The sequence below is a fragment of the Podarcis gaigeae genome (genome assembly GCF_964106915.1).
Source record: "Podarcis gaigeae genome assembly, chromosome: 5".
In the NCBI taxonomy this organism is placed as follows: Eukaryota; Metazoa; Chordata; class Lepidosauria; order Squamata; family Lacertidae; genus Podarcis; species Podarcis gaigeae.
This window is the reverse complement of record NC_139681.1, coordinates 99,336,100-99,467,912: the sequence shown is the minus strand read 5'-3', so window position 1 is coordinate 99,467,912 and position 131,813 is coordinate 99,336,100. Positions and strand designations below refer to the sequence as shown.

Sequence of the window (131,813 nt, the reverse complement as noted above, 5' to 3'; positions counted from 1 at the left end):
CCCCTACGAGGAATGGTTACAACATTTGGGGTTTGTTTGTTTTTTGTTTTTTTAGTTTAGAGAAAAGCAGAGCAAGGGCAGACATGGTAGCTAAAGTCATGCATTGAAGTCCACTTCAGTGGATAGCGGACAGAGAAAAGTTTGTCTTTCTCTTTCCTAACACTAGAATTTGGGGCTATCCATTGAAGCAGAATGTCGGGAGATCCTGTTAGGATATTGACGTTCCATTCCACCTTAAGAATAGGCATGTGAAGTTGTTATAAGCGACATGTCTGTGACACTCTCCTGTGTGAGTGTCCGAGGGCCCTGCTCCTTCCTGCCACTTACCACCTGGCCCAGGGCAGGGCCTGACGGGCCTCACTAGGACAGTTGCTGTTACTGCTGGAGGGGTGCAGAGTGCTTTTAAAATGTTTTTTTAAAAAAAATCTTTTGAATTTTTTGTAAGTGGGGGGGTGGGATGGATGTTTATTGGGCCTGGGAATTTGTTTGATTTTATGTTTTTGTAATTTTTACTGTTTTTTGTTTGTATTGTTTTATTTATTTTTTTAAGGTGTTATTTTGTTCTTAAGGGGAGGGGTCAGGGCTGCCGGGGAGTGGGTCCCAGCCAACAAAATGGCTGGGGCATGTTCCACGGGGGCGGGGGGATGCACTGGGACAACCGATCTCAGTGATCATGGGTAGGAGGAGGAGTTACGCTAAGACCAGACCATGTCATTACAGAGGAGGCAGGTTTAGTCGTTGTCTGAGGACTATCCCTGCCTCCAGGTCTGGTCCTGACCGGATGGATACTAGAACCAGCAAGGGATACCCACATGACCTGAAGGTGCTGCTGTGCAATTCCAGGTCAATGATTCATAAGACCACTGCCATCCATGACTTGATCATGGATGGAGGACTTGACCTGGCATGTGTAACAGAGACTTGGTTGGATGAAGCAGATGGGCCTGTCCTTGCCGCTGCTTGTCCACCAGGTTTCTCTTACGCACAGCAACCCAGGTCATGTGAGCAGGGAGGGGGGGTTGCAGTGATTTTTAGGAAGTCATTAGTTTACACCAGGCGTCCTATCGGGAAGACCCAGTTTTCCGAGTGCATGTTCTGGAAGTTGGGCAATAGGGGCAGTACAGGATTCCTTTTGGTGTACCGACCTCCCCACTGCACCAAGGATTCCCTGCTCGAGCTGCTTCAGGTTGTGGCGGATGTTCTTCTGGAGACACCTAGTTTGGTTGTCCTAGGTGATTTTAACATCCATGCTGACACATCCTTACAAGGGGGCGCTCGGGACTTCATGGAAAGCATGGCCTCCATGGGGCTGTCCCTGAATAATAATAATAATAATAATAATAATAATAATAATAATAATAATAATAATAAATTTTATTTATATCCCGCCCTCCCCAGCCGAAGCCGGGCTCAGGGCGGCTAACAACACTAAAACAGTACAACATTATAAAAATGAATTAAAATCAAAATTAATGGCAACCATAAACTAAAGTCTTGTAAAGATTGCCAAAGGAGGGAGTCAGGCTGCGCCCTGACCAAAGGCCAGGTGGAACAGCTCTGTCTTGCAGGCCCTGCGGAAAGATGTCAAGTCCTGCAGGGCCCTTGTCTCTTGTGACAGAGCGTTCCACCAGGTTGGAGCCGCAGCCGAAAAAGCCCTGGCTCTAGTTGAGGCCAGCCTAACCTCTCTGTGGCTTGGGACCTTCAAGGTGTTTTTATTTGAAGACCGTAAGTTCCTCTGTGGGGCATACCAGGAGAGGCGGTCCCGTAGGTACGAGGGCCCTAGGCCGTATAGGGCTTTGAAGGTTAAAACCAGCACCTTAAACCTGATCCTGTACTCCACCGGGAGCCAGTGCAGCTTATATAGCACCGGATGAATGTGATCTCTAAGCGAAGACCCCGTAAGGAGTCTCGCTGCGGCATTCTGCACCCGCTGGAGTTTCTGGGTCAGTCTCAAGGGCAGCCCCACGTAGAGCGAGTTACAATAATCCAGTCTGGAGGTGACCGTCGCGTGGATCACAGTGGCTAGGTCAGGGCGAGAGAGGTAAGGAGCCAACTGCTTAGCTTGGCGGAGATGAAAAAATGCCGCCTTTGTTATAGCTGCAATCTGCGCCTCCATGGAGAGGGAGGTATCGAAGATTACACCCAAACTCTTAACGGACGGTGCTGGCACTAATTGCACCCCCACAAGAGATGGGAGTTGCCCCCTCAGTCCCATGTCGTCCCGTCCCAGCCAGAGGACCTCTGTCTTCGAAGGATTTAACTTCAGCCGGCTCCCACGAAACCATCCAGCCACAGCCTCCAAGCATCTGATCAGTGTGTCTGGGGCCGAGTCTGGGTGGCCGTCCATCAACAGATAGAGTTGGGTGTCATCAGCATACTGATGGCAGCCCAGCCCAAAACTCCGGACAAGCTGAGCGAGGGGGCGCATAAAGATGTTAAAAAGCATCGGGGAGAGTATTGCACCCTGGGGCACACCACACACCAAGGAGTGGCGGGATGACAATTCCCCCCCAAGCGCCACCCTCTGTCCCCGACCAGAGAGAAACGAGCGCAGCCATTGAAGGACTGTGCCCTGAATCCCCACGTCAGCAAGGCGGTGGTCCAGGAGTTCGTGATCGACCATGTCGAAGGCTGCTGACAGGTCTAGAAGAATCAGCATTCCGGACTGGAATGGATCCAGAGCTGATGTTTCATCCAGAAACCTACCAAGCTGTTCAGCAACCGCTCTCTCAATCGCCTTACCCAGGAATGGAAGATTCGAAACTGGGCGGTAATTGGATAGATCTAAAGGATCTAATGATGTTTTCTTTAAGAGCGGGCGCACCACTGCCTCCTTCAGTTCCCCTGGGAATGTCCCGGTGCCAAGGGACAGATTGATGATATCCCCCAGGGGGGCCCGCACCTCGTCTGGACACGCTCTAATCAGCCAGGACGGGCACGGGTCGAGAGGACAGGTGGTGGGCTTTCCAGCTCGGAGGAGTCTGTCCACATCGGCTGGGGATATCCAGTCAAAGTGGTCTAATACTGAACCCGAGGACAGTCGAGGGGCCTCCAGTTCCTTTATTGTATCCAAATTGGCAGGGAGGTCATGGCGGAGCAACAAGACCTTCTCCGCAAAAAAGCTCGCGAATGCCTCACAGCTGTGTGTCAAATTGTTATTTAAATTTGGCTGTCCTTCAAGGGACGTTAAAGACCGAATTATACTAAATAATTGCGCCGGGCGAGAGCTAGCGGATGCAATGGAGGCCGAGAAGTAGGACTTCTTAGCGGCCTTCACTGCCATCTCGTAGGTTTTCATAAAAACCCTATAAGATGTTCTTGAAGCTCCGTCACGGGCACCCCGCCATACTCGCTCTAGCCGTCTGAGGTCCCGCTTCATTTTCCGGAGCTCCTCGGTAAACCAGGGAGCCCGGTTTCTGCGGGGTCGCAGAGGGCGCTTAGGTGCGATCTCATTGATGGCTGCTAGGAGCTGGGTATTCCAGGCCTCAACAAGCTCAGTCAATGAGTCGCCAGGGGGAGAAAGGTCCTGCAAGACTTGATGGAATCTATCAGGGTCCATCAGCCTCTGCGGGCGAGCCCAAATTGGCTCGCCACCCAAGCAGGGTGGGGGTGGAACGTCAATCCTGGCTTTCAGAGCATAGTGATCAGACCATGGCACCTTCATCGAAGGAAACATGATCACATCTATACCAATGCCAAAGATCAAATCCAGCGTGTGGCCTGCTTGATGTGTGGGGCCCGAAACAAACTGGGAGAGCCCTAGTGTCGCCATGGAAGACACCAGGTCCAGAGCCTGTGAGGAGGGAGTGGCATCAGCATGGATGTTGAAGTCCCCCAATACCAATAGGTTAGGGAACTCCAAGGCCCAGCCGGCCACCGCCTCCAGCAGACCTGACAGGGTGGCTGCTGGTGCGCTAGGTGGCCGGTACACCAGCCAGACAGCCAAGCTCACCTCGGAGCCCCACACTAGGCCAACACATTCAATGCCGGGGATCGATGGCGATGGTAGAGCCCTGAAAGAACAATCTTCCCGGATTAATAACGCCACCCCTCCCCCCCGGCCCACAGTCCGCGACTGGTGAAGGACGGAGAAACCCGGGGGCGCCATCTCTCGTAAGGTAACAGTATCCCCTTCGCGCACCCAGGTCTCAGTCACACATGCCAGGTCAACCCCCTGCGAGCTGAAGAAATCTCGCAGGGTGGCGGTTTTGTTGCCTATAGACCTGGCATTGCACAACACCAGTGACGGAGGTGAGTAATCCTTGCTCACTCTACCCTCGTCTCTCGGGATGGGGCGCAGATTGGAAGGGGTACGAGCATATCCGTATCTCGATCCCCTTCGCCTATGACATCTGCCCCCACCGCCATACCTCCCTCGCCCCTCCACAGTAGGAATCCCAAGCCTAATATTCGCCTCCATTTACAGAATATAAAAGCAAACAAATAAAAAACAATTACATGAAAACAAAACCAATCCCCACCCCACTCCACAACCACCCAACCCCAACCCAAAATAAACCAAAACAAAATAAAAAATACATGGATAAAAACCACCGCTTATGGTGGTACAATAAAGCAAAAATAAAAACAGTTTAAAACATATAAAAACACTTCAAACAACCGCTGCAGCAGCACTAGTGTCCCCAAAGCTGCGGCAGTGGTGAGCGTGGGCCCCGCCCCCTGGCCTGATGGAGAGTGGGCCTGCAGGGGGAAGAGCCCTCCCCACAAACACACGGCAAAGCGGCAGCAGCAGTGTTCCAAGGCCTCCTTGGAGCCTTATATGCTGAGGTGGAGTCTGGGGCCCGCCCCCAGGCCCAAGGTGGGGAATGGGCTTGCAGGGCAGCGGTCCTCCCCAAGACTCACCGGCAAAGCGGCAGCAGCAGTGTTCCGGGCCTCCTTGGAGTCTTTTATGCTGAGGTGGAGTATGGGGCCCGTCCCCAAGTCCAAGATGGAGAATGGGCTAGCAGGGGGAAGAGCCCTCCCCACAAACACACGGCAAAGCGGCAGCAGCAGTGTTCCAAGGCCTCCTTGGAGCCTTATATGCTGAGGTGGAGTCTGGGGCCCGCCCCCAGGCCCAAGGTGGGGAATGGGCTTGCAGGGCAGCGGTCCTCCCCAAGACTCACCGGCAAAGCGGCAGCAGCAGTGTTCCGGGCCTCCTTGGAGTCTTTTATGCTGAGGTGGAGTATGGGGCCCGTCCCCAAGTCCAAGATGGAGAATGGGCTAGCAGGGGGAAGAGCCCTCCCCACAAACACACAGCAAAGCGGTAGCAGCAGTGTTCCAAGGCCTCCTTGGAGCCTTATATGCTGAGGTGGAGTCTGGGGCTCGCCCCCAGGCCCAAGGTGGGGAATGGGCTTGCAGGGCAGTGGTCCTCCCCAAGACTCACCGGCAAAGCGGCAGCAGCAGTGTTCCGGGCCTCCTTGGAGTCTTTTATGCTGAGGTGGAGTATGGGGCCCGTCCCCAAGCCCAAGATGGAGAATGGGCTAGCAGGGGGAAGAGCCCTCCCCACAAACACACGGCAAAGCGGCAGCAGAATAAGTCTGGCCCAATCCATAGCCGCGGACATGCCTTGGACCTGGTGTTTATCTCTATAGATGTTGGTGATCTGACACTAAGTAAAAGCGAAATGAAAGAAGTGCCATGGTCAGATCACTTCCTGGTGCAACTGGACTTGTCTGCGACCCATCCCCTCTGCAGGGAGGTGGGACCAATTCGGATGGTCCGCCCCCCGCCACGTAATGGATCCAAATGGTTTCCAGAGAGAGGTAGGGGATGCTTTATCCCATGTTGATGGCCTTTCAGCCGATTCCCTGGTGGAATGTGGAGTTAACCAGGGCTATTGACTGTTTGGCTCCGAAGCGCCCTCTCCGATTGCATGGAGCCCGGACAGCCCCGTGGTTTTCCACAGATCTGAGGGCAATGAAACAATCGTTGAGATGGCTAGAGCGCCAGTGGCAGATAACTCATTCCGAATCTGACCAGACACAGGTTAGAGCTCAACGTCGAGCCTACCAAGTGGCGATAGCGACGGCGAAGAAGACTTTCTTCACCGCCTCTATTGCATCTGCAGAAAACAGCAGCAGAAGACTTTTTCAGATGGTTCACAATTTAGTGGAACCACCTGCGACATCGGGGCCCAGTACGGGCCACATGATCTCCTGCTATGATTATGCAAAGTTTTTTGCAGGTAAAATCGCTCAGATTTGGGAAGAAGTAGACTCCACCATGGGAGCAGGGCTGGGGCGGGAGAGTGCTAGAGTCCTGTCTAGTCAAGTTGTGTGGGATCAATTCCAACCTGTTACCTCCGAGGATGTGGACTGGCTGCTTGAACGAGTGAAGCCAACCACCTGTCTCCTGGATCCTTGCCCATCCTGGCTTATAAAAGCTAGCCGGGAAGGACTGGGCGATGGGCTTCGTGGGGTGGTGAATGCTTCCCTCCATGAGGGAGCCTTCCCAGACCCGCTGAAAGAGGCGGTTATTAAATCGCTTCTTAAAAAACCATCTTTAGATGCAGCCACGATGGCGAATTATCGCCCAGTCTCAAATCTTCCATTCTTGGGCAAGGTGATTGAGCGAGTGGTTGCTGAACAACTCCAGGCACGCCTGGAAGAAGCGGACCATTTGGATCCCTTCCAGTCGGGATTCAGGCCTCATCATGGGACTGAAACTGCCTTGGTCGCACTGGTTGATGATCTCTGGCGGGCTAGGGACAAAGGTGAGAGCTGTCCTAGTTCTGCTGGATCTCTCAGCGGCGTTTGATACCATCGACCATAACATCCTTCTGGACCGTCTTGAGGGGCTGGGAGCTGGGGGCACTGTCATACAGTGGTTCTGCTCCTTCCTCCTGGGCCATGTTCAGAAAGTGGGGGGGGGGATGAGTGTTCAGACCCCTGGGCTCTCACTTGTGGGGTGCCTCAGGGTTCTGTCCTCTCCCCCATGCTTTTCAACATTTACATGCAGCCACTGGGAGAGATCATCAGGAGGTTTGGGCTAGGTGTTCATCAGTATGCGGATGATACCCAGCTCTACCTCTCTTTTAAATCAGAACCAGTGAAGGCGGTGAAGGTCCTGTGTGAGTGTCTGGAGGCGGTTGGAGGATGGATGGCGGCTAACAGATTGAGGTTGAATCCTGACAAGACAGAAGTACTGTTTTTGGGGGACAGGAGGCGGGCAGGTGTGGAGGATTCCCTGGTCCTGAATGGGGTAACTGTGCCCCTGAAGGACCAGGTGCGCAGCCTGGGAGTCATTTTGGACTCACAGCTGTCCATGGAGGCACAGGTCAAATCTGTATCCAGGGCAGCTGTTTACCAGCTCCATCTGGTACGTAGGCTGAGACCCTATCTGCCTGCAGACTGTCTCGCCAGAGTGGTGCATGCTCTGGTTATCTCCCGCTTGGACTACTGCAATGCGCTCTACGTGGGGCTACCTTTGATGGTGACCCGGAAACTACAACTAATCCAGAATGCGGCAGCTAGACTGGTGACTGGGAGCGGCCGCCGAGACCATATAACACCGGTCTTGAAAGACCTACATTGGCTCCCAGTACATTTCCGAGCACAATTCAAAGTGTTGGTGCTGACCTTTAAAGCCCTAAACGGCCTCGGTCCAGTATTTCTGAAGGAGCGTCTCCACCCCCACCGTTCAGCCTGGACACTGAGGTCCAGCTCTGAGGACCTTCTGGCGGTTCCCTCACTGCGAGAGGTCAAGTTACAGGGAACCAGGCAGAGGGCCTTCTTGGTAGTGGTGCCTGCCCTGTGGAACGCCCTCCCATCAGATGTCAAAGCGATAAACAATTACCTGACATTCAGAAGGCATCTGAAGGCAGCCCTGTTCAGGGAAGTTTTTAATATGTGACATTTTAGTGTATTTTTCATCTTTGTTGGAAGCCGGCCAGAGTGGCTGGGGAAACCCAGCCAGATGGGTGGGGTACAAATAATAAATTATTATTATTATTATTATTATTATTATTATTATTATTATTATTATTATTTCCAGCACAGCCTGCTGGGAACTTCCATTGTGTATAGCTTTTGCTTAAGCTTTTTGCTTGGACACGAAGGGGAGCAGACATGTTTTTCCTTCGTCCTGATGCTGAATAAAATGCTTGTAAATACGTTTTACATATGCCTCTCTCTGCCCTTCCATTGCAATGAGTTCTTATCTCTGCTGGCTTGCGTACCCAGCTTCTAATGGCTTCTGAAGCTTGGGTCGCAGTTTTGATGCTAATCCAAGGACCGGAGTTCGCCCAGCTGCCGGCCGGTGTGCTGGAGCCGGCTGGGGGCTGCCAATTGCCCCCGTTCCCTTGGACACATCCCAACAGATCCAGGACAATCAAGAGAAGGTACTTCTGGTGGCATAGAGTTGAATTTGCTTCTGCAAGAGGCAGGGATGGTCACAAACATATTCAACTGGCAAGAGGGGTTCAACAAATGCATGGAGACAAAACCTCTCAAAGACTTCCCATCTGCCTTTGTACTTTTACCATCAGGAATACCAGCACCTCTTCATCCTATAGAATCCAAGTGGCCAAGAATTAAGGTAAGAGCAGACTGCATACCCGCCAACATTTCTCTGATGAAAATTGGGACGTCCCATTCCATAATGATACTTTTACTGTTTATAACCAACACATCTTCCTGGGTTGTCCCGCCACTCTGGGCAGCTTCCAACGTATATAAAACATAAGAAAACATAAAACATTAAAAAAACACCACTTCCCTATAAAGGATTGCCTTCAGATGGCTCGGGGGTCAGATAACTCCATACCCTCCAACATTTTTCTGATGAAAATAGGGACATCCTAAGGAAAAGTGGGATGATCGTGGGGCATCCCTGATCCTGATCAATTGATCACCCAAAAGGCTTCCCCAAAGAAGCTCAACAACTCTGATCAATCCAGAAAAAAAAAGGTCAGCAACTTGGTTAATGCAATCGGTAGATCACTGTCAGTTGGTTTTTTTTAATGGTGGGAATAGATCCCAGTATCTTGGGAGTTGGGCATGCCTGTCTTAGACTATTATCATTCTTCAGAACTGAGCTCTGCATTGGCCTTGAATAAGTGTCAGCTAAGGGATTGGCTCTTCTGGATAGAATCCAGAAGGGACCTGAAACTAATTAAAAACACCCACTTCCCCCCTTGGTATACACTCTTGAGATCAGAGCATTCTAGAGCCAGTTATCTAGCCAAAATCTCACCAGTTTCCTTAAGAAATGCCTTTACTGAGCTGCATTTCCAAGTGATGTCCATCACAGTTTTGGATGATCACTACAATAAGGTTCATGTATGCAGACAGACTTTGCATTTGTGGTCAACCTCAGGTGGAAGACATCACTCAGCGGTTGGTCTGCCCCTTATAGAGAGACCCAAGAGATCACTTTCTGAAACCTTTGTTCACACAAGCAAGGAAGTGCAATCTGGTAGAAAGGTTACAGATAGGTAGCCGTGTTGGTCTGCCATAGTCAAAACAAAAAAAATTCCTTCCAGTAGCACCTTAAAGACCAACTAAGTTCTTGGTATGAGCTTTCTTGTGCATGCACGTATCTGAAGAAGTGTGCATGCACACGAAAGCTCATACCAAGAACTGACTTAGTTGGTCTTTAAGGTGCTACTGGAAGGAATTTTTTTTGTTTTGACTGGTAGAAAGGGTTATGGTTGTTTTGTTTTTGTTTTTCTTGAGTAACAATAATAGCTTTGCAGCACACAGAGGGGCCCTCTATGCACTGTCTGCAAAAGAAATCAGGAAAAGGGAGGTAGATATAATCGCTATAAGTTGCCGTGGTGATTCAGAGGTTTAATCTGAAATCAAGCAAGATTCAAGCTCGTTGGTGTCTTCGGTAACATCTCTCTCTTATGTCCTGGATCTTGACTTATATTATGGATGGATGTTCTGTATTATCTTATGAATACTACTGTTACAAGTTTGTCATGGCCTCTGGCTACAAGAAGAACCTTAAGAATTGTGTGGGATGTAACATAAGCAGTCAAATACAACATTTCCTGTTTGCCTAGAGTGGACATGCAGGGGGATGTTGGTCCAGCCAGTAGGACTTCCTGTTACACCTGGTCTGGAGCATCCTTCCTTTGCATGCGACCAGGTAGATGGGCATGACCCTGGCAGACCCCACAAAAGGTCCAGTCACGCAGCCGTGTTGGTCTGATGCAGTTGAAATAAATAAATAAACAAACAAATAAATAAATAATTGTCCAGTAGCACCCTAGAGACCAGCTACCCAGAACAAACTTAGTTGGTCTCTAAGGTGCTACTGGACAATTTTAATTTTTTTATATAAAATAAGCTTCTTAGGTCTTTATTCTTTTAGGAGGGAATCAAAGGGGTCTTACCAGGAATAATAGAACTTAAGAGTTTCTAATGAATCTGCAACTAGCTTCCTGCTGTGTAAAAGGGGGAATGTACTCTGCTGTATGAATAAACTCACTAGCGTTAGTTAGGAAGGGTAATATTTAATCAATATATCCTCTCCTGCTACCCACAACATTCCCACAAATTGAACTGCTCCCATAGTGTGGACTGTCCCAGTAGATCCCAGAGCATCCTTACTCCTGGATGTCAGTGTTTCCCTTCCATTGGCAGAAAACAAGTGGTGGTGAAACTATGTTGTATGAAACCCTTGCGCTATGTTCATGAGTTATGGATGTAGCTGGCATGACAGCTTCCATCGTCCAGGTGCCCTTCAAACTCTCACAGGGCTCTACTCCTGTCCACAAACTGGGAAGCACCAAGTTATGTGCTATCAACAAGACTCCCTCTGCTTCTCTCTCTCGGCATGTGCTTCATGGTGTCCGCAAATCTGGCCTGCAGGACTGGGGAAACACTTAGGGGGAGGGGGCAAGAGGAGGATATGGGAAAAATCATTGCACTGATGGGGCATTTGTCCTCACGATGCCTTGCAAATTCCTGGGTGGGAGTGCAATTAATCCAGAATGCGGCAGCTAGATTGGTGACTGGGAGTGGCTGCCAGGACCACATAACACCTGTCTTGAAAGACCGACATTGGCTTCCAATACGTTTCCAAGCACAATTCAAAGTGTTGGTGCTGACCTTTAAAGCCCTAAACGGCCTCGGTCCTGTATACCTGAAGAAGCGTCTCCATCCCCATCGTTCAGCCCGGACTTTGAGATCCAGCTCCAAGAGCCTTCTGGTGGTTCCCTCATTGCGAGAAGTGAGGTTACAGGGAACCAGACAGAGGGCCTTCTCGGTAGTGGCACCTGCCCTGTGGAACGCCCTCCCTTCAGATGTGAAGGAAATAAGCAGCTATCTTATTTTTAAAAGACATCTGAAGGCAGCCCTGTTTAGGGAAGTTTTTAATATTTAATGCTGTATTGTTTTTAACACTTGATTGGGAGCTGCCCAGAGTGGCTGGGGAAACTCAGCCAGATGGGCGGGGTATAAATAATAAATTATTATTAATAATAATAATAATTATTATTAGCGCCCCCAGAGTCCTCAGCCATGCAGAAGAGCCAGTCTGTTTTCTAGGGCAGTCATGTCCTTCCTCTGAACTGACTTGGCCAATGCACATGGCTTTGGTGTTGTGACCCACAATGAAAGACTCCTGCGGCCGTTCCGAATGCCAGAAACCATCAACGTTGCTTTTGTAATCTGTTTTTATTTACAATGATATTGACAACAGAGTGCTTTTCATCCAATTAATACTTATTGCAAGTCACGGAGAACTTGTGGATGTGTGCCACTCAAACTGAGCAAAGGAACTTATTTTGAAATCTAGGACTCTTGAAGTCAACCCTCGGTGTCTCAACCCCTCCCCACTCCCCCCCAGAGAGGGTTTTTTGCAATCACTCCCCCTCTCTCTGTAATCGTGATTCATTAAGGTCAATATCACAAACACTTTGAAAGTCGTTACACAGATATAAGCCTTTCCCATAAAATGGTGTGGTTTGTTTCTTTCTTTAAAAAATAAAAAAATAAAAAATGCAAACAAAATGTGGTTCTGAAAAGCCCCAAACCCCAAAGAGAAATACATTTTTTATCAAAAAACCCCACCCCTCAATAAATGATTGACCAAGTACATGACAAAATTATACATAAAACAAAACTGTACTTACAATGTTTACATGACAAATGTACTTTGACTGCATTCTAGGCACGAGAGGACCATATCTGCAAGAAGTCAGAGCTTACTTGGCAGTAGTGGGTTTGTCAGTAGGAATTTGTAGCCCGGGGATGTGTTGAGGAGAGGGAAAGTAGCTCAGGAAAAGACTCTTGCATGGTAGAATGAGATGACAGAATAGTAAACAGGCATGAAAACACCAGGAAGATCTGCCCCATTGGGCATTCATGGTCTCTAGTGTGACTTGTCTAGTGCGGTCAGTTTACAGCAGATGGCCCAGGAGCTAGTTTTCCTGAAAGGCAGGTGGGGAGAAAGGAAGAAAAGAAGGGAAAATACAGATCTGCTGGAATCCAACCACAGAAGCCACCCTGAGTGCATTTATGCGGCAAGGCAATTCATGAAACCCAGGTCAGGAGTTAAGAAAAATCCCAAATCTTGCTCAAATAACCCACTTGTTGAAATGGTAAGTGAAATCTGACACAGAGGCAACTCTCCCCGTATTTACATGCTAGCTTCAAGGGAAGATTTCGCAAGCCCAGATATAATGGGGGGCGGGCGGGCATATTTGGTGATCTCAAAGGGAACCTGCTAAGGAATTGGCAGTCTGGGTTCCTGGTCAAGTGTTTCTTTGCATTTGCTGCTGAAGGAAGAATCGGTGGGGGTGAAGGAATGAAGTGGACTACCCTCGCCGAAAAACCACCGCTAACCCCCAAAAGCAAAATTTAAACTGAAAGGTTGCCCAGGAGGAAACCTGCTATGCAAAGCATGCGATGGCCATACTGGTCGTGGGAGGGCCATACTGGTCGTCGGAGGGCCATACTGGTCGTCGTCATAATTCAAAGTTGGAAATCATCAAACTCCAACCACTAGGCAATGCTGTCCCAAATGAGAGGCCTACCCAAAGGCATTGAATCCTTAAAACCCTCAAAACAAGCACCCGAGAAAGGGATCCACACAGAAAGGGATCCATACAAAAGTTTGCACGGGAGAGTTGATCTGGTCACACACGGGGGTGCACTGTAGCTGGTCCAGTTCGGCGGAAAGGGTCAAGGGCCACAACTGGGGGAATCCACGTTTCTCCAGACACCCACCACGTCTTACAACATGCAGTCCTTGCCAAGCAGAAGCCGCAAAGGCCACCCCACCCCTCCCCAACAAACGAAAGCTATGGCTTGCGAGAAAATACAAAACAGCTGCGCTTCCGGCAAAGCGTGGAGGCTGCAAGCTCGGAAGCACAGGTGCAGCTAGCGCTGAAGAGCACACGACATCCCGCCCCCCGTCCTCTCCAAGCCCCCCGCACCATCTCAGAGTAGCAGGGAGAGGGCAGGAGCAGCCCAGAGGTCCATCGGTGTGGGGCGGGGGGGCGGAGGGAGAGCCACAGGCCGGCTCCTCACTCCCCTTCCTCCTTGATGCGCTGCTGCTTGTTGCGGCGGGCATCGAGGTCGAAGTTGAAGTCGCTCCACTCGTCGCGGGGAGGGAAGGAGATGGTCTGGCGGAGGGTGAAGCGCACGGCGTCGATGACACGCTCCCCGCGGGTCTCGCTGGGGCCCACGCTGACCGCGGAGGCGGCCCCAGGGGTACGCAGGAGGTGGGGGGCAGAGGAGAAGTCGTGGATCTGCCGGTGGTCCATGATGCCTTTCCAAATGGCATGGCGGAACTGCTCTGGGATTTTGAGGCTCACCAGATCCTGGAAGGCGAGGAGAGGAGAGAGAGAGAATCAGCCACTCTTGCCAAAAGAAGCTACACAGGTTTCTACAGTTTTCAACGGGGGGTGAGTGGGGGTTTTGGTGACTATCTCAAGGGTTCTTCAGGTCTTGCTTGGTGGCGCTTAGCTTCAGAAGCGAAGATTCAGTAAGAAAATGGAGAGACCCTCAGCCCGACAGGCCAAGCCCCAAGCAAGCAACACCAAAATCCCAGCAAAGCAAGAAGGCTTCAGGCGGGAGGGAGGAGGTGCAGAAGGAACCCCAAAAGACGTCAGGACAACCATGTCTGTTTCAGACCTGTGGCTCTTCCAGCTGGGCCTGCCCACCTCCCCTTCATGCAACCCACCCCTCGTTTTTACAACCACACCACTGTTCTGGACCCATTTACATGGTCTGGAACAGCGAGAGACCTAAAAGAAGATGGGGAGGGTGGTTGAAAGGGAGAAAGTTCAGCAGGAAAAGAGTCGGCAGGGGAAAGGGTTGGGCCCTCCGTTCTCTGACGCCCCTTGACCAACTGCAGCTCCCCTCTCTCCCGAGGGCACTATTGCAATGGCGAAGGGGCTGCCAAAGTTGGGTGTAACATGTAGCTCGCCCCTAAATCCAAAGCGTAGCTTTGCCCTCTCCCCTCCAGCGCAGAGTGCCGAGTTCAAGAGAAAGGCCCCTTTCCCCCACCATGCAGCGAAAGGGCGAGGCAGTTACTTACATCCATGGAGTAGTGTTCAATCTGATAGATGGTGGTCAGCCCTTGCGCCGTGAAATAATCCACACAGGAGGAACAGCCCAGCCTTGCTAAGAAACTGCAGGAGGAGGAGGAGGAGGAGGAAGAAGAAAGAGGAAAGGAGGAAAGAGGAAGAGAGAGAGAAAGAGAGAGGTTGAGATAAGAAGGTCACCCACACCAGGCGCTCTGCTACGCAAAAGCCTTGATTTGTGGGAGCAGGAAGGAACCCCCGTCGCCACCCACCCCAAACTCGTCACCGGGAGGAAGAAGGTGATATCCCCTGAGTGGGACACAGAAGTCAGCTATCCCAAGCCTCATGGAAGGAAGAGGCAAGAGCTCCCTCTCCATGCAGCACGTAGTTAATCTGTGGAACTTGCTGCCGCAGGAGGCAGTGAAGGCTACCAACCTGGAGGGCTTTAAAAGATGATTGGACAAATTCGTAGAGAGGAGGAGAGGGCTATCGATGGCCATGCTCTGCCTCCACTGCTGGAAGCAACCACATGAGAAGAGGATTCTGGGCAAGATGGGCCATTGGCCTGATCCAGCAGACTCTTCCCATGTTATACTTCTGATGCTGGAAACCACAGGAGCAGAGAGGGGTCCTGTGCTCAAATCCTGCATGCTGGTTTTCCACAGCAAGTGTGGTTGGCAACTGTGAGACCTGGATGCTGAACTAGATGGGCAACTGCCCTGATCTTCTGACGTTCTTAGGCTATGCCATGGGGAGAGGGGCAGCACATACTATGGCACCTTGGCCAACAGGGCACCTTGGAAGGGACCTGGAAGCGAAGAGGCAGCTAGCGCAGGTGCTGCTTGAGTGCTTAGTGTGGTCCTCCTGATGTTCACCAGGAGCTAAGCAGCAACATCCTGCAGTAGATGCAGCTTCTGGTCCATCTTCAAAGGCAGCCGTGCATTTAGAGAGTCACAGCAGCCAGCCCTGGAGATAAAAATAGCAGGGTTCAATGCTGCGATGTCGTGGGAGGTTGTAAAGCCATGGTTGGGTGGCCATCTGCCAGGGATTCCTACGTTGCCCTTGGGGTGCCTTCCAACTCTACAATTCTACAACTCTACAATTCTATGATTCTGCGACCTCAGAAGGTGGTGGACTCTCCTTCCTTGGATGTTTTTAAGCAGAGGTAGAACGGTTATCTGTCAGGGATTCTTCAGCTGTGATTCCTGAGTTGCAGGAAGGTGGAGGAGATGCCCTTGAGCTCCCTTCTATAATTCTATGATTCTATGATCTCCATTCATGGGAGGTTTTTAGGTAGAGGTTGGTCATCTTCCAAGGATTCTCCAGCCGTAATTTCTGCATTGGCAGGTGGTTGGACCAGATGACCTTTGGGATCCCTTCTAACTCTACAACTCTATAATTCTTTTCTCCTGAAACCAGGGCAACAAATGCAGTTGATGTGAGTTACCCTTGGCTACTATTCCAGGGTTCTCCAGGAGCATACCAAAGCAGGCCAGATGGAGAGATTGCCACCCTATCCAATTCCATCACATGCAACAATGGGATTCTTCACCAGAATCCCCTCTGCCTCATTTCCTTCTTGTGTGTGTGGTAGGAAAAGGTCTGGGGGCAACGGCAAGGGGAGGCAAAGGCAGCGCGGCAAGCCAGCTGAAGTAGCTCGGCAGGTCTCACATGACCTGCAAACTGCTTCTTGAACACAGCAGCCCCAGACGAAGGACCCCACAGAACAGAGAAGCATGCTGCTGTCACCCGTGATCTGAGGGGTGGGGGTGGTGGAAAGCCTGCACAGCTACAGCTCACTCACCTGACAATGCTGCAGTCTGTTGGGTAGGGAGGTGGCGGGGTGCAGTGGGATGTTGATGGCATGGAGAGGGTGGGGGGCATCGTCTGGGTCGGGCTGAGCCCGTTCATGTCGCCGGCCATGGCCATGTGGGCCCCCATCATTGGAACTGGAACAAGGAAAGAGAGACCAGAGTTACAAAAACGGAGGCACCAATAGCTGGAACCTGTCCTCCACACCCCTGAGCTAGCCCATCTCCTTTCTTATATAGCACGATCTCACCTTGCTCTCATTTAAATGACTAAGGCGGTTTCAACCATATGTGGTTGAGGTCTGGCTGGTTGAAAGTGCACAAGTTAAATCTGAGGAAGGCAGAGAACTTAAAAGCTCCTGGCGTGAGCACTGGCATGAAAATAGCTTTTAACCCCTCCATCTTGCTCGGTGGGAGGCCAAGGCCTGCTTGGTGCGCCAGCTCTGGGATGCTCTCGTGAGATTTTGTGGGGCCATCTGAGACCCCACACGAGCCTCCAGAGCCTATGTGCTGAGTGGGCCTTGCCCCCAAGTGAGGCAGAGGGGTTAAAAGCTCTTTAGGCACCAGCTCCGCTTTCGGAGAACTGGATTGCAAAATTCAAGTAAGTGCAGGTTTTGCAGGAGGGCTGTTTCGGTTTTTCTATCACTTTGGATGCCACAAATTAGGTAGGTTCACCTTCAAATGAGAAGCGACTTGAATTCCCCCCTCCCCAGCTAGTCACTCCATCTCAGAATCTTCCCTGCATTTTGTAAAACAACCCTTCCCAAATTTCAGGTGGGGAGGCCTGGTCTGTCAACTCACAAGCTCCTCTTCCGGTGGTTCCAAAATTGCTTAATTAAATTAAACAGTTCTAACTCTTTTGTGTTTTTTTTAAGATATTCCAGATAAGGATTTCTGCAGGGTAGGGTAGCAGGCACTGGAGATGGCTTGTTTGAACCAAGGAGGCAGTGGCTCAAAAGAGTTTGGGAGGTTCTGCTCTGACCACTATTCTGCCACCCCACTCTTCCTAAGCTCCAGCTCCAGGAGGGTCACGGGGGGGGGGGGGAGAGAAGCCTCTTACTGTTGGCTCCCATGCTGTCGGGCATCGAGGTGGGGGTCAGAGCATTTCGCTGCTGTGGGTTGATGAGCTGGCTGACAGAGGGCAGCTTGTTCATGCTGTTCATCTTGCCGAGCGGAGGAGAGGTGGACCCATAGGAAGACTGGGACTGGATGGAGTTCCTGAGAGAGGGTTGGAAAACAAGGGCGGAGAAGTCAGGTCCACGCGGAGAGGGAAAGAGCCAACCTTACAACCTTAGCGCTTTTAATTAAATTTACTAGTTGCCATTTTTTTGGCCACAGCGACTTGAAGCAACAATATTCCAAGCAGAAAACAAGCACGTGCATCCATTAAAACGTAAGAAGAACATCGGAACGGAAGAAGAGGAGGAGTGCAGGATCAGACCAGTGGCCCTTCTAGTCCAGCCTCCTGTTCTTACAGTGGACAAACAGATTCCCATCATTTGAAACCCACAAGCAGGACTGCAGCACAAGGGCCCTCTTCCCTCCTGGCATACCCAGCAGCTGATGTTCAGAAACATTTACAGTGGTGCCGCAGGTTAAGTACTTAATTCGTTCTGGAGGTCCTTAACCTGAAGGTTCTTAACCTGAAACTGTTCTTAACCTGAAGCACCACTTTAGCTAATGGGGCCTCCTGCTGCCGCCGTGCCACCAGAGCACGATTTCTGTTCTCATCCTGAAGAAAAGTTCTTAACCTGAAGCACTATTTCTGGGTTAGCGGAGTCTGTAACCTGAAGCGTATGGAACCCAAGGTACCACTGTACTGTCAATTCACATTTCTTAGGGCAGAAACTATTGATCTGATGCGTAGAGATCTTTCCTGTTCGAATTAATTCAAAAGGGTTCTGGAAGCTTCTCTGCATAAAAGAAAGAAGCAGGAGGTTCATGATGTTTGGGTTATTCCTTCAGAGAAGCTGAGTACAGCTGGCTTAACCTGGTCCTGTGATCTCTTCTGTCAAGGTCATGCTACTATAATAGTGAGGCCAGAAGGAGTCTGGGTCTCTCTTTCTATCTCTCTTCCTTCTGATGTGGTGTTCTGCACATATATTAAAGTTTCATCTTATTATAAGTCATTGTAAGTTTAAGTTAAGTCTGCTGCATCTGGATTTCTTATGGACAGGGCCAATCCTGAAAGTAATGGATTTGTGACCATTATGCTCATTTGCCTTCAGTAGCAGTAAAGCTCTGCTGGATGAAACACAATGGCCTCTGGTCTATTTGGGGGGAAATTCTGCAACGTGTTTTTTACTCTGCTAACTATATGTTGGAATAATAATAATAATAATAATAATAATAATAATAATAATAATAAATTATTTATATTCCACCCTCCCCAGGCGAAGCCGGGCTCAGAGCGGCTAACAACAGTAAAATAATACAGCATTCTAAGATCAATTCATTATAAAATCAGTTGAAATCAAATTGATGACAACCATTGGGTTGGAGTTCTGTGAGGATCACCAAAGGAGGGGGTCAGACTGTGCCTTGGCCAAAAGCCTGGTGGAACAGCTCTGACTTGCAGGCCTTGCGGAAAGATGTCAAGTCCCGCAAGGCCCTAGGCTCTTGTGACAGGGCGTTCCACCAGATCGGAGCCACAGCCGAAAAAGCCCTGGCTCTGGTTGAGGCCAGCCTAACTCCCTGTGGCCCAGGACCTCCAAGATGTTTTTGTTTGAAGACCGTAAGGTTCTCCGTGGGACATACAAGGAGAGGTAGTCCTGTAGGTACGAGGGTCCTAGGCCGTATAGGGCTTTAAAGGTTAAAACCAGCACCTTGAACCTGATCCTGTACTCTGCCAGGAGCCAGAGCAGCTGATATAGCACCAGGTGAATGTGATCTCGCAGCGAGGACCCCATAAGGAGCCTCGCCGTGGCATTCTGTACCCACTGGAGTTTCTGGGTCAATCTCAAGGGCAGCCCCACATAGAGTGAGTTACAATAATCCAGTCTGGAGGTGACCATTGTGTGGATCACAGTGGCTAGGTCAGGGCGAGAGAGGTAAGGAGCCAACTGCTTAACTCGGTGGAGATGAAAAAATGCCGCCTTTGTTATAGCTGCAATCTGCGCCTCCATGGAAAGGGAGGTGTCAAAGATTACACCCAAACACTTAACGGACGGTGCTGGCACTAATTGTGCCCCCGCTAGAGATCGGAGTTGCCCCCCCAATCCCATATCGTCCCAACCCAGCCAGAGGACCTCTGCTCTGGATCAACATTGCGTAGAATTTCAGTGACATTTACTGCCCCTGATTGTGGGGGCAGAGCATGGCCATTGCGGCTAGTAGCCATTGATAGCTCTCTCCTCCTCCTTGAATTTTACTGATCCTCTTTTGTAGCCACCCAGGTTGGTGACCATCAGTGCCTCCTGGGGGACCGACTCTGTGCTGCTTGAAGAAGGACTTTGTTTTATCTGTCCTACTTGGTGGGAGGGCAACTATCTTCCCTTGTGACCCATAGGCATTGTTGCTCTAGCCTCAGAGAGTGAATGACAGGTGATTTGCTTGCTTTGGGCTCAGAAGTGCATTGGCCCTTGTTGTGGGGATCCCTCCATGCCCATTTCCTCCAATGCAACCTGCATTCTCCTGCCACCCAACCCCCTGTGTGCATGTGCACATACAGACACATCAGCTGCACAGACCATCTGGCTGTAGATGCACAGAGACCCACAGAAAGACTGAAGGCAAGACAGAGTCCTAGCCATGAAACGACCACAGAGGACTGTTCGAATGAGCAAGAGCTCTGCTAAAGGTAAAGGGACCCCTGACAATTAAGTTCAGTTGTGAATGACTCTGGGGTTGCGGCGCTCATCCTGTTTTACAGGCAGAGGGAGCTGGCGTTTGTCTGCTTCCGCAGACAGTTTTTCCGGGTCATGTGGCCAGCATGACTAAGCTGCTTCTGGCGAACCAGAGCAGCGCATGGAAACGTCGTTTACCTTCCCGCCGGAGGGGTACCTATTTATCTACTTGTACTTTGACATGCTTTCGAACTGCTAGGTTGGCAGGAGCAGGGAAAGAGCAACGGGAGCTCACCCCATCACGGGGATTTGAACCGCTGACCTTCTGATCAGGAAGCCCAAGCGGCACAGTGGTTTAACCCACAGCGCCACCCGCGTCCCTAAGAGCTCTGCTACCTGAGACCATTGGAGATGTCAGGAAGTGACTATGGTAAGTTCTGAAAGCAAAACATGTCTTTGAAGAAGCACAGGGCCACAAATCCTTCTCAGTTGTTCGACATGGCAACTGTGGTTGGGATCTTTAGGACAGGTGAAAGAAAGGACAGAAAGAAGAGTCAAACTGTGAAACTCACTCCTGCACGAGTGATGGCCACCAACCTAGATGACTTTGAAAGAGGATTAGGCAAATTCATGGAGGCAGTGGATTTCTACTAGCCATCCTGGCTCTGCTCTGCTTCCCCAGTCAGGGACAGCAATGCTTATGAATCCCAGTTGCTGGAAACTGCAGGAAGGGAGAGGACTTGTGTTTGAATCCTGCTTGCGGGTTTCCCTTTGGGGCATCTGCTTGGCCTTGGTGAGAACATGATGCTGGACTAGACGGGCCACTGGCCTCATCCAGCAGGCTCTTCTCATGCTCTTAATGCTGTATTCACAGAGACTCTGGAGGTTCTTTCCTCTGTGTATTCGCTTAAGAAGAACAGAGGAATCCAACATTCACAGCGGAGAGGAGCAGTCAGATTGCTCACAAGATTACATTCCTTGCTCCATCCCCACCCTGGAATCTACAGAAGGGCTTCCCAGAATCCTGTCCTCTAAGATCATTCAGAAGGCTAGACGGCAGAATGGTCATCTGGCGTATTTTGCCCGATGCTCCTTTCTGCCATGGGGGTCCTCCACCTCCCCTAAGGGTGTGCGGAAGAAACTTGAAACCTGTGAGCTATATAATAATAATAATAATAATAATAATAATAATAATAATAATAATTTATTATTTATACCGCGCCCATCTGGCTGGTTTCCCCAGCAACTCTGGGTGGCTTCCAACAAAATATTAAAATACAATCGTGTGTCAAACATTAAAAGCTTCCCTAAACAGGGCTGCCTTCAGATGTCTTTGAAAAGTCTGGTAGTTGTTCTCTTTGACATCTGGTGGGAGGGTGTTATACAGGGCAGGTGCCACTACCGAGAAGGCCCTGTCTGGTTCCCTGTAACTTGGCTTCTCGCAGGGAGGGAACTGCCAGAAGGCCCTCGGCGCTAGACCTCAGTGTCCAGGCAGAACGATGGGGGTGGAGATGCTCCTTCAGGTCTACTGGACCGAGGCCATTTAGGGCTTTCAAGGTCAGCACCAACACTTTGAATGACACGACTCCCCCTTTCCCAAGTTCCCAAATGTTTGCCTCAGGGTATGGGAAGGTGGCAGAGACAGTAGGCCCTCCCCAGCTCTCACTGGAGAACATTTTCCCTAACAGGAACCGGGATTAGAGAAGAAACCCAGATTCATTAGAAGGAAACTGATTCTGCCTCTCTTCCAAACCAGCGGAGTGAGAGAGGCCTTTGATACCGTCCCTGGAAGACTCATTGGAAATGACGGATGCAGTAAGCATTTCCCACCAGAGATTAAGGGTTGGGCAGTCCCTTTCCAAGAGAAGTTCCACTGGGGTCTAGGGTGCACCCATCACCACCTCCCACTATTAGTCCAGGTAAGTTCCTGGGTCCTTAAGTCAAGGTGCACACCAAACGCATGCAAACCCCTTGCTTGAGCCTGATTGCAAAGGCTTGACCCCCTTCTGGGGTGAAGAGCAAGGCTGTGTTTGTGTGTTTTTGACTAGTGAGCAGGGCTGGGCAGATCTGTCCATTCCTGATTCTCTCTCTTTTTTGCAATCTTAAATTCAGTTTCACATCACTTTGTGCATTATTGTTATTTTAAATGCCGTCATGAAAATTCGCCAGCCTTTTAACGCACTGCAAAATTCAGAGAAATGCACGTTTCAAAGGATAACTGTGCTTCGGTTTGCATATTGTTTCAGAAAATGGAAGCTAGGTAAGATCCCCTGTAAATGGAAATTGAATTGCACCTCCCCAATTCCTATTAGCATTTCCTCCCGACAAAGTCCTTCTCCTTAGGGACGCGGGTGGCACTGTGGGTTAAAGCCTCAGCGCCTAGGACTTGCCGATCGAAAGGTCGGTGGTTCGAATCCCCGCGGCGGGGTGCGCTCCCGCTGCTCGGTCCCAGCGCCTGCCAACCTAGCAGTTCGAAAGCACCCTTGGGTGCAAGTAGATAAATAGGGACCGCTTTCTAGCGGGAAGGTAAACGGCGTTTCCGTGTGCGGCTCTGGCTCGCCAGAGCAGCGATGTCACGCTGGCCACGTGACCTGGAAGTGTCTCCGGACAGCGCTGGCCCCTGGCCTCTTGAGTGAGATGGGCGCACAACCCCAGAGTCTGTCAAGACTGGCCCGTACGGGCAGGGGTACCTTTACCTTTACCTTAAGTCCTTCTCCATCTTCACGCTACCCATAATGAGAGGGGAAATGAACCAAAATGGAATTGTTTGCACAGACCTCGTCTAAAACTTGGCAAGACACAAAAGGTGATTTTGGGAGCTGGTAAAGTCAGACGAGGGCGTGTTTGAAGGAGAGGAGAGTGAGTGATGAGTGCAGGAAGGACAGCACATTCATTTGTTGTGAGAGGAGAAGGAAAAGAAAAAAAAGAGAGACAAAGGGACAGGAGGCAACTCCAGTTAAAATCAAGATGCAAAAGTTTATTGAAAACCAGCACCACAAATTAAGAAGAGTAAGATGATAAGAGTGAAAGGAATATTGCTCAGTGTGAAACCTTTTTCAGGGCTGACCAGAGAATGTGTGTGGTTTCCCAGTGAATGGGGTTCATCTCATAGAACTGTAGTTGGGAGGGACCCCCTGGGGTCATCCAGTCCAACCCCCCACAATGCAGGAATCGTGGCTAAAGCACCCAGGACAGATGACCACCCAACCTCTGCTTTCAAACCTCCAAGGAAGGAGAGTCCACCACCTCCTGAGGAGCCTGTTCCGCCATCAAACAGCTCTTACCGAGAGAAAGTTCTTCCCAGAGTTCCCTTCCCAAAACATCATCTGGAACGCAGAACCCAAGCCACATCAAATGATGCTTAATGAATCCCAAGGAAGATTACACCTTGGAATCGCTTTGAACCCTGAGCCAACTCATTGCACTTTCCCATTCCTAGGGCTTAATGAGGTCAATTAACCAACTGCAGATGTCTTGCCTCTTGGAACTGCTGGCTGGAAGAAGCAGGAGGGTCTGTGGGGTGGGCTGGGGGTGCTTGGGAGGTGGCTCCAGGATAAGGCGGGCATGCCAGGGGCACGAGGAGTGGTGGACAGGAAGAGCACTCAGAAAGAGGCTCTCCTCATCTCCACAGAACAGGCTGACTTAGCACAGCAACAGAGCCATTTCTTGTAAACAGAGGCAGAAGCCAAGTGACCTACTTCTACTTTCTGGGTTCCATGCCAGGCTGTGCCCACATGGCACTTTCCCACACTCTGTTGTCACAAGATTTAGGTGCAAACCAGAAGGGCAGGAAGCACGAAGCAGAAAAAGGAGGAGGCCCCAAGATCTTCTACAGCTTGCTCATCCAACCCCACCCAAACCTTCTCACTAGGACGTGCCACCTGGCCCCCTTCCGCTTCAGTTTTACGAGAGTTTCCTGCTCTTCTCCTCACAAAGCAGACATGGCGCTCCTTTGGGTTTGCTAGTCACGTCCTTAGCTGCTTAGCTTCACCTGCACTCCCAATCCACCAACAGGGTCAGTCTGGTGACCACCACAATCCCTGCAAGGCTTGTTGAGGTGGACCACACTGAATCAGCATAACTGACACACATACACACACACCTTGAAGAAACCACAACACACTGAGGTTTGGACTGATCAATTATGGAGAAAACATGAGGTGTCGCTTGTGTTTCTACAAAACATGGCTCATGTACTTCACTGGCTATTTAAGCACATGGTCTGAATCACTGGTGAACCTATAGCTGGCCTTTGCCACCCTGGTGCCCACCAGATGTTTTGGACTATGCTGGCTGGGGCTGATGGAACATCTGGAACTCAAGTTCATGTTATGTATTTGTGTAACTGTGCAAAACTCAGAAATGACTCCCTTGATTATTATTATTATTGATTGCAGTAAGCCAAAATCACAAGTCAACATTCAATTTGCACCAGGAGATATTCATGGGGCAATTTTTTGTTCTTTCCTCTGAAATCTAGTGGAGAAAACAACCACAATTTCTATTATGGGGGGTCTGGTCCCTGAAGAGAATGGGTAGTATCTTAAGACTATTGGTTTCAGCAGGTCTACTCTGCGAATTAGTTGGATATCAACCAGTGAGTACTGATAGCCAGTCTCAATACTCAGTAATGTTTGCATCTCTGCCTGGATGCTGACAAAATTCTCGCCGTCCAGATTTCGGGATCCTAAAATACCTGAACTTGTTTGTTTCGTGAGTGGCACCAATCTGCTAAGGGTTCACTCCTCTGTTTTGCTTTGTTTTAACTCCAGACAGTTCAAATGGGCATTGATTAAATCACAGAGCAAAAGAAAAAAGAAAAAGGGGGAAAACAGAATCTCAATGAGGCTGCATAGTCTTTTTTTAAAATATGGAAGAACAGCAGATCCCAAAGCGATGTCTCAATACCCAAATGCCCCTTCCCTCCACGAAAGGTTAACCAATGAAATGCATCTGCCCCTCCTGATTTCTGGGCTGGCCAACCACCTTCCAGCATCATAAGCCTGCTGAATTTGCTGGACTGTGAATAACTGCAGGTAAGGCTGTGTTCCATCATTTGCTACAAACTTGAGGCAATTCCTTGCAGTGAAGACAAAATGGGAATAAAATAGGAACTTTGGAGCTGAGCGCCTGATTTACAGCAGCAAAAGCTAAGCAATTCCCCCACTCACTTAAGAGGTTCCTGTGTGATCTCTTTTGCAAACAAAGGTAGAAATGTTGTGAGTGGCGGCGGACAAATGCAACACCAACTCTGTAGGAAATAAACAGTTTCATCTGATTCACAATGTGCTCGTGTCGTCCGTCTGCCCAGCAGGGACAGGCCATCTCAAATCTATACACGTTACTAGTCTCTGACCAGCATTAAAAGCACTTTACAGATTTACAATCAAAAGTTCTCAAGGCCGTAAGTTGCGCTTCTGTCTTAGCAAGTAAACACACATCTTTAAGATATGCTTGTAGACTGAGACCTGCTCAAAAGAAATCATCCGAAGGCTGAGGGGTGAAAACAGAAGCACCACATTTTACAATGCAGGAAGAAGACAAGGTGGTACCAGACCTGGAAATGGCTAAGTCCACAGCTAGGGTAGCTGCTGTTCCTGCAAAAGCTTGATCCCTTTGCAGCGGTTTGCTGCCTGCTCAGTTTCAATCAAGCCATTTTGCTCAGTTAAAGCCCCCCCTTTTCCTCCCATTCCCCCCTTGCAACAAGGGAGCTGGACAAAACCTCTGCACACACACAAAAACAGCCTCCCCGCTTTGGTCTATGAGTAGACAGAAGAAGGGTTTGTGGGGCTGGAATGTCTGAGAATGGTGTCGCTTCTTTTGGGGGGCTCCCTCCTCGTTTCTGAAAGCTCGCTCCTGAAGCACGCTGAGAGGAGGCTGTGGGGAAGGAACCAGAGAGAGGAGAGGAGATAAAGGAACCATCACCAAGTCTGAGCAGCCACAAAGAGAAATACCTTCATGATCAGAACCCAGAGGAACAGGAGGAGGAAAGAAAAGACTGTGGCAGAACATGGGGTCAGAGAGAAAGAGCAGATCTTAGGAGCATAGGAATCTGTCTTATTCCAAGTCAGATCACTGGTCCATCCAGGTCAGTATTGGTTACTCTGACCAGTGCCAGATTTACATATAAGCTAAACAAACTATAGCTTAGGGCCCCACTCTCTTGGGGCCCCCCCAAAATTTAAAGGAAATAAAACCTGGATGTATATTTCCAAAATATAAGATAAAAAAACAAAATAAAACCTACATACAGCAACAGTGTTTTGTGTTGTGTAGCCTCCTATGATGTAAGTCATGGGCCCTGCCTGCTCGCCTGCTCCCTAAAATATCCCTGCTTTGCTCCTTTCTATATATAGGGTGCCTACATTCTGCATGGACTGGTTGCAGGGCAACATGTGCAAATGGCTTTAGGTACCTATGAGGTCCATAAATCACCATCTAGAATATATTCAACACAAAAAAGCAACAATTTGTTGCTGACAAAGGACAGCTGGACATATGAAGGGCCCCATTACCTTCAGTATCTTAGGGCCTCATCAAACCGAAATCTGGCCCTGACTCTGACTCTGACTGGGAGTGGCTCTCTGGGATTTCAGATTGGGGGGGGGGACGACAATCCCCAGACCCACCCAGAGGGGCCATTAGAGATTGACCTGGGACATTCTGCATGCAGTGCAGAAGCTCTATCGCCCCAATCTGAAACCACGGAGGGATGTTTCCGAAAGGACTCCTGCAGAGCAAAGGCCAGGTTGCTGTGAGAGCGAGAAACCCCTTTTGTTCTGTGGCTATCAGGGGATATAGCTGATTAATTTATGCATAAATTCCTGTCCACATGCAACCCACATGTGAAACATGGATCAAGTGTTGGATCAATCAAAACAGAACATTCTGAGACTTGAGGTGGGGAAATTCTAGAATAGAGGTGTTATCCCAGCTGTGGGAGATGCTGGAAGAAATCTGGTTTGTAAGTCCACCTCAATACAGCAAATCTATTTGTTTCAATTACCGGTATGTCCAAAGTCACTACTCAGCAGGTCTGGCACAGCTTGGGAATATTTATTTGGCGATGTCCCTTGTGCCCTGCAATATTTAACAAGGGATGCACAGTTCCTTGTCGATGGTGTGATTTTCCAAGGGGTGGGGTGGGGTGGCTTTAAGACTTAAAGACTCTTGTAAAGATAGTGTCTACCAAGACACTAGCCTAGCCCAGTTTTGCTGCTTGCCTGGGACTTGCAAAATGGCGGGTGGGGTCATATTGGGGTCAAAGCACTTGGCAGGCTGCAATGCCAAACTAAACGGTTTGGGGTGGCAGCGGGCTCTGAATGGCGAAGACCCAGTGGGACATTCTGGCCTATTCTGGCAGTTCAGAAGGCTTTGAAAGCAGCTCAGTGGCACAATCAGAATGCAGACCTGGGACGCTTGCAGACATCTGGGTTTGCAATGTAAGCCTGCAAGGCCTGTCAAGTTCCTTCAAGGCTCTTTTTTTCTATTGCACCAGCTGAAACCATCCCTAATGGACTGAACGTGAGCAAAGCGGGGAGGGGGGAGAATTGGCTGCATATTAAAGGAAGCCCAGTGTTGTTGGTGGGCTGTTTTAAAAGGAGGTATAAGTCTCCCCTCGCTGAGCACCTGCAGGGCAATGGCAGAATTCCAGAGAGAATCCTTTGCAACTTTGTTCAGCTGGCTTCAAACAGCAGCCTCTGAAAAAGCTTTCAAGGTTTGATGGGAAGCCACAGATCTTTAACTAAAGGTGTTGGGGTGGAAGTAGCACCCAAGTCCGTCCTCCTTGCCCTCCCTGAACATGCGTGTTGCAGGAGCTCAGTCCTGTACATTCAGATGAGGAAAATAGTCCGGTTCAAAGAGTCACTGAGATCATGAAGGTATTTGACGCAAAGAGAGGTCAGAAAACCATGCACAGAAGGAAAAGCATGCAAAAGAAAAAGCAGGCAAAATCCACTCTACTGGGCAAGACACAGGTGCAACACACACTTCCCAAAATTTTGAAACCTGACAAGCAGCGTTCGAAACTCCCATTGTTCTAGGCGCATTTTGAGACAGGGAATTTAATTAGAGCAAGCAGTTTCTGAGCTTTGGGCGCAGTGCGGCGCCTAAGATTTGAGAATAAAACTGCAGAATGGAAGGAAAGGAGGACCTTTTTCTGCCTCCTCACTTCCAGCTGCTCCCTGAAGACTGGAGAAGAGACCCTCTTAAGAATATTAGGGGGGGGTGGGCAGGGACCAGACCATGTGAAAAATGAACATAATATTTTAGCTGCAGTCTATTCCTTTTCAGCTTTGTATTCTTGTTATTAAAAAAGCATGCCTAGACATTCCGTTGTTGCACCCATAACCTAGGCTTAATGTCCCATTCAGCTCCTAGCTTTCATATCTTGGTTTTCTAACCCTGCTGACAAGCAGTGGCATTTGCACAGAGCAGGCAGCCACAGTGACCTCCTGAGGCAACGTCCCCATGGCAGGACTAAGGGCTCGGCCACATTCCCATTTCTCCCATGCCTAGGGAGCACGGGCCCAAGCGGTTTTGCCTTTGCCCCAGAAAACCCACTCTCTAGTGCTAAATTGGAACATACATCCACAGAAAAACCCAATTGCTGTTTGTTCCGATTCAGCACTGGAGATTAGGTTTCCCTGGAGGAAAGCAGTGGGGCAGCTGGCAGTGCGGATAAGCCATAACATTTCCTGTGCAATGTGAGTTGCAAAAATGAATACATATTATTCGAACTCCCTTAATGGGGATTGCAGGAAGGGAGAGCTGCTCTCGTGCTGATGTCCTGCTTGAAGGCTTGGAAGAACCTTGAAGGCTTTAGCATCCAGAAAACACTAGTTGTTTGTTTGTTGTTGTTGTTTTAAAAAAGGGAAATTAGGGGAAATAATTGGAAAGAACTTCAGAAAAGTATAAATACTGAGTGCACAGGTGTGTGTTTGTGTTCACACACAGCTCTCCGTTGCATTCATTCCAGCTTTCAACAAGAGTCTTGGTCTCTGCGTTATTCAAAGAGAGAGGATTCACAGCTTCACATTTCTGAAATCCCGTAGAAGCCCAGCGGTGCCATCAATGGAGCCCCAAATATAGCAGGTAAAGGTAAAGGTAAAGGTACCCCTGCCCGTACGGGCCAGTCTTGCCAGACTCTGGGGTTGTGCGCCCATCTCACTCAAGAGGCCAGGGGCCAGCGCTGTCCGGAGACACTTCCGGGTCACGTGGCCAGCGTGACATCGCTGCTCTGGCGAGCCAGAGCCGCACACGGAAACGCCGTTTACCTTCCCGCTGGTAAGCGGTCCCTATTTATCTACTTGCACCCGGAGGTGCTTTCAAAGAAGCAACACACATTATCATCTGTAGAAGAGAACCCAGTGAGACCACGGAGTCCAGAACCTAGAATTACCTAACTGCACGACTAGTCTAGTTTTGCTATGTGCCTACTGCAGTTGGATGCCTGCAAGGAGATTTGGGGGGAAAGGGGGAGGTTTGTTAACTAAGTGGATGGGTTGCTGGTGGTTGGTTTGTTTGTTTGCTTTTAAAGCAAACAGCCTTAAAAATGCTAGCTTTGCCTACCCGAAGAGCCAAAAACAGTAACTATCACAAAGCAATTTTGTCAGCAGCAGCAAGTGGAAAAGGTTCGTTTATTTCAGCGCAACTCTGCTTACTAGGAGACTTTTCCCTCCCCTGTTGGAAAACCCCTGTGCTTCAAGGGGAGTCTTCCAAACTACCTGAAAACAGACATACGGAGGCCCTGAACAAACTTGCACTTGCAGAACTCTTGTTCAGAAGGTACCAAGAGAGGGCTGCCTTCTGGAAATTCTCTCCTGGGGCTGAGAAAGATAAAACTCCCCGGGTGGTTCGCAGTTTCCCAAATAAAAATATCTCCTTAATGGATTCCAGCAGAAACAAATGTGAGTGCCTGGAGGCGGTTGGAGGATGGATGGCAGCTAACAGATTGAGGCTGAATCCTGACAGAAATACTATTCTTGAGGGACAGGGGGTGAGCGGGTGTGGGGGACTCCCTGGTCCTGAATGGGGTAACTGTGCCTCTGAAGGACCAGGTGCGCAGCCTGGGAGTCATTTTGGACTCACAGCTGTCCATGGAGCTGCAGGTCAATTCTGTGTCCAGAGCAGCTGTCTATCAGCTCCATCTGGTACGCAGGATGAGACCCTCCTTGCCCACAGACTGTCTCGCCAGAGTGGTGCATGCTTTGGTTATCTCTCGCTTGGACTACTGCAATGCGCTCTACGTGGGGCTACCTTTGAAGGTGACCCAGAAAATACAACTAATCCAGAATGCGGCAGCTAGACTGGTGACTGGGAGCGGCCGCCGAGACCACATAACACCGGTCTTGAAAGACCTACATTGGCTCCCAGTACGTTTCCGAGCACAATTCAAAGTGTTGGTGCTGACCTTTAAAGCCCTAAACAGCCTCAGCCCAGTAGACCTGAAGGAGCGTCTCCACCTCCATTGTCCAACCTGGACACTGAGGTCCAGCTCCGAGGGCCTTCTGGCGGTTCCCTCCCTGCGAGAAGTGAGGTTACAGGGAACCAAGCAGAGGGCCTTCTCAGTGGTGGCGCCCGCCCTGTGGAACACCCTCCCAGCAGATATCAAGGCAATAAACAACTATCTGACTTTTAGAAAACATCTGAAGGCAGTCCTGTTTAGGGAAGTTTTTAATGTCTGATGTTTTATAGCTTTACAGTGATGCCTCAGGTTAAGTACTTAATTTCTTCCGGAGGTCCGTACTTAACCTGAAACTGTTCTTAACCTGAAGCACCACTTTAGCTAATGGAGCCTCCTGCTGCCGCCACACTGCTGGAGCACGATTTCTGTTCTCATCCTGAAGCAAAGTTCTTAACCTGAAGCACTATTTCTGGGTTAGCGGAGTAACCTGAAGCGTATGTAACCCGAGGTACCACTGTATTAATAATAATAATAATAATATTCTTTTGGGAGCCACCCAGAGTGTCTGGGGAAACCCAGTCAGATGAGTGGGGTATAAATACTTTATTATTATTATTATTATTATTATTATTATTATTATTATTATTATTATTATTATACCACCTCTCTCTGCTAGCCACCGTCAGAGATAGCAATGTTTCTGAATACCAGCTCCTGGGAATCACACAAAGAGAGAGGACTCTTGCGCTCGGGTATCTGGTTGGCCCCAGAATCCCGCCCACCCACCCAAAACACACTTCTGCACAAAACAACAAGCAAATCCGAGCATCCATGCTCACTGACCGACCGTGTTAACAAAGCCAAAGGGACGCTGTCCTGGGTCAGGGATGCGCTAGCGGCAGGCAGCGTAGCAAGAGCGATGCTCTTCATGCGCGTGGAGAGCCCCCTGGCCACCCTCCCCCTCTCCATTGCTCTCAAGCCCCCCGGCCCAGGTGCTTTTGGGGCAAGCTGCAAGTCGGCTCCCGAATACTCACTGTTTCTGCAACAGGTGCTGGTGTTGCTGCTGTTGTTGCTGCTGCTGCCGGTACGTCTCAATGGTGTGCTGGGGAAGGTACTGCATCAGTTCCAGAGACTCCTTGATCTTCAGTAACATCTCATAAGTCTCCCGGCCTCGCACCTGAGCACAGACGAGAGGGAGGAAGAAACTTAAGAGATGCTCAGGGCTGCTGGACCAGACCAGTCGCCCATCTCGTCCAATGCTTTACATATGCCTCTGTCCGCCCTTCCGTCGTGAAGAGTTTGTTATCTCTGCTGGCTTGCGTGCTCAGCTTCTGACAAGCTTCTGAAGCTCTGAGTCGCGGTTTTGGCTGCTGGCCGGTGGGTTGCAGCATGACACCTGGGGTGACCCACCCCCACCGCACCCCCCTTTCTTCTCCCCTGCCCGCCAGGAAATGGTTCGGCACAAATGAGGCAAAAGGTTTCTGCAAGGACAGGGGGGCAGGCATGCCACACTTACTGGAAGGTATAGCAGCTCATCATCGGGGGTGCGCCGTTTTTTGACCGAAGTCATCTGAATGCCGTGCGTACTCTGTCGGAAGGCTGCCAAAGGGAGGGAAGGGAGACAATGGCAGTTGTCAAGCTAAGTCCAACAACCTAAGTCACAGCCACAAGGAACACGTTTCCTCTCTGTTCTGTTCTGCAGTGTGCATGCTGCACAGTGAGCCTGCCCCATGCTCCTATTTTTTGTGGGAAGGGTGGAGTGCGAAAAGTCACATCACAAAATAATAATAAATAGACTGCCTCAAACTGTCTCAAGACCATTGGTCTATTTTGCCCAGTGCAGTGGTACCTTGGAAGTCGAACGGAACCCGTTCCAGAAGTCAAAAACGTTTGGAAACCAAGGTGCAGCTTCTGATTGGCTGAAGGAAGCTCCTGTAGCCAATTGGAAGCCTCGTCGGACGTTTGGGTTCCAAAGAATGTTCGCAAACTGGAAGAGTCACTTCTGGGTTTGGGGCGTTCAGGAGCCAAAACGTTTGACTCGCAAGGCGTTTGGGATCCAAGGTACGACTGTACTGGTTTCTCAGAATGGCTACTTAAGAGTTTCTCAAAGGGCCACTGATTCTCAAAGGGTGTGGTAGAAAACAATAGCAAATATGGCAGAGACACTCAAGAGCAATCTAAGACACATTTAAACATTTCAGTGTAGTAAGTAGAGCATCAAAGTATTATTATTATTATTATTATTATTATTATTATTATTATTATTATTATTGCAAAATATGGACAGATATGTTTTCAAAATGAGAGCAAGAGCACTGAGCCACCCTGAGATCTTGCGATCCAGGAGGTGGGGTATATAAATTTAATAAATGAATAAATATATATTTTAAAAAAGAGCATTGAGTGATGCTGAAGACAATATATTTGTGAACAAGGATTTTCAATTCTGAGGTTTCTTTGTGCTGTTGAGGAGAGGAGAGTTGGTTCGTCTCAAACGAGACGTCATCTAAATAAGATTATCCAACAAAAGCAAGCTCACGTCTCTCCTTGTCACTTAACATACACACGTAAGAGTTTAGAATTATAATTTGGGAATGATTCCTGCTCTTTTGTAGCTGCATTGTTTTGCACTTTCTGGATACCCCATGATTTTTGCAGTTGTGTTCTATGTTATGAGTCAAGCACTGCTGGAATTTGTTTCCTTTTGTTTCCCAGTGTATTTCTTATCAAAAGAAAACTTGGTGTGGCACGAGCAAATTGTTATTCTGAAAATGTAGCCCAGAGAAAAAACTTTGATAACCGCTGGAGATTTCCCTGGAGATTAAACCTGGAGCCTTTAGTATGTGAACCACCTGCTCCATGGACAAGCTAAGCATACGCCCCACTTCGAATCTGGGGTTCAGTGCTGACAGAGCAGATGTCAGGGTAGACCCAGTGCTTCCTTTAAAAGGTAAAGGACCCCGACCATTAGGTCCAGTCGTGGCCGATTCTGGGGTTGCGGCGCTCATCTCTCTTTATTGGCCGAGGGAGCCAGCGTACAGCTTCCGGGTCATGTGGCCAGCATTACTGAGCCGCTTCTGGCGAACCAGACCAGTGTACGGAAACGCCGTTTACCTTCCCGCCGGAGCGGTACCTATTTAACTACTTGCACTGGTGTGCTTTTGAACTGCTAGGTTGGCAGGAGCAGGGACTGAGCAACGGGAGCTCACCCCATCGCGGGGATTCAAACCGCTGACCTTCTGATCGGCAAGTGCTTGGCTCTGTGGTTTAACCCACACGCCACCCGTGTCCCGCGTGCTTCCTTTACTTCCTTTACTTTTACGCAAACCAGGAGCATCTGGTGGGCCACTGAAAGAACAAGGTGATGGGCTGGATCAGGGGTCAGCAAACTTTTTCAGCTGGGGGCTTGTCCCTCAGACCTTGTGGGCGGCTGGACTATATTTTGAAAAAATAATGAACAAATTGCTATGTCCCACAAGTAACTCAGAGATGCATTTTAAATAAAAGTACACATTCTACTCGTGTAGAAACACCAGGCAGGCCCCACGAATAACCCAGAGATGCATTTTAAATAAAAGGGCACATTCTACTCATGTAAAAACACACTGATTCCCGGACCGTCCACGGGCCGGATTGAGAAGGCGATTGGGCCAGATCCGGCTCACGGGCCTTAGTTTGCCTACTCATAGCCCAGCAGGCTCTTCTTATGTTCAACCTGTGCCAAAGGGTTCTGTGTGAACCTCAAAGCTTGCACATTTCTAAAGCACTGCCTCCACAAAACCCCTTCCCCTCTGCTGGTTCTCTGAGCCCTGCAGCCGTGCCCTCACCACCCAGCCACAGCCTCAAGCGCCCCCTTCTGGCCTACTTACGCCTCTTCGTACCATCACCATTCTTTGTGCTGTCGGAGACCTGCTGCTTCCGAATGCTGTCCTCGTCGGCTTTGCGGTCCCTGCCCGGGCAAGCGCAGATCCGAGCCTCGAAGCACCGGCGCCCCAGGACTTGCCCGCTGGAGGATGGAGAAAACGGGGGGTCTGTTAGCTCACAGCCACGGGGAGGGCTGGCACTAAAATAAACACAGCGGGCAAGCATTTTATGCACGGAAACGGCAACCCGTGATGAACCCACATATCTGGGAGCCAAGCTCCGGGTTCGCAAACCACTGGACCCAACCGATGCCCTCCGTGAGCCTTAAACCTTGCCTACAGCTGGAGTCTGCCCCAAACACCAGCACATGAATGCATCTGTGTGCATGGCTCCTCTTTAAGATTCCAGCCTGTGTCCTTGGACCAATCCAAGGGCCTAGTCCACATCCTGGAGTCTTACTAACTGAAACTGATTTATATATATTATCACAGAATCGTGGAATTGTAGAGTTGGAAGGAATCATGAAGGCCATCAAGCCCAACCCCTCTGGAATGCAGGAATCTTTTGCCCAACACAGGACTCGAACCCACAGCCCTAAGATTAAGAGTCTCATGCTCTACCAACGGAGCAATCCCAGCCTTGGACCACCACCCCCATAAGTTAGTAGCTTTGTATTCATGCAATCTTTTTATATGTAACTGTATTTTTGTAATATCTAGTTTAATATCTTCTTTGCAGACCACTTAGTGAAATGGCTAATATAGTATGGGGTATAGAAATTAAATAATCAACCCTGCGCTGGTGGAACCTGCAATATTTGGCAGTAATTATGGGGCAGGACCTCCGGGCACGATTCTCTACTATCCTATGATTGTATGACTACACGCCCCTGTTTGTGAATTGGGAATTGCTGTGTTTGTGCACAATGAAAACAAAAGCCCCTTCTGCTTCAGGATCAAGGTGTGTAGGGGTTTTTTTTTGCTTGGGACTCATTTTTTTTTATATCTCCCATCAAGTTGCAGTGGCGTCCAAGCCAGGGTCAGGCCATCGCTTGCCACTCCGAGCTCCTGCTAATGCGACTTACTCTCTGGTTTCAAGTGTCACGATGATAAGAATCGGACGCCGGTTCATGCCCCCGACGCAACTGCTGTTGCACATGAAATTGTACAAGACGGTGGTGAATTCTGTGCCGACCTGGACAGAAGAAAAAAGGGGGAGTTATACTGAGTCAGCTCTGAGTCACGCAGGAAGTGATCGGTTTGCTGAAGGCTGATGCAAGACACACACACACCCTCCATAAAGGATCCCTTCCCTTCCCCTCTCCAAAGTCTCCGAGAGAAACTCGTCTGCTTCAGATGTAACATTAATTCTGACACAGGAACTTTTTTTGTACCAAGTTGGGCTGCAGGTCTCCTTAAGCCCAGTCCTGTCTTTTTCGACTGGCAGCAGAATTCCAGGTCTTTTAAGTGCGGCAGCGGCTACACTTTGGAACTCCCTGCCTATTGAGATCAGGCAGGTGCCTCCTCTTGTACCCTTTCAGCACTCAGATGCTTCAAAAGTTGCCACAAGTTTTAATCTGTTTTTAGTTTATTGATCACAGAATTGTACTGGTAAGGTAAAAGGTAGAGGACCCCTGGATGGTTAAGTCCAACCAAAGGCGACTATGGGGTTGCGGCGCTCATCTCGCTTTCAGGCCAAGGGGGCCGGCGTTTGTCCACAGACAGCTTTCCAGGTCATGTGGCCAGCAGGACTAAACCGCTTCTGGCGCAACAGGACACCGTGATGGAAACCAGAGTGTACAGAAACACCATTTACCTTCCCACCGCAGTGGTACTTATTTATTTACTCTCCCTGGCGTGCTTTCGAATTGCTAGGTTGGCAGGAGCAGGGACTGAGCAACGGGAGCTCACCCCGTGGCAGGGATTCAAACCGCCCACCATCCGATCGGCAAGCCCAAGAGGCTCAGTGGCTTAGACCACAGCAACACCTGCATCCCTATAATTGTATAGGGACCCCCAAGGCTCATCAGTCCAGCCCCCTGCAATGCAGGAATCTCAGCTAAAGCATTTTAACTTTCCAAGAGTCTTAGATTATTATTTTTCTCATTGATTACTGCATTGTTTTCTCTTTTCTGTAGACCACTTTGAGGTTGGTTTACTTTGTTTCTTACAGTCAAGCAGTGAATAGATTTTATGAAACAGATAAATGTCACAGCACTTGGTAGCGTGTGCAGAGGTTGGTTGTTTCCGCTTGCTGAAAGGGAAGAGCAAGGGGCAGCAGTGAAACATTAACAATGGTTTAGTGCGATGTGTGAATGGGCTTATTCTGTTGCATCTGAAGGGACGAAACAACAGTCCTGCTTAGAAGACGCCAGCCTCCCAACTTGTGGGATGTGATACCTAAGTAGCAGTCAAGTACAACATTCCTTGTTTTCCTAGAGTGGACATGCAGGGGAATGTTTGCTCCAGCCAGTCGGAACTCCCTGTTTCCTCCTGGACTGGGACATACTTCCTCTTGCATGTGACTAGAGGTGGGCATGGCCTTACCTGTGCAGGTAACAAAAGAACAAGGCACACAGCCCTCCTCCCCTTCTTTTCCATCTTACTTTCGTCATGCGAACTACAGTGACGGCCAGTCTGCAGTAACTGGGATAAACGCCCCATATGGGGTAGATGCGTATGTACATATTTGTAACTAAGTCTGCCTTCTGGGATCCAGCTGTGAACAGAATGTGACTAAACTACTTTTATATGCTCTAAACAAGATTGTGGCATGTTTATTCGTTTAAGAGGGATATAAGGGAACTTACCAGCAACCAAATAGTGAGAGGCTTAAACAAGCCTGCAACCAGCTACCTGCTGTGTGTTTAAAAGGGGAATGTAAAACTCTGCTAAGTTATAGAACTTGCTAGCGCAAGTTAGGAAGGATATCAATAAACAATATGTCCTCTCCTGCCTCCCTGAAGATTCCCACACAACTCACCTGTGGTGGCTCATATGGGACCAGGACACTCTGCCTGCCAGTGATGGGGTCTTCCACATACTGAGCATGGCTGTTTCCTTCCACTCTGATCAGGTGGCTGGGAGGAGCTATTTGACCTGCAAAAGCGTACGGGAAAGGAACAAGGTCAGCAAAAGAAGCAGTGTTTCGGAGAGAGATAACCCGAGGAAAACAAGCGAACTTCCACAGTCCAGGGCTCATGTCTTGCTGTAAAATCCCTGCACCTATTGGTGTACCTCAACTCCCCCTTGAAGAGCTGTCCCTAGTGACAGTGACTGAAATGGACCGGTGTTGTGCTCGCTGCTGTCACTCTATAGCTATGCTTCATATTGTTACATAAGTGGGGTGCCTGCCCCTCTCTCTGCCAAGTGATGACGAGAGTCCACCAGGTCTGTGGTTCCTCTGGAAAATGGAGGCATGGTGGAGACTGTTGTAGCTTTAGGAAATATGGTTTATTAGCCTATTTACTATTTACAGTCTTCTTGGAGGGAGTCCAGTATGGCCATTTCAAGGGGGGATTGTCCCTTACAGCAGTGCAGTCAGGGAGTCCAAAGGCATCTCTCCTAGCCAGCCTTCAGCCAGCCTGCCCAAGATGGATCCCAGTCTTTCCTCTCCCCTTCTTCTTCTTCCCAGAACACCCTGCTAAAAACTCTCTTTTCTTGTCACTTCAAACCCACACACCCCATCACCATGGCAACCTCTGTCTGCCTAGACTCTCAGATGTGCCATCAATCCATTTTGTCTTATTCATGCCTCTATTCCAAGTGAAGCCCTGGCTTGGAAAAGAATCTTAGCCTGTACTTTTCCACTGACCCCCCCCCCATCTTCTCTTCAATACTCCAAATAATTAAAATTTGTTCTTTGTTCTTTCTTTCTTTTATTTCATTTTCTCTCTAGGTATATAAAATTTGTATATAATTTTTGTATACACGTTGGAAATTATATTATAGTAAGTCCTGTAATGTAATATGACAACGTTTACCGATGTAATATAAGAATGTTAACAAATAAATAAAATGCAAATTAAAGAAACAATTAAATAAAAACTTACCATTTATTAATTTCTAGGGTTTGGGAGGGGGTCGCCCCCAAATCTATACAATATGATAAGGATATTGACAAGCTGGGAGGTGTGCAGAGGAGGGTGACCGAGACATGGAAACCAAGACCTATGAGGATCGGTGCATGGAATTTGGGATGCTTAGCTTGGTTGGGCAGTGTTCTCGAAGCTACAAATATGATGGTTGGGCAGTGTTCTCAAAGCTACAAATATGAGTCTGACCAAACTGCGGGAGACAGTGGAAGACAGAAGTGCCTGGCGTGCTCTGGTCCAGGGGGTCACCAAGAGTCGGACACGACTAAACGACTAAACAACAACAACAGCTTGGAGGAGAGGAGACTGAGAGGAGATACTAGAGCCGTCTTCCAAGATCTGGAGGTGCCCAACTCACCTTCGTTGAATTCCCGGCTGAGCTCGTGGTTGGGGCAGCGCTTCACCACCTCGGTGACGTGCTCCGCTTTCTTGTAGACGGGCATGGCACGGATGACGGCACCCTGGGGAGGGGGGGTCATCACCTTGATCTGAATGGGACACGTCTTGGCAATCTGGCAGTACAACTTCTTCAGTTCGGTGGAGTACTGGTGGGAAGACAAGAGACAAGGGAGGCAAAGTCAGGAGAGCAGCCGAGGAAGACCCGTTTTGCATGGGTAAGAACACTATCTTTTGGCAGCAACCAAACTTTGGAACTCCCTGCCTATTGACAAGAGGCAGCCGCCTTCCCTGCAGTCCTTCGGCAGCTGCTAAAAGTGTTGTGTTATGTGTAGCTGACTTTGTAATGTTTTATTTTTAAATCTTTAAGATATTATTTTAGATTCCTGTTAATTAAGTTGCTTTGAACGGATGCTTTATACGGACTTTCTTCAGCAGTGTTTTATTTAATGTCTTAACAGCTCTGAGAGCTTTTTCCTTAAAAAAATATAGTGGTATAGTAATGAAAAACAGCAACAAACATAGGCAAGCATGCCCAGATGCTTAGAAAGTTAACGTGAGTTAACTCTTGTTGTTCTTTTAACTTTTCAAAAGTTTTAAATTATTGTTGTTATTTTCTCTGATTGATACTGTTATTTTTAAATCTTTTTCTGGCAAACCACTTTGAGGCTTGAGTTTGTTTGTTTGCTTGACAGTCAAGAAATGTATACATTTTATGAAATTAAATAAAAGTGAAGTCACGAGCCGCAGTCCCTTATCCTTCCCTCTGGGCTGCACCAATCCTGCTGAGGTCACTTCGCAATACATGGGCACCAAGTCAGTCATCACACAGTTAATGTTTTATTGATTATAGTTTAGAAATTATTTATTGTAACTGCTGAGTGGATTTCTCTTTAACTTTTATACGTTAATATTATTAGTTTGTACTATCCTAATGATTGCTGTTGAGGGACGCGGGTGGTGCTGTGGGTTAAACCACAGAGCCTAGGACTTGCCAATCAGAAGGTCGGCGGTTCGAATCCCTGCGATGGGGTGAGCTCCGTTGCTCGGTCCCTGCTCCTGCCAACCTAGCAGTTCGAAAGCACATCAAAGTGCAAGTAGATAAATAGGTACCACTCTGGCCGGAAGGTAAACGGCGTTTCCTTGCGCTGCTCTGGTTCGCCAGAAGCAGCTTCGTCATCTTGACCACATGACCCGGAAGCTGTATGCCGGTTCCCTCGGCCAATAAAGCGAGATGAGCGCCACAACCCCAGAGTTGGCCACACTGGACCTAATGGTCAGGGGTCCCTTTACCTTTACCTTTAGGACTAATTCAGCCAGCTAGCCCTGGTGATTATCTAATATTTATTAGATGGATTTCCCCTAAAATGATTTCTGAACTTTTATTGTTATTCATGTTTTCATACTGTATTTTATGCTGCTTTTACAATTAAGTGTTTTAAATTTGTTGTTAGCCACCTTGAGCCCGGTTTTTGAACCGGGAAGGGCGGGGTATAAATACAAATGTATTATTATTTATTATAAGTGCCTGGAAGGCTGCAGGAGCTTGTCTGTTGCTTCCACGCCGCATGGAAACCCCCTGGCTGCGGCAACCACAGAAAACTGCTGGCATTTCCTCCCTTCCCAGCTCTTGGTGCCTTTCCGCGGGGCTGGCGGGAAGAGTGCGCAGCAAGCTGTCTGTTTGCTTTCAGAGCGTCCCGTGAAAGGCTGCGTGCTCCCAGGCACGGTCCCAAGTGCGCAAACAAAAGGGCCGACAGGAACGCACACGTTAAACTGAGGCAGAACTCGCCCTTTGCATCCTGTCCGGATAATAGGCTCCTGGCAAGGGTGGTTGGTTAGGCAGGTGGGTGGCAGTGTGGCAATGGAGGAGATTAGCGATGGATATTCAAGGAGGCGGGTGGGAGGGATTTTATTCTGTTGCAGGTTGCTCAGGTGAGAAAACATGGATCTGGGGGGAAATTCGAAGAACTGGCCAATTATTTTCAAGCATGAACTGCGGCTCTCCTCTCTGCTCCACCCCACCCCTTCTCACATCGCTGCCCAAAGGATTTAGGTCATCGCAGCGAAAGGCACTGCTGCGAATACTTCGTGGTTTAAAGCCCTTTTTTGAACGCGACAATGTCGGATTGTGCAATCGCTTTCTTTCTCGTGTCCGCAGGCTAAGGATTACGCACACAAAGGATTTACACAGCCTGCGGAAACGGGAGCGTGCCAAGCGAGGCAATATATTGTTTGAGAAAGGAGAAGAAGAAAAAGGAGAGGAAAGAAAACCAGATTATTGCAACACTCAAAGCAAATTGTTGGAGGCCGGGGGGGGGTGTTTCTTTAAAATAAAATAAAAAGTATTCCCAGAAATCTCTCATCGGAAAGCTCTCTTAATTAAAATGAACGCTGTTAATAAGGCACAAGACTGAAGTTTTAAGGAACTGGGCAGAGCGAAAGGAGACGGGTTTTTTTGTTTCTCTGTAAGCACATCATGCCAACCTGGTCTCGAAACAAGAGATTCAAGATTAGGATCTTTGGCGAGTTTAAGAAAGGAGAAATTGGAAGGGGGGGAGATGAGAGGAGAGGGACTGCATTGGGACCTCAGTATCAGGCCAAGGGGTTTAAAGCTTTTCCTCCTGGCCATTTTCAGAAATGGCCCCACTTTCAGTTGTCTGTGTGATCCCTTTCTGCTTCTCCCCACATCGACCTCAGAAGCTGGAGAGTAAGGAATTTAACATCAAGAAAAAAGTGGTGTTGAGATACAGGACTAACCCCCTTCCCACACTGCTCCCCTCGCAATCCTATATGTTTGCCTATCGACTTTTTAAATATATATATATATCATGGGAGATATTAAGCACAGATTCCCCCACATCGCTGCTAGTTGCACCCATGAGAACGAAGCCAAATAGGATGAGATAAAAAGGCTCCATCTCCCTATCCATTGTTGTGGCCAGGTGGGTGCTTTGAACTGGGCCAGAGCGTTTCTCCATTTATCCTTGTTCTGCTTACTCTGACTGGCAGCTGCTCTCCAGGGTCTGAGCTCTGAGGGATCTCCCAGCCAGACCCAGCTATCTCGAGATCCTTTTAAAGGGAGATGTCGCAGGAACACAGGAAGTCAACCAGAGACAGGCAAGCCGATCAGGATACTGAAGAAGTTTATCCTTGTTCTGTGCAACAGGCCAAGATCTTATTTTATTTTATTGCAATTCATTCTCCCAAGGCACTGGGCTAGCTTGCAGAATCTTACCATAACCGGCAGGTGAAGACTTTCTTGTTCCAACAAGAATTGACCGCGTTTAAGTTAAAGGGCTGGCGCTCTGCTGTTTTTATTTTAATCATCGGTATGTTTTAAACGGATTTTGCATATGTATATAGTTTTAACTCTATCAAGGTTTAATTGGTTTTTTATTGGTTGATTTCTGTATGTTTTTAGCAACAGAGAGCAAGAAGGAGCTGTACTCCAGGGCAGCTAGTCCTCTCCCTGGAGACTGTTTCTCTCCCTTGAGATTACAGCTTGGCTCGCTTACTTGAGCGGCCTGCCATTTTACTCCACAAGCGACATTTTGCGGGGCTTCTGTCCACCATCTGTGGCCTCCCACGGTGGTATGGATCGTTTTCAGGAAGGGCCAAAAAAAAGCTTGGTATGCGAAGGATCTGGGGTTTCTGACAACTTCAGGCTTCAGTGCCTTACGGGGACGAAGTCTCACCAAAATGGGCAGGGACGAGGCTGCAAAGAGATGTTGCCACAAGGAACAAACGGCACCAAGAAGACCCAGCACGGGCTAAACATCCTTGGATGCTTCAAAATGAAATAGAAATCTCAGCCCTTTTGCTGTTCTTTGCGCCCAAATGCGCTGCACAGAGGGGATTTCTGAGGATATCAACACACTGGCCCGTTTTTACCTAAAAATACGACTTGCAAGGAACAGGGGGGGGGGGCGCATTCCAATGCCTGCCTCCCTGCCCTCGCCACCTGCCCATGGCAGCAGGCTGTGTTACATACTGCTGGCACCACGGCGGGTAATCCAGTCTCTCTCTGCGCACGCCCCACGCGCACGCCCCACCAGCCGCCAACACCTGCCTGGTTTCTCGGCACGACGCTCCCCCCCCCCATCGTTCCTTCCACCCACCCTTCTCCTGAAGGAGTGTTGACAAAGGTTTTCAAAGACCCACACGTACAGCCATTATTTGGGAGTGTCTATTTCACTCTTAACAAAGGAGAAGTCTGCCAGCGGAACACTTTCCTGCGCTCAAAGCGCAAGGAGTGAAAAAGGGGCACCGGGAAGGAAAGGGGTCTTGGTTTTTGCAACGGGAATCACCCGAGCTCACCTCGAAGGGGGAGTCTTCGTCGGCACAAATGTGGAGCACGGGAAAACCACTCACACACACACACACATAAATACACAAACACGCCGCCTCCTTGAATCTTGCAGATCCCTGTGCCCGCGAAGAAACTTGAGGACCATTTACTCTCCTTCCTTGAAGATGTTTAAGCAGAGCTTGGGTGGCCCTCTGTCATGGATGCATTAGTTGAGATTCCTGAATTGCAGGGGTTGGACTAGATGACCCTTGGGGTCCCTTCCAACTCTACCCTTCTAGGATTCTAGGATTCATTTCGGATATTTCACAGCAGTGTCTTCAGTTCTCATTGGACGGAATCATGGAGGGGTTTGTAGAGCTTCTAGTCCGACCCCACTTTCCCACTGCGGGCAATCCAGAGGTCTAGAGTGGGGGTTGGGGGCCTGGAATTCCCCAGGGGGGCACTAAGAGGCAAGAGGGGTGCAAGTGACTATCAGACTTTGAAAAGTGGGATCCCTAGATCAAGTTCCTCAGTGGTGCGCTCAAAAATAGAACCATACATAATATTTTTTTAATTAAAATTTTATTAAAGATTTTCTTAATACAATAGAAAATAATAAAAAAACAGACAAAATAACATATAACTTTACAATAGCCATCTTTTCTTCGCTTCTTCACATAATAAAGCAGGCTTAATTTAGAATTATTTAAACCAATTCATGAGCCAAGAACTTATACACTGACCACTAATAATGAATCATACGTTGTGAATATTACTCCACATTTATTATGCTATTTTTGTGATATACAAACGACATGAGAAAACACGGTACACTTATTTGTATAACATTATTCTTGTTTATCAAACCCAATAAAAAGTTTTTTTAAAAAAAGAATAGTGGGAACATTGGTGAACGAGGTGAGAGAGGCCTTATCACAGAAAGGGCCCCCAGGACTGGTGAACCCCGACTAACTGAGCTGCAGTAAAAAGCCCCCTTGCTGTGAAAAGGCCATGGTGCCATTTCCAAGTCGAAGACGCTTCCAGGACAGACCAAATATGGAAGGTTTCCCATGCAAAGACACAACAGATGCTTTTGGATTATGGAAGTGTGCTTAGGAAAGCCTCCCACGGCATAATGTAAGATCAGGCCGGGGCCCATCTAGTCCAGCATCCTGTTCTCACGGGGGCAACCAGGGGCCCCAACAGGAAACCAGGAAGCAGGACCCAAGTTTGAGAGCCCTCTCCCCTCCTGCAGCTTCCACCAACTGGGCTGCAGAACCATCGCTGCAGAGGCAGAGCAATAGCCACCATGGCTAGTGGCCACCCAATACCTTTTTATAGCCACCTAGGTTGGTGGCACATCATTGGCTCCTGTGGGAGGGAGTTCCACTGATCTGTGCAGGGACTCCTCTGTGATGGTTCCCTGTTTACAGAGACCCTTCACTAGTGAACTGCGCTTAATCCTCAAGTTATCTTAGTTATTTTATTTATCTGTTCCATCGCTCAGCTATGTGCTGCTTGAGGAAGGACTTTCTTTCACCTGCCTGAAATCTCCTAGCATTCTGCTTCATTCATCCCTTCTAGTGTTAGGAAAAAGATGTGAGGGGAGGGGACTTTCCATTAACGAGTTTCACCCTGCCATGAATAATTTTATAAACCTCTATCATGCCACTTTGCCTTTTTTTTCTAAAGCAAAATTCCCAAATGTTTCAACCTTTCCTCACATAAGATTCACTCCATCCCTTGGATCATGCTGGCTGCCCTTTTCTGAACATTTTCAAACTCTGCCATGTCCTTTTTGGGGCGAGGCGACCAATAGCTAGACCAGATGTCTAGAACCCATCGATAGCCTCACCCTCCACGATCCTAATCCCCGTTTATAGTTAAAGCTCTGGTTTTCCCAGTATGTATGGAAGTGAGAGCTGGACCATAAAGAAGGCTGATTGCCAAAGAACTGATGCTTTTGAATTCTGGTGCTGGAGGAGACTCTTGAGAGTCCCATGGACTGCAAGAAGATCCAACCTCTCCATTCTGAAGGAAATCAGCCCTGAGTGCTCACTGGAAGGACAGATCCTGAAGCTGAGGCTCCAAGACTTTGGCCACCTCAGGAGAAGAGAAAACTCCCTGGAAAAGACCCTGATGTTGGGAAAGATGGAGGGCACAAGGTATTGGGACGAGATGGTGGGACAGTGTTCTCAAAGCTACCAGCATGAGTTTGACCAAACTGCGGGAGGCAGTGGAAGACAGGAGTGCCTGGCGTGCTCTGGTCCAGGGGGTCACGAAGAGGCGGACACGACTAAACGACTAAACAACAAAGGATGCTGGCCATAGCTGCCTCCTACAGAGGCGAGTCCCGCAGTTCCACAATGCGCTGCGTAATCCGCATCCCGCTTCCTCTCGCCCCCTTCTCCCTTTCCAGAGGGCTCCTCGTTCCAAGGAACCCCCGGAGACCACAAGCTCCGAGCACCCTTTCTTGCTGGCCGCGACGGAGCACCCCAGCCAAGGGCCGCCTGTTGCCACCTGTCAGTTGCGGGGATTAATTGCCGGAGCAAGAGCTGGGAGCGGCGCATTCCTCCCCCTGCCGCGCCCACAGGAGATGTTGACACCAGGCATGTCGCCACCCCCTCCCCGTGTACCTGAGCCGGTGTGAACGGCAGAAAGGGGAGGCGCAGAGGGGAGAAAAAGATCCCTGCGGTGGAAGTTTGGGAAGGGAGAGCGTTGACACTGCAAAAACCACAAGGGGCAGAGGCAAGGAATTGTCACACTGGTTCCCTTTGTTCCCTCTGGGTAAGGGGGGCGGGCTATGCACAATGCCGGGCCGGACTCAGGAGGCAGCTGGCTGTGCCCTTCCGGCAGGGGGGGGACACTCCCCGAACATGAAAAGCTTTGGTAAACTGGCCAGGGAGGGGTGGCGAGGGAGGCAGCCAGGCAGGAATTTGGGAGAAGAGAGCAGGCTGGATTCTTCTGCACCACCTTCTCCAACTTCCATAGTTGGCAGCACATTCATAGGTTCTTCTTCTTCTTTTTGGCGATCCCTCATAGCCGAGTAAGATTGTCTTCCATGAACACAGTTTTAAAAGTGAGTCCATAAGTGACTGTGGAGGCCAATTCTGGATCCACAGTGGGGACACAGGTTTCCGGGCGGGAGTTGACCATGGTGAGGGTTTGCCAACCCTGGTTTCCAGGATCCAAGTGTGACATTCAAACCACTTCTTCTTTGGCGATCCCTCGTAGCCACGTAAGATTGTCTTCCATAAACACGGTTTTTAAAGTGAGTCCGTAAGTGACTGTGGAGACCAATTTTGGACCCACACGTCCTTCCAGAAGTGGGGACATAGGTTTCTGGGCGGGAGTTGATCATGGTGTGGATTTGCCAAGTGTGCCTTCCTCTTAGCACTTTTCTCCTTTGCGTCCTGAGTTCGAGTGTCTTCAAAGCCCATGACACCTTTGCTAAAGGCTGTTCTCCAAGTGGAGCGCTTGCAGGCCAGTGTTTCCCAGTTGTCAGTGTTTATACTACAGTGGTACCTCAGGTTAAGTACTTAATTCATTCTGGAGGTCCGTCTTAACCTGAAACTGTTCTTAATCTGAAGCACCACTTTAGCTAATGGGGCCTCCTGCTGCCGCCGTGCCGCCGGAGCACGATTTCTGTTCTCATCCTGAAGCAAAGTTCTTCACCTTGAAGCACTATTTCTGGGTTAGCGGAGTCTGTAACCTGAAGAGTATGTAACCCGAGGTACCACTGTACATTAATTTTAAGATTTGCCTTGAGAGAGCCTTTAAACCTCTTTTGTTGTCCACCAGCATTACGCTTTCCATTTTTAAGTTTGGAATGGAGTAGTTGCTTTGGAAGATGATAATCAACATGACCAGTCCAATGAAGTTGATACTGAAGAATCATTGCTTCAACACGGGTGATCTTTGCTTCTCCCATTCTTAGGTTACAGCTAGGGTTGCCATATTTCAAAAATGAACATCCGGATGCAAAAGGTGTTGAGCTTTTTTGGGGGGGGGGGCAAAGTTGTTGAGCTTCCCAGATGCGTCTGTATGGCAATTCCAGCTGTATGGCAGCTCTATTACTGGAATAATTTTCATTTTATATATATATACATACAAAAAAGGGATTATGCTAACCACCTATGATTTCAGCAGCCATCACCTGGAAAAGCAAAGAGCTGGGGGGAGCAGGGTAGAAGCATAAGAACGTAAGGAGAGGCTGCTGGATCGGGCCCATGGCCCATCTAGTCCAGCATCCTGTTCTCTCATTGGCCAACCAGATGTCCCAATGGGAAACCTGCAAGCAGGATTCAAACACAAGCCAACTCTCCCATCCCATAGTTTCCAGCACCTGGGATTCAGAAGCTTTGCTTCCTTCAGCTCAGGAGACAGAGCACAGCTATTCAGCCCCCTTTCTTTCTTTCTTTCTTTCTTTCTTTCTTTTCTCTCTCTCTCTCTCTCTCTGACAAAACAAAAATTGGTGAAAATCAGACTTGGAGAGCTGGGATAAATTGGCCCTAACACGTCAGAAATTACACTCAGTAGTAGAGACTGGGAACAGCAAGGGGAGGAATTTTATGTAAACCTATCTCATTTGCACATCTGGGAAAGAAAATGTGGTCTGAAGTGGAGCTATCCTTCGAAATCCACACCTCTCCAAATTCTGAGATGCCAAATAACATGACCAAAAATGTGCATATTAGAGGAGGGTGTACATAAAAATGCATTTATTGGTGGCAGCATTCAAAAATGGATTATGGTAGTGAAAACCCCTTGCAAAGGTGTGCAAATCAGGAGGGGTGGGCACTCAAAGGCTGGCGAATTTTCGCAGGTTGGTGTGGAAATGTTGTGTGGTGAAAATCAAAAACCCAACACACAGATACACACACACACACACACACACACAGACGGATGTATAAAAATATAGGGTGGGAGAAGACACAATACAGGTTCATTCTTGGGGTACTAGCCTCACCACTGTGAATACCATGGGAATCTGAATCCATTCTCCCCAGTTTTTAAGCAAGCTCTGAGAATTATTATTATTATTATTATTATTATTATTATTATTGTTGTTGTTGTTGTTGTTGTTGTTGTTGTTGTTGTTATTTCACAGGGCTTTTATGGATGATTTTTCTGTTTGTTTTTGTGTTTTTATGCTGATGTGCTTTTAACCTGCAATCTTATTTCTTTTCTTTTTTAATTGCCCTCGAAATAAAAACAGAAACTTTTTGAAGTGAAAAACAAACAAGGTGGGTCTCGGTGTTTTTAAAACACTGCAGAACGATCAACCTCTTTAAGGAGAGAATTGACACAGTATGGGTGGTATCTGTCTGCTGATGAATCTGGTGGTAGATTGGAGGATGGTATGTGTGCAATTTTTGGCAAAAACAAACCAGCCAACCCTGCAGGCCCCCTCCAATCCATCCCAACTCTTGGAAGATTTCAGGGAGGCAAAGAAGGCATTGGGGAAATGCCCCCCTCCACCATTTTCCTGGCAAATTCCTTCCATTAGCACATACTAAGAGCCCTGTTTTCTCGCCAGAGTGGTGCATGCTCTGGTTATCTCCTGCTTGGACTACTGCAATGCGCTCTGCGTGGGGATACCTTTGAAGGTGACCCGAAAACTACAACTAGTCCGGCAGCTGGGACCACATAACACCGGTCCTGAGAGATCTGCATTGGCTCCCAGTATGTTTCCGAGCACAATTCAAAGTGTTGGTGCTGATCTTTAAAGCTCTAAACAGCCTCGGTCCAGTATACCCCATTGTTCAGCCTGGACACTGAGGTCCAGCTCCGAGGGCCTTCTGGCGGTTCCCTCCCTGTGAGAAGTGAAGTTACAGGGAACCAGGCAGAGGGCCTTCTCGGTGGTGGCAACTGCCCTGTGGAATGCCCTCTCAGCAGATGTCAAGGCAATAAACAACTATCTCAATTTTAGAAGATCTGAAGGCAGCCCTGTTTAGGGAAGTTTTTAAAGTCTGATGTTTTAATGTATTTTTAATATTTTGTTGGAAGCCGCCTAGAGTGGCCGGGGAAACCCAGCCAGATGGAAGGGGTATAAATAATATATTATTATTATTATTATTATTATTATTATTATTATTATTATTATTAGATCAGGCCACTGTTCAATCTAGTCCAGCATCCTGTTCTCACAGTGGCCAACCAGATGACTGTGGGAAACCAGCAAGCAGAATTCGAACACAAGAGCAACTCTTGCTTCCTGTGGTTTCCAGCAACTGGGATTCAGAAGCACTGTGACTGTGAAGGCAGAGCAGAGCCACCCTAACTAGTAGTCATCAGTGCCATCTCTTCCATGCAGTTGTCTAATCCTCTTTTAAAGCCATCCAAGTTGGTCGCCATCATTGCTTCCTGTGGCAGGGAGTTCCCTTGGTTTATGCATCAGCAAGGACTTCTCTGTGGTGGCTCCCTGTTTGTGGAGACCCTTCGCTGGTGAACTGCACCCAACCCATAGGTAAAGGTAATGGGACCCCTGACCATTAGGTCCAGTTGTGGCTGACTCTGGGGTTGTAGCGCTCATCTCGCTTTACTGGCCGAGGGAGCTGGCGTACAGCTTCCAGGTCATGTGGCCAGCAGGACTAAGCCGCTTCTGGTGAACCAGAGCAGCGCACTGAAACGCCGTTTACCTTCCCGCCGGAGCAGTACCTATTTATCTACTTGCTTTTCGTGCTTTTGAACTGCTAGGAGCAGAGACCGAGCAACGGGAGCTCACCCCGCCGCGGGGATTCGAACCGCCGACCTTCTGATCGGCAAGTCCTAGACTCTGTGGTTTAACCCACAGTGCCACCCGTGTCCCTGCACCCAACCCATAAGTTGTCATAATTATTTTATTCATTTGCTTCACGAAACCGGCCTCCTGCTTCATTGCAGAAGAAAACCTCAAAGCGGTTTGCAAGAAAGATAAATAAAAAAAATTCACTGGATTTTTTCTTTTCTTTTACAGCTGTGATTTAAAACATACGAGAATTCAGACGCAATGTGAAGATGTCTGTGTTCACTCTGGCATTTAGCACTGGAAACGGCAGCCGAGAAAGGTGTTTTATCTGTTTTGAGGTTTTTAATTAAGATGTTTTATGGATGCTGATGATGTATTGCTGCCCTGGGCTCTCATGGGAGGAAGGGTGGGATAAAACCTGAATGAATAATCTGCAGCAGCAGACAGATGCAACCCAGTGGACACACACACATTTATATAAACCAAACCGCGATCATCAGAGCAAAAACTGCAGAGCAGGAATGGGTGAGTTTTGCCTTTCTGTACCAAGTGCAAGAGCAAAGCTGTTCTCTGCACACAGCAGTAACAAGGGAGATTCCTCCTTCATGTCGCACAGGCTTCTTTAAGGCAGCAGAACAAAGTAGTAGTAATATTATTTTCAAATCCTCTTTTTTGCAAAATTAAATTAAAAATCTTCACATGTAATAAACTAGCACATCACATTTAAGCAGAGGTCAGGTGGCCATCTGTCTGGGATTCTTTAGTTGTGTTCCCCGCATTCCAACTCTACGATTCTATGATACTATAACGGTTTCATACAACCCTCTTTTATATCACATTTTCTAGCTACCAACCCAGTTGCAAAATAGTTGTTATTTGCATGAAAACTGCAGGAGATAGAAATGACTATCCCTTCATAATATGCTTGCCTCCTGACGTTGTCTGACGGGTAGTTGGTGAGGGCAGGCAACATGTTGTTTTGCTGTCCTTGGGCTGAGGAACTCCCTGCCACAGGAGCAGCAGTGCACACTGCCAAGTATCTAAAAACACTTTGGGGCTCTGTTCTAACAAACAGCAGGGGAAGAGGTACACCCGTCCTCCCCGCTGCACCCCTTCAGACAAGTGAAAACTTCAGACCTGAGAAAACACTCCACTCCCCAAAAAAAGCTTCCTGGCGCACAGAAGGGCCAGGGGAAAGATTAAGTGTGAAGGACCTTTCTCCCTGACATGCTTGCTTTCCGAGTGCAGAGTTTTCATTTCATTTGGTATTGATAAAACTTCAGTACTGAGAGCCTGAAACATTGCAGGGCAGAGCAGGGGAGAAGGAAGGCATCGTGACACCCGGGGCAGGCATCGCTACATAGGGCGCATGTGTGGCATCGCTACGTACAACGCATGCGCCATACGTAGCGATGCCGCACATGCGCTGTACATAGCGGTTTGCTGGCGGCGCTGCTCCAGTGCCATATGGATGGTGCTGGGATCCTCTGCTCGTGGCTGTAGCTCTGGAGCACCAGTGGCGGCAAAACGCTATACAGCGCATGTGTGGCGTCACTACAGCACATGCGTGTGATGCCACACATGCGCTGTACTTAGCGGTTTGCTGCCGGTGCCGCGATCCTCTTCTCACAGCTGCAGCCGCAAACGGAGGATCCTCCACATGTAGCTGCGCCGCCACGAGCCCCCATGGGGTGACTTCTTGTCACCCCCCCAGACATGGAACCCGGGGCAAACCACCCCCCTGCACCCCCCGTTGTGACGCCACTGGGGCAGAAGAACTTGTAGACCACGTCTGTGTCTTGAGAACTAGGCCTTAAGGCAGATTCCCCCACATCTGGTTCTTTCCAGATGTTTTGGAATACCAAACTCCAAAGCGACTCTCCAAAGGTGATAGGATAGCTGTTTTCAAATAGCAGAAGGGCTGTCAATCGCAAGATGGAGCAAGCTCACTTCCTGCTGCTCCAGAGGGCAAGACCCAAACCAACAGATCCAAATAACGAGAAAAGGGGATTCTGAAGAACTTTAATAATGATACTACTTCTACTGCCTATGCTGCTACTAATTTAATTACTTCTATACCACCCATCTGGTTGGGTTGCCTCAGCCACTCTGGGAAGCTCCCAACAAAATATTGAAAACACCATAAAACCTCAAACATTAGGAACTTTCCTGTACAGGGCTGTTTTCCAAAATAATAATAATAATAATAATAATAATAATAATAATAATAATAATAATAATAATAAATTTTCTGACAGTAAGAGCTGCTTGACAGTGGGACAGACTCCCTCGGAAGGTGGTGGACTCTCCTTCCTCGGAGGTTTTGAAGCAGAGGCTGGATGCTTCTGTTGAGATTCCTGCATTGCAGGGGGCTGGACTAGATGGCCTTTGGGTTCCCTCCCAGCTCTAGAATTCTGTGATGCTACTATTCTCATCAGCCTTGGTGAGCAGGACAGTTTGGGCAAGGTTGCTTTGATGCACATCTCAGAGAAGCGCAATGCGTGCAAAGGCCACTTGGAGCAATAAGGTAACTCCGAAAGGAACTGGGAAAGCTGAGCAGTCCAGGAGTCCTTCAGCTCCTGCCTGTAGACCCCTTGGCCTGGAATGGATGTCTGCAAATTGCACCACTCAGCCAGTAAATTTCCTGTCGACTTCAAATGCATTAACCCTTCCTTCCCCCTCTCCTTCTCTCTCTCTCCCCCCTCTTTGCATCTCCGCTTTCCACCCCCAACTAAGACGCAGGGCAGGTCCTGTCAGGTTTGGGTTTGGAGCGAACAGCAGCAGCAAGCCGTCCCCCCCCCCCATTTCCTCAGAAGCCCTGCAGGCTACGGTGCAGAGGCAAGTCCCAACCCAGCACACACCAGCTTTCAAGCACTCGGCGCCTCTGGTCTTGTCTCCGCGCATAGTTTGCAAGTAGCATCACGCCTCTCTTCCTCCGGCCCATTTCATGCGCTGTGCATGCACGCCAGACGCCTTGAAATTCTGCTTTGATTTCACAAAAATAAACCCAAGCTGGGGCGGAGGGGAAGGCAGAGGCCTGCGAGATGCAGAGGCAACAGTGCTGCTCCCCCCTTTGTTCTTGGTTCAGGGTCCAAAGCCTTCTTAATTCACATCTGGGATCATGGACCATAGCCAGGGACCAGTGGCCAAGGTTCTCAGCATGCTATAACCAGACCCAGAGACAGGCCACAGCAAGCCACCTCCTTGATAAGGCAGGCACTCTCTAGTTCAGTCATGCCCTGTTTCCCGAATTTGCTCTAAAAAAATAATCCCCTCCGCTCACAGCTGTTCCAGATGTTCCTTTTCCACTTAGCCAGATGTTGGTGTGATGGCCTGGGACTCGGGCTCGGACTCAGAACCAGAGGAGACTCAGTCTGCACTGGATCCTTTGCCTCAGGCACCACCTGAACCAAGTCTGGGGCCTGATCCTGAAGAGCCCCAGTCTGCACAGGTTCCCCTGCAACAAACCCCAGCTGGGCCGAGTCAGGGGCCTGAGCCTGCCCTGGCTCCAGATGTGGGGATGACCTCGTTGCCTTCAGCTGGGCCATCACTTACAGCTGCTCCACTACCGGTTGGGTCAGGTACTCGCAGGAGGAGTGTTTGCAGGGAGGTGAGTCGCTGGGGGATCAGGACCGGCCGCTACCCTGACAAAGGTAAAAGGCTGTCGGACCCCATCCCAGGTTGCTGGAGCAACATTGCTGTATGCTAGATCCTGCACCTGTCCTTGCCTGGTTTCCTGCCTTGGCCCTGTTGGACTGACTCCCAGTGGAACCTTCGGATTCTGGACTGGTCCTGGACTGTGTTTCACGGGTTACCCCCCAGGCCCAACAGAGTTGGTAAAACAAGAGCTCCGTTGGAAGGGGGCAGGCAGGGACAGATGCAAGGGGTCTGGTCCTTTGCCCTCACAGAGAACATCTGCACTTTGGGTCTATGAACCAGTGGCATGCTGTGAAGTTTTTCATAGGAGAACAGTTAGGGCTAGAGGCACACGCTTGCGGGGGCACTGGGATGCTGCGACGACTCGCACACGAGAATCGTGCCCCCCCCTAAGCTGGGCAGAAGCTTCCCAGGGATGGGGAAGGAGGTGCCGGGGGAACATTTGTTGACCAGGCTAGTCTTCTTAGTCCACTGACCAAACGTCGCTGCCATGAACCCAATTGAGTTCAACGCCAAGGCGGCTGGATCTAGGTTCAGATCCAAGTTTTGAGGTGGGCTCCGAGTGAGTTCGGACAAAAAGCTGCCTAGTGGTAGGAACTCAATTCCACAACTCAGTTACCTCTGCACTTTCCAGGCACGGTCCGCACTTTAAAGCTCTGTGCCAGAGCGCTTGTGGTTCCTGTTTGTCCTTGCACATTCCCACGAAAATTCACTCTTTATTGCTGAATCGGAGCAAACAGCCATCCATGGAAGACCCCAATTGCCATTTGATGCATTTCAGCTTTGAAGAGTGGGCTTTTCTTTGGGGGGGGGGGTTAAGCTCCGGGGCAAATGAAAGGGTGCCCCTGTGTCTAGAAAAAGCAGTGCGGATAAACACTCAGGCACAGCTTCGCAATGTGTGTAGCACAATAGATAGGAAGTCTTCAGACTTCTTAACTATTGTGCTATAAGCTATAGGTCTGTGGATGAATTGTAGAATTACAGAGCTGGAAAATACCCTGAGGATCATCTAGTCCAATACATAGCTGCCCCACACAGGGATCGAACATGCAACCTTGGCATTATCTAACCAACTGAGCTAGCCAACTGAATAAAAGTTCTTAGAGGGCATAGGAAACTCTCCCACAGTTTGTGGGAAGCTCAGAAAAGAAAATTCTCAAGGTCAGATATTTATTCCCTTGTGGTTTTTTTCAACTTTCTTCTGTTTCTATCCTGCCTTTCTTTCCTTATGCAACCCAAAACGGCATGAGTGTGAGTCCCAGACAGCCACCTCTTTGACCAGGTGCAGACCTGCTTAGATTCAGCCAGGTGATGGTCTTATGTGCCTTCAAACCATCTAAGAACATAAGAAGAGTCTTCTGGACCAGACCAAATGAGGCCCATATAGTCCTCAGTCCTGTTCTCACAGGGGCCAACACAACGGGATCCAAGTACGAGAGCCCTCTCACCTCCTGTGGATTCCAGCAACTGGATTTCAGAAGCGTTGCTGTCTCCAACTTTGGAACGCACAGCAGAGCCATCCTGGCTAGGAGCCACTGAGAGCCATCTTCTCCATGGATTTGTCTAATGCAGTTGTCTAAAGCTCAGCACTGTCCATCTACAGAGACTGGCAGTGGCTCTCCAAGGTTTCAGAAAGGACATCTTTCCCCAACTCTACCTGGAGAGACCAGGGATTGGACTTGGGACCAACTGTATGGAAGCAGGTGCTCTTCCATGGAGCTAAAGTTCTTCCCAGAAGTCTACAGCTCCAAGCTTGACTCATACATCCTCTGCAGCAATGCGGTCGCTGTTCCAACTCTGTTTTGCATGGTTGGGAGCTGGGAAGTCACGTGGTCATGGGAACTTCTGAATCAGCTTCTCCATGAGGTTGGTCAGATCACATCAAAGAGTAGCCTGGCAGCTTCCAGGAGAACTGGCACTTGGCCTGAACCTGGCAATCCTTCTGAAGGATGTTCCTGCATGTTCCATGTTGAGAATTACACTTTCCAGGACAGGCCAAGAAGAAACCAATGTTACGTCTGCCATGGGCATATCCCATGGGTAGACAAACTAAGGTCCAGGGGCCGGATCCAGCCCAATCACTTCCTAAATCCAGCCCACAGACGGTCCTGGAATCAACATGTTTTTACATGAGTAGAATGTGCCCTTTTATTTATAATGCATCTCTGGGTTATTTGTGGGGCACAGGAATTTGTTCATTTCCTCCCCAAAAAATATAGTCCGGTCCCCCACAAGGTCTGAGGGACAGTGGACCAGCCCCCTGCTGAAAAAGTTTGCTGACCCTTGGCATCCCATCCCCTCAAAATGGCATCCATGCTCCAACATCTCAAGGATGTACAATGAAATGTCTGCATGGAAAGAGCTGGGAAAATCTTGGGTCCCCAGACTGTTTTTGCTCTGTGATTTGCTGGTTCACACACCCATGACTGCGAAATAATTAAGTTTTCAGATGAGGACAAAGACAAAGGCCTTTAAATCTTTACAAACAAACCAACATGGCCACACCTCTCTACGGGATTAGGAAACAAAACAAAAACAATCTCTCTCTCTCTCTAGTGAAGGAAAAAGATCAGGCAAAACAAGCAACTCTCCTGGCAGTCCCTATGCTAGCAGCACATCTGGTGCAAAGGGCTTGGTAGATTGCTTACCCAGTTTGCAACATCTTAAAGACTCTGGCTCTTGATGCGAAGGAGGAAGGGCCTCCAGAAGACCGAGAAAAGAAGACTTTGGTGAATGGCTTGTTTTGCTATTTAGGCCATCAGTGTCACCACAGGTCAGCTGGGTATAGAATCATAGAGGTGTAGACTTGGAGAATAAGGCAAGGGTCATTTAGTCCACCTCCCCCCACCCTGCAATGCAGGTAATTTTTTCCAGGCGAGTAACTGGGTGTACAGTGGTACCTTGGTTCTCAAATGCCTTGGTTCTCAGACAACTTGGAACCCAGACACTGCAACCCCGGAAATAAGTGTTCCGGTTAGCGAACTTTTTTCAGAAGCCAAACATGCTCCGTTTTGAGTGTTACACTTCCATGTAGAGTGTTACACTTCCAATTTGAGTGCCACACTTCTGTTTTGTATGTTACACTGAGATCTGTCTGTTTTTGCTATTTATTTTGTGCTTCTGTTTTTGCTGCTCTTTTTTTTTTGTTTGTTTTTATGACTGGGTGGAACCCAGTTCAGCTACTGATCGATTGATTGATTGTGTGGCTGCAGTACATTGTTTATTGCTTTCATTTTATGGATCAATGGCCTCGTTAGATGGTAAAATTCATGTTCAATTGCTGTTTTAGGGGTTGTTTTTTAAAGTCTGGAATGGATTAACCTGTTTTGCATTACTCTCTATGGGAAAGAGTGCCTTGGTTTTGGAACGCTTTGGTTTTGGAACGGACTTCTGGAACGGAAGTCTGCTCTGACATCTAGCACATCATTAGAGGAATCCTGGACCCTGACGTTCTGCAGGACTTATTTTACTTGCATCAGCAAAAAAAGGAAAAGGAAAGAAAAAAGATTTTTAAATTGCTGCATTTGCCTAATATTTATTTGCCGTTGACATCCATTCATAGCTACTAATGAGCTCATGGAACCAAATTCTCTGCAGAATGAGAAAAGAGCTGCATTTGTTTTTTAATGCAGAAATTTCTGTATTTGGAAATGTTTCTGTCCCACTTGCTTGACATGCAAACAATGTACGCCACCACTGAGCTGTTATGGCTCTCTCCCCATATATATTGGATATGACGGGAAAAGCCCCATACCTGAATTTTGCAGGTAGCATTTCTTAAGCTACTTCTGTTTCAAGGTTTTGTGCGCAATCTTTGCAGAAGGCGCAAAACTCCTACAGGGCTATAAGGTCTGCTTCAGAGGGCAACTTGCCCCCACCCTAAGCTTCTGTATTTCTTGGCCTCCTTTAATAGACTTTCACTAACCAGTAATCATCATTAATGCTTGCTCATCACCTAAGTAATCTCTGCTCTTCAACCTGAGGCCTTGGATTCCCAAGTTTGCCTTCAGTATCTGATGCCCAGTGGCAGCCGTTACATTCCCAGTAAATTGTGTGGAAGCTTGTTATTTGCACATTTCACCACCTCCTCCTTGTTTAAAGAACGAAAAGGGGTAGCAAGTCGAGCAGGGAAGGGTTGTATGCAAGCATCACAGCAACATTGCATTAAGCAGGATGGTGTACACAGCCAGTTGGGACAAACAGTTCATTGCTTCTCTGTGTAGCTTTGCTCTTCGCTCTGCCCTCCCCTCAAATGGGTTTGCTTCTCATTTCAAATACAGTGGTACCTTGGTTCTCAAATGCCTTGGTACTCAAACAACTTGGAAGCCAAACACTACAAACCTGGAAGTAAGTGTTCTGGTTTGCAAACTTTTTTGGAAGCCGAATGTGCTCCGTTTCGAGTGTTACGCTTACGATTTGAGTGTTACGCTGAGGTCTGTCTGTTTTTGCCATTTATTTTGCTGTTTTGTGGCTCTCTCTTTTGGTTTTTGTGACTGTGTGGAACCCAGTTCAGCTACTGATGGATTGATTGTGTGACTGCAGTACATTGTTTGTTGCTTTCATTTTACGGATCAGTGGCCTCGTTAGATGGTAAAATTCATGTTCAATCGCTGTTTTTAAAAGTCTGGAACGGATTAACCTGTTTTGCATGACTCTCTATGGGAAAGAGCGCCTTGGTTTTGGAATGCTTTGGTTTTGGAACAGACTTCCGGAACGGATTAAGTTTGAGAACCAAGGTACCACTGTATATGAAATTCCTCATTGACGCCTTCCCCCTTAGCTTTGAGCTCTGCCCCAAACTCATTTCTTTCCGGAAAAATTGACCCAAGTGTAGACTCGGTATGCCGTTCCTTTCTCACATTGTTGTCTCCAGGTCCTGAACCCCCTTCTCTTCTCGGTCTTCAGTCCTCCCTTACCTCCTAGACTTCCATCCCCTCCAACATTCCCCCGATGAAAATAGGGACATCCTATCCCTATTTGCTATTAAGTTTCCTAAGTTTAACATAGACATTTCAATGCACAGTAATTGTTTCTTTCGTTTTCTCGACTTCCCACGCCATTTCCCACAGTGTTTTTATTCCTCTCCCTTTGCCGTACGCTGTCTTCTATCTTTCATATCACAACAACATTGCTATACTCTCTAATTTATTCTCTGGCTCGTAGTTCAAATCCTGCTCATCATGTTAGAACGCTTTTTTAAGTGATACGAAAAAAGGCTTCCCTTCTTCCAATCTTATCTTGAAGCCATCCAAGTTGGTGGCCACCTCTGCCTCCTGTGGAGCCTGCTTTGCAGGTAGCCAGGCAAGTTGCAGACTACAGGCACCTGAAGGAACTTTTCATGGCAGTGGGTTGGACTAGAGCAGGGCTCAGCAAACTTACCGCGCCTCGGGCCGGTGTCTCCAGTGCCGATTGCATGGTGGGCTGGAGGGTGGGGGAGTGCGTGCCCATACAAGTGCGCACATGCTATTTCTGGCACACTTCCGGGTCAGAGGAGCACAGGAAATAGCTTGCGCGCATGTGCACAGGCTTCCTCTGACCTGGATGTGCACTGGAAATAATGTTTGCGCATGCGCACAAGCTACCGTATTTTTTGCTCTATAAGACTCACTTTTTCCCTCCTAAATAGTAAGAGCGAATGTGTGTATGTCTTATGGAGCGAATGCAGGCTGCGCAGCTATCCCAGAAGCCGGAACAGTGATCCCTCTTGCTGTTCTGGCTTCTGAGATTCAGAATATTTTTTTCTTCTTTTCCTCCACCAAAAACTAGGTGCGTCTTGTGGTCTGGTGCGTCTTATAGAGTGAAAAATACGGTATTTCCGGTGCTCCTCCAACCTGGAAGTTGGAGCTCTGTGGGCTGGATAAATGAGTTCCTCAGGCCTTATCTGGCCCACAGGCCTTAGTTTGGGGACCCCTGGACCAGAGGGACCCCCTTTGGGTCCCTTCTGACTCTCCAATTCTATGACTGACGCCAGCTTTGCATCTTCTAACTGTTTGTCCTCCAGACTCTCTGCCACATTTCCCTGTGCAAACTGGATACGCCCTCTGTGAACCAGGGACACTCTTCCCAAGGCTTGGTGGTTAGGAATACAAGACACAATCTGAAAATCAATGATGTTCCAAGTTTTTTTCCCCTCCCCCAAATCCAAACCCTTCCACTGAACAACAACTGTGAGGGCAGGCCAGCCACTCCCTCAGGAATACACAATCTGATCTGATCTTCCAATTAGGCACCTCCCAAATTATGTGCCATCATTAGGGATGGTTATCGCAGCCCTCTGGCTCTTCAATCTCCGTTGATGTTGGTTCTTCCCCCCTCCCTCCCTCTCTCCCAACCCACAGGAGAGTTAACATCTTTTTGACTGGAAGGTACGAGGAATCTGACAAGGCGCACCTGCAGAAAGCAAGATGCAAAAACACTGCCGTGTCGTAGGCGACTCCTCTGCCCACGCTGCCTTGCGCACAACGCAGGGGACGTCTTGCGCCCGGGGCGCTTGTGGGAAGACTCGTGCCAACACAAACACTCTTGCAAAGCTTGAACCCAAGACCCTAAAGCCACCTTGTACAGGACCGGATTTAGGTTTGATGAGGCCCTCGGCTCCTGAAGGTAATGGGGCCCATTCTATGTCCAGCTGTCCCTTGTCAACAACAAATTGTCGCTGTTCTTTGTGCTGAATATATGCTATATGGTTATTTATTGGCCTCATAGTTATCTAAAGCCATTCGCACTTTTATCAAAGTGATTGTTGAACTGAAATACAATTAAGAAGTATATTAATAGTGAAATACAATTAAGAAGAAGTATATTAATAGTGATAGTGATATTTTAGGGAGCAGGCTAGCAGGCGGGGCCCATGACTTACATCATAGGAGCCTACACAACACAAAACACTGTTGCTGGATGTAGGCTTTATTGTGTTTGTTTTTTATCTCATATTTTGGAAATGTACATCCAGTGTTTGTTTTTTCCCTTTAATTTTTTTGGGGGGCCCCAAAGAGAGTGGGGCCCTAAGCTAGAGCTTGTTATACGTAAATCTGGCACTGACCTCGTATAAATGGCAGGGGGTCGGGAAGGAGTAGAGCATGATGTTCAAGGGAGAAGAACTGGGCATTCATTAGGTCTGCTATACGTCCAGATTTCCCCCCGAACATCACTGGGCTTTCAAAGGCAGAATTGATCTTAGGCAAGTCAATTGAAAAACTTTGGGGTTTTCCTGAAAAAAGCTCAACAACCTTTTTGGGGGTGTCCCATGTTTTAATATGGCAACCCTACATTCATGGCAGGGCTGTGGCTGCTGCTGAAAATGGTGCCCCAATTTCTAGTCCTCCCCCCCCCCAAAAAAAACCCCCACAACTTCCTGCAGTTTTTGGCATGAGGTTCCTACACCGTCCCAGTCTCTGCTCCACGCTTATGTATTTGTTTATTGCATTTCTACACCCCCAATATGGCGGTTCTCTTCTCATTTTATCCTTCCAACAGCCCTGTGAGGTAGGTTCGGCTGGGAGAGAGTGGAAATGCAGAAAATGATTGAGAAAACGAGAACCTGAGAGAAAACATTTTTTAATTGTTGCAAGCTGGCCTGGGAACCACTGGTGAAGGGATAATAATAATAATAATAATAATAATAATAATAATAATAATGTTTATTTAACAAAATTTATATGCAATTTGATTGTAGCATAACCTCCAAGTGGTTTAGAGGGGAAATTAAAAGTAACGAGAGAAAGAAAGAAAACAACACATCAACATCTACGTGTCTAAATAGAGTTGCCTAAACAAAAAAGTTTTAAACATGTGCCAAAAAGAGAATGCCAAAGGCCGTTTTCCTGATTTCAATAAAATAGCCGATTAAACTCGTGCTGCAGAAGGAGGCGGGTTGCCTGATCTCTGCACCTTGAGCTTCTTGGAGGGAGGGTAAAAAATGTAGAAAAAACCAAGTCTAGAACATTCCTAATTTCTGGTTATGTTTAGCACGGAGCATCTCTTTGCCCGAGTCCACAAATTTGCAGAGAATGGAAGTGGGGTCGGGATGGTTAATTCTAAGGCTCTTGTGGTTTTGAAAATATTCTTCTTAATTTTATTTTTCGGTTTCCAAAAATACATGTAACAAGCAACCCCCAGATATCTCTGCTCCCTGCGAGAAACATTCCATGCATATACAATGTAGATGACACAGTCAACATTAGGCTGCTCTCCATCCTATCCCAGAGTGAGCCCTGGGTAGCTGGTTTTGAGGGTGCAACACTGTCTTTCGCAGAGTAAGAATGAGCAATGCAGTTTCAAAATTGCCTTTGGTCATTTGGCATTGCAGGGGTCCTTTGGGGTCCCTCCCACCTCTGCAGTTCTATGATTCTATTATTGCCTTCCTGAGCATCCAAGATGTTTCATGAAGTTTCTCCACAAGGGCAATATTCCATTGTCTATCCCATTGTCTATCTCGGTGGTGGCACCTGTCCTGTGGAACGCCCTCCCACCAGATGTCAAAGGGAAAAATAACCACCAGACTTTTAGAAGACATCTGAAGGCAGCCCTGTTTAGGGAAGCTTTTAATGTTTAATAGATTATTGTATTTTAGTGTTTTGTTGGAAGCCGCCCAGAGTGGCTGGGGAAACCCAGCCAGATGGGCAGGGTATAAATACATCATCATCATCATCATTATTATTATTATTATTATTATTATTATTATTATTATTATTATTATTATCATCATCATCATGCCTTGAGTTAGCAGCTGTTTTCCAACACTGTGCTATTATATATTTGTAGTTGCAGATATGAAAAAGGCTAGTGGGTTCTTAGACAATCCAGTCTGGATAGTTAGCCTTGGGGAAGACTTTACGTTTTTATCCCCCAAAAAGTTTTTGATTGAGTTTCCACTGAAATGAGGCTGCATTTTAATGTTTTAATGTTGTATTTTAATTTTGTTTTTTAAGCTGTATTCTAATCAATTGCTTTTATATTTGGTGTTAGCCGCCCTGAGCCCGGTCTTGGCTGGGGAGGGTGGGGTATAAATAAAACTTATTCTTATTCTTCCGGTCATCTGAAAGCAGATTTAATAAAGTGAGGTTCTTTTCTAAGACTCTTGTCTGTAAGGGAAGCCGGATCTCTTAAGGAACGGGGAGGTTTGGTGAGCAAATTCCAAGAGGGTGGAGACATCAGGGATGGGCGCTTGGAGAAGAAGAAGAAGAAAGCATAAAGGGGATTTTTAATTTTTTTTTTAAGAGAGAAAAAATAAACCCTATAATTTTAGCAAACTCAGCAGAGGCTTTCTTGCTCAAGACATCCATCACCACTTAAAAATGGAAAAAAATAATAATAAAGAAAAAGGATTCTCCCAACAAGGAAGAGAAAGAAAACCCTGCAGATTTTTAGAACCCCAGCTGACGAAAGATTTCTTGTGAGATAGGAAGCGAGATTGCTCAAGGCAGCAGCATCACAACACAGTCCTAGATGAGCTAGGGCCATATCTCCCACCCCCTTCCCCAAAAGAGGGGGCGGAGAAGAATTGTGTAACCATTTATTTATTTTTTAAGGCAAAGAAAACTCCTCATAGTTTAAGCAGAAGCTTGTGAAGCAGCAACTTGCTTTGGGACGGCATTTCCCACCTTGGAGCCCTCGAGATGTTTTGGACTACAATTCCCATCAGCTCATCGTAGAGTAGATGAGAGTGGCTGTCCAAAATAACCTCGAAGCTGCCAGGCTGGGGAAAACTGGTGGAGAAGCTGAGAATGTCAACCTGTCAACCGCAGAGGCGGCTCTGCTAAACTTGCCCCAAGGTCCCCTGGGCTTGACTTAAATCTCCTGTGTCAATGAGAGCAAAGTCTGCAGGTATTGTGCAGGCTGCTCATGCAAATCTCTCTGTTCTCTGCAGTCCACAGCATCGTAAGAACCTAAGAATGGGAAACCCGCAAGCAGGATTCAAACACAAAAGCAACACTCTCCCCTCCTGTGGTTTCCAGGAACGGGTGTTCAGAAGCATTGCTGCCTCCCAGTTTTGGAGGCAGAGCTGAGCTATCCTGGCTGGTCACCACCCATATCAGTAAAATGGTCCTGAGTTCTGAAATGCAGGAGAACACAAGAGCAGCTCTATAGGGTAAGACCCAAGTGAACCCTACTGCACAACAATGGGGCCAGTCAAAAGTTTCTGGGAAGGATACTGCATCTGGTCTTCAGAGATAGACTGCCCCTGAACATGGCAGTTCTACAGAGCCATCAACTGTTAAAGCAAAGGAAACACCCTCCTCCTCCTCCCCTTCCTCTTCCATTTTCTGATTTCCTTTCAAAGGCACCATAGCCAATGGCCACCACCAGGTAAACTGTGCAGTAACTGAACACCCCTTGCTCTTTGGGGGGAACGTAATGGAAAGTTGACCCTGGACCTGGCTCTAAACCTAGCTGGACATTGTCGGTTGTGTTCTGGGAGAATCGCTCCAGCCGCTAACACACACACAGATCAAACTGGGAGGCAAGAGAGCCGAAATTACCCAACGTTTCATGCGTTACACAACTTGCCAGATAAATAAAACGGGGAGCTCATAATGAGAGAACAGGCAAAACAGTTGTTATCAGGACAAGACGGCTGAACTATTTAGAAAGGGAGCCTTTGGGCTTGGAGGGGCAGCCAACACGGGGTCCCAAACACCTGGGGGGCGCCCCTTCCCATCAGCCCCGCACGGTGAAGTCAATGCTCAGGGATGCTGAATGTTGCAACCCAAAGCATATAGTGGGCACCATTTTGGACACCCTTGCTGCATTATTCTTAATTCTGAGGGGTGGGGAAGGAGGGACATGAGAGCCACCCAAGGGCCAGCAGGCATGGCGCACTGGTTTAAGGGATGTGGGAACAGTGTGATGTGATGCTGAAAACCACACAGGAGACAACCGAGAGGTTCAGAGCTGCACCGGGATAACTTCTGACCACTCCCCAGCTACACCGCCTGTGGCTATCTTGGGCAGGGCTCCTCCACATACAAGAGAACAGCGTGTGCCAAGGCTGAGCCACAGGATTCAAGGAACAACAACAACCCTTTCCATAAGATGAAGCCACTCTGGGTACAGTTTCTCACCATTGCTGAGAGAATATGGGTAGTGCTATGGGGCATCAAGCCCACCCGAAAAAGAAGGTCCCTTCCTCTTGCCCACTCATCCGTTGACACAACCCCACTGTTCTCCCCTTTTACCTCCCCTTATTTTTATGGCAAAACCACCTGTGTGGGTCTGTGCGCACGCATAAAACAACCAGCCATGCAAAACATTGGGGATCCTTTCGCTTCCACGCCCCATATTCCAAGCTCTTTTGCAAAAGGAGTAAAAGCACGGGATGCCTTCCCCGGAATTTTGGAAGGAAAAAAGTCTCTGCTCTCCAGCCAACTCTCTTTCTCATCTGTGTTTCTCCCCCCCACCTCCTTCCACTGCCGCTGCCGCACCGCACAACAAGTTTGAGCAAGCCGCAGGACACAAACACGTCCCATACAGAACGGATTGGTTGCAGATGTTCCCCAGCAAGCTCTGTCTTGTCTTCTGCAAGAACATTCATCTCCAAAACACACCGTTTCACCTACATCGCCCGCAGCCCAAACTCACAGGATTAGGAAAAAATAAAAATAAATCACTTCTTCTTCTTCTTTAACTCTTGATGAACCCACAAAGTGCGTGAGCAAGAGGGGGAAGAAAATGCACCTGCTTAGTCAAGGCGCGGTGGCAAGAGCAACGCTAACTCGGGGGGCGGGCGAGCGAGAGGGCAGAGAGTGTGCCAGGGAGCACAGTTCATGGCCTGGGGCAAACCACTCTCTCCTTCAGCCCAGCCTGCCTCGCAGGGATGTTGGAGAGAAGACGAAGTAGCATGAGTTGGGTAGGGAGAAACTACTTGCACCAATCTGAGCTTCTTAAAGGAATCCTCTTTTAAAACTACCTACATTAATGGTTACAGCTACAAGAAGATCCAACCCATTCTTAAGGAAATCAGCCCTGAGTGCTCACTGGAAGGACAGATCCTGAAGCTGAGGCTCCAAGACTTTGGCCACCTCATGAGAAGAGAAGACTCCTTGGAAAAGACCCTGATGTTGGGAAAGATGGAGGGCGCAAGGAGAAGGGGACGACAGAGGGCAAGATGGTGGGACAGTGTTCTCGAAGCTACAAACATGAGTCTGACCAAACTGCGGGAGGCAGCAGAAGACAGGAGTGCCTGGTGTGCTCTGGTCCAGGGGGTCACAAAGAGTCGGACATGACTAAAGGGCCCCAAGGGCCAGGGATGGAAGAGAAATTCTGCTTGGTCTGTCACTGTAATGCAAACATGCCTTATCCACACTTTTCAAAACAACACACCAACCAAAGCACAGGTCTTCCATGAAATTTGCACTCCCCTGAATTTTGCGATTGAATTTTTCATCCCAAAAGATTAGTAAAGGTAAAGGACCCCTGACAGTTAAGTCCAGTCGCAAACGACTCAGGGGTTGCAGTGCTCATCTCGCTTTACTGGCCAAGGGAGCTGACGTTGGTCTGCAGACAGCTTTTCCGGGTCATGTGGCCAGCATGACTAAGCCGCTTCTGGCAAAACCAGAGCAGCGCATGGAAACGCCGTTTACCTTCCCGCCAGAGCGGTACCTATTTATCTACTTGCACTTTGACATGCTTTTGAACTGCTAGGTTGGCAGGAGCAGGGACTGAGCAACGGGAGCTCACCCCGTCGCAGGGATTTGAACCACCGACCTTCTGATTGGCAAGCCCCGGGCTCTGTGGTTTAGACCACAGCGCCACCCATGTCCCAAAGATAAGTACTAAGACACACATATTACTAGAAATGTATATGTTAGCAGAAGTGCCATTTGTTTGCAGATAATGTCACAAACTGATGTGAGCAATCTGGAAAACTGAGGGGTAAAAGAGAAATACATTGGTACCTCAGGTTAAGAACTTAATCCGTTTTGGAGGTCTGCTCTTAACCTGAAACTGTTCTTAACCTGAGATAGCACTTTAGCTAATGGGGCCTCCCGCTGCTGCTGCCACGTGATTTCTGTTCTCATCCTGAAGCAAAGTTCTTAACCCGAGGTACTATTTCTGGGTTAGCGGAGTCTGTAACCTGAAGCGCCTGTAACCCGAGGTACCACTGTAGAGAGAACCTGAAATTGACCGATTTGATAATCCCTGTCAATAGCACACATCAGAGAGTGGAAGAAGATCTGCTCTGTAGTGTAGAATATGCAGGCATACATTCTGCATGGTTTAAGGGGAGAGCTTTCCCAATCGCCTTTTTTTTTACTCATTCCAGGTAGGACGCAGTAGACAGACATTAGCTCATAAAAGGGACAGATGAGTCAGTAGCCAGGTGGAAGAGAGTCCTCTTTCACATCACTTCCAGGGAAAACAATACCAAGGAACATAGCCATGTTCCCAAGCCTACAAGAAATGACACTGCTATGCTCTTGTCACCCATCTGTGAAGATTACTTCAGCACTTTACGATGAACCATAGGGGGAATCATCTTGGTTTTTGTTTTGATTTTGCTATGAAGGTTTTTTAAAAAGCAAATGGAGGTGATAAACAGAACACAGATCCTATACGACAAAACACTGAAATGTTTAAACGTTTATTTGATTGTCCTTGAATCTTCCCACAACACTTGCCTTCCTCTTCTGCCACACCAGTGTGGAGCACCACACCCTTTGAGAACCGCTGTGATAAAGGTAAAGGTAAAGGTACCCCTGCCCGTACGGGCCAGTCTTGCCAGACTCTGGGGTTGTGCGCCCATCTCACTCAAGAGGCCAGGGGCCAGCACTGTCCAGAGACACTTCCGGGTCACGTGGCCAGCGTGACATCGCTTCTCTGGCGAGCCAGAGCCGCACACGGAAACGCCGTTTACCTTCCCGCTAGAAAGCGGTCCCTATTTATCTACTTGCACCCGGAGGTGCTTTCGAACTGCTAGGTTGGCAGGCGCTGGGACCGAGCAGCGGGAGCGCACCCCGCCGCAGGGATTCGAACCGCCGACCTTTCGATCGGCAAGTCCTAGGCGCTGAGGCTTTAACCCACAGCGCCACCTGCGTCCCTAACCGCTGTGATAGAAGCTTATAAAATTTTGCATAGCACAAAGAAATTAGAACGAGAAAAGATTCTCTCCCTCCAAACACTAGAACTCAGTGAAGCTGAATGCTGGAAGGTTCAGGACAGAGAAAAGTAAGGACTTGTTCACGTGATGCAGAGTTGAACTATGGAACTCCCTGTCACAGGGGCCAGTGATGAACACCAACCTAGATGGCTTTAAAAGAGGACTGGACAATTTAATGTAGGGGGATAGGGCGCCCTGCCAGTCTTGGCACCTGAGAGTGTCTGTAGGGAAGGAGAAGGCCTTTCAGCTATTCGGGGCTTGAGCTGTTTAGGGCTTCAAACACCGATACCGTATTCACCTGAAAGTAAGCTGCACTCCCCCCCCCCCAAAAAAAAAAATTCTGATCGTGAAAAGTTAAAGTGTGGCTTATATTCATGAACTTATGCCGCCGTCAAAGTGGCGTGGCGCCCCCGCCCCCCCAGGAGCATGGGGCAACAGTGCCCAGTCCGCCAGCCACTCCTCCACAACGGTGCCCAGCCTCCCCCAAGCCGCCAAATTTTAAAAGGGCGGCTTATTTGCGGGTGCGACTTATATTCGGTCCAATATGGTATGTTGATGCCTTTTGGACCAGCTGAAGTTATTGAGTCCCCTCTGGAGTGTGTTGCAATAACATGGAAGGCACCACAGCAAAGGCACAACTCTTCAAATACGCCTGAATCCCCCTTTCCCCATCCTCCCTCCTTCTCCTCCTCTTAAGCGGAAAGAAGATGCAAAGCAGGTTGCTCCATCGCGTTGCAACCAGCTCTTTGCATCACCTCTGGAGGAAAGCTCCCACAGGATGGTCAACGGAGGAGAAGAGTCACAGTGCTGGAGCCTAGGGCAAGGAACCTTACGCCGCAGCAGCTAGGCTCAACAGAAGCACTGATGTTTCCCCTGGCTTGGTGACGGCAGACAAAGAGGCAATCGCTACCCCATCTCCCAGTCTTGTTTTGAGTACATTTCACCCTGCAATTAACAGCACCCAAACTGTGACTCACCGGAGAAGCAGCGTGTGAACATGGAACAGTTACAAAACGCCACTACGGGACTCCTGAGGTCAACCTCCTCCAACCTGGAGCCCTCAATATGTCCTGGACTGCAACCTGTGCATGCGCACGCACACCCACCCACCCAGACCCAGGTAGCGCAGCCTAACACAGCCGTTTTATTGCGCCGCAAGCCACCTGAGTTGCTAGATCTCAAACATGCGGTGAGATTTTGGCTGCAGCTAACCTTAACGACTGCTCCCCTGGAATATAGACAGGGCCATCTTACCCATAGCTGCTATGGGTGCGTGGCACCCGGGCGCCAGGTTCCCAGGGGTGCCAGGCCAAGAGTCCGGGGCCCGAGAGTTGAGTCCGGGGAAGAGCCTGCTAGTCGTTTGGCTCTTCTGCTGCGGGTGGCTCTGCACCGCGAGTTCGGGGGTGACCGAGTCAAAGAGATGCTGAGGCAGCCAGCCGGAACTGCCCTCCTGTGCACCTGGGACAGGGCAATCTGGGACTGGGGGCGCCAGGCGGATCTTTGCACCACGGTGCCTCATATGCTTAAGACAGCCCTGAATATAGATCAATGCATCAGTTCTCTTGGGACTGCTGCTTTTGGGGTGACTTCCGAGAAGTCAGGAAACTATTTCTGCAGGCTGGAATCAGCACTGAGAAGGCGGCTGCCACCACCAGCCCACCTCCAGAAAGACTTCATCTAATCGGGTTTAGAAACAACAACTGCTTTAATCGCTATGCTTTTCAAACTGGCTTGTTTTAATGTATAAACCTGGCAGAGTGAAATTCCCCCATGTTAAAAGTCTGCGCGTTTATATCGTTTATATACTGTTTACGTGTCAAAATGACTTCTAAGAGGCTTTCCAGGAATCAAGTGAATCACAAAGTCCATGCAGATCACTTTATTGATTTATTCCATGAAATTTATACACTGATTGTAGAAAGTACCTCCAAGTGGTTTTACACAATAAAAAACCACCATAAAACAATTGATTCAAAGCAACAAAATATCCAGAATTAAAATATCCATTAAAACAAACCACGGTGATGCTTACTGCGAACATGGGGTGATGGTTTTGTTTGTTTGTATTCCCTTTTCATATGTGCTCTTTCGCCTTTCTCTCCCCTTTCTCTGATAAGGTTGCAGGAAAGAATCAACTAAATGTACTGTAGAAAATCAGAATGTGTGTGTGTGTGTGTGTGTGTGTGTGTGTGTAGGGGGACGGACCCATTGAAGTGGACTCAGCACACCCACAACCCCATCATCAGTCTGGAGAAGGAAGAAACAGCTACACAATTTGGGTGGAAGATTTGGAAACTTCTCAGGAACTGCTCTCCACTGTGTCAAGGTGTCTTGGAATTTTACAATTCTGGACACACATAAAACCCTACTGAGGACCTTAGGAAATGCAGTTCCTTTACTCAGGCCACATCCGGCCATCTGAACAAAGCTGGAGAGCTCCGGGGTAGCATTTTCTAGGAGCAAATGAGGGGTGGGGATGTCCGGAACGATGGTCCTCCACCATCAGAGGAAGGTGCCACAAAGCCAGCAGAATCTCCCTGCCTCTTGGGCAACTCATTACGCCGTAAATTTTATGGCTGGTATATTTGGGTGGCCAGTTGCAGACACCTCTAGCTCAAAAGGAAGTCTTTTCTTCCTTCCTCAAGAGGAGGACCCAGCTCTGAAACAGCATCCACCATCTCAAAAACGGGAGGGAGAAGAGAACGCAGCTTACGGGTGACTATCAGGCTGCCCGAAGTGTTGCGAGGATTAGTTGACATATGTTTGTACAGGACTTCACAAAGTACAAACACACACAGACACACACCCCTACACTGCATCAGATCCTTTCTGCCAAGTTAAGCCAAGCTTTTACTTAAGAGGAAATGGCAGGAGAGAAAGAGAAGGAGATGGAGCCAAGCTTTGAATTGTTTTCTTTTGCCTGTCTCAAATCTTCCAATGTTCAACTTTATTGGATGCCCAAAAATTCATGTGCCTGTTTGGAGGCAATCAGACAAGCTTGGGTTTTTTTTGGCATTAACTCATGACCCTGATTTGCGGTGTCAACTACTTAGTTTTTTTTGGGGGGGGCAGCGCAAAACACGGGGTTTGCAGTGCAAAACTAGCACTAAACTTTGGCATTAGTTTGGCGGGGGTGGGAGGAGGGAATCCAGAATTTCAGGGTCACGCATTAATGTTACAAGAGAGGGAGATAAACATTTTTCTCCTGAATTGGAAAGGGAAATAATGAACTATCCAATTTGGTGGGGCATCCTGTTTTCACAGGGGACAACCAGGTGCCCCAAAAGGGAAACCCGATAGCAGGTGTTCACAAGTTGTCGTGTTAGGAGAGAGGAGGGATAACTTTTCCCTATCCACGTTGTCAATCCCATGCCTAATTTTACAAACTTCTATCCTCTCACCTCTTCCTCTTCTTTTCTTTAAACTAAAAAGTCCCAAACTCTGCACCCTTTCTCTCCACCCCCTTGATAATTTTGGTGGCCCTTTGCTGAACCTTTTTCCAACTCCCTTTTGAGGTGAGGCAACCAGAACGGCACACAGTATATTCCAAAGGTGGCCGCACCACAGATTTCTATAACGGCATTATGATACTGGCAGCTGTACTTTCGATTCCTTTCCTAGCAGGGAAATTCCCCTTTCCACGGCCGCTCTACACGGGGTCAAATTACCAGAGGAATAAACTAGGGGCCCATCGGGGGGGAGGGGCATACGGAGAATTTGTGCTGATTTTTGTTTTGACGGAAGGTTACGTGGCATCACCGGACATTGCTACCATCCCACCCTCTCCACTGCAAAATATGTTGTTGGATGGGGTGGGGTTCAGATTCATGATGCAGAGCCACCAAGGGCTCATCCAAACTTTTGCTTCTCCAGTGCCTAGAAAACCCAGGTCCAAATGGTTTTGCACTTGTCTTTTGCTTTCTAGACACAGATCCAAGTGGTTTTGCCTATGTCTTGCTGCTTTCTTCCAGAAAACCCACTCTCTATTGCTAAATCAGAGCAAACAACAACCCGCCGAAAACTCAATTGCCATTTGTTCCAATTCAGCGCTAAAGATTGGGTTTCTCAAGGGGAAAGCGGCTGGGCAAACAGAAGGGCAGATAAGCCCTACATTTGCTTTAATCGCACAACCTAAATTTGGCTGGTATATCACTGAAGCATTCCTGCAAAATAATGAGTCTTGGAACAACCTAAGCGGTGGGCCAAACTGCCAGGGGAAAAGAAACCTTCCACAATGGGCTATATATCACCCGCCCCACTTTTGATGGATTATCAAGCAAATGGTAATTTTGCATCTTGAAGGGGCAAGAGAGGTGCCTCTGACCCCAAATACGTCAGCCCACTAATAATAATAATAATAATAATAATAATAATAATAATAATAATTTATTTAGACCCCGCCTATCTGGCTGGGTTTCCCCAGCCACTCCTGAGCACCAGAAAAGTTGAGAAACAGCAACAATCCCAGGAGGTCTTGCCAAAGGATTTGGGTTGCCATAATTGCGGTTGAGTTTGAGCGATTGTGGGTCTTTTTGTGTGTGTGTTAAGGAAGGAAAACATGAATGTGTGTGTGCACGCACACTTGCACTATTGAACCCAATGCTTCACGAACTGCCACCCGTTCCCGAATTCGGATCCTTCCAGGAGGTTATGGCGCACTGAATGAGTCAGTTTTGACAGCCGGGTGCCAAGTTTTGCTTGATTTTCCCCTTTGACGAAAAGAGTCGCTTTGACCTTTTCCCATCAACACCCCCTTCCTCGCTCTTCCTTGTCAAAACTGGTTCGTCCTACGGATCGGCAGCCCCGCCTGCCACCTCTGGCTCCTGACTCTCTGGTTGGGTCTCTGCAGGCCGCGCTCCCACAGGTACAGACTCCGCCTCAAGCCCTGTGCAGCCTCCAGAGGAGGCCCACCCCACGTTCAGCAGGGGCGAGGAGGATTCTCTTCGCTGTTCCTGTGGGGTTGTGGGCTGGTTTGCACCCGGTAGGTACCTGTTTTCTTCCAAACTCCACAACAAGGCAGTTAGGCAACAGGTGAAGGTCTTCTGAGCCATGAAGCTAGCACAGGAGCCCTGCTTGGAGCCCCCCACACCTGCCTTTCCCCCTTTTCAGGATCACCTCCTTTCCAGACACTGTTCAATGACTTCCCCAATATGTGTGGCTGTGTCTACAGGGCAGCAGATGGAGATCACTTTGTCCTAGGGCCCAGCCAGCCTCAGGAAAGGGCAGAATTGGCTCCATCGCCTGCTCCCTCAGATTCCCCGGGCTGTGAGGGTGAACACCTCCCAGGGGGCACAGGAGGGACGGGTGCTGCTCCTTGGAAATCCAGAATGTAAGGACTCAGGGAGGATGAAAGAAAGTCCTTCTCCAGGCAGACATAAACTGTGGAACTCCCTAAGGCAGGAGGCAGAGGTGGTCCCCAAGTCTGATGGATGTAAAAGAGGGCAGGATCCTGCTTGTGGACATGTGGTTGGCCTCTGTGAGAACAGGATGCTGGACTAGGTGGACCATTGGCCTGATCCTGCAGGCTCTTCTTCTTATGCTCTTAGGAGCCCAAACATGCCAATTGGCTCAGATGTTCCCGATTTGCCCTCTTCCCCAGGGCTCCCCCTGGATTCGCACCAGGGACTCCCTTTCCTGTAGAGCTTGAGCTGTTCCACCAGACCAGGGATCTTCCACACGACCTCAGGGATGTGGGTAGAGAAGACAAATTCGCTCTCTTTCTCTCTCTCTTTATATATATATTCTTGCTCAGAAGTATGGCAATTTAACATAACCTAAAGAACCGAAACAAAATATAACTGGACCCCTCCTGAACTGGTTCTCACTGGACTTGCCTGACCTAAATTTAAGAGTTTCCTCAAAGAGGGAGAGAGAAAGAACTTATTTTTGTATGTTTTTTAAAAACCAACCAGACCACAAGTCAGATTTCTGGTCTTTCCAGGTAGTCATCATGTTTCAGAGCTCAAAGCTGCCTGCAAACCTCATGCATGTCTACATTTACCAAAAGTCTTGGGTGCAATTGTGGTGCAAAGAGGCTTTGAGTAGGGCGAGGCATTTTTACTGCACTGAACCCCCAGTTCCCACAGCTTAGAAGGTCCTCGCCTGTTGCCCAGATTCACCTCCATGACCTTCTGCCATGTCCTTCACCTACCTTGGTGTATTTTTTTGCATCCTCTTTAATCCACAATGTCCAAACTAGAACTCAGAGCCCTCTCCACTTTGCTGTGCCTTCGACTACCAGCTGACCACACCACTTTTGCTTCTTAACCAACAACACCCAAAAGCCAACAGCAACACATTTGGAGTCCATGCGATGCATTAAAAATGTCATTTTCCTGTGGAAGAAGCTTCTCTAGATTGGCTTGATGGTGGCTTGCATGTGTTGCTTTTTATTCCGTTGCGTTGTGAGTGTTTGCTTCTGTCTTCTGTGCTGTTAATTACTTTATTGATCTATGTTGGTGGTTCCAAAACCTTCAGGGACAACTGCCCCCTCAGTTCCACAGGCTCATCCCCAGTGCCCCTTTCCCCATGAAAAGGATTCTTCAGACTGGTGGTTTGCACAGCCCAGTCAGGAAGACCATAACCCAATAAAGATCCAAACAGTAACAACAAATAATACAATTACTCAAAAGCCAAATGATGGTTCGAGTGTCGAACTATGACTTGGGAGAGCAGAGCTCCAATTCCCAATCAGCCATGGGTGACCTTTGGGCCAGTTGCCATGTCTTCATCTAGCCTATCTCACAAGACTGTTGTGAGGATGAAATGGGGAGGAAAAGAGCCATGTACACCTTGAGATCCTTCAAAGGAAAGCTGGCGTATATATGTAATACACACAAAAAAGTACCATATTTTTTGCTCTATAAGACTCACTTTTTCCCTCCTAAAAAGTAAGGGGAAATGTGTGTGCGTCTTGTGGAGCGAATGCAGGCTGCGCAGCTATCCCAGAAGCCAGAACAGCAAGCGGGATTGCTGCTTTCACTGCGCAGTGATCCCTCTTGCTGTTCTGGCTTCTGAGATTCAGAATATTTTTTTCCTTGTTTTCCTCCTCCAAAAACTAGGTGCGTCTTGTGGTCTGGTGCATCTTATAGAGCAAAAAATACAGTAGTTGAATTAATGCAAGAAAATTGATGAACTTGATCCAGGGAGGTCTGCTCTTTGGTAGTCATTTACACCTCTAGCCCCCTTGTTTCTTAGTCCCCTCTCCCTATAGGTAAACCCCTGCAGGGCCTGGTATCGCCCATTTTGGGAACAATTGGTCTACCTGGTCTAAAGACCCATTGGAAGAAGCATAGGATGGAAGAACAGAAAAGCAGACCTCCTGGATCAGGTGAGGGGCCATCGGATTGTGGAGTTGCAAAAGGCTTCGTAAGCTATTTGGTCTGACCGCACCCCTCTCCCTGCTTGAGCCCCACTCCCCAAAAATATATAGCTGACCTATAGCCCCTCTTTGAAGACACACATTCTTCGGCTGTTAGCAAATACGAGCCGCTGTTGCATAATGGTTAAGAGTGTTGGACTAGGGCCTGGGAGAACAGGGTTCAAATCCCCACACTGGGTGACCTTGAACTCCTCCACCTTGAGATTCTTAGAAGATAAATAAGAATGAAAAATAATAGCAAAGGCATTTAAACAGCGGAAATCATTCCAACACCGTGAAACAGGAGAGCCCACCGGTCCTCTAGGTTAATAAGTCCCGCTGCTCTTACCAGTAATCTCCTAATTTCCAGACAAAAATCTACCCTCTTGTAGTTTCATAGAATCGTAGAAGAGCAGAGCTGGAAGGGACCCTGAAGGTCACGTAGTCCAGACCCCCGCCATGCCCCTTTGATGTAAGGCTGACACTGGGGCGGGAAGGGGGGTTGTCTTTGTCCTCTTCAGTGCCCTGTAGGTATCCAAAGGGCATCTGAAAGCAACACCACCCATCTGGCATGCACAGGCAGGGTGGATAAAAATCAATTATATATATATTTTTTTTTAAAAAAATAAAAAATCAGATTTTTTATTTAAATCGGATTTTTAAAAATTTAAATCAGTTTTTTTTAATTAAAATCAGATTTTTAAAATAAAATGCTTTTGGAGGGAAAATCTTTCTAAAGATAGTTTTCTATTTAAGTTACCTTATAGTTTTAAGTTTTTCATGTGTGCTAAAATCTAAGTTTATATGTATGTGTGTGTGTGTGTGTGTGTTTACCCACATCAGTTAACAAACATGGTTACATATGCTATCATGTTATTGCTTTCGTTAAATAAATTGTTTAAATTGCTATTAAGGAAATGATTATTTTTCTCCTTCCAATAAAGTACAGCAGAAGAGCTGTCCAAATTGATAACTTCTTAAACCTCACAATAATTTCATAATTATCTGTCTATGTATTTCTAATAGTATAACCAAATCATTAATTTTTGATATAACTGTAGAAACTACTCTGAAAGTTTATTATCCCAAAAATGAAACTTTCGTCTGGTTGTAAATATTAAGATTATACCAGCAAGATTGAGTCTTTCTGTAAAAAAAAGAAAAGAAAAGAAAAAATTAAACCAAGTCTTACTGACTAGTGACTTAAATTAAGTCTTACTGACTGGTGATTTAAATCATGATTTAAATTGTGATTTAAATCAATTTGAGTCTTGGTAGCCACTGATAAGAGACCACCATCTGCTTTCACCCACACCCATAATTAATCGACTTTTGCTCAGCCTTTGCAGGCTGGATCCTCTCCTGCAAATAACATTCAAAGTGTCAGAAAAACCTTAATTCCTATTGTCTGACATTTTAATCACAGGCTGTTGTTGTTTTATAAAAGCAGTCCAACCAGATGCAAACACGAACCTCGCCTGGCAACGGGAACACAAAGGAAAACAGCGGCAGAGCGAAGAACATGGGTTTAGTCATCTTCAGGTACGCTTCTTATCAGTCTGCGGGGATCAGGCTTAGAATATCACATTTTCACATGCTCACTCCAAGGATGAGTGGGGAAAATGGATAGGGCACTCCACAAAAGGGAAGGGAGAGATGGGGTTAATACCAAAGGATCACTTCCTGCCTCTGAAGAAAGAAATCTTTGGATCTAAGGGACCAACCCATCTGAATTCGAATCCTGCAATGGGTTCTGCCAGCGAGAGGCAATTGACTTTCCCTTTTGGAATGGGTGGAGGTGATGGGAGAAGAAAAAAGTCTCTCCTCTTTTGGGAAAAACAACAACAGCCACCATAGGCGCAGGGCTTTCGAAATGCCTTGTTTTCTTCCACATGGGGGAGGGGGGGGAAAGCACCAGGAAGAAGCAGAAAGGAGGAGGAGGAGGAAGGCACTCCTGATATATGGGAATCCAGCAAGTTCTCAGATCCCACAATAAAATGCCGACACACCATTTAAAGCTGATTACAGCTTTGCTTCCAATTGCAAGAGACCTCACGCAAAAGCATCGCAGTAAACACACCTTTATCTGCTCATGACTCAAGAGCACAGCTGAATCGCTCTCATCTGGATTTTCAGACCATTTACATCTCATGTGAGAAGAGTGGTCTTGAATCGTCAGGTGCCCTCACCTCTGTCCTTTCCCATTTTGCTGCAATTTTCCCAACATTTCTTTTCCCTTCTTTGTGCGGAGGCATGCAGCTTTGATTCACAAGCCAAACAAACCCGACTTGGGCATTTTACACAAATGAACCTCAGACTCAAGTACATCCTTCGCCCCATTCAAATGATCCATTTTTATCCACTACACCCACTTGGGAAGAAATAGCAGTTTGCTGTTATGTCTGAAACAGCAAAGCAGCGTCACGTGAGCTTGCGAAAAACTAGCCATATATTTAGAGAGCTGCCACTTGTTTTAACCTGTTTTTAGTTTTTTTAATTTTTCGAAAGTCTCAAATCGTTGTCGTTAATTCTTGGTACTGATAATGTTATTGTTTTACATATACCATTGTAAACCACTTTGAGGATTATTATTTTTCAATTCAGCAGTGTATTAATGTTGTGAATTAAAAATAATAATAAAGTCCTCCAGATCCAGGAAGGCCAGCTTGGATCAGGACCTGGTTTGAAGGGAGATTTTTTTGCTGGTTCAGATGTAATTCCAAACTGTGCTTTCCATGAAACCAGATGTAACAGAGAAAGAGAGAGAGAGAGAGAGAGAGAGAGAGAGAGAGAGAGAGGAGAAGAGAGGAGGGAGGGAGGAGTAAAAGGGAGAGCAGAAGGTTTGTTCACACATGTTCTAAGTCAGGATGTGATGTCCATTCGGCCCTCTCTTTTGTGATGACAGACCGTAAATTGGTGAGAATCAGACCTGGAAAGAGTTGGGATAAATTGGCTGCAACAGATCAGAAGTCACACTCAATAGTAGAGACGTCAAGAGCATTCTGACAACCACTGAAACAGGCACAAAAATTGCTGGTGTTCAACAGGAAATCAACCCAGTTGAATACAATCAGTATCTGCCATTGCTTTCAGTCTGCAAATTGTGCATAACTGATTACCTTTCCCTCCCACTTGCATTGTGTTTCCTTTGCGTTGTCATGAACGGGGTGGAATAACGTAACGGCAATGCAAATTACAAAATCAATGATGTAAGTTATGTGATTTTATCATTTTGCCACAGTTGAACAGGAAAACGAATAGCACAGCTTTGGGTGGAAGCAAACTGCAGCAGAACAGAAAGAGCACTGCAGGGGCCCAATACAAGATGGAATGAAAAAGATGGCAGCTTGAGAGCCAGTGTGGTGTGAGAGCCAGTGTGGTGCAGTGGTTCAGAGCAGTGGATTCGTAATCTGGTGAACCGGGTTCGTGTCTCCGCTCCTCCACATGCAGCTGCTGGGTGACCTTGGGCCAGTCACACTTCTCTGAAGTCTCTCAGCCCCTCTCACCTCACAGAGTGTTTGTTGTGGGGAAGGAAGGGAAAGGAGAATTTGAGCCGCTTTGAGACTCCTTCGGGTAGTGATAAAGTGGGATATCAAATCCAAACTCTCTTCTATGATCTTACAAGCTATTAGAGTAGTGTACAACTTAATGTACACAATATCATAGAATCATAGAATTGCAGAGTTGGAAGAGTCATCTAGTCCTGCAGTGCAGGAATCACAGCTAAAGCATCTCTAACAGATGGCCACCCAACCTCTGCTTAAAAACCTCCATGGAAGGATATTCCACCACCTTCCAAGGGAGTCTGTTCCACGGTCAAATATTTCTCACTGACAGAAAGTTTTTCCTAATGGATGCATATTGCTGCTTAATGATGAAACTTAAAATACTGGAATTGCTACTAGTATTGTTTAGTTCTGAGTACAGAATCTGCTTTGCATTTTCATATTGTTATTTTATGTTGTTGTTATGCAGTGGTACCTTGGTTCTCAAACGCCTCGATTCCAGAAGTAAGCGTTCAGGTTTTCGAACATTTTTCAGAAGCCGAACATCCGATGTGGCTGTTGGCTGTTGTTTCCGGGGCGCCTGCACCAATCAGAAGCTGCGCCTTGGTTTTCAAACATTTTGGAAGTAAATGGACTTTTGGAATGGATTAAGTTTGGCACTTTTGTTTTTGCTATTTATTTTGCTGTTTTGTGGCTCTCATTTTTTGTTTTTGTGACTGTGTGGAACCCATTTCAGCTACTGATCGATTGATTGTGTGACTGCAAAAATTGATAAAAGCCCCCCCATCCAAACAATGACTATCATCAGTGCAGGTAAGAATTTTTTTATTTTTAATTTTTATCATCTACAATCCTGTCTTATTTTATAGTACAGTACATTAATTATTGCTTTCATTTTATGGATCAGTGGCCTCATTAGATAGTAAAATTCACGTTAAATTGCTATTTTAGGGGTTGTTTTTAAAAGTCTAGAAGGGATTAATCCATTTTACATTACTTTCTATGGGAAAGCATACCTTGGTTTTGGAACGTTTTGGTTTTGGAACGGACTTCCGTAACGGATTAAGTTTGAGAACCAAGGTACCAACGTACGGCATTTTATATCGCTGCTGTTGTGATATGTAAACTGCTGCGATATTTTGTTCAAACACGAAGCGGTATAAAAAGTTAACTAAACAAAGTTACTTGGTAGTAAATCTGAAGCCACACCCTTTTAAATTTTGGGACTATGCACCAGAACAGCAAAATCTAAATGCAGTTGAAGTTTGCAACCTCTCTTGGTCTCTCTCTCTCTTGGAAAGAGCCAGCAATTCTTGGCCCTCCCATTATAGCCTTGGGAACTAAACGTATCTTGGCTGAGTGGTTTCCTGAGAGGGCCCTCCTATGGCCGCATGGTGCTTTCCGAGAAGAAGATGATCTACCAGTCAAGGGCCTCTCCGGTTCTCAGCAAGGCCAAACAGTCCTCGAGGGAATAGTTACCAGGGGGTAAAAGGCGGAGATTCTGCAAGGTGAACGCCTTATTCCCTCTGCCAACGCCCTTTGGTAACAGCCAGTGAAAGCTGAAAGAACACTTTCAAATTGTGTTACTCTTTGCAAGGGTGGGGCATGATGCAAATCACAATTTTAATAGGTCACTGTAACCGAAGAAATCCTTCCAGTTGGGTTGGTTCCTAAACTGTCATCAGGGAGACAGGAAGGTGGCAGGTATTCATCAGAGAGCCCTGGAGTCACATCAAGAGGCGAAGGCAAAAGAAAGAGCAGTCTCCTGATGAGATCTTAATTCCTTCTGATTGGGGTGCTGGAGGAGACTCTTGAGAGTCCCATGGACTGCAAGAAGATCCAACCTCTCCATTCTGAAGGGAATCAGCCCAGAGTGCTCACTAGAAGGACAGATCCTGAAGCTGAGGATCCAAGACTTTGGCCACCTCATGAGAAGAGAAGACTCCCTGGAAAAGACCCCTGATGTTGGGAAAGATGGAGGCCCCAAGGAGAAGGGGACGACAGAGGGCGAGATGGTGGGACAGTGTTCTTGAAGTTACCAGCATGAGTTTGAGCAAACTGCAGGAGGCAGTGGGAGACAGGAGTGCCTGGCATGCTCTGGTCCAGGGGGTCACAAAGAGTCGGACATGACTAAACGACTAAACAACAACAACAAGGCAACCTCAAGAAGATCCGGGGGGGGGCTAAGATGGCCCCCAGCAATGCAGGAGCCCCTGATAAAGCCGAAGATACCAAGAGGAGGTGGACCCTCCATCTCTGGTTCTCAGCAGGTCAAAGGATGCAGACCCAACGAGAACTTGGCCAGCATTGGCTCACACTCGGGAATTGTTTGTTTTATTTATTTATTTCATTGAAAGATGTTCATGAATAGCAAAGGTACATATAAACACTTCTGTTTTCAATTCACAGAGTTCTTTCGACACATCAGCTACATTCAGTGTGAGACATTGTTGTCGTAGGCATTGTGAGGATGTGGGGGGAGAGAGGAGAGGGGAGACAATGATCTTGCTTTCTTTTGCATATGTAGGTGCGGAGTTGGTACCCACAAGATACAAGAGACTACTCCCAGACCCTACAAACCTCATCACAAGCAAAGAGGGAGCAATGGGAGCATGACACAGGTTGCAAAACGAACCCTACCAAATGATTTCATTTGTGTCTAAACCACCTTTGGGAAGTGTTTACAAGTGACCTGGTGACATGAATCGGGACTTAGGAAAATATGAAGCTTTAACCCTTGAACTGTGTCCAACGGAACTGCATTTTGCACGGGGCATTTAAATTACCTCCGGCTACCAGTGGACTTTGGAAAACTACTATGCCTCTTGAGCAACTGTGAATTACTGCAATCTAGTGACTCACCACCCTCATTCTACCGCTCACATTCCCAACTTCCTCCAACGGAGGAGTTGTTCCATCCAGTCGATGGGAAAACATGACCAGGAATGACCCATGCACTACCTTTGGAACGCAGTTCCTTCCTAACAGAGAAAACATTGGGCTGCAACTTCCCAATTGCCACCATATTTCATGCACCAGCCTTCCAGTGCCCCCCCCCCCAAGCCAGACCTGACTCTTACCGTCCACGTGGCCGACTTGGCAGTGCTGGATTGTTGAAATGAGACGTCAAAGCTGTGAGGTCCTGGGTAGTCTGTGTTGGAGGGGATGGCGGGCGAGGGCGAGAGGGCGTCAAAGGTTGAGCTGGGCTGGGCGTAAGGGGAGGGTGCCGTCACGCTGTTCTGAGCATGGTCCGTGTTGTACGGGCTTGTGGATGATGAGCCATTTTGTATCTGTTGGTCCATGCTGTTAAGGAGCCCCAGGTTTGTATACTGTGGCTGAAAAGGAGAGAGAGAGAATACATAGATATGTTACAGTTACAGATAGGTAGCCGTGTTGGTATGTTACAGTAAGGGAAAGAACCCAGCCTCTGTTCCTCTGGAAATAATTCCAGCTCAGCTATCAGTGTTTGGCTATCTATCTATCATCTATCTATCTATCTATCTATCTATCTATCTATCTATCTATCTATCATCTATCTATCTATCTATCTATCTATCTATCTATCTATCATCATCTGATCTATATCTATCTATCTATCTATCATCTATCATCTATCTATCTATCATCTATCTATCTATCTATCTATCTATCTATCATCTATCTATCTATCTACTATCTACACACACAAACATGTTCGACACGATCTTGAGAATCACAGAATCATAGAATTGTAGAGTTGGCAGGTGTCCCCAAGGGTAATCCACTAGGAATCACAGCTAAAGGATCCCTGGCCGATGTCCATCCAACCTTTGATTAAAGACCTCCAAGGAAGGAGAGTCCATCACCTTCCAAGCTCATAGAATCACTGAATTGTAGAGTTGGAAGGGACTCCAAGGCCCCTGTAGTCCAAACCCCTGTGATGCAGGGATCACAGGTAAAGGATTCCTAACAGACGTCCATCCAACCTTTGATTATAGACCTCCGAGGAAGGAGAGATCGCTGCCTTCTGAGGCTGTCTGTTCCAGGAAGGTTATTTCCTGGTTTACCTCTGCTCCATGGAAATAGCCAGGGAGTTATGGTGCCACCTTCAGCCATACATTTTGTTCAAGCTCAAAGATCCTTCCAATTGCTCTTCTCCTGCTCCCTCCTCGCCAGTGACATCTTAATCCTTCACCTCATACTATTTTACAACAGGGAGGGATAAGTCATACTTTTTATTGTCCTTGGCTGAAATATTTAATTGTATTCCACTCATAAAGCACATCCATCAGATTATATTTTTTTGAAGACTACCAGATGTAAGAAGAATCTCAGCCCTGACCCACTTTGGACAATCACATCTCGGATTGATAAACCAAGACACGTGAGTCTTTTGAACATGCATACAGAACTTTCACAAGCAAACCAGGAAGACTGTAATTGACCGTAGCTTCTCATTGCATCTGAACCGGAGAAACTCTGGTTAGCAGCATGAGAATGAAGCAAGATCCTAAATCCACTTCAAACCACGGTTTTGGGATCCTGGCTCGTTCAATGCTAGGGACCAAGGTTTCCTGGTTTGGATGAAACAGGAAGCTATGTGACTTCAAGATCTGCTTGCCAAGTTACACAACGAAGATGAAAAGATCTCGGCCATAGGTGTCCATTTAGCATTGCTTTTAAGCTGCTCTTGGGTTATTTCTGTAGCTGTTTTGATTCTAGTTCACCCATCGCCCGGGGACATCTGTGGAAGGCAATTAATAAATAGCAACAAGTGAGCAGAGCTTTAGTGGGTGAGCAGGTGGAAGCAGCTCGCTCACATTTTGGTTTATTAAGCTGAGATGCGAATGCCTGAACTTGGCCACCGAAACATATTTACGTTGGTAAACAGTAAGGACGGTAGAGGAACCAATTCACTCAGAGAAGAAACCAGCAAGTTTGGCAATGTCGCTCAGCACGCACCCCTGGCACCGATGCCAAGAGAAGCAGCCAGCCCTTTTGCCTGCCAGCTAGAGCACCTTAATCCCTAAACAAAGCCGCCCCCGCCTTGAGGGGCACCCTTGCTCAAGCAACGCAGCCCTTTCCCCAGCAGGCAGGCAGCTCAGCCCTGAGAAAAGCAGGCCGTTCTCTTGGCCACCTAGATTTGCTCCATTGCCACAGCACCCTTCCAAGCCTGTCTTGCTTGCTCCTGCAAGGGATGGGCCACCCAGTCAATTTCAGGTTCTCTTTTTCCCAGCCTCGATTTAGCCACATTTCCACATCGGTTTGTGATTCATTTTTGTCTAAAAGTCCTCCTGAAAGCTGGCTAGCATCCTGGTGTTCGTTTCTCCTAGTATTTGTGTTTTCGCAAGGCATTTCCCCATATGCAATGCATTTTCGTCGCTTGTTTCAACAAACATATGCATTCCAAAGCACACCTTCCCCTTCAAGAACCCCAGATTTGTATTGATTTATTTTTTAAAAAAATCATGCCAAGAAGTCCCACCAACATCCCACTTACTGCAAAATTCCAAATGCAATCTCTGGGAGTTCCTTCAGGCAAAACCATCTGAGGAAGCACCAAAATTTGCAAACCTGGCAAACTTTCTCAAGGGGGTTTGGCACGTCTTTGATTTGGTTGTCAGGAATGTGGCAGACGAGTCTGTTTTAGCCGTGTTTAATTTTTTTAAGTGTTTAATAGGAATCTTGCCTCTTAAAATGGCTGTTGCACAAGCAGTCGACCTCCAGCAGGCATTGGGCAGCAGATCAGATTAGAAATCTTAATCGTAATAAAGAGGAAAGCAAATTGTAAATACGGCAGCCCTGTCATTCCAAGCAAGCCAGGAGCCATCTGTCTGAATGGCGAAGAGGGGAAGAGCCATTCCTCTGCCTTGATCCGGCCACATTCCACAGCCCAGCACCCCCTCCCAGCTTGCTATTTAAATAGCGATTAATCCTCGCCTTGACATGAGCAGCTGGGAGGCTGCGTTGCTCTCCATGTTCCTCCTGTGATCCTCTAACCCTTTGGCCCGCTCCACCCCGGCCCCAGACAGGTGCATCAAAATGTCCAGGTGAGAGGAGGAAAGTTAAGACACCCAGGGCCAACGCTGGGTCTGGGCAGCCGAGCCCCAGGCCATAGAGGCTCGGAGGAGCGGTTTGCACCCAGAGGTCAGCGTCTGAGTCGCTCGCGAGCCCTGGGGCAGCCATCAGATAACTCTCTCGGAGGCGTATGCCTCCTGACAAGGGAACAATTAGAAGGGGGCAGCCCAGCCAGGGGGACAAAGGCGCCACGGAATTTCACTCGGAATTTGGCTTCCGATGAAAACACCCCTTGCCCATGCTCTCGCTCTCCTTCATTCCAAAGGCCACAGAGTCACTTCTGAGAACAAAAAAAAGGCTTCAGGTTCTTGCTTGACTGGCCACCACACCATCAAAAGATTTGGAGGAGAAAACAGGGAAAGTTGTTTGCTTGTTTGCAAATTTCAGGTGGTCTGTGTTGGTGATGTAACAGAGGCTTGCGCTGCTCCGCACCTCCCCCAAATCCTACCCTAGGCGCTCCACTGGGGCACCCAAGATGGGGCAAATTCACACTTGTGTGTGTGTGTGTGTGTGTAACTGGGACAAATGGCACCTGCTCAGTTCCCCCTCTGAATATGACCATCTGAACACAGTGCTCTACCATGATTCACAGCCGTGTTTCAGCCAGACTTTTGCAAAACTCCACCTCTCCGCTTCCGCACGAAACGACAGGAGACCGTTTTTCCCTCTTCACACTTAACTGAGGTGTCTTTATAAAACTGTACTTGATGAAAAGTACAGATAAAAGAAAGGACTTCTTAATGCAGTGTATAATTAAACTATGGAACTTGCTCTACCAGGAGAAAGTGATGGCCTTTGAAAGAGGGTTGGGCAAGTTCATGCCAAAGGGGTGACATTCTGGATATCGCCAGCTTACTATTCATGAACACAAACCACGTGTGCAGAAGACCTGTTAACAGAGAATTGGGAGGAAGGAATTATGGGATGATGGCAATCATGCCGCCTTAGTCAAGATTAGCATCAGGAGACGCCTGGGTAAAGAAGAGATCATGCAAAACAGTGCACCAGGGCTTAACCAAGAGCAGCTTTGGGAAGCTGGTTTCTTGGCCATTCCAAGACTGCCAATGGACTCTTTTCTCTGATTACAGTCAAACAACACCAAATATTCCATGAAACAAAGATTTTCAGTTAGGAGTACCAAGAATTCTAAGCAGATCTATGGCAGGGGCGTAGCATGGAGGGCTGCTGGGACAATGGCCCCCGGAACATTTTTCTGGGGGTGCTGTGCACGCCCCCATGCCAGCCTTGCAAAGCAGCTCAGGGCTGGCATCAGTCTGGTGACATCGATGGCACATGCTGGGCTGGCGTGGCAAGTTCCATTCAACCTCTGTGTCCTGCTGCCCCAGCACCCGCCCACCTGGGCACCAGCAAACCATGCTATGCCACTGATCTACGGCCTCATCCAGGCTTCTGCTTCTCCTGCTACTTTCCCCTGGGAAAACCCACTGAATCTTTACCACTGAATTGGAGCAATTGTCAGTGGGGTTTTCCGTGGATTGAGGTTTCCTCCGATTCAGTGCTAAAGAGCAGCTTTTCCAGGGGAAAGTCATGGGGCAAGCAGAAAACAACTCGGACCCATGCTCTCTAGGCACAAGACAAGCGGAAGTATGAACAAGCCCATAAATATGTAGGGGTTTTGTTCTTGTTTTTATTGTGTCTTTTTTGCTTTTATATTGTATTTCACATTGTGAACCGCCCTGAGATCTACGGATAACAGGCAGAATACAAATTCAATAAATAATTATAATGACAGTTGCTGATCCAGAGATTTGGAGTTTCTTTTAGCTATGTTTCATAAAGCGGCAGCAAGCTAGATTCCTTCACCCACCCCTCCCTGACTGCAGATATCTTCAGGAAGGTACACCGCCCATCGCAGAAGGGTTAAAGGCAAAAACACATTGCAGGGGTGTTTGTGTGTGGTTTTAGCATAGCTCGCTCCACTCATCTGTTACCTGTAGATTTATCGCATGATGACAATTGCACACAGTTTGATAAATGAAGAGAGATATTTTTTGCTTGCACTCCAGAGCTAAGTACAGCAATATCCACCCTATTAGGAAGCAATCTGGTAACCTTAGAAGATTTCTCTCACTGAAGCAGCAAGAAGAGATATCCATCTGGTTCTTGAACAAACACAGGCAGCGGGGGCAGAAGGAATGAACTTTGCCTTTCCAAGGTATTCAGTAATGTTGAGAGACCTGCGAGCTCCATTTGGCTAAAATGTTGGATGTAGCAAAATGCCCAGGGGAGGGCCAATCAGAATATTCACGTGATACATACCGTATTCTTTGCTCTATAAGACTCACTTTTCCCCTCCTAAAAAGTAAGGGGAAATGTGTGTGCATCTTATGGAGCGAATGCAGGCTGCACAGCTATCCCAGAAGCCAGAACAGCAAGAGGGATTGCTGCTTTCACTGCGCAGCGATCCCACTTGCTGTTCTGGCTTCTGGGATTCAGAACATTTTTTTTTCTTGCTTTCCTCCTCCAAAAACTAGGTGCGTCTTGTGGTCTCGTGCGTCTTATAGAGCAAAAAATATGGTACTTCTCTGGGACTGTTTCACTTCTGGGCGTAGGGGTTGCACATCTGAATGTGTGCCTTCATTTTAAAAGCATGGAATCCCTGTATGCAGAAAGCTAGCACAGCAGAGGGAGAAATGTTTTATCTTAGTGCTTTCAACTAGTCTTCTACATTTAAAAAGTCGTAGGTGAACATTAGCAAAAATACAACTGCCTCCACCTGCAGACTGGGATAGTAAAACTTTGACCAAGGTACTTCAGGTTGTATCAACAACTGAAGCTTTGTAACTGGCCCATCCAGGTCAGTATTGAAGGAGCGTCTCCACCTCCATCGTTCTGCCTGGACACTGAGGTCCAGCTCTGAGGGCCTTCTGGTGGTTGCCTCACTATGAGAAGCCAAGTTACAGGGAACCAGGCAGAGGGCCTTCTCGGTAGTGGCACCTGCCCTGTGGAACGCCCTCCCACCAGATGTCAAAGAGAAAAATAACTACTAAACTTTTAGAAGACATCTAAAGGCAGCCCTGTTTAGGGAAGCTTTTAATGTTTAATAGGCAATTGTATTTTAGTGTTTTGTTGGAAGCTGCCCAGAGTGGCTGGGGGGACCCAGCCAGATGGGCGGGGTATAAATAATAAATTATTTGAGACTGACCCAGAAACTCCAGCGGGTGCAGAATGCTGCAGCGAGACTCCTTACGGGGTCTTTGCTGCGAGACCACATTCATCCGGTACTATACCAGCTGCACTGGCTCCCGGTGGAGTACAGGGTCAGGTTTAAGGTGCTGGTTTTAACCTTTAAAGCCCTATACGGCCTAGGACCCTCGTACCTACGGGACCGCCTCTCCTGGTATGCCCCACAGAGGAACTTACGGTCTTCAAATAAAAACATCTTGAAGGTCCCAGGCCACAGAGAAGTTAGGCTGGCCTCAACTAGAGCCAGGGCTTTTTCGGCTGTGGCCCCAATCTGGTGGAACGCTCTGTCACTAGAGACTAGGGCCCTGCGGGACTTGACATCTTTCCGCAGGGCCTGCAAGACAGAGCTGTTTCACCAGGCCTTTGGCCAGGGCACAGCCTGACTCCCTCCCTCGGCAATCTTTGTGGAGCTCTGGCACAATGGTTGCCAGAGGCTTGATTTGAATCAATTTTATAATGAATGATTTTAGAGTGTTGTTTGTGCTATACTTTTGTACTGTTTATTGTTGTTAGCCGCCCTGAGCCCGGCTTCGGCTGGGGAGGGCGGGATATAAATAAAATTTATTATTATTATTATTATTATTATTATTGACGGTTCTGACTGGCAGCAGCTCTCTGGAGTTTCAGACTCAGGGGTTTCTCCCAGGCGAACCTGGCACTGCCAGAGACTGAAACTGGGCTTTCTTCTCTAGCACACACACACCTCCAGAAACTGAAAGCTCAGCACAGCCCTTTGCCAAGTAAATCCTGGATTTGCACAGATACCTGTCTCAATACCATTGATGCACGGAGCTACAAAGAAAGGGGGGGTCAAGGATGAGCAGGCGATTTCCCGTTCCATTTTGTGATTGTTCAATGGGTTGGGCTGCTCTCCTTCACTTTCTGTTCCGTCAGACTTTGAAGAATCTCTGAAATTTATTGTGAAACGGACACATCTGCAATTTGCCAGCTTCCATGCCTTGTTTTGCCATGCAGTTTGCGATGCACACAAGCAGGTGAGCACACGGGAATACCAGACAGCAATAATCCCTCGGAGCACCCTGGGGGATGTGTACACAGGTTAAATCACAGATCAGAAATGGATTCCAGTGCATTTGTACTGCTGCATCACGATTCCTCTGCTATAAGTAAGATCTCACCTCAGACAAAGGCTACATTGAATCCCAAATTTAACTGTTATATACAGTGCTTTTTTCCTTTAAAAAATGTTTAGGGGTACTCTCATTTTGACTCAAGAAAATCACTATTTTATAGTTCAAATCAGGAAAAATAAATACAGTAAATGGACAAAAGTACAAAGATTCACAAAATGTTTAGGGGTATGCATCCCCATGTGTCCCCCCAGAAAAAGAGCACTGGTTATATATCTCTATTCCAACGAGAAATGCAAAAGACCACTCGGATTCCCTTCAATAAGAGTTAATTACTTTGTACCTGTACACATGCAAAACTGTATCACAGCTTTGGCTAGTCCAATTTATTTCCTCGATACTTCATCTAATCCGCTGTTGTAAATTGCATCCCACATAGCTGTGATGTTTAATTAAAAATGGTGCTGCAATCCATGTGCTTTGGGAGCTTGGCAAAGGGGAGGAGGCACATCGGTCTGATAAATAATAAATAAATAAAATGTGCAAGCGAAACGAAAACCCCAGCAAACCGTACATGTACAGAGGTCCAAACAAACAGCCAAGTGGAAAAACGATGGCTTTGCAAAATTGCTGGTACAAGATTAGGTGGGGGGAATGGGAGGCAGAACTGTCAGAGCACCACAGAAACTCGAGGTTTTAAACCTGTGTAAAATGGATAAGGCAGCCCCATTTGGTGCCCTCCAGATATTTTGAAACAGCCGCAGCCAGCGTAGCCCCATGGTGTTTTGGGTGATTGGAGCTGTGATCCAACAGCTTCAGAGGGCACCGGCTTGGCAAAGGGTGGAATAAGCTGTCTAACAGAATGGATACCCATGTTTCAATGGCTGAAATTCACTGGTAAAGCTCTGAAAGATTTTACTACTTTAGGGAAAGCAGCGTGGCAAAGAGCAGGGAGAGGAAAGGGTCACAGAGATCACACAGACAAGTACATATTCCAGATCCATAGCTGGGCACTAACAAATCCTCACACTGCAATTCAAAACTGGGCACAGTCGATTATTGGTTTTTTTAGAAAAGTTTGTTTTAGGACTAGCGTATAAGTTTGTTAGGGAAAGGCAGAATGTGTGCAGCATGGCAAAGAGAAGTTTAACCAAGAAGCATGGGTAAGTAAGTTTTTGAACATTTAAGAAGAGGAGCAGAGGAGAGAGAGAGAAAGAGGAACTCCTAATCGTAACTACATAAGCCAGGATAAGTAGCTGCTATTTAGGACTGTGCACAATGTACATTATATGAGCTGCCTGCGCCTTCCTTGCCAAGATCAAGCTTAGACAAACTAGTTCTGCCTGTATGCAGCAGAATCTGTCTGTGCACAGCACTGATTGGCTAGCATCCGAATTGTCACGAACTCCTTCCCACTTCTCCCACCCTCTAGAGTGCTTTTGCAAGTTCCCTAAGTTGGCAATCAAGCAAAACATGGAGATATAAAGTAGTCATCCTGCCTGAAATGTGGAAGGGAGAAAGAGTTTGATGGCTGAATTACGCTTTGAATTGCTGAGAAATCTTTCCAATGCATTGGGAACTGGGGGGGGGGGGGATCTAGCAAACCACCTTTTTCATGCACCAAATCAATGCCCAGTCTTGCCTGAACGAGAAGAAGGAAGTCAACTTGAGATGGCTCCCATCATCACAGACCAGCAGAGTCCAACAGGATGCGAAGGGCCACACACACACCCCACCCATGGCTTAGGGGGCCAATTCAGAGAACCATCTGAATGCCGGGCTGCCATAGGATGGATGCCAAGCTGACTTCCTCCTGGTTCAGCCAACACTGATTTAGTGTGCGTAAAATGTCATTTCCCAGATGCTATCCGCTTGCTGCTTTGTCAAATGTCTGCTATCTAAAGCATGAAAATCATGCAGACAGTTAACAGTCATTTGCAAAAGAAAAACCCTATGGCACAAATGATCTCTCACACACATCCTTCTGATGCAACTAACATTTCTGACCTTTCAAACATGCAGTTGGTACTCAGTACACCAATACACATCAGTGGTTGTCCTAGGAGAAGGCTGCAGGCTTCAAGTTGAGGGTTTGGGTATTTGGTCAAAAGAGTTTTGGTCCGTTGACCCATCAAATATTGGTTAATACTGGTCAATGCTGATGTGGAATTTTGAAATCACCCTTTTCGTTAGAACAGTGTGTGGGAGGAGCTGAATCCTCAACAGGTACGATGCTTTTGCTAATTACAAAAACAAATCAGTTATGTCAAATGGTGAAAGTTATTTTCTTTTTAACAGTAAATAACTCTCAAAATATGTAACCGATTCTAACTTTAGGTTTGGTTTCTGTTGCATGGTTCACAGAATAATTCTCCTCTGACTTCTACCCTGGAATAACAAGGTCAGTTTACCTTTCTGTGTGTGCTTTAAAAAAACAACAACAAAAAAACCAAATAAAAAGCAAAACGTGGCCACAACTATTAAAAAACACAGAGGCAGTTTTTAAAAGGAGGACAAAGCAGGCCAGTTCTTCAGATGTTATGAAATACCTGGCTCAACTAAGCAGTGTGCCAACTTCATCACATGCAAACTTACTTGGAAGTAAGCCCCATTGAACTGAGTGGGATTGACTACAAAGTAAACTTGCTTAGGAATGCAATGTTACTCAGATGCAAGGTTAATACAAGACGGTAGAGGCTCAGGTTGCATATGGAGACAGAATTTAGCTGCAATTTTCTGCACCCCATTGAGCTCAATACACTTTCTTCTGGGATGTTAAGACTTCGTAGGCACCTTACAGTATTTCCTCCCCTCCTTAAAACCTCAAGGCTACTGCTATTTTAACCTTCCCAATATCCCCCACAATATTCTGACATTCCTTTATTCCTTTCTGTTTTTAAGGCTCGCTGCCCATTCCTGAAATTGGAGAGGTGGGAAGTTAGAAGTGCCAATCAAAGCCAATCTCTCTGCTTTCACCCTTTGGCAACAGGAATATATGGAATATTTCTGGTCAAGTCGTTCGTGTCCAATCTGAGTATGGGGGAGAAGGTGAAGGATTAAAATATTTATTTTTAAAAAGTAGGGCACAGAAGGCAACAACGGCGTTGCCGGGGTCTTTAAAATTACGAAGCCTTCACTGAAAAACTCCAGACAGGTTTTCCAAAATGATCTAAGCCTCTGCCCGACACTGTCTGAGACATGAATTACCTACTCTTAACCCAACCCAGGTTCTGCAACATAAGATCAATTGAACTTTTTCCCCCTTCCTTGCAGGAGACCCTGTCAGTAGCATCGGAGCGCCATCCAAATAAACAGCGCCCCAGGGCAAAATACTTGCCATTTTTTGGGTCTCCTACCACCTGCCTCTGGTTCACAATAATAAAAAGGTACAATTTGTTTCAGGCCAGGATGATCAGAGGACAGAACACACACACACACACACACACACACACTCCCCAGTGGGGAATCATCAAGGACAAACGACTTGAGCCGAAAATCTGTGGGGTTTTCCCTCTTGCACTTTACTCCTTTTTCAGTTGTAACAGGAAACATTTATTTATTTTTAAAGCAAAACAGCCAGCCCGTGACAGCAGGTCAGTGGAAAACAAGACGAGCTCTTGCCCCACACGGCAAAATGTTTTTTGTTTTTGTTTTTTTAATATGAGGACTCTGCATCAGTGTACGGCAAAGAAATATTTAGGGAAGATATCAAACTTCACTTTTGAAACCCAGGAGCTCAACACTCCCTGAGTTTTTGGAACTGCAGGCATAGTATGGACTCCCCCCCTTTGTCCTGCAATGAACCCACTCTTTTATGATATATTTTGTGATATATTTCCCTGTTTAGGGAAGCTTTTAATGTTTGATGTATTACAGTATTTTAATATTTTTTTGGAAGCCGCCCAGAGTGGCTGGAGAAGCCCAGCCAGATGGGCGGGGTATAAATAAATAAATAAATATTATTATTATTATTATTATTATTATTATTATTATTATTATTATTACCACACTTATTTGGCTCTCTTTCCCTACAGATAAAAAGACATACACCAGTCCTGACTGACTGTGCCGTGTGTGTGGACTCGTTTTCCCTGTTACACAAGTCCTTTTCACCCCAATCTGCAAGTCAGCTCTCCCCACACAGCAGTGATCTCTGCGATCTTAAAAATAACTGTTTATAAAACTGTTTCTAGGATGTGTGTATGTTATCCCTACCAAAGTTTGTTGCAAGCATTTATTCCCATTGCACAGAGCAGGACTCAAAACACAAATAATTTCATTTTAATGCGGACCCGTTCACAAGCAACTGGTATGTCAGGATTCGAAAATTCCAAGATCCCTTTATGTTTGGAGCTTACAAACGACCAAACACACACAAAGACACAAATTAGAAAAGAAAGTGCAACCCCTTTAAAAAAATAATCTGTCCAGTTTATCAATATGATTGTTTATCAACCGTAAGTAAATATATATTTTACAGAGCCTCGCTTCATTATGAAGTACGGCATGTTTATCCTTTTACAGATCAGAAAACGTGTCCAAAACCTTACAAGGAATTCACGACAGAGATGTGCAGTCCTAGCTTCAGAAACACACAGTCCTCAAATTACCTGCCATTTCCAGGTATAAATAAACATGGGGGGGGATCAGGATCCTGCCTACAACATGTAGGCTCCATGGAGATTACAGCAATGCCAGCAGATGGGATTCTGCTTCCCCACCCTCCCATTTTTACTTTTATTTAAATTTCTGCCCAGATGAGTAACCGGGCAGAGTTTAAGAAATCCTTCTTATCATCATCAATTATCAGTGCAAAAGGATAATGAGGTATAAATGATGGGAGGGCTGGAGAAGAGTTTTCTGAACCTAAAGCAACACCTGGCACACAAATATGTATGTTTGGATGCAGAAAAGCAATTGTCTGCCCAAATCAGCCCTGGCAAAGCTGCCGCAATCTCAGCAAAGCTTCAACAAGCTTGGGTGGCAATCTCCGAGACAAGAGCAAAATTGCCTTCGGATGACTGAAGGCAACTCTTCTTTTTTTTTTTTTTTATAAAGAGAAGGGAGAGCTGTATCAGGAGATCAGAGCTGAAGGAAAGTTGGAAAGGGTTCGTGGGAAGGGCGAACAAGGAAAGCTCCAGTGCCAGGGGTTTATTCTCCATTCTCCTTTCATTCCATCTTTTGTCAACTGTAACGGTTATCAGCAGCCATCTCCCATTTTATTGCAATGGGCAAAAGCACATCATCACTCAGTGCTGACAGGAGGACGGCCTGCATCAACCACAGAGGAAAGGGCAGCAGATAATGTGACCTCAGGTGAAGCCTGGCCGGAGGGCGACGGGATGGGAAGACTCGAGCCCAGGACAAGCGTAGGGACACACATCTCAGGAACAACACATCTCTCCAGATATTTATAGCTGCCAGGAGACAGTGTGTTTGATCATGTCATCTCACCAAGCCCAGAGGAAGAGCAGATGCATTAGCAGGCCTCAGTTCCAACCCTCGCCATCTGCAACTAAAGGAAGCCAAGAAGCTTCCCTATCCTATCTCACACCATTGGTGCATCTAGCTCAATATGGCCTACACTGGCTGCCAGCAATGGCTCACCATGATTTCAGGCAGGAGCCTCTCCCAGTCCAACCCAGATATTCCAGTGGGGATTGCGCCTGGGAGCTTCAGATTTTCTTCCTGTGGCCCATCCCCAAAGGAAACCAAAGATTTCTGCCAGAGTGCGCAAAAAGCAGGGTAGCAGTTGATGCTCAGAGCAGGTGGACCAGAACCTCCACTGCCCTGGATCAAGTACCGTATTTTTCACTCCATAAGACGCACTTTTTTCTTCCTAAAAAGTAAGGGGGAATATCTGTGCGTCTTATGGAGCGAATGCATGGTCCCTGGAGCCGAGTTGCCCAGGAGCAAAAAGCAGGTCATGCTTCTTCTTTTTTGAAAGAGGGAAGTGGGTGTTGAAACAAAGCCTCTGATCGTTTGCCGATCAGGGAGAGAGATAAGGAAGCTAGAGGTAAAGGAGGCTGCCTGGGTGGGGGGAGGTAAAGACAGCAAGCTTGCAAAGGGGGGGAACAGGAAGACTAAAGCAATAAGGAGAGAAATTAGAAGAAAAGGAGGAGCGAAAAACTGCTCCAGCTAAGGAAAAGACACTAGGGCAAACAAGAGGGAAGGGAGTGTTGAAAGGAAACAGCTGATTGGTGGGATCAGGAGAGAGATAAGGGGCACTAGCGATAAAGGAGGCTGCCTGGGAGGGGAGAGGTAAAAGCCCATGGATCCTCAGCATTCTTACATTGAGTCACCCCAAATTCACCATCAGATCACATGTCTGTGGCCACAGCATGAATCACAAAAATCATACACCCACTGTTTCGTTCAGAATATTTTTTTTTCTTGTTTTCCTCCTCTAAAAACTAGGTGCATCTTATGGTCAGGTGCACTTATGGAGCAAAAAATACAGTATTTAGGGCTACACCAACTCATTGCCATTGTCTCCTTCAAAATGGCACAGGGCAAGTGGCCAAATGGGTCACTTCTTAGCTCAGGACATCTACCTTGCTAGCTCCAGATGCATCGCCGCGGGAGAGCCCTTTAAAACAAATCATCACGGCTCGTTGTTTTGTCTGCCCAACTCCCCGAGATGGTTTCCTGGGTTCTAAAATTCTCTCGCCTCCATCGGCAGCTTTACCGTCAATGTGTTGTCATTTAACTGCCAGGGAGCCCTCCAGAAGCAGATAGAGTTTCATGCAGAGATGCTACAGATCTGCTGACAGGGCGAGATGTCAACTTGCAAAGGACAGGCACACATTCCTCACAGAAAAGTCCATCTCTTTCAAAGAAGAAGTTGCCAAGGGAGGCAAAACCTCCTTAATTCCCATCAACTCCTCTTGCGCATTCACACAACCATTTCAAAAATGCCTGGACCCTCGGGTCAGAATCCTCACCCTCTTGCCTTTTCCATTGCAAAGATTCTCAGAACTTTTTCCATTCTTTTTTTAGGTATGCATGAAAAATTTGAAGGGTCTGCAATGCACCAGAACGCATGTCACAATTTAAACTGCTAGTACCTTGCACTTCCTAAATGCATAACTCCAAAACATGAGTCTCTTTCATCATTCCTGGCCATAGTGGCACAGAGGGAATCATCTCCTGACCTCTTAAGAACTGCTACATTATTATTATACAATAATACAAATTGAGAACACAAAATAAATGATAAAACAAGAACAAAAAACAAACCACCCAACCCAAATACAGACTTTTTAGCTCCTGTGAAGGCTCTGGGAGCTACCTGTGGGGTTTTCACACACACACACACACACACACACACACACACACGTGCCCATGCCCCACATTCTTCCTACACAAATTCCTTACTCCCATCTCTTTTCAACACCAACTATGGTGTAGCACTGCACATTGCCAGTTAGTGAACGAGTCTGAAATCAGGGTTCGAAGCTGGTTGGCAAGCCCTCGTTAAAAATTAACCACATTTAGCATTATCCCGGTGCAGACTGTTATATATTCAGTGGTCTGTGTTTGCCTGAGCTTGAGTCTGGACCATAGCTGTCAACTTTCCCCTTTTCTTGTGAGGAATCCTATTTGGAATAAGGGAATTTCCCTTAAAAAATGGAAAATGTTGACAGCTATGGTCTGGACTAAGGATTCTGAGCTCCTGTGTTCTGATTTGATACATGATGTCCAGTCACAGAACATTTCAGGATTTGGGCCTCTGCCATTGGCTCTTCAACTCTGAGTTGTGATTCGCAGCTTGGAAGTTTAGACAGCCAATCACGTTGGGAGTGGGAGTGGCCCAGGCTTCCAGGAGTGTATATAAGCCGTTGCTTTGCCCCTGTTTCCCAGTTATGTAGTTCAATGAAGATTTTGTTGTTATCGCTGTGTCTTGCCTCATGGGAACTGACCTACACTTCACAGACACAACACTATACCATGACTAAGTGGAGGAAGGAGAGGGAGGGAACCCACACCAGATAGTTAAGGGATCAGGAAATGACAGGTGCACACTAGACCAAGAGACCAGCTCCCTCCTGGATGCGTCACTTGAGATTCCTGCATTGCACAGGCGGTTGGATTAGATGACCCTCAGAGTTTCTTCCAACTCTACAATTCTACGATCCTGTGACCCGAGAGCATTCAAGCAGAAGGGGGAGAGAAACATGAATGGAGGATATATCTTTATTGGAAGTCAGGGATGCAGCAGACGAAGCTAGGCCAGCAAAGCACAACTCTGAGAGCTGCACCTCAATGACACTGCAAGGGGATCTGCTGCGAATCCTTGTGGATTGTCTGCTACTGGAGAATGTTCTGGGGTCAGCCCTGAGAGACAGAGCGAAAAGGTATTTAGGGTGTGCAAAAAAAAGAGAGAGAATTTTTTTATTATTATTATTTAGCCTTATCAGTCAGAACAGAAGAGCTGGTCCAGTCTCCTGTTCCCACAGGGGCCAACCAGATGCCCCAATGGGAAACCCACAAGCAATATTGAAGCTCTCTCCCCTTGTACGATTTCTAGCAGCTGGGATTCAGAGGGCATTACTGCACCCAGTTGCAAAGGCAGAGCAAAGCCTTGATGGCCAGCAGACATCAATAGCCTTCTCTCCCTCCATGAATCTGTCCAATCCTCTTTTAAAGCCATCCAAGATGGTGGCCATCACTGATTCCAGTGGGAGGGAGTTCCACGGGTTAACAAGGCGCTGCATAAATAAATCTGTCCTGAATCTTCCAGCATTCAGCTTCTTTGGATGTCCACAAGTTTTGAGAGAGGGAGAAAAACTTTCCTCTACCTACCTCCTCCTTTATAAGCTTCTATCTTTTCGCCTCTTACTCTCCTTTTCTCTAAATTCAAAAGTTCCAAACACTGCAACCTTTCTTCCTAAGTTGCTCCATGCCCACGATCATTTTGGTGGTCCTTTTGTGAACCTTTTCCAACTCTGCAGTCTTCTTTTTGACGTGAGGCCACCAGAACTGTACACGGCATTCAAAATGTGGTCGCACCATAGACTTGTAGAACGGGGTTCTGATGTCTGCAGCAGCTTGATTCCTTTCCTAATGATACCTAGCACAGAATTCGGCCTTTCCCATAGTGCCTCACCCTGGATCTCTAAGGGCTTTAGGGGCCTCCCTGGAAGTTCTCCAGATGTTCTGCAGATCAACACCCACCAACGGTGGCTGGTGAGAGTTAGCCTCCCAAACATCTGGAGGGGGCAGGTTGGGGGAAACTGCTCTGATGATTCATCCCAAAAACTATTGCTACACCTTTGCCTTGCAACCTGCCATACACTATCCTGATTTGCAATTTGAACTGAGAGCCAAGGCGAATGGGGCAGCTATACTGGCCTCGCCGAACCTGCATTCGTGACTCAGTAGATAAAAAAAACCACCACCCTCCACCCGGAAGTGCCCCAAACCTATTGTTTTGTGAGGTTCCCATGAAGTGCTCGTCCCTTTTCTGAAGCCAGCCCCATAATCCCTGCCGTCGATCACTTGCTTAGTGCTCAAAGGCGCATTAATATCGATGTACACAAGCCCAGGGCGTCACAACAAGGTGTGAACATTTCTCAGAAATCCCTTCGTGGCAAGGAAGACACAACTAGGGGAGACCTAAAGCAATAGCAGGAAGGGATTTTTTTGGGGGGGGTTGGAAGTTTGTAAAAAGAGGGAGAGGAACATATCTTTTTTTCATCAGTGAGACAAAACCCACCCATGTAATTAATTGAAGCTGAAGCTGCAGGTTGACTTCAAAAGAGGGTGGGGTTGGAGATCCCTGGGGATTTTGAAGACAGGTAATTTTAAAGACACAGGATCTGGAGCCCATTTCCAACATAAGTAACAACAGTCTAGTTTGCTGAAGATTCCTCTAAAGCAGACGTAGGCAATCTAAGGCCCAGGGCCGAATGCGGCCCAATCGCCTTCTCAATCCAGCCCACGGATGGTCCAGGAATCAGTGTGTTTTTACATGAGCAGAATGTGTGCTTTTATTTAAAATGCATCTCTGGGTTATTTCTGGGGCATAGGAATTTGTTCACCCCCCCCCCCAAATATATATATATATATATATATATAATCTGGCCTACCACATGGTCTGAGGGACGGTGGACCGGCCCATGGCTGAAAAAGGTTGCTGACCCCTGCTCTAAAGTGATGTTTCAAAGGTGAATCTGGTGAGAGATTTGCTGAAGAAATTACATTTCGAGCGAAGCGGAAGGATAGCTTTGATGAGACAGAGAAATGTCGGCGTTGAGGGAGGCTTCCATATATCCCAAGGTTTTGAGTTTAGATATGGGGATAAATTCAATTCCACTTGCGCTTAAACACAACTCTGCCTCATCTGCAGTTTCCAAAGTGATGTGTGAACCAAAATACAACCATCCCTCGAAATTCACACTTATCCAAATTTTGCAATGCAATTCTCAGTTCAAGTAATTCATGCACAAGCACAAGGGTAAGAGGTGTGTGTGTGTGTGTGTGTGTGTGTGTGAATGCATATATTTGTGGGAAGAAAGTCTAGAACAATCCATCATATTAGGGGAAACAACTTTGGGAAAATGAGCCCATTAGGCAAAATTGGATATGAACATCTGTATATATTTGGGAAAAATTGGCACTAAAAGGCTGATCCTTTTTTTTGGTGAGGACTTTTTTTAAAAAAAGTAACAGATGTGGAACTGTGGAGAACTGGACACAAAGTTTGGGAAAATGAGAAGCAAAGAGAGGCTGCAATTGTCAGATTCTCCCATCCCAATGCTTGTTTTTGAACTGAACTGTTGCAGTTGAGCAACTGATGCCATCTACAGAACATGGTGCAGTTCTACCTTTGGCATATGATGGTGTGCAAAGTACAAAATGCAACGCAACACCCAGATCCACAACAGGTCCTGCGGTGTGAGCTTGGCCAGTAAAGACTGCTTCTGCCGGATTTTGACTGCCTGGTGAGAATCAGCCTCCATCTGTACAGCTTAACCAACATGGCAGTGGCGTAGCGTGGGTTGTCAGCACCCGGGGCAAGGCAAGTAATTTGTGCCCCCTAACCCATGGATTTGCACCCCCTAACCCATGGATTTGCACCCCCTAACCCATGGATTTGCACCCCCTAACCCTAACCCCCAGATGTTGCGCCCGGTGCGGCCGGCCCCCCCTGCACCCCCCACGCTATGCCACTGCAACATGGCAACCCTCTTTCAAAAGGAGCTGGGACTATTGCACTTGCGACTAGGAAGGATTCTGAGTGCAATGCTTCTCCGAAGGCAGCACAAAGTCCGGATGAGCCAAAGACAAGCGGAACAGAGTTCAAATTGTGCTTCAGTGGCAACTAGCTTCCTTCCCCCCACCCCCCAAAAAATCAGCTAAGCAACTAAGAAATGCTATGGAAGGGGTGAGAAATTCCAGAGCAAAAATTAAACCACAGGGCAGTTAATGCAGCTCCAGATCATAAAAGGAAACGGTACCCAATTTAAGGTCAGAGTGGGACCTTCCCAGATTTTGAACACTCAACTTCCTTTGTCCGTATCAAACAGCCGGGCGGGGGGGGGGGGTTTAGGGGAGGGGATGAGAGGAAAGAACGAGGAGGGAAGAAGCATCAGTGTTTGTATAGCCGCAATAATTTCCTTGTCAGCACCTTCATGGTGGTGGAACTCATTCCACTGAATGATTGGTTAAGTCTCTTCCTTTGAAGACAGAACTGCCTTCCCCCTTGGAAAGGGGCCAGGGAACATGGGCTGTGGGGGGCGGAGGGGGAGAAGAGAAGGGGAGGGAGGGGTGGAGAGAGCTGTCTGCAACCTGGCTACAGGTAGATTTCCTCGCCATGCTTCTTTCTCTCTCTCCCAAATATAGCCGTTTGAAAGCAGCCCTTGAGTTTAAAGCTAAAATACTTTTAAGTATTGCATTTTAACCCCCACTTTTTCCCTCCAGGGAGCTCAACGTGGCACACATGGTACCCCCCCATTTCATCCATACAACCACCTTGTGAGGTAGGTGCAGATGAGCGGCAGTGACAGTGGTCAGGAATGATGGGAGTTGCAGTCCAACAACATCTAGGGACCTGAGTTTGAGAAAGGCCCTGTTCTTACCACTACACCACACTGCCTCTCAAGATGGCTGTCCGAGAATGAACACCATTAAGGCCAGAGTCACAGGAAGGAGTCTGGCTAGGCGATGGATTTTTTGCGGGGGAAAGTTAGCTGCACTAGAAAACAAACGGCTTCCAATTTGCAGGTTAAGGCCGGGTTTGGCCCGTGCAGGAACATCGCCCGACACTCAGCCAAATGTGTGTTTTGTCTGTTGTGGAAGGAGACCAAGAGGATCCATCTATAGTCTGGACATCGGCTTCCCACGCTGGCCAACCAGAGGCCCCCACTCCAGAAAGTCAATGAGTAGGACCTGGAGGCAGAAGGCATTGTGTGGCCCCTGGCACTCAGAGGTCTTCACTGCCCCTGACCATGGAGGTTCTCTTTTAGCTCCTTGCGCATGGATTATTATTATTATTATTAAGGTTTATGAGAGAGGATTCTGATAGGTGCCTTGCCTTTCGAGTCTAGCACAAGCAACTCTTTTGATACGGGGATTTAAGGAGCAGCATTCGCAGGACCGCAGTGGTGCACTCCATGCTTGGCTGTCAACGTTTCCCCTTTCTTAAGGGAAATCCCCTTATTCCAAATAGGATTCCTCACAAGAAAAGGGAAAAGTTGACAGCTGTGGCTCCATCTTGCGAGCTACCCAAGGCACTGGGGCGTACAAACGTTCTCAGAAACTGCTGTACACAACAGCCCTGGGAAAATGGCGCTGCAGAGGATTGTGTGTCAGGTGTCCCGGGTTCAACAACCTCCTGAAGACACAGGGAGAGGAGGGCGGAGCCTTCCCTTCACACCGTGTGCAGCCTATAGATCTCTTCCCTCGCTCTCCCCCCTTCCAGCATTAAAAAAAAAAACCTAAGTGGCAGATGTCTTGCTTGTTGCCTAACCACGTCAAATGCTCAGCGGGGTGAAGGAGTTCAATGCCTCACACCCAGTGGCTTTCAAGCGCATTTCCCCCTCTTTCCACTTGGCCAACGGCTGCAACGAGGTCGCCGGCACCCTGCTCTGGGTGAGTCAGGGCCAAGGAGGAGTCGGGTGTCTGTCTGGCACAGGCGAGACCCGCCTGCATCTTGCCTCACTTCTTCCTCTATGACATCAGCAGCCCCTGAGCTCTGGCACATGAATGGAGGCACACTTTTGAGCATTGGACTCCATGAACTTCACAGAAGAACATGAGGAGCCCACTGCATCAGGCCAATGGCCCATCTAGTCCAGAATCCTGTTTCCACAGGGGCCAAATGCCCCGAGCAACATTGGAATATCGATAGACTGCCTCTGGGGCTGGAGGTTCCATCTGAGCAGGCCAATGACCCATCTGGTTCTCACAAAGGCCAACCAGATGGGAAACTTGCAAGCCATGGTTTCCTCAATGGGGAACCTAAAAGCAGGTTTTTTTTTCAACTACTGGTATTGAGAAGAGGCAGAGCACAGCCATTGTGGCTTGTAGCCATTCATAGCTTTCACCTCCATGAGGGGGCTGCTGTGGTCGGAGCTCTTTGGGTGCCACACAGCAGGGGCAGCGTGTTCTATGGGCACCCCCAGCCCAGCGGCGAAGGGAGCGTGGCCAAGGAGCACAAGGGAGTGCAAAGGCCTCTCCTCCGCAGAGGTACCTGGGAGGGCTCTGTTCTCCGCAGGCCCTTCATTAGGACTTGCACAACAGTTCTGCCTCCCAGGCTATCGGGTGGAACTCACTCGCAGGAAACCCCTGGCCGGAGAGGAATGAGTCACAAGGAAGAAGAGGCAGTGGGAGCCAGAAGGGTAGGAGTTGCAAAAACTGAATCATGGAACCAGAAAATTGTGGAGCTGGAAAGGATCCCCTAAGGGTCATCTAGCCCAACCCCAGCCATAACTAAGAAGCACGACACCCATTCTCCCACCTTTCTGTAGGCCTTATGACTTTGTAAAGAGCCACAGCCACTGATCCTCAGCAGGCCAGATGGCCAAGCTTTCCTTCAAACCTATTCCTTGACCTCTTATAGCCCCATAAGAGCATAAAAACAGTGTAAGAAGGGGCTCCAGTCACAGTGGCCAACGAGGTGCCCACGGGAAGCCTGCAAGCAGGATCTGGGCCCCAGAGCCCTCTCGCCTCCTGTGGTCTCCAGAAACTGGGTTTCAGAAGTGTTTGCTGCCTTCAGCTGTGCAGGCAGAGCTCAGCCATCCTAGCTAGCTGCCATTGAGAGCTTTGTTCATCTGGGCAGAGCTTCTCTCCACTGTCTCCCACCTCCAAAAGTTCTCCAGCTCCCCTCACTCAGCCCTTCCACTCCACCCTTCCTGACCCATCTCCTCTTCTTGCTCCTCCAAATCTAAAAGATGGCAAAATCGCTCTCAGGCCAGGTGTAGGTTGCTTCCGAAAGGTGGTCCAGCAATTGGTGACACTCCACATGGAGAAGCAGAAGACGTCTTTGAAAGGAAGTCCTCAGGTCCAAACAAGAGATGGGTTGTGCAACCCTGGCCCCCCGAGTCTGGATATTTTCACAGCCGGGCGGTGGTGGTAATGGGTGGTTGAGGCAGCATTCCTAAAACTTTGTTAAAAATCAGCATTTTCGTTTCGGTTTCTGTCACCCGCTTCGAGGACTCCGGAACAATGTCAACCATTTGGAATTACACGATTTTCACGTCCCACCGGAATTGCAAAGAAAATGGTGCCGGAGCCAAACTGTTGCAAAAAATAGCGCAAAGCGCTGTGATTTCCCCCGCCGTGTAATTTTCTCAAACTGCAAAGCGGCTTCCCTCCCCCCCCCCAGTCTTAATTATGGATATGGTTGTTCAGAAGCAGAAATGAACACCGTTTGCTTCGATCCAGCCCCCTCCGCCTCACTCTCCTCTTTCCACACCAGTAGGGCAGCATCAAAAGACCAAAAGTATTTTGCGAGGCCTGCACGGTATCAACACTTAAAAGAAAGAAAGAAAGCAGCCCTGTCCAATTGGATACAGAGCTAAAGCTTCCCCTTTTCAACAAAGGGACCCCGCTAACTCTGCAATGCATGAAACATTTGAACCCGGTGAATGAAGGGCCATTGGGAACCGTCAGGAGGACAAGGGGAAGGAAGCCTGGAAGAATCACATGTGATGGAGTCCCCTTCTCTTCTGAAAAGAGGTAATGGACATGGATCAGACCTGGCCAGTGTGGAGAGACACAAGAACAATGGGGAGCAAGAAACAGCGGCAGATAGATTCACTCCACACAGGCAGCAGAGATGCAGAATTATTCCAAAAACACAACGCAAGAGGCCATCAATATAGAGCGTCCACGCTGTGCTTGGTTCTTGGGTAAATTTTGCCAAGACCAGTCCAGGATGGAGTTAGATGTACCTCCAGCCCTAGCCCCAGAGAATCAGGGTCAGAAGACGTGTTTTCACTTGGCTACATTGGGTGATCTTTCCATTTTACAGATGGGCAACCGAGGCGTGGAGCAACGTAACCAGAAAAAAATCACAGCTGAACAAAGAGGCACCTCCACCTGGCCAGATCTGGAGAGAAAGCAAGACACTAGCTGGAAGGGGAAGGGGGTAAGCCAGCAGGGGCCCCCTTGTGATAGTCTTCCTTTTTAAGCCTCTTCCAAGCTTCTCCAGTCCAGCCGTGCCCAGTGAATGCTCGCCCAACTTTTTGGAGCCGTTTGCACAAAAAGAAATTTGCCAAGACAGAACTGCTTTCTTGAACGATTTCTCCTTTCCATCGACACACTCTAGGACAACTGCTATCCCGGCTACCAGAGGAAGGGAAGGATATAAATTTAAGAAATAAATTAAATTCAGGTCTCAAATGGACCCACTGATGATTATTATTATTATTTTAAAACTATCTGGGCAAGCTGCAGGGAGATTTTCCTCCTCCGGGAGGCTTTCTCAAATCACAGGGTTCTGCTGCCTCCTCTTTTCAGATGGCGTGTCAACACAGCTGCCCTCTCCTCTGGAATGTAAGCTAATATTGTTGTCAACCTGGAACACAAGGGCTAACTTCCTCCGTGTGTAGCTTCCCCCATAAACACACACACAAGCGAACAAGCGTCCTGAGTCTCAGATCAGTCCAAATTTCGCGTGCACGCTCTGCGCACACAAACTCCCTCTTGCACCCAGACAGAAATAATGGCTCTGTAAACAAGGAATGCAGGTGATGCTCAGCAGACACATTACAGCCGCATTATATGCATGGCTTGTTGACAGAGATTCAAAAAGGGCTTTTCTCCGCCTGGACGGGATAATTAGCCACCTTACGGAAAACTAGCTCCATTAACTCGCTATCTGCAAGCAATCTGGTCTCCAAAAGAACCTCTCTTTGCATTGCTTTTCAAACCTAGTCAAGTCCTCTGCAATGTGCTTCTTCGCACCCAATCCTCTATTGTGGCAACAGAAAGACAGTTACAATGGTTTACAGTCAACAACAGTGACCAAAGCACCCAATTTCTACAAACTTGGGTATTTATTTATTATCGTTATTGCAATTCTCAAAATGCTGCAGCACTGCCCAAAACCCAAATATTAACCACCCCTGCCCCCTCCCAGTTAATGAAATGGGAGGGAGGGGAGGCGAAAAGAAAGCTTTCTAAAGCGTCCCAGACTTTCTCCCTGGAAGGAAGGGAGAGAGAGAAATGTTAGCAAAGACCTGCAATGTCTCCTTACCTCACTATACTGGGACTGAGCATTATTCTCAAGGTACAACATGTTAGCAGTGAGGTTAAGCAGCGCTGCTGTCCTCTCCTCGGGCTCCAGGGTGCTGTTCCTTTCCACCAGTTACCCCCCACCCCCAATAAGACCCTCTGGGGTAACGTGGGCGATCCCGCTTGCAAGCTGTCAGGACAAGAGTGTGTGCTCCTCTACATAATTTAAGGTTGCCTTATATACCTCTCCGGGCAAGGAGGGGGGTGTGGGTGTGGGGCGGGCCTGCTTGGCTGTACCTGTCAAAATGTTGCACACCTGGGCTGCTCCACTCCAATGGAGGGAGGCCTCTCCCAGCTCATTAAGTGGCGAAGGAATCCTTATCACCAATCTCTAAAAAGGAAAGGAGGAGAAGAAGAGGGGACAGAGGGAGAGGGAGGGAGGGAGGGAGGGAGACAGAGAAAGAGGGAGCACGCCAGACAGAGGGCGGGAGGTAAAAAGAGCTTGGAAGGGATGGGGAGGGTTTTCCTGGTCACTTCTTGCAATGTCTGGAGGGGAAAAAGCAGGCAGAAGAGCAACAGCATCCCGACAACTTTCTTAAACCTCATACGAAACAAATTGCGCCTAATGTTCAGTATTTATTTTTGCAAAATGCTCCAACCAAGCCGCACAACTCGTTTAAGGCAAGATTGGGTTGCAAATCTAGCATCTGCTGTTCCCATTTTCCTGGTAAGACCATAAGAACATAAAAAGAGCCTGCAGGATCAGGCCGATGGCCTGTCTAGTCCAGCATCCTGTTCTCATATAGGGACCAACCGGATGCCCATTATGGGAAAGCAGCAAAGCAGAAATCAAGCACAAGAGCGACTTTCACCCCTCCTGGGGTCTCCAGCAATGAAGACTTCTGCTTGCCCCATGCTTAGAAAAAGTGGGCTGCAGTAGTTTTGCCCTTGCCCTGCTTTTCCCCAAGAAAACCGCTCTTTAGTCGTAAATCGGGACAAATGGCAATTTTCAGTACATCCCGAATGCTGCTTGCTCTGATTCAGCACTTTCCCAGGGGAAATGGAGACAGGGATAAGAACCAATAGTCAGAGAAAAAGCCTTGTTAAAAAGTTATTCACCCATAGTTATTTTTCGTGGAAGCTAAAAGAACCTCCAGTGTCAGGAGCAGTACACCTTTGGCACCAGTTCCTGGGAGGTGGGGTGCACAAGTACGGAGGGGCAGGTGTTGCTTTCTCTGTGATCTCTGGCCACTGCGGCCTTCAGTTGGGGGTCCAGTCAAATCCAGCGTCCTGTTGGAAACAGCGGAGGCCAAGCAAGGATCTCTATGTTATGCCAGAGAGCAGAGGAGAGGCTGATTTCAACCCTGATTTCTCTGACCGAAGTATAACTCATAATGGGTCCTCAGGGTTTGGAAGGTGGGAGACAAGCGAGGGAGGGTTTATTTACTCCTGGGAAGGGGAACTGGGTGCTGCACAGCACAGTTCAGTTTGGAACAGAGAAATCCAGAAACACCACACACAAGCTTTTGGATGACACACGGTTCCTCACCAAGCGAAACAGAATAGCTGGCTCTTTGGGGTAGTGCTCTACAACCCTTACAGCTCATAAGAATAAGAATAACGGCCATTTAAATATATATTGGAATTTCCCCACACTTCCTTTCCTCCCGGTGAAGAGATCTGTGTTAATACGAAACTGACTCCCATTATTACAAGTCTGCAAGGAGACCAACGTCCCTGACAAGAGACATCTCTCGTGTTCCTAGGTTATTACACTGACGCATCAGACGTAATAATAATATGCACAGATACACATTTCATTAAATGCATTTCATCAACTATGAGCGTTAGTAAGAGTTGGTGCAGCCAGCTCATTAAGACGATGAGCAACAGGCCAGGAATTCCCCCAGATCTCACCTCTGACGTGAACTCTGCACTTGGCCTGAGGAAAGTCACCTCTCAGCCTCAGCTGCAACATGGAGGAAAATACTGGCAGACTTTATCGGGCTGTTGTATAGATTACAGCAATAAATAAATAAAATTCTGTCTGGAATATCACTCAGAGACTGCTGTAACAAACATGCTTTGAGAGCCGGTGTGGTGCAATGGTTAGAGTGTTGGACCAGGGCCTGGGAGACTAGGGTTCGAATCCTCGTTCGGCCAAGAAGCTCACAGGGTAACCCTGGGCCTGTCAGGTCCTCTTGGCCTAATCTACCCCACAGGGTTGTTGTGAAGGTTAAATGATGAGGGCAGAGCCAGATTTAGGTTTGATGAGGCCCTCAGCTCCTGAATGTAATGGGGCTCTTTATATGTCCAGCTGTCCTTTGTCAACAACAAGCCGTCGCTGTTTTTTGTGTTGAATATATGCTAGATGGTCATTTATGGACCTAACAGGTATCTAAAGCCATTTGCACATAACAAAATATGTATTTTATCAAAGTAATTGTTGAACTGAAATACAATTAAGAAGAAGTATATTAATAGTGAAATAATTATTAAGCGCTAACTTAAAATGATTTTTTATTCATAACAAACTTAATAATGCAAACACATTGGCATTTGGCAATAGCAAAAGTTTAGAAACACAATTTGGGGGGTGCGCAGTTGAATAACCCCTCTTTCTCTCTGTCAGAAGTTGGGGAATCCAGAAACAGAGAGGAGGAGGGAGACACCCTTGTCTACGTAAACTTTAGATTTGCAAGTCATATACAGTGATACCTTGGGTTACAGATGCTTCAGGTTGTGTTTTTTGGGGGGGGTTATAGACTGCCGAAACGCAGAAGTATCAGAAAAGGTTACTTCCGGGTTTCAGCGGTCGCACATGTGCAGAAGCATTAAATTGTGCTTTGCGCATGAGCAGAATCGCAGAATCGCAACCCGCACGTGCACAGATGCGCTACTGCAGGTTGCGAATGCTGCGGGTTGTGAACGTGCCTCCCGCATGGATCACATTCGCAACCCTAGTGACCACTGTATAGCCTTTCTTTTTAAGAAAGAGAAGAGAAGAGAAGAGCAGAAAAGAAAAGAGAAGAAAAGAAAAGAGAAGAGAAGAAAAGGGAAGAAAAGAGAAAAAAAGAAAAGAAAATATTTTTCTCTCACACGGCCCATGCACACCAAATGTCTGCAAACCATCAAGGTATCTCTATATTTAAAACAAGAAGTTCCACCCATAATAACTCTCAGCACCCCTGACTTCAGGATCACAAGCAAGGCTGAAATTCACTCCAGGGCTAGGTGGTTTTTTTTCTTTCTTTTTCTCTCTCTCCTTTTTTGTGAAGTAGCCGGATAAATCTGTCTTTGTATAGTTAGAGAGAGGAAAAAGTTTGGCCTGTATATTTTTTACTTTTTTCTTGTTGTAATTTTTTCTTTTGTATCTGTTTGTATTTGTTTGTATGCCTGTTATGTATATAATGTTAATAAAAATGTATTTTGGAAAAAAAAAAAAAGAAATTCACTCCAGGGCTGATGCATACTCAGAGGAATACTTTTCCAAGACCAAAAAAACGCAGCAGCAAACTTTCTCTCTTTAATCTCAAATAGACGGGCAATACTGGCTTCCCAGTGCAGGAAAGGCGCTCTGCACGTGCTCTAAGACACACCATAAGATCCCTGCTGCTGGGGCTGCCCAGTATAGCTTCCTGTCCTCGCGGTGGCCAGCCAGAGGGAAGAATGCAAGCAAAAGATCCGCAGCACCTGGTGGTCCTTGTCTGAGCAGCCGAAGGTTTAGCCCCAGAACTGAATAGCAAGCTTTGGCTGCAAGGACTAATAACCCCCCGGGGCAAGAAGATCTGCCTTTCTTTCATGTCTACAGAGAAGTCACTCAGCCTGAGCCCTTGGGGTAGGTCAGGATACCATAAAGCCAAACCACACAGTGTAGGAAGGTTACAGGAAGGAGCTTCTGCTAGGGATTGATTTTTCAAAACAACAAAGAAAATATTTTTTTTTCCATCAGGAAGAGCAGCTCTGGGCAGCATCCATTCTCCTTGTGGCCGCACAATTGGATAACGCCTCTCTCTCTCTTTCAGAAGTTGGGGGAACCAGAAACAGTCACAGGGAGGGAACATAACCCACTGGAACACAAAGCAACAGGGGCCTTTCATTTTCATTTTTTTTTTCATTTTTATGCAGTGATTTCATGTTGTCCACGTCTGGGACTGCACGCTCCGAAATATAATTACAGCATTAATAATTGCAGCATTAGCAATTTAGGGATCGGCAGGTTTCCTGGCCTCTCTGAGCACACGCTGAACCCAGGAGTCCAGAGCAGGAACAGAAGGGCAAGTCTAAAACCTGTGCCTTCCTCTAGCAGGAGACTGCAAAGCGTTTACAAGAGGGAGGCAAGGAAAAATACCCCTTGGCATTGCGTACACCAGAAAATGATGCAATTCGTTGGTACAGGACGTGGCTCTGTCGGCTTTCAAGGGGGACTGGACAAAAATTAGCACTGAATGGGTTTACCAGTGGCTATTTAGGTGGACGTGGGGACTCCATATCCACAAGCAGTCTACCTGTGAATACTGGAGAGTCACAGCGGAAAAGCACCGCTGCCTTCACATCCTACTTGAAGCTTCCCCAGGCATCTGGCAGACCACTATCAGGGTGTGCAGTTAAAGGGATTAAATCTCTTTCTGATCTAGGATCCAAAGTGACACCCGTCTGCCAGATGACTCCCTCCATTTTAAACTGAAGGCAGTTCTGCGGAATTTTCGACGGTGCCTTTTTGGCTCTGCAATGTTTTCTGGTAATGTAATTGCTCTTACACTCGCTTCTAATTTTGCAAGCCACTTTCTGAGAGTTTGACCCTAAAAAAGGGGGCAGGGAATAATAAAAACCTACGAGGACAGACACTGGTCCCATCACCTCCTGGCAAATAGAAGGGGAAGAAATGGAGGCAGCGAGAGATTTTACTTTCTTGGGCTCCATGATCACTGCAGATGGTGACAGCAGTCACAAAATTAAAAGATGCCTGCTTCCTGGGAGAAAAACAATGACAAACCTTGACAGCATCTTAAAAAGCAGAGACATCACCTTGCCAACCAAGGTCCGTATAGTTAAAGCTATGGTTTTCCCAGTAGTGATGTATGGAAGTGAGAGCTGGACCATAAAGAAGATCAAATGCATCCATTCTGAAGGAAATCTGCCCTGAGCGCTCACTGGAAGGACAGATCGTGAAGCTGAGGTTCCAAGACTTTGGCCACCTCATGAAAAGAGAAGACCCCCTGGAAAAGACCCTGATGCTGGGAAAGATGGAGGGCACAAGGAGAAGGGGACAACAGAGGACGAGATGGTGGGACAGTGTTCTCATAGAATCATAGAGTTGGAAGAGACCACAAGGGCCATCGAGTCCAACCCCCTGCCAAGCAGGAAACACCATCAGAGCACTCCTGACATATGGTTGTCAAGCCTCTGCTTAAAGACCTCCAAAGAAGGAGACTCCACCACACTCCTTGGCAGCAAATTCCACTGTCGAACAGCTCTTACTGTCAGGAGGTTCTTCCTAATGTTTAGGTGGAATCTTCTTTCTTGTAGTTTGGATCCATTGCTCCGTGTCCGCTTCTCTGGAGCAGCAGAAAACAACCTTTCTCCCTCCTGTATGTGACATCCTTTTATATATTTGAACATGGCTATCATATCACCCCTTCACTTCCTCTTCTCCAGGCTAAACATGCCCAGCTCCCTTAGCCGTTCCTCAGGGAGCTACCAGCATGAGTTTGACCAAACTGCGGGAGGCAGTGGAAGACAGGAGTGCCTGGCGTGCTCTGGTCCAGGGGGTCAGGAAGAGGCGGACACAACTAAATGACTAAACAACAACAATGAGGACAGCAGGGGTCAAGTGAGGGAGGGGGGAGAGGAAGCTGAAAATGGCAACGCCACCAGTACAGAGCCTGCCTCCCCCCCCACAAAATAGACAATACCCAATCAAAGAAACACTGAACCATAGAATTGTGAAGTTGCAAGGGAACCTAGGGGTCTTCTAGTCCAGCCCTCCGCAGTGTAGGACTCACAGCTAAAGATTCACTAGGAAGATGGCCATCAAACCTCTGCTTAAATACCGCCAAGGAAGGAGAGTCCACCACCTTCTAAGGAGGTCCCTTCCACTGCTGAACAGCTCTTAAACTCAGGAAGTTCTTCCTGATGAGATTTCGTTGGAATCTCATTTTCCTATAATTGAAATCCATTGTTTCAGGTCCTGCCCTTCAGAGCAGGAGAAAGCAAGCTTGCTCCAGCCGCCATGTGACAGGACTTCAGATATGGCTGTCTTATCGCCTCTCATTATCTTCTTATCCAGGCTCAACACGCCCAACTCCATGGCCATCTGTCATGGGTGATTTCGCTGAGATTCCTGCATTGCAGTGGATTGGGCTAGATGACCTTTGGGTCCCTTCCGACTCTTAGATTCTGTGGCTCTGTGATTCTATGACCTTTTCCTCACAAGGGTTGGTTCCCAAAGCCTATTTTAATATTTCAATAATTTAATATTTCAATAAAAAGTTTGTGAATGTTTATTCAAAGTCAGCTAAGGAGTCCAATTCGCTTTGTTGCATCTTCAAATACTTTGTAAAGGGTTCCCATTCATCCTTAAAGTCACAGGTATCCTTGTCCCGTAGCTTATATGTCAGTTTTGCCAGTTCTGCATAGTCCATCAATTTTTCTTGCCATGATTCTTTAGTTGGGGTTTCTTCAGTTTTCCAACTCTTGCGGCTGTTGTCACATACATGAAGATGTTTTTCAGCTTTTTCGGCAGATCTTTCCCTAAACCCTATTTTGAATACTTTTTTTAACCCCCCCTTTTTAAAATTCATCTTTAAGAACACTAGGAAAGCAACAGATGACAGTCCGAAATGGAACTTACATAACCAAGCAGAGGTGCAAAACCTGCCTTCCCCCCCCCCCCTTGCCAAATTTCCCTTATCTTGCATGCATTACAGATTACAGACAGGAAGTGCACGGCTGATAGATCAGAGGAGTTATTAGCAACTTTAACTTTAACTTGGCCCGATATCCGCAGACGCTGTACCTCTCATCTCTTCCCAGCCAACATCTTCTGCTCTTTGATTCCTTTATGCTTGTATCGCGCGTCTCATGCTAAGAGCTGCAACGTCCAAGAAAACCATTTTGAAAAAGCAACAGCGTTTAGTCCAGGCTCCTAGGAGGGGTGTGGATTTGTAGGTGATATACCCCACGAGAGCCCCCCAAGTTTGCGCTGCTTTCTAGAGGTAGAGGAGAACTTTAATCCAGTTCCTATTTGAAGACAGGCCTACCTAATTATCACTTTCTGAAACAATAATACACAGCAAAGCGCAGCTACCCTTCGAAGTCTTCACTCCTCAGAATCTTGCAATACAGTTCTCCAGTCAAGCAACGTGTTCAAAAATGTACAGTGGTACCTCGGGTTACATATGCTTCAGGTTACATACGCTTCAGATTACAGACACCGCTAACCCAGAAATAGTGCTTCAGGTTAAGAACTTTGCTTCAGGATAAGATCAGAAATCGGGCTCCAGTGGCGCAGCGGCAGCAGGAGGCCCCATTAGCTAAAGTGATGCTTCAGGTTAAAAACAGTTTCAGGTTAAGAACGGACCTCCGGAACGAATTAAGTACTTAACCCAAGGTACCACTGTATATTAAAAGTATATATTCTTGAAAATAACACAAACAAAAATATGACGGAAATTGCTTTGTGACAATGTGCATGTTAGGTAGGATTACATATGGAAATATGCATATTAGGAGAAATTCGCCTTAAAAGGCTGAATTTTCACGAGGCCTTCAAAAACGAAATATAACTTTGGGGAAAGGTGGGGAGCTGAACTTCAGACTGTAAAAATGGGAAATGCAAAGAAACAAAAATGTCCAGGCCTGCCAGTTATTTTTTGAATGCAGTACTAGCCGTAAAGAAAAAAACAAATGTGTATTTCTCTTTCTCGGCTCAATGCAGAGCTGGTCTGCCAATGGGCCTGGTCTCCATAGAGCACGTCCCTGGGGTTCCAGCCACCTTCCATGCTGTGGACATGATCTGCCCCAGCTGCAACACAACATGTCTCTCCCCTCTCGGTCTCTACGGCCACAGCAGGCGCTGCAACTCTCCAATGGTTTGACTTCACCCCTGAAGGCGCCCTCTTCCATTGCCTCCTGTGACAGATGGGTACCAACCAAAGAACAAATAAAAACGCATGCACTCTCGCAGTGTCTACCCCAGGGAGAGCCAACTTGTGGCCTTCAGAGGTTGCTGGGCATCATCTTCCATCATCCCTGACCACTGGTCATGGGGCCTGGGGTTGTGGGTATCTAGCACCATCTGAAGGGCCTCAGCTTTCCCATCCCTAGTCTTCAATTTACAGCGTTGGGACTCATGACTGGGTCACAGTTGAGTCTTAACCGGGCCCCAAAAGCAACACCGCAAATCATAAAAATGAGTGGTAAAATGTGACAGAGTGGGCTCCCAAACTGATTTTTATTTTACTTAGATTTTTCAAACATTCATCTTTTCATCTTTTTCAAGCAAAAAAAAGATACAGTGGAACCTTGGTTCCCGAACTTAATCTGTTCAGGGGGCCTGTTCAATTCCTAAAACAGTTTGGGAACCAGGGCGAGGCTTCTGATTGGCTGAAGTAGCTTCCTGAAGCCAATCAGAAGCTGTGGAAGCCATGCTGGGGGTTCAGCTTCCAAAGAACATTTGAAAAACGGAACAATTACTTCTGGTTTTTGTTCGTTCGGGAGCCGGAACGCTCGGCCCCCAAGGCATTCAGGAGCTGAGGTTCCACTGTATTTGATAATAATATTTCGATAAGATATAATAAAATTTATTGGGGGGGCGGGGCGGGGAATAGAATGGAGAGTCCATCACCTTTCAAAGGATTCTGTTCCACAGCCGAGCAACTCTTATGGCCACAAAGTTCTCCCCAATGTTTAAATAAAGACATTCAGTTTCTACATCCCATCCCTCATCCTTCTTGGTCGGTATATAATGAGGAAAAGAGGAAGCTGCCTATTGGATGTCAGACTATAGGCTCATCTAGCTCCATATGCGGCAGCTAGACTGGTGACTGGGGGCGGCCGCCGAGACCGCAGAACACCGGTCTTGAAAGACCTACATTGGCTCCCAGTACGTTTCCAAGCACAATTCAAAGTGTTGGTGTTGATCATAGAATCACAGAATCATAGAGTTGGAAGAGACCACAAGGGCCATCGAGTCCAACCCCCTGCCAAGCAGGAAACACCATCAGAGCACTCCTGACATATGGTTGTCAAGCCTCTGCTTAAAGACCTCCAAAGAAGGAGACTCCACCACACTCCTTGGCAGCAAATTCCACTGTCAAACAGCTCTTACTGTCAGGAAGTTCTTCCTAATCAGTGGCGTAGTGTGGGGGGTGCAGGGGGGGCCAGCCGCACCGGGCGCAACATCTGGGGGTTAGGGTTAGGGGGTGCAAATCCACGGGTTAGGGGGTGCAAATTACTTGCCTTGCCCCGGGTGCTAACAACCCACGCTACGCCACTGTTCCTAATGTTTAGGTGGAATCTTCTTTCTTGTAGTTTGGATTCATTGCTCCATGTCCGCTTCTCTGGAGCAGCAGAAAACAACCTTTCTCCCTCCTGTATGTGACATCCTTTTATATATTTGAACATGGCTATCATATCACCCCTTCACCTCCTCTTCTCCAGGCTAAACATGCCCAGCATGATCTTTAAAGCCTCGGTCCAATATACCTGAAGGAGCGTCTCCACCCCCATCGTTCAGCCCGGACACCTGGGTCCATCTCCAAGGGTCTTCTGGCAGTTCCCTCACTGCAAGAAGCAAAGCTACAGGGAACCAGGCAGAGGGCCTTCTCAGTGGTGGCACCCGCCCTGTGGAACGCCCTCCCGTCAGATGTCAAGGAAATAAACAACTACCTGACATTCAGAAGACATCTGAAGGCAGCCCTGTTCAGGGAAGTTTTTAATGTATGACATATTAGTGTATTTTTGGTATTTGTGGAAGCCGCCCAGAGTGGCTGGGGAATCCCAGCCAGATGGGCGGTGTCAGGGAACTGCTATCGGAGCCAGAGGCGGAGGGAAGGCTCCAGAGGGATGCCGGAGAGGGTCCCAGCATGGAGAGAGGCAGCCCATCTGCTGGGGAAGGAAATCAGCGTAACACCAGGGGTGAAGGGGGGCAGATGGGGGAATCGGAGAGGAGGCTCCAGGACTCTTCGCAGGAGACCAGCGGGAAGAGCACGGGTCCTCTGCTGACCACACCCTCCCTGCGCAGAAGACTTCTGCGCAGGGAGAGTAGGAGGAGACATGGCGTCAAAGAACTTCTTTGCTGGAAGAAGTTCAAGAAACGCCCACTGACGGATTCTGCCAGCGATTGAGACAGCCACGGGTGAGTGGCTGTCCGGACAGAAAGGGTTCACCCAGGTAACCCAGCCAGGTGTGGCGGCAACTTACGCACGAGCAAGTTATTATTATTATTATTATCATTATCATCATCATCATCATCATCATCATCATATTGCTTACACTGACTGGCAGCAGCTCTCCAAGGTTTCAGGCAGGGAGTGATCGGCAGCTTACTCAGGTGCACATGGCCAGAAAGGGTAGAGTTGGCCATGGGAGCGGGCATGGAGAGAGAGACCCAGCCAACCTTTTACCCTTGGCAGCTGTGTGGTGTAGTGGTTAGAGTGCTGGTCTAGGACCTGGCCAGCCCAGGGTTCACATCCACACCTGGCCAAGAAGTTACCTGAGTGTGACCTTGGGGGCCAGTCACTACCTTCTCTCAGCCTTTGCCTACCTCGCAGGGTTGTTGTAGTGGAGAATCATTGAGGAGGGGGACCACCTTGAGTTCAGAAATGCAACAAATAAATAAATAAACAAACACTTTTGGCAGACGAGTGACTTCCCTGCGGAGGGGGCAAGGGACTTGGTGCTTCCCACCCTCCCCCCAAAAAAAATCCCCCAAGAAAGCTGAAGTTACTACCGTAAGCAAACAGTTTTAATTAAGAGTTCATCTCGCCGATTTTCCCCTGCTTTCCTGAAAACAGAAAAGTGAATTAAGCTTCCCACCCCTAATTAGGTTAATTTAACAAATTCTGGTCCCCCACCCACGACTGGGATACTTTAATCTCCTTCGGCTTGGGAGCTGAATTTTCTACCCACCTCAGCATCACACACATCAAAGGTCTGGCCGTGGGAGCCCCCTGTCTTGTGCTCTCCCTGAACCCGGGGCTTTCCCAGCGGGAGCAAATGGAGGCAAACCCCGTTAGCGGAAAAGGCAGCGCTTATCGGGGTGAGCCCAGGAAGCTCTAAGATGGAGCCTGGTGCTTTTACCAACCAAGTGCAAGACTTTGTGTGGGCTGTGCCAGGGGGCTGTGCCCTGGCTGTGCCAGGGGCGGAACCAATGGAGCTGACGGTGGGCTTGTCAGGAGCTCATCCTACACTCGAGTAGGACCCTGGCAGAGACACATGCCCGACTGGCTTGTTCTCTCCCTCCTGGTTGATCGTTCGGAAGCTTCAAAAGCTGTCTTCAGCCCGAACATCACAGCAATTGATGCCAACCGACACCGGCACACTTAGTAATAATAATAATAATAATAATAATAATAATAATAATAATAATAATAATAATAATTTATTATTTATACCCTGCCCATCTGGTTGGGTTTCCCCAGCCACTCTGGGTGGCTTCCAACAAAACACTAAAATACAATAACCTATTAAACATTAAAAGCTTCCCTAAAGAGGGCTGCTTTTAGATGTCTTCTAAAAGTTTGGTAGTTATTTTTCTCTTTGACATCTGGTGGGAGTGCGTTCCACAGGGTGGGTGCCACTACTGAGAAGGCCCGCAGGGAGAAGGCCTGAGAAGGGATCCGCAGAGCCTTCGCAGCTTGCGTGACAGACCTCAGCAACTCAGCATTTTGGCTAATCTACTTTGTTTACATCTAAACACACACGGAGCACTGCAACATGGCTCCCTCTCTCTCTAGCATCAGACAGCAAAGAGGAAAAAGAACAAAGGACAATCGTCCCACTTTACGGAACACAGTTAGACAAACATCCTGTCTCCGTCACTTCCCACTCTGCGGAGTCAAAACATACACCGTCTTGTGATAGACAACAATCCCATGACTGCAATCACGGAGCAGGAATTCCAACAGGGCTTCCATCGGATCTGCCCCTTGCCCATTTAAGCAGCCCACACCTGGGGCACAGCCTGTTTGTTCCTGTACCGGGTTTCCCCCCATCCCACCCACCCACAGTTTATGCTGATAGTCAGTGACTTTGCTGTGGCTATGGTGGTCAGCGTTCTTTACTGGGCCAGGTAGGAATTTGCCCACTGGGCTAATTGGCACTGAGCCGGTGGTTATGTCTACCTCATAGCAATTCATCACAACCGGTTAGGTCAGGGGTCGGCAACCTGCGGCTCCGGAGCCGCATGCGGCTCTTTAACGCCTTTGCCGCGGCTCCGGGGTGGAGGCGAGGGGAGGAGGCGCATTTTCCTTTGTTCCCGCCCCAAGCCTCGCGCGCCCGACGGGAGCTCCTGCCGGGCGCGCAAGGCTTGCAGACACTCGCCCGAAGCACAGGGAGCCCTCCGGAGGGCTCCGCGTGCTTCGGGCGGCAGGCTGCCGCCCCAAGCCTCGCGCGCCCGACGGGAGCTCCTGCCGGGCGCGCAAGGCTTGCAGACACTCGCCCGAAGCACGGGGAGCCCTCCGGAGGGCTCCCTGTGCTTCGGGCAGCAGGCTGCCGCCCCAAGCCTTGCGCGCCCGACGGGAGCTCCTGCCGGGCGCGCAAGGCTTGCAGACACTCGCCCGAAGCACGGGGAGCCCTCCGGAGGGCTCCCTGTGCTTCGGGCAGCAGGCTGCCGCCCCAAGCCTCGCGCGCCCGACGGGAGCTCCTGCCGGGCGCGCAAGGCTTGCAGACACTCGCCCGAAGCACGGGGAGCCCTCCGGAGGGCTCCCTGTGCTTCGGGCGGCAGGCTGTCGCCCCAAGCCTCGCGCGCCCGACGGGAGCTCCTGCCAGGTGCGCAAGGCTTGCAGACACTCGCCCGAAGCACGGGGAGCCCTCCGGAGGGCTCCCTGTGCTTCGGGCAACAGGCTGCCGCCCCAAGCCTTGCGCGCCCGACGGGAGCTCCTGCCGGGCGCGCAAGGCTTGCAGACACTCGCCTGAAGCACGGGGAGCCCTCCGGAGGGCTCCCTGTGCTTCGGGCAACAGGCTGCCGCCCCAACAGGCTGCCGCTGGCTGATTTGCTGCTATTGCTTTGCAATTTGCAGCTACTGTTTTGAAGGGGAGTGAAGAACACACACTCAAAAAAAGGTAACTTGTTAATATAACGTTTATTTCTATGAGGAGGAGTAATTCTGAGGGGTCAAACAAAAAATAATTAAAAAGTGTCAAAAAAGTTATTTTTATAATGACGAGGATAACATTGGGCTAAGAAACAATGTATGCAGTGTTATATTTGTTTTAAATGTCGCAATGGTTTTGCGGCTCCCAGTTGTTGTTTTTTCTTCGGAAACGGGTCCAAGTGGCTCTTTTTGTCTTAAAGGTTGCAGACCCCTGGGTTAGGTGTTGGGGCAATCTCTTGTTTTGGACAGAGGGGAGGCCTGCCTCTCCAAATGCTAGGGTATTCCGTTAAAGGGATCTGAGAAGAGTGGGCATGTCCACGTGCCTGGGGGGGGGGCAGGTCCGAAGGCACTCCCCCAGATGGTGGTCCCTGTGGGGGGTCACTCTATTGCATGTAAGTCTTAGGAACCCCCGCCTAGATTGACCACACATCACTTCCGGCGGGCAGGCCAGATGTCTTTAGATTGCCCCATGCCCAAGCCAAACCTCTTTCATCTGTAGTCATAGAATCCTAGAATCCTAGAGTTGGAAGAGACCACAAGGGCCATCGAGTCCAACCCCCTGCCAAGCAGGAAACACCATCAGAGCACTCCTGACATATGGTTGTCAATAGAAGTCAATAAAGTTGTGGCCTGTTTTTACCCCCAAACCCAGTCTTATTGGACTCTTATTTATACAGCGGTACCTCGGTTCTCAAACACCTTGGTACTCAAACACCTTGGAACCCAAACACTGCAAACCTGGAAGTCAGTGTTCCAGTTTGCGATCCTTTTCCAGAAGCTGAATATGCTCCGTTTTGAGCGTTACACTTCCAATTTGAGTGTTACACTGAGGTCTGTCTGTTTTAGTTATTTATTTTGCATTTTTGTTTTTGCGGCTTTTTTGTTTCGTTTTTGTGACTGTGTGGAACCCAGTTCAGCTACTGATTGACTCATTGTGTGATTGCAGTATATCGTTTATTGCTTTCATTTTATGGATCAGTGGTCCCGTTAGATAGTAAAACTCATGTTAAATTGCTGTTTTAGGGGTTGTTTTCAAAAGTCTGGAACGGATTAATCCATTTTGCATTACTTTCTATGGGAAAGCATGCCTTGGTTTTGGAACGCTTTGGTTTTGGAACACACTTCCAGGAACGGATTAAGTTTGAAGCTGACTGATTATGCAGAGTTGGACAGATTAACCGGAAAAATTAGATATCTTCAAGACCAAAAGTTCATCGAGGACTGGGGGAAATTTGTTGAATATCTGAAAAGAACATGTGATGTGCAAATAACACTGGTGGGATTTCAAGAAGCACTGTGAAAGCACAGATATATTGTTAAAAACAAATAGGAGTGGGAGGGAAGTTGAATGGCAATATAAACAGAGAAATGCGTAACTGAGAAGTAATTATGGATGATTGTCAGAGAAGCCGAAGGAAGTCTAAAAAGAATCAAATTTGTGAAAATTTGGCATAATTGTATATTTGTGTTGGAAAATAATAAAAATTATTAAAAAAAAAAAAGTTTGAGAACCAAGGTACCACTGTAAGGGTTGGGGTATTGGAAGTCCGATACCTTGTCCTGCAAGAGATGGATTTCATCCCAGGCCACAGCTATGCTGGAATAAGTGTTGTGCAATGTTCTTAAGTGCAGTGAGACATCCCTGGGTGTCAATAGAAGGCAAGTTTGTAAGCAATTAACATGAGCTTTCTTAAGTCTATGGCCTTTCCTTGGCACCGTTAAGCATGGGGCACTCCTGCTAGGAGATTTTGTAGGTGCCAAAACAAAGACACAGCTTGATGCGTCACTAAACCAGACCCTGGAAGTAACAGGCACCCAATGCATGCCATCCAACCACAAACAGGACAGCCTCCGCTCAAGGGTAGGGCATCTGCTGGGCATGCAGAATGTCCCAAGAGACTGGCCTAGGGTCACACCCAGCGAGCTTCATAGCTGAGTGGAGGTTCGAACCCAGGTTCCCCAGGCCGTAGTACGACACTGGAACCACTATGCCACACTGCCAATCAGTTCAGACCACAGGTCAGGGGAGGATTTCCAGGCCAAATTGCTGGTGTGTTCCCAATAATTCCTTCGCAGCGAGACTTGGATTCAGGGCTGTTTCGATTTGGTGTTGAAAGCAAGTGTCTCTGCTGCAATCAGGCTTGCTTTTGGCACTGCATTTGGCATTGTTCCTCTGCAGCCGGTCTGGGTAGGGCTTGTGGGTGTCTGTAGTGCAAAACATATGGAGGGCACCAGGTTGGCAAGGGACTGGAAGTAGTGCAACATCTGAGATCATGGAGCTGCTGCAAAGTGACCCCTTCTGCCTCGGCCTGCAAACATCTGCCCCTCAAATAATTTGGGGAGATATTAAATTTTGCCCTTCCTTTTCTCTGCAGCTCCCGGTCGCTTGCTTTTTAGAAATCTTGCTTTCCTGCAAATTGCCAGGCTGCTGGTGGTTTATGTCAGCTTTTTTCTTTTCTTTTCCATTTCTCAAAATCCCTCAGCACTTTCCTTTTTGCTCCCCCTACCGCCAAACTCCCAAGACCACCCACGTCAAAAATTCTGTTCACTTCCAGAAAATACTTGAATTCCACACCTGTATGACATGCAAGAATCACCACATAATATCACCGTGTTTGCTATGGAAGAGCCGACTGACAGAGATGGGAGCAATTTCTCATTCCTGCAAGACCTCACGGGGCACTGATTGAATGAGGCTGAAATAGAGAAATTGCAAGGAAGGACTGCAACCTTCCACAGCAAAGAACAGCAACATAAATTAACCAGAGATGGCAACTTGTTGGCTATAACACAGAGAAACATCAACATACTAGCAGCCTCAAACCTGAAGTCTTCCTTGAGAATCCTAATTCCACCCTGCCCCGCAAAAAATATCAATATAGCACTGAAATTAGTGGAGAAATTAGCATGGTATCCAAACAGAGACAAAAAAACCTGTGGCTTGATCTGAGGAACCATTTTGCACAATTTGGTTATGGTTCCCCCCTTTTTTCTTTATGAAAGCTTAAAAGAACAAAGACAACATACAGAAATAAACATCAAATATCAAGCATGTTTTTAGCATAAAAATTAAAGAAGAAAAAAGAAAAGGAGAAAAACTTCTGATTCTCCGTCTATCCATGTGTAAAATTCTTACTTCATAATAATATTCAACTTTTCTGCTTTCCACAAACCAACCTTCCGCGCGCCCCCCCCCCCCAGTCTTCAAACCCACATGCCACAATTTCATTTTCCTTATTGTACAGAAAGTCCAAAAGCGGTTTCCAATCATTAACAAATGCCAACGGTGATTTTTCTCTAATTAAGCACGTCAACTTTGCCATCTCAGCCAAATATCAATAGCCATTCTTCCATAGTAGGTAATAATAACTCATCACAATTTGCTTATGATTTCTTAAGATGTGTCAAAATGTAAGCAAACAAACTTCCTTCCAGCTTGTATAGTAGATTCGTGGCGGGTGCCCAGCGCTGCCCTGGAATTTTTAGAAACTAAAAAATATTGTCATTTTTTAAAAAATGGATAGAGTAATTCTTGAGTTGGGACCCAACACCCCAAAATTGGGCGAGGCAACGCTAAAGTGCTCCACCACCAACCTGTGACCTCAACCTGGATGAGATTTCCTCTCCCATTGTATTCTTCCGCTTACATTTAAACACCACTATAGCTCAGTCGGTAGAGCATGAGACTCTTAATCTCAAGGTACTGGGTTCGAGTCCCATGTTGGGCGAAAGATTCCTGCACTGCAGAGGGTTGGACTAGATGTCTCTTGTGGTCCCATCCAACTCTATTTGTTCTATGATTTCATCCAACGTAAAACCCAGGGCATAAAACCACAAATATGTATGTGGTTGCCAGACGGTCTCTCATCCAGAAATTGACCTGACCCGAACCTGCTTAGCTCCAGGAAGGTGAAAGTCTTCTGCACCTTCAGACCACACCCTGGAAACCTAGCTGTGGTCTTCTCGCGCTTATATGGAAAATTGGACTGGTCATGTTGTGGGGATGCCTGATGATCATCTTCCAAAGCAAGTACAGCGGTACCTCAGGTTACAGACGCTTCAGGTTACAGACTCCGCTAACCCAGAAATATTACCTCGGGTTAAGAACTTTGCTTCTGGATGAGAACAGAAATTGTGCTCCAGTGGTGCAGCAGCAGGAGGAGGCCCCATTAGCTAAAGTGGTACCTCAGGTTCAGAACAGTTTCAGGTTAAGAACGGACCTCCAGAACAAATTAAGTTCTTAACCCGAGGTACCACTGTACTCTATTCCCAACTTAAAAATGGAAAGCATAATGCTGGTGGTCAACAAAAGAGGTTTAAATACTCTCTCAAGGCAAATCTAAGAAAATGTAGTATAAACACCGACAACTGGGAAACACTGGCCTGCGAGTGCTCCAGTTGGAGAACAGCCTTGACCAAAGGTGCCATGGGCTTTGAAGACACTGAAACTCAGGACGAAAGGGAGAAACATGCTAAGAGGAAGGCAGGCTTGGCAAACCCTCACCGTGATCAACTCCCGCCCGGAAACCAATGTCCCCACTGTAGAAGGACGTGTGGATCCAGAATTGGGCTCCACAGTCACTTACGGACTCATTGCTAAAACTGTGTTTATGGAAAACAATCTTACTTGGCTACGAGGAATTGCCAAAGATGAAGAAGATATGGCAAATTGCATTGAACGCAGCAGGATCAATCCTGCAAACTGAGTTCAGCGGATGTGATGGATCTGGCATGCTGACAACTCTCTCCGGTTTTGCCCCCGGGGCCACCTAACACACATGCTGTCTTTGTGTAGCATTGATTGGTGGCTCCCCTTCACTGGAGATTTCTAAGCAGAGTTTGGGTGGCCATCTGTCAGGGATACTTCAGTATTGCAGGGGGTTGAGCTAGATGGCCCTTGGGGGTCCCCATCCTGTTCTACAACTCCACAGTTCCATGACTGCAGCATTTGAGAGGCAGTCGTTCCTTCTGGGCTCCTACGCCTAGGAGCTCTCCAGAGGCAGCCAGCCACACAGAGCTGGAGGGGTTTCCTCGCCAAGGCTCAGCCTCAGAGAGGTCTCAGAGGAAATTAAGCAGTGGAAGAGAAACTGTTTCGAGCACTCGGGACTCTGCGGGGGTGCAACAGAGGCTTCCTGCGCGGCTGTTGCACACTCCGACTTTGCTCTCCTTCCAACCACCAGAGGCCAAAAGTGCCCGGAGCGCGTTGCTTGAAGATCAAGATCATTTTTAATTAAATGTTTATGCAGCACTTTGAAGATGTGGAGCCAAGTGCTAAGTAGCATTGCGGGGAAGGTTGCTTCATATCCCAAGCTGTGAGCTGCGGGATCGGACAGAGAAAGGGGGAGAAAGCAGCTCTATTTACACGCCCCTGTTTCATTCTGCAGGGGTGGGTTTCTGCGCTGTGGGAAAGCTGGTCGGAAAGAGACAAGGACTCAGTGGTAGAGTGCTAGAGGAGGTCTCCAGGAAGGGCTGGGAGAGACAGCTTGCTCAAAACCCTGGAGAGCCTTTGCCAGTCAGTGTGGACAATATTGAGCTGTTGTTGTTGTTGTTTAGTCATTTAGTCATGTCCGACGCTTCGTGACCCCCTGGATCAGAGCATGCCAGGCACTCCTGTCTTCCACTGCCTCCCACAGTTTGGTCAAACTCATGCTGGTAGCTTTGAGAACACTGTCCAACCATCTCGTCCTCTGTCGGTCCCTTCTCCTTGTGCCCTCCATCTTTCCCAACATCAGGGTCTTTTCCAGGGAGTCTTCTCTTCTCATGAGATGGCCAAAGTCTTGGGGCTTCAGCTTCAGGATCTGTCCTTCCAGGGAGCACTCAGGGCTGATTTCCTTCAGAATGGAGAGGTTTGATCTTCTTGCAGTCCATGGAACTCTCAAGAGTCTCCTCCAGCACCAGAATTCAAAAGCATCCATTCCTTGGCGATCAGCCTTCTTGATGGTCCAGCTCTCACTTCCATACATCCCTACTGGGAAAACCATGGCTGTAACTATACGGACCTTTGTTGGCAAGGTGATGTCTCTGCTTTTTAAGATGCTGTCTAGGTTTGCCATTGCCTTTCTCCCAAGGAGCAGGCGTCTTTTAATTTCATGACTGCTGTCACCATCTGCAGTGATCATGGAGCCCAAGAAAGTAAAATCTCTCACTACCTCCATTTCTTTTCCTTCTATTTGCCAGGAGGTGATGGGCCCAGTGGCCATGATATTCGTTTTTTTGATGTTGAGCTTCAAACCATATTTTGCACTCTCCTCTTTCACCCTCATTAAAAGGTTCCTCCTCACTTTCTGCCATCAAGGTTGTGTCATCTGAGCTACATCATATTGAGCTACATGGTCCAATTCTGCACAAGGAGCTCCCTTGCTGGCAAGAGTGATAACACAGGACACAGTTACAACTCAGAACCAATTTGCAAAAGGAGTGGCTATTGGGTTGGGAGGCCTTCCTCCTCAACAGGGAAAAACCTCTGAATATCAGAATACCCTGCTGGATCAGGCCAATGGCCCATCTAGTCCTGCTCCTGATCCCACAGGGGCCAAACAGATGTCCCAGTGGGAAAAACCTGCAGGCAGGATCCAAGCACAAGATCCGTCTCCCCTCCTGCGGTTTCCAGCAACTGGGATTCAGGAGCATTGCTGCCTTCAACTGTGGATGCAGAGTAGAGCCATCGTGGCTAAGAGCTGTCCCTAGCCCTCTCCTCCATGAAAACCCTGATGTTCTATGATGGTCGCAGTTCCTTCTCACGGGAACTGCACTGCATGGGTTTGAAGATCAGAGCAATGAGGCCCACTTTCCTCGACTGGAGGTTATTAAGCTGCGGTTGGATGGCTATCTGTCAAGGTTGCCTTGCTGTGATTCCAGGTGGCTGAACTAAATGGCCCTTGCCATCTCCTACAGATCTACAGTTCTATGATTTTATATTGCAGACTGCCTTCTGATCTTCAGAAGAAGGGCAGAATACCCCCCCATTATTTCCCCCTCTTATACAGTTTCTATTTCTCTTTCTCTCTCTTTTATTTATGTCTCACCATGTTTAGTGCACATATAATTATGCACTTTTTGAACTTACAATAAAGGTTTTTTAAGTTAAAGAAGAAGAAGGGCAGTATAGAAATTAATTAATTAAGTAATTAACTAAAGATGATATGATTTTTATATAATTAAAAATTATATTATATAAAGATTACATCATATAGAACTGTAGAGCTGGAAGGGACAATCTAGTCCAACAACTTGCAAAGCGGGAATCTCAACTAAAAGCATCCCTGACAGATGACCATCCAACCTCTGCTTCAAAGCCTCCAAGGAAGGAGAGTCCACAAAGCATCTTCTCTACCACCCACCAACAGATTCTCTTTTAGAGACATGGGGCAGCTGTTCAGAGATCATTTTGTTGTTGTTGTTTAGTCATTTAGCCGTGTCCGACTCTTCGTGACCCCATGGACCAGAGCACACCAGGCACTCCTGTCTTCTGCTGCCTCCTACACTTTGGTAAAACTCATGCTGGTAGCTTTGAGAACACTATCCCACCATCTCGTCCTCCGTCGTCCCCTTCTCCTTGTGCCCTCCATCTTTCCCAACATCAGGGTCTTTTCCAGGGAGTCTTCTCTTCTCATGAGGTGGCCAAAGTCTTGGAGCCTCAGCTTCAGGATCTGTCCTTCCAGTGAGCACTCAGGGCTGATTTCCTTCAGAATGGAGAGGTTTGATCTCCTTGCAGTCCATGGGACTCTCAAGAGTCTCCTCCAGCACCATGATTCAAAAGCATCCATTCTTCGGCGATCAGCTTCTCCTTTACCCAATGACTTCCCATCCAGTTGCCCTGGAGGGAAGAAGTCTGCCTCAAAGCCAGCATTTGCTACCAGACATTTTCTCCCATACATTCTGGGCACCCCAGTTTAAGAAGGAGATTGGAATGTGTGCAGAAGAGGGTGACCGTGACGATTAAGGATCTTGGAAACCCAGAAGCCTTATGGGGAACAGTTGAGGGAATTGGGTATATTTCACCTGGAAAAGAGGAGAGTGAGGAGAGATGGGATGCCCACCTTCATCTTCCATGGGACAGCCATTCCTATAACTGGAGCAAGATAGCTTTCTGCTGCTCTGGAGGGTGAGATCCAAACCAATGGATTCAAATGGCAAGGAAGGACATCTCAGCAAAATGCCAGGAAGAGCTTTCTGACAGTAAGAGCTGTTCCTCTGTGGAAAGGTGGTGGACCTCCTTCCTTGGAGGTTTTCAAGCAGAGGTTGGGTGGCCATCTGCCAGGGAGACTTTAGGTGGGAATTGCAGCTGGACTGGACCAGATGACCCTCAAGGTCCCTTCCAACTCTATGTTTCTATGGTTCTATGCAGGTGGCACTGTGGGCTAAACCACAGAGCCTAGGACTTGCCGATCAGAAGGTCGGCGGTTCGAATCCCCGCGACGGGGTGAGCTCCCGTTGCTCGGTCCCAGCTCCTGCCCACCTAGCAGTTCCTAAAGCATGTCAAAGTGCAAGTAGATAAATAGGTACCTCTCCGGCGGGAAGGTAAACGGCGTTTCCATGCGCTGCTCTGGTTCGCCAGAAGCAGCTTAGTCATGCTGGCCACATGACCCGGAAGCTGTACGCTGGCTCCCTCAGCCACTAAAGCGAGATGAGCAGCGCAACTCCAGAGTAGGTCACAACTGGACCTAATGGTCAGGGGTCCCTTTACCTTTACCTTTAAGACATCTGGGGACCCCGGTTGAAGAAAGCTCAGCTGGGTGGACCAAATTCCAGCCTTGCTGTAACCCCGCCTTCTACGCTTCTTGTTGAAGGCTGGTCCACATGTGTCATGGGAAACTGCCTGTTGACTTACAGCTTAATGGCTTGCACGTGTGAATAAGTCACTGCAGGTTAACTGCCAGGGAGAGGTGGAACTCTGTACCTCCTGACATCAGCTCCAATTGTATGCTCTGCATACAATTGTGAGGAGGAGGAAAGTCAAAAGATGATGAGTGACTGTGTCGCAGGGGGCTGGATTAGATGACACGGGTTCCCTCCCTTCCAACTCTTCAATTCCACAGCTCTCTCTGAAAATGAAGCTGTTTATCACAGACCCCAGAAACAAGCTTAATGTATTGAGTGGCTTTACACTATCTTACAAGGGAAGTAATAGTGCCACTGTATTCTGCTCTCGTCAGACCTCACCTGGAGTACTGTGTCCAGTTCTGGGCACCACAGTTCAAGAAGGACACTGACAAACTGGAACGGGTCCAGAGGAGGGCAACCAAAATGGTCAAAGGCCTGCCTTATGAGGAACGGCTAAGGGAGCTGGGCATGTTTAGCCTGGAGAAGAGGAGGTTAAGGGGTGATATGATAGCCATGTTCAAATATATAAAAGGATGTCACATAGAGGAGGGAGAAAGGTTGTTTTCTGCTGCTCCAGAGAAGCGGACACGGAGCAATGGATCCAAACTACAAGAAAGAAGATTCCACCTAAACATTAGGAAGAACTTCCTGACAGTAAGAGCTGTTTGACAGTGGAATTTGCTGCCAAGGAGTGTGGTGGAGTCTCCTTCTTTGGAGGTCTTTAAGCAGAGGCTTGACAACCATATGTCAGGAGTGCTCTGATGGTGTTTCCTGCTTGGCAGGGGGTTGGACTCGATGGCCCTTGTGGTCTCTTCCAACTCTATGATTCTATGATTCTATCTTTTGCTCAGGTTGGTGGACCCATTGAAATGAATGGTGCCCTATCCATTCACTTCAATGGATCCCTCCTCCTCTTTCTCTTTATGATTTCCACCCTAGGAGTCTTTGCAAAGGAGTGAGGGGGGGGGGGGAATGGAGTTAAGCAAGAGTGAGAATAATAATAATAATAATAATAATAATAATAATAATAATAATAATTTATTTATTTATACCCAGCTCTCCCCAGCCAGAGCTGGGCTCAGGGCAGCTAACATCAATAAAATTCCAGTAAAAGCATAATAAGAAAAAAAGAAAAAGAAATTAAAATACGGGTTAAAATGCAATTTAAAATGGCAGAAAGCCCCCCTTCGCTCAGGATCCAGCCTTCCTCTCCATGACAGGACAAAGAGCTTTTAACAAATGAGGGGAAATAAGTAGGAAAAAACCCCCATCTCCTTTTAAGGAGAAAAGCTTTCAAAATGCATATACTTGATTAAAACAGCAAAGCTACATCAGAAGGGATCTGGAGGAGGAGGAGGAGGCAGATTTTTTTTTCTTTTTTTTTCCACCACAAGAAGGCATTTTGTCAAACTGGTTCGACCAGGCTAGACGCCCCGGGGCAGGAGGGAAGATGAGCAGGTAGGGAAAGGAAGGCCTCCCCCAACCTCCCCCCCCAAAAATCCCTAGTGAAAGGATGGCTGGGGGAGAGACAGAATTGAGTTTTGTTCCCTCTTGCTCCCAACTCAGAGACCTGAGTGTTTGGCTAACCCCTTCCTGGGAGCTCAAGGTTCAAGGGTAGCTTAGCAAGGGCTGCTCAAAGGCAGCCAGCCACGAACCCCTGACTTTGGGGCGTGCAGATGTTTTTTTCTTCCTCTCTCCTAACGTGAAAACTCCGGGGAATATGAATGTAGGAAGATCCAGGGGAGGTGAAAGGAAGGGCTTTTTCATGTGCTGCAGAGTTAAAGGGCAAAGCAGAGCTTCCACTCCCTAAAAAAGCAGAATCATAAGAATTGGGAGGGACCCTCAAAGGTCATCCAGTCCAACCCCTGCAATGCAGGAATCTCAGCAAAAGCATCCATGACAGATGGCCACCCAACCTCTGCTTGGAAGCCTCTAACACAGCCTTTCTCAACCTGTGGGTCCCCAGATGTTGTTGGACTATGAAATATACTCGGAGTCGAGAGTGGATTCCATGCTCTTTATTCAGCTCATAGTGGTGAGGAGGAATGGAAGTTCCCCCAGAATGTCTGCTTTATATACATTATTTACACAATAGGCCCCACGTGATTGGCTAATTCCGGGATTCTCCTGTAGGCCAATCAGGTTGCGGATTCACTTCCACCTGGAGCTGGATTGGGTGGCTCCTATGGACCTATCAGACTGCTGCATTCTGAATCCTATTGTTCTAGGACCAATCAGACTGCTGCATTCTGGATCCTATTGTTCTAGGACCAATCAGACTGCTGCATTTTGGATCCTATTCAACTCAGTACATAACAGACTACAACTCCCATCACCCCTAGCTAGCAAGGCCAGAGGTCAGGGATGATGGGAGTTGTAGTCCACCAACATCTGGGGACCCACAGGTTGAGAACCGCTGCTCTAATGGAAGAGAGTCCACCATCTCCTGAGGAGATCTGTTCCACTATCATAAAAAGCTCTTCCTGTCAGAAAGGTTTTCCTAACGTTCCATCGGAATCTCCTTTCTTGTCCTTTGAGTTCATTGGGTCCTTCCCTTCAGAGCAGCAGGAAGCCAGCTTGCTCCATCTTCCAGGGGACAGGCCTTCAGATCTTAGAAGATGGCCTTCATTTCACTTCTCAGTGTAATCCGAAACTTCAGAGGGCGCCGGGTTGGGGGAGACTGCCTTGAAGGAATAAACTATTTTGCCAGACTTTGTAGCTGCAGTGCACATTTAAGCTTAGGATGCAATTTGGCAAGTCAAAAGATACTTCTTCTGCAGCAACACACTAAAATGTTTGTTTTTATTGTTCCATGTCATTGTCCATATTTGTTTATGTCTCATAATATTTAAATACCGCTTGACTGAACAACAACAAAAAAGCACTTTATCCTTGCATTTCGGAGGGGAGTGAGGCTGGGCGTGCATGGCTTCCCTCAAGCCACTTTGTGGAGGAAGAGAGATTCGAATGCAGACCCCCCCCCCCAGTTTATAGCTGGAGGAGGGCAAGGGAAAAGCCACCAGCCAGCGGCAACAGAGCATCTGCTTGGCATTCAGAAGGCTCAATTCCCCAGCAACTTCGAGCAGGGCTAGGAAGGACCGAGAGGGAGCGGCTGCCAGTCAGTGCAGACACCACTGGATCAGATGCACCAACTGGTCTGTATTGGTATGAAGCGTCTGGCAATGTTCCTTTTTACCTGGAAGGTAAAAACTCTGCACATGCTCAGAGACACTCTATTCGAAGCCACAACCTTGAGATCAGGAGTCCGATGCTCTTAGCCCTTGTTGCAAAGCTGGCATTGGGCAGGGTGATGGGAGCTTCCTGTGTCCCAGGGAGAGCAGAAGCTCAGCCTCCAAGGAAATGATCTCAGGTCACAGGACTGGGAGAGGCTTCAGACACCCACTGCTGTCAGGCAACACCAGGGAAGACGGAAGCAAGGGGAAAACACCTGCTTTGCATGCAGAGAGCTCCAGGTTCAATTCCTGGAACCTTCAGGTAGGGCTGGGAAGGTATTCTACCAGAAACACCCTGGACAGCAATATGCAGGCAATATGGAACTGGGCAAACCAATGGTCTTGGTCAGCAGAAGGCAGCTTCTGACATCTCAGTCACCACCAACAACATGGTGGGTCACCAGAGAGAAGAGACAGTGAATGAATGAATGAACTGCCAAGGAGTGTGGTGGAGTCTCCTTCTTCGGAGGTCTTTAAGCAGAGGCTTGACAACCATATGTCAGGAGTGCTCTGATGGTGTTTCCTGCTTGTTGTTTTTTTTTATAAATATTTATTAAACTTTTTCAAAAAAAAACATTGTAAAACAAAAAGAAAAAACAACAAAAATACATAATACATAAAATACAAAAACAGAAAAAATAAAAACACATAAAATTTCCATTTACTTATTTTCTTTTAACTTATTTTCCAGACCTCCTCATGCCTCCCTTATATTCCAGTTCAAATTATTAACTCAGCAAATTATTAGTTCTCACCATTAATTTTGCTTATTTCAAAATCTTATTTTTCATATCTCTTAAAACATTACAGCTGGAAACCACTTAATTTCGATGGTGTTTCCTGCTTGGCAGGGGGTTGGACTCGATGACCCTTGTGGTCTCTTCCAACTCTATGATTCTATGATTCTATGAACTTTATTACGGTCACA

At 47.7% G+C, this 131,813-nt stretch overlaps 1 protein-coding gene across 7 annotated transcripts; it reads right to left on the bottom strand.

Annotated features, from left to right (window-relative positions):
* Window positions 1-11,605: 11,605 nt before the first annotated feature.
* LOC310844863 (tumor protein 63) lies at window positions 11,606-105,725 on the bottom strand (the record flags this gene model as incomplete). 7 transcript variants are annotated; one of them, XM_083739562.1, is made up of 12 exons in its annotated part: window positions 105,533-105,725; window positions 81,553-81,807; window positions 38,796-38,982; window positions 37,327-37,442; window positions 35,429-35,538; window positions 34,350-34,543; window positions 31,997-32,079; window positions 31,515-31,657; window positions 17,351-17,508; window positions 16,284-16,428; window positions 14,494-14,587; window positions 11,606-13,774 (listed from the first exon to the last, which is right to left on the bottom strand). In XM_083739562.1, the coding sequence occupies exons 1-12, from the start codon at window positions 105,572-105,574 to the stop codon at window positions 13,478-13,480; spliced, it is 1,824 nt and encodes a 607-aa protein (XP_083595688.1). In that variant the 5' UTR covers window positions 105,575-105,725. The 7 variants fall into 7 exon arrangements, with proteins under 7 accessions (XP_083595688.1, XP_083595689.1, XP_083595690.1 ...); XM_083739563.1 differs by having other exon boundaries at window positions 34,362-34,543; XM_083739564.1 differs by having other exon boundaries at window positions 34,350-34,486.
* Between the last annotated feature and the right edge of the window lie 26,088 nt (window positions 105,726-131,813).